Source organism: Amphiura filiformis, chromosome 1 (genome assembly GCF_039555335.1).
Source record: "Amphiura filiformis chromosome 1, Afil_fr2py, whole genome shotgun sequence".
NCBI lineage: Eukaryota > Metazoa > Echinodermata > Ophiuroidea > Amphilepidida > Amphiuridae > Amphiura > Amphiura filiformis.
This window is the reverse complement of record NC_092628.1, coordinates 72,303,908-72,432,719: the sequence shown is the minus strand read 5'-3', so window position 1 is coordinate 72,432,719 and position 128,812 is coordinate 72,303,908. Positions and strand designations below refer to the sequence as shown.

At 36.6% G+C, this 128,812-nt stretch overlaps 3 protein-coding genes and 1 non-coding gene across 6 annotated transcripts in view; 1 reads left to right on the top strand and 3 right to left on the bottom strand.

Moving 5' to 3' along the window:
- Positions 1 to 46,061: 46,061 nt before the first annotated feature.
- On the bottom strand, positions 46,062 to 61,879 carry LOC140152830 (corrinoid adenosyltransferase MMAB-like). Of its 2 annotated transcripts, none has more exons than XM_072175357.1 (9): positions 61,726 to 61,879; positions 59,467 to 59,522; positions 57,217 to 57,310; positions 55,666 to 55,723; positions 55,057 to 55,129; positions 53,682 to 53,779; positions 53,415 to 53,479; positions 52,091 to 52,150; positions 46,062 to 51,556 (listed from the first exon to the last, which is right to left on the bottom strand). In XM_072175357.1, exons 1-9 carry the CDS (start codon positions 61,824 to 61,826, stop codon positions 51,451 to 51,453), a joined length of 711 nt encoding a protein of 236 aa, XP_072031458.1. In that variant the 5' UTR covers positions 61,827 to 61,879; the 3' UTR covers positions 46,062 to 51,450. The 2 variants fall into 2 exon arrangements, with proteins under 2 accessions (XP_072031458.1, XP_072031450.1); XM_072175349.1 differs by having other exon boundaries at positions 46,063 to 51,556; positions 61,720 to 61,879.
- Positions 61,880 to 62,029: 150 nt separating this feature from the next.
- Positions 62,030 to 103,871, top strand: LOC140152817 (uncharacterized). Of its 2 annotated transcripts, XM_072175328.1 has the most exons (15): positions 62,030 to 62,125; positions 68,849 to 68,944; positions 69,282 to 69,413; positions 70,774 to 70,943; positions 71,431 to 71,510; positions 72,368 to 72,673; positions 73,057 to 73,568; positions 75,959 to 75,994; positions 77,336 to 77,453; positions 77,950 to 78,470; positions 79,050 to 79,117; positions 79,535 to 79,671; positions 80,556 to 80,712; positions 81,401 to 81,637; positions 103,024 to 103,871. In XM_072175328.1, exons 1-14 carry the CDS (start codon positions 62,066 to 62,068, stop codon positions 81,603 to 81,605), a joined length of 2,598 nt encoding a protein of 865 aa, XP_072031429.1. In that variant the 5' UTR covers positions 62,030 to 62,065; the 3' UTR covers positions 81,606 to 81,637; positions 103,024 to 103,871. The 2 variants fall into 2 exon arrangements, with proteins under 2 accessions (XP_072031429.1, XP_072031438.1); XM_072175337.1 differs by lacking the exon at positions 75,959 to 75,994.
- Positions 103,872 to 116,336: 12,465 nt separating this feature from the next.
- The window catches only part of LOC140152810 (RPA-interacting protein B-like), an 18,946-nt gene continuing 6,470 nt past the window's right edge, over positions 116,337 to 128,812 (bottom strand). The window contains exons 2-7 of the mRNA XM_072175315.1: positions 127,458 to 127,658; positions 126,575 to 126,650; positions 120,852 to 120,963; positions 120,268 to 120,331; positions 118,979 to 119,116; positions 116,337 to 117,793 (exon numbers count right to left, since the gene is read on the bottom strand). Of these exons, the coding sequence (XP_072031416.1) occupies positions 117,764 to 117,793; positions 118,979 to 119,116; positions 120,268 to 120,331; positions 120,852 to 120,963; positions 126,575 to 126,650; positions 127,458 to 127,658 (621 nt within the window). The 3' untranslated portion in view covers positions 116,337 to 117,763. The remainder of the gene's footprint in view (positions 117,794 to 118,978; positions 119,117 to 120,267; positions 120,332 to 120,851; positions 120,964 to 126,574; positions 126,651 to 127,457; positions 127,659 to 128,812) is intronic.
- On the bottom strand, positions 118,872 to 118,948 carry Trnav-cac (transfer RNA valine (anticodon CAC)). Its single transcript has one exon. It is a non-coding gene; the product is annotated as a tRNA-Val (tRNA).

The following is a 128,812-nucleotide window of genomic DNA, read 5'->3' as shown; positions in this document are numbered from 1 at the left end:
TGAATCAACCCCATGTTTGGATGCCGCATACCGAGCAAGGGTGCTATGTATGTTGAATTTATGGCTATTTGTCATACAAAGAGAAAGAGGGGATGGGTTCGCACTCGTAAATCAACTTCACTGTATGCAGCAGCAATCAGCATCCTTTCCTTCATAATCTTCATCACATCTAACACCATCTTCATCATTGTCTGTTTATACTGTTCACAACTTGCCGCAAACGAAGGTAGGGATGCTATTCTGCTGAATCAACCCCATGTTTGGATGCCGCATACCGAAGAGGGGGTGCTATGTATGTTGAGGTTAGGGCTATTTGTCATACAAAGAGAAAGAGGGGATGGGTTTGCACTCGTAAATCAACTCCACTGTATGCAGCAGCATCCTTTCCTTCATAATCTTCACCATATCTAACACCTCTGGCAAATAGGCCTTGAGGAGCAATCTAAGCCAAAAACCGCATTTATCACTCAAGACGGTCTGTATGAATTCAATGTTATGCCATTTGGCCTCCATAATGTGCCGGCAACCTTCCAGCGAGCGATGCAAGAAGTATTGCGTGGGTTAAATTGGAAATTTGTATTCTGTTACTTAGACGATGTGATTATCTTTAGTAGAAGTTTTGAAGAACATTTGGATCATTTAAAACAAGTATTTGATAGACTAAGAGAAACAGGATTAAAGTTACAACCCAAGAAATGCACTTTTGGACAAACTGAAGTCAAGTAATTAAAATTCATAACACTGTTCACAAATTGCCGCAAACGAAGGTAGGGATGCTATTCTACTGAATCAACCCCATGTTTGGATGCCGCATACCGAGCAAGGGTGCTATGTATGTTGAATTTATGGCTATTTGTCATACAAAGAGAAAGAGGGGATGGGTTCGCACTCGTAAATCAACTTCACTGTATGCAGCAGCAATCAGCATCCTTTCCTTCATAATCTTCATCACATCTAACACCATCTTCATCATTGTCTGTTTATACTGTTCACAAATTGCCGCAAACGAAGGTAGGGATGCTATTCTGCTGAATCAACCCCATGTTTGGATGCCGCATACCGAAGAGGGGGTGCTATGTATGTTGAGGTTAGGGCTATTTGTCATACAAAGAGAAAGAGGGGATGGGTTTGCACTCGTAAATCAACTCCACTGTATGCAGCAGCATCCTTTCCTTCATAATCTTCATCATATCTAACACCTCTGGCAAATAGGCCTTGAGGAGCAATCTAAGCCAAAAACCGCATTTATCACTCAAGACGGTCTGTATGAATTCAATGTTATGCCATTTGGCCTCCATAATGCGCCGGCAACCTTCCAGCGAGCGATGCAAGAAGTATTGTGTGGGTTAAATGGAAATTTGTATTCTGTTACTTAGACGATGTGATTATCTTTAGTAGAAGTTTTGAAGAACATTTGGATCATTTAAAACAAGTATTTGATAGACTAAGAGAAGGAGGATTAAAGTTACAACCCAAGAAATGCAGTTTTGGACAAACTGAAGTCAAGTAATTAAAATTCATAACACTGTTCACAAATTGCCTCAAACAAAGGTAGGGATGCTATTCTACTGAATCAACCCCATGTTTGGATGCCGCATACCGAGCAAGGGTGCTATGTATGTTGAATTTATGGCTATTTGTCATACAAAGAGAAAGAGGGGATGGGTTCGCACTCGTAAATCAACTTCACTGTATGCAGCAGCATCCTTTCCTTCATAATCTTCATCATATCTAACACCTCTGGCAAATAGGCCTTGAGGAGCAATCTAAGCCAAAAACCGCATTTATCACTCAAGACGGTCTGTATGAATTCAATGTTATGCCATTTGGCCTCCATAATCGCCGGCAACCTTCCAGCGAGCGATGCAAGAAGCATTGCGTGGGTTAAATGGAAATTTGTATTCTGTTACTTAGACGATGTGATTATCTTTAGTAGAAGTTTTGAAGAACATTTGGATCATTTAAAACAAGTATTTGATAGACTAAGAGAAGCAGGATTAAAGTTACAACCCAAGAAATGCAGTTTTGGACAAACTGAAGTCAAGTAATTAAAATTCATAACACTGTTCACAAATTGCCTCAAACGAAGGTAGGGATGCTATTCTACTGAATCAACCCTATGTTTGGATGCCGCATACCGAGGAAGGGTGCTATATCTGTGGGAAGTAGCAATTGTCATACAAAGAGAAAGAGGGGGAGTGGCTAAATCATCAACTTCATCTTCTGCAGCGTCATCATCTTCATTACATCATCATCGTCATTACGTCAAGGCAAGAGGTAAATGATTTAAGGCAATTTTACAAGACTATTCTGATCCTCGGGGGCCCACACCTTGCCCGATTTGTCTCCCAGAATCGCCATGGACCTGATTTATACACCATTTATGGATGGAGACAGAAGGTACCAACCAATGCTAGTACCCGGGGGTACTCAAGTTTGGTTTTGGTAGGGACGTGCCGCTGAGAATTTGAAAGTGGACCCATAAATATACCAATTTTCAAGAAATTTGGACCCATTGATATACCAAAATTCAAAATGAAAATCAAAACTTTCATGCAGTTGACACAAATCTAGGATGGAAGCCAAAACCAAGGCAAACATCACAGCCCTCATTCCAGTCCTCACTGCTGAAGACGAGACTGCAATTTAAGCAGAAGACAGCTATAGCCAAGAAACAGATGAGCTACTTGGCTTTTGTGAACAGGAAGAAGATCACCAGTGTGTTCTGCCAGTATGTGTTGTCATAGGTGATGATAATTAATTATATTCTCGTATGATTGGTACCATCAGAGTACCACCGAAGTAAGGGCACAGTACCACGGTCTGATGGATACTTTGGTTGAAGCTCAGCAGGGTATGGCAAGGGGAAATCTCAGAATTTTGTATCATTATGTTTTACAACTTGCTCTTGTAATTTTCTACCTTAATAAATGGAGTTGCGCACAAAGTTGGCCTAAATAGTTTTCTTTTTTTTAAATTCTCGTATGAAGTATGAATGCGAATGATTGACACATTCAACACGATGTGGTGGATTGGTACGCAGGCACGAGTCAAACTTTTAAACCCACTTCACCCTCACTTGCCACAAATGGCAATTGTGATGTTGTCAACCTGCAACAAATTCAGCCATGCAGATGTAGCGGCACAATGGAAAAAGATAAATATGAACTACAAGGCCCATACGGAACCAATCTTAGGACCACTGATTGGGCATAGATCTGATGGTGACAGTTGCACACGAAAGCTCATGCTGAACCTAATGCGTCAGAAGGATGGTCAATGCTACCAACCCATACCCAACCCATAGCTGGGGTTTCATCTTAGCACAAGAAAGGAAGAAAGTGATGGGGAGTCATACGTTGTGTGTGATCTTGGAGACCAAGACTACATACATCAATATAAAAAGCTTGTCAACCCACTAGACCATGAAATCCGAGTAATGACAATGGGGATATGGATTTCTCTGATGCAGATCGAGAAACAGCAGCTAATGGCCAGCGACAAACCAAACCTCCTGATGATTTTTTGCAAATCACAAAATACACATATCAAACATCATTTGGAAAAAATCCAAGAACAAGTTGGCGGAGGATAACAATTACATATTATGAGAGCAACAGAGTGTACAGAGACAAAATGTGACCGTACAGCACGAATGAGCCGTAAATGTCCTCAATTGTATTCTGAGTTACAGTGTAAAATGGGCATGAAGGTCGTATTCATAGGTACCTCAATTTGGTGCTACGTGTACCTCATTTAATGAGATACACGTAGCACCAAATTGAAATACCTATGAATATGACCTTCATGCCCATTTTACACTGTAACTCAGAATACAATTGAGGACATTTACGGCTCATTGGTGCTGTACGGTCACAAATTATGTATAGACTGTGGATTAGAAAACTTTTTAAAAAAAAGCTTTTGGAACTGGAGTTACAGAGTGCGTACAAGCAAAACTGTCAGGATTTGCTTGAATGGATAGAGGTGTTGCTGAGGAATTGCTTCTCGTATACGTCAAAGTATGCCACAAAAACAACCTGAAAATTAGTGTACAAGAATACTGGGACTGGGCGGAGAACATAAAAGACCAAAATTACATTTATGTTCAGATTATGATTGTCACATATCGACATTCACCATCCACATGAATCATTTGTAACTGGTAGCCAGTGAGTTCGACCGGAAACGCCACCATTTGACTAAAGACCACCTGCAGCGTAGAGATAGGCATAATTGGAAAGCTGCACAAGAAATATGCTAGCTGTTGGAAGGGACAGGTGACCAGCTTCCAAATCCAGGAGTATCGGGGACACTCACCTATCTTCAATTGGTGTGGCATTATGTGGAGATTTTTGTGAGCCCTGTTGCTAAGCTAACTACAAGGATCAGGAACGCTGGCTTCGTCTGTCACTTCCTGGGTATCTGGCGAGACTTCATCACTAACCATCCAGACCTCAATATCGCACACAACTTCATTACACGAGAGGCATATCACGATTGCCTAATATCAGTGCACTTTACAGTCATGCTTCATGCAGCCTGTCATACACACTACATGTGCCACTTCTGAGCTCTGTGGAAAGTGGAAATTTTACACTTAACATAAAAAGCTTGTTAACCGACTTGAAATCTGAGTAATGACAATGGGGACATTTGCCATCCACATGAATCAATGGAAATGGTAGCCAGAAAGTTCGACTGGAAACGCCACCCCTTGACCAAGGACCACCTGCAGCATAGAGATAGGCAGAATTGGAAAGCTGTACAAGAAATCTGAGGCGCATGCTACACTACATGGTAAAGGTGCGGTTGATATGGCTGCTGGATTTAGCACTACAGAGCCACAAGGTATTTAGAGAATAAGCGATAGGAATTTTTATTTTGCCTATCCTCTACCGTGTGATAGACGACAGGCAGGTCCAATATTTTGAGTAGTGGATGCCGGCGCAGCGGTACTACGATAAAATATTGGACCTGCCTGTCGCCTATCATAGGTAGAGGATAGGCAAAATAAAAATTCCTGTCGCTTATTCTCATTCTTAGTCAGTTAAATATTTTTTTAATAACTGTAAACAAATTATTGAAGCAAAAACTAAGTTACCGTCATAAAAATTCCTCTCATTATAAAATGAACGAAACTTGTTTACAACTTCACGTATTCTGTAGCGCGTATTGCTAGCGCGTTCACGTATTCCGCTAGTCTCACGCATCCAGCGCGATACATACGCGCACCGCTACTCGCGTGTTACGCATTATCAAGACGCATGATGACGTGGGGTCGTCTACGGCCTGATAGACGGCACCCAAAATCATGCGATTGTCCAATCAGAAATGTGTCTACGAACTAGACTACTCCCACTGACTAAGAATGGACAATTAACAAACATTTTGATGAAATTAAAGATTTCAGTTAGTTCTGGATTCAAGAAGGTTAATGACAGGTTAACTCCTGTACTAGATATACTGAAAACAATCAAGTCATCAATCAAAGGTACAATAGCCATTTTGGAGGGCAGTATTAAAAGCAGTATCAGATGACGTGGCGACGGAAAAGAAAATAAGAGAGTTAATTTACTGGTTAATCTAATTCTTAATATAACCATTTAATACTTTTGGGTGACCATTTATGTCCAGTATTTGCTCTAGCTCTACATTTACGTTAGCACTATCGGCATTATGATGGAAATGGAGAAAAACTATATGACCCATCTGTAATGAAAGAGTTTGCTGATCAGTATGCACCTGGCCTCTTTGACATCGTTCTTGCAAGCATTACCAGAAAAGACTACCTACAAAGTCATCAATCAATTCTGTATAATTCACTATTTTTCTTAATATAACCATTTAATACTTTTGGGTGACCATTTATGTCGAGCATTTGCTCTCTATATGTTTATGTTAGCACTATATCGGCATTATGATGGAAGTGGAGAAAAACTTTATGACCCCTCAGTAATGAAAGAGTTTGCTGATCAGTGTGCACCTGGGCTCTTTGACATCATTCTTGCAAGCATTACCAGAAAGACAACTGGTATATGGTTCACCTATACTTTCAGATCAAATAATTCCTCTCATTATATTGCTTATTTTGATTCTGCTGGCAAAAATAAACTGAAACTGCAACAACCACCCAGATGCTGACAGCCTTCTTGAACTGACGAGCTCTGACTGCTGCGAGAACCATCTCTTCTATCCATGGGCAGTGGATTGGAAATCGCCACAACTACAGCTTTGGAGAAATGGTCCACAACATCAGACATATGAGCCGTCTTCATGAGATCCAGGTGGATGCTGATGGTCCAAAGTTTTCAAAAGCACACATCGAACAGGAAAACATATGGAGAAAGCAATATACAGACATAACCGAGGATGTGTGCAAGCAAAGCTACCCATCTAAGGGAGAGGAAGTGGAAGCCTGGACAGCTGGTATGGAAATGGCACAGGAAAAAGCTAGAAATGTTGGGATGCTTCCAACAATTTTAATGCATATTATAGTGATGAAGAAGACTAGGAACCCGCTCCAGAGACGGTTTCCTACACATTTGATGATGAACATCATGATGTGGCAAAGGAAGCAGATCTGGAGGTAGATGGACTGGAAGATGCTGAACCAGAACACAGCAAACCAGAAGACAGTGAACCAGTAAATCAGGAATCAGAAGTGAGTGAGCCATGGGAGAAGAAATAGATGAAACGAGAAGGCAGACTAAACAAATCAAACAAGGGACAAACACCAAGCGAACAGTGACTTCAGGGAAGGAAAGGGGTGAGGAAATAGAAGAAGGTGGCGAGAAGCTGAGGAGGAAGCGGAAGAGAAAGATGAAAGGAATGAAGGCTTCAGGTAAAGAAAGGGGTGAGGAAATAGAAGAAACGAGAAGGCAGACTAAACAAATCAAAGAAGGGACAGACACCAAAGGAACAGAGACTTCCGGGAAGGAGAGGGGAGAAGAAATAGATGAAACGAGAAGGCAGACTAAACAAATCAAACAAGGGACAAACACCAAGCGAACAGTGACTTCAGGGAAGGAAAGGGGTGAGGAAATAGAAGAAGGTGGCGAGAAGCTGAGAAGGAATCGGAAGAGAAAGATGAAAGGAATGAAGGCTTCAGGGAAAGAAAGGGGTGAGGAAATGGATAAAACAAGAAGGCAGACTAAACAAATCAAAGAAGGGACAGACACAAAGCGAACATTGACTTCAGGGAAGGAAAGGGGTGAGGAAATAGAAGAATGTGGCAAGAAGCTGAGAAGGAATCGGAAGAGAAAGATGAAAGGAATGAAGGCTTCAAGGAAAGAAAGGGGTGAGATGAGAAAGCAGACTAAACAAATGAAGGTCAGCCCAAGGACAAAAAACGGTGAAGCTAGTGAAAGGAAAAGAGACCAAGATAACATAGATAAGGATTCAGATTGGTATGTGGCTGAATCAGACGTACCTGAGGACTCTACTTGGTCTACAGTAATCCCTCTCCAAGGGCTACTGACAAGAAATTCAGGTGGTGAAAATTATGATGATGATTCTGGTTCTGACAGTGAGAGTGATAGGGAAGATGGCACAAGTGATGAGATTTCAGACAGCGAGAGTGATTGGAAATATGGCTCAAGTGATGAGATTACAGATTCAGAGATTTCGGATGCAGAGATTTCAGATTCAGACATATCAGATGTGTCATTAAAAAGGGCACAGAGTTATCTGCAACGACCTAAACCACCTACTCAACCACCTGTACCAGGGGTATCTGTAATGAGTACATTGTACCAGCAATACAAAAGATGAACGCTCATATGACAAACCAGCATACTGTTTTGTGTCCAGTAAACCACAGAAGAAACTGCCAGTACACATGCAGTCCGGGAACCAGTCAACCAGGAATCCATAATAAGGTATGTAATAATTTATCTACCTTGGTTCTGCCAGTTAATAGATGATCCAGACCAATTTCAACAACTTTTGCATGTTTTGTATAAAAAACAATCAGTGCCAAGAAAGTAATAATTTACTTTACACTCATGATTCACGAAAGAGGCGAGTGTAAGCTCACACTATAATGCATTTTTATAGACAGATTAATCAACTTGTTAAAAAAGTTAATTGTTGCTACTCAGTGTTTCCAACTTAATAAACACTGTATTTTAATATTAACCAAAGCATTTGCTTTTCTTTTAAATCCTTTTGTGTATGTGGTATATGGATGGGTCAATATCTGGGGTTGGTATATGAATGGGTTATGTTGGTATATGCACCGGTAGTAAAAATCAGGTTTGAAGTGGTATAGCCATGGCTCCTATACCTCAAAATTTTCAGAGGCACACTCCTACCCAAAAATATATGAGTACCCTCCCCCCTTCACATTAAACATTGTCTTCATCATCTTCTGTAAGGCCAAGAAAGGCATCCACTGCAGCAAGACCAGTTTCACCTTAAGCAAATGCAACTCCATCTCATGTAATTTTACAACAAATTAATGATATTGTACACACACATAGTTTTTCTAGTTCATCACAATCTGTAGGAAGTAAGTATCCTAAATCTTTGGCAGTTAATCTTGGAGTTGCAGAGGAGGCTTGTCATGTAAGCCTGTTTTGAATATGTCGCCAATGTGCAGGTGCATCACAATCTGTAGGAAGTAAGTATCCTAAATCTTTGGCAGTTAATCTTGGAGTTGCAGAGGAGGCTTGTTATGTAAGCCTGTTTTGAATATGTCACCAATGTGCAGGTGCATCACAATCTGTAGGAAGTAAGTATCCTAAATCTTTGGCAGTTAATCTTGGAGTTGCAGAGGAGGCTTGTCATGTAAGCCTGTTTTTAATATGTCACCAATGTGCAGGTGCATCACAATCTGTAGGAAGTAAGTATCCTAAATCTTTGGCAGTTAATCTTGGAGTTGCAGAGGAGGCTTGTTATGTAAGCCTGTTTTGAATATGTCACCAATGTGCAGGTGCATCACAATCTGTAGGAAGTAAGTATCCTAAATCTTTGGCAGTTAATCTTGGAGTTGCAGAGGAGGCTTGTCATGTAAGCCTGTTTTGAATATGTCACCAATGTGCAGGTGCATCACAATCTGTAGGAAGTATCCTAAATCTTTGGCAGTTAATCTTGGAGTTGCAGAGGAGGCTTGTCACGTAAGCCTGTTTTGAATATATGTCACCAATGTGCAGGTGCATCACAATCTGTAGGAAGTAAGTATCCTAAATCTTTGGCAGTTAATCTTGGAGTTGCAGAGGAGGCTTGTCACGTAAGCCTGTTTTGAATATGTCACCAATGTGCAGGTGCATCACAATCTGTAGGAAGTAAGTATCCTAAATCTTTGGCAGTTAATCTTGGGATTTGCAGAGGAGGCTTGTCATGTAAGCCTGTTTTGAATATGTCACCAATGTACAGGTGCATCACAATCTGTAGGAAGTAAGTATCCTAAATCTTTGGCAGTTAATCTTGGAGTTGCAGAGGAGGCTTGTCATGTAAGCCTGTTTTTAATATGTCACCAATGTGCAGGTGCATCACAATCTGTAGGAAGTAAGTATCCTAAATCTTTGGCAGTTAATCTTGGAGTTGCAGAGGAGGCTTGTCATGTAAGCCTGTTTTGAATATGTCACCAATGTACAGGTGCATCACAATCTGTAGGAAGTAAGTATCCTAAATCTTTGGCAGTTAATCTTGGAGTTGCAGAGGAGGCTTGTCATGTAAGCCTGTTTTGAATATGTCACCAATGTGCAGGTGCATCACAATCTGTAGGAAGTAAGTATCCTAAATCTTTGGCAGTTAATCTTGGAGTTGCAGAGGAGGCTTGTCATGTAAGCCTGTTTTTAATATGTCACCAATGTGCAGGTGCATCACAATCTGTAGGAAGTAAGTATCCTAAATCTTTGGCAGTTAATCTTGGAGTTGCAGAGGAGGCTTGTCATGTAAGCCTGTTTTGAATATGTCACCAATGTGCAGGTGCATCACAATCTGTAGGAAGTAAGTATCCTAAATCTTTGGCAGTTAATCTTGGAGTTGCAGAGGAGGCTTGTTATGTAAGCCTGTTTTGAATATGTCACCAATGTGCAGGTGCATCACAATCTGTAGGAAGTAAGTATCCTAAATCTTTGGCAGTTAATCTTGGAGTTGCAGAGGAGGCTTGTCATGTAAGCCTGTTTTGAATATGTCACCAATGTGCAGGTGCACTGTTTCTACCAGGAGAGGCGATATGGTCGCCAATTTGCTCTATGTGATTTATGATCAAATGTATCCATCTGTCCATTCACCATTTGTCATGAACACGAAGGAGAGAACATGAAAGAACATGACACACTCCCTTGTTTCTCCAGGAAGTCTAAATAAAGCACAATAGGCTTTGTAAAATGCCAGATTGCATACAATAAACCTGCTAATCAATGACTTGCAGGCCAAGGAGATTCAGGTGAGTAATGTAAATACAATGTGGAGCGCTTTTCATTTTCTTCCAATGGAACCATGTGTCCAATGACTGTTCCTCTTTTTAGCTGAAATGCATTTTTATGATGCACTATCAGAGGACAGACCACTGCGGGGAAAGTGAGAGAAATGATAGAAAACGCTAAATACAAGTCATTGGCCAACCCAAAAAGTGAATCTGCATGCTTTGACTTGCAGCAGGTGATCTACTTGCTAAAGAGTGATAGATTAGAGTTTTTCTACAAATGTAGATTAGCATGTTATAATTTATGACTTGGGTTCCGGAGAGGGCTTTTGTTTGTTATCCATGAAGAATCAATCAAATGAGGAGTGAATGAAATCGCCTCAGCATTGTTTTCTTTCTCAGAAGAAAAAGATGGCATGGGAGTAGAGGAGGTTAGCAAGTTTTGTGACAGCTGCCCAGGTTAAAAGAAAAACACTATCATACCAACCATGATGTTATACATCATCCAAAATGTCAAGAAATGCACAGATGTGTCCACACACTACTTCAAAACTAACCACAGCCAATGTGATGGCGACAGTATACATTCCACAATAGAATGGATGATCAAAAAGCTACAAGAGATATTCTTACCATCGCAACTCTCAACGGCATTTCAATTAGTCAGGAAGTATCCAAACACACCATATCAGGTCAAGAAAGTAGGAAAAGACGAAATCAGAGATTGGAAGGAATTGTCCTCTGATATTTCGGGGAGGGCAATTCATGCATCAGAGAAAAAAATGATGGATGTCCAATCAACTGGAGAAATTTCATGGGTGTAAGTGTGAGGAAGGAAAACCATGAAGCTAAAACATAATAGCTTATGTTGTTGTTTTTATACAGGTTTTTTTTTCACCTGTTTAGAAAAAACCTACACTGAAGGTGCGTGTAGGTTGGAAGCGCAACAGGGGTCAGGGGTTGTGTAAGAATGGTGGAGGGTCACACACCATTGACATGCCACAGGAGTCCGCCATAACCACATCACAGCCAGGCTGCAGGGAATGTTTTTCCTGCAGGAAGGGCCTCAAATGGGACACTTCTAGATGATGTTAACGCAGAATTGACTCTTTTTAATAGGCGGGTGATGCCATATATCATTGAGCAACACGGGGAGGAACATCCACTGAGCCTTGAATCATTTATCGCCTGGTATGGCTCTTCCCAGTACGATTCTACCTGTCAACCAAAACCATATCGAGAGACAGTATTCCAGATACTGAAAAGGTATGCATTCACATAATTGTAAAGAAAATACACATTGGTTTGTGTATATAATTCTCGGACACGACATGTACATTTGAAAGGAACAAGTGCTCCACAAAAGCTTCACAGATGTGCGGATCAAAGGACTTGGGTGGCAGACCTACAAAATTTGCCAAACGCATAGGTCTCGTCTGTACCATTTGAAGTCCACATTAAAGACAGCAGGTGAGACATCAACATTTATAGAGCCATTTGACTTTCAACCACACTCTGCACAGTGCGATATATCATGTGATAATGATGATAGACAACCGCCAAAGCAAAGGAAAAGAGGGCCTGGACCTACAAAAATATTCTCAGGTGGGAAACAAGGAACCCTTGTTATAGCTGTTGCCAATTGTAGTTATGATGTGAAGATGAATTGTACTGGTACCAATACTTTGTTCATGAATTTATTTTCATCATTTTATTTGTGTGGAAGTATTGGTTTCAATTGGTTGTAAGTTTCTCAACAATAAGTTGAGCCTTCCTCTTCCATGACATTCATAATAACATATGAGTTCTATCTACCTTCTATGAAGTTTTTATGTGAAATGTTTTCTTGTTTTCTTCTTTTTTTTTCTTTTTTTTTTTGGCAATCTTCATTCTAGAAAAACCATGTGGGACCAGCGGGATGTTATATACTATACATTCCCACCAGTGTTTCTTGACTTCATAAGAAGCATTCTTCCCGAATAATGTCGCTAGGGAGATCAAAGGCGGGTGCCTTCGTAGTGGATGTCCCCTTTTCTGCCAATATGTTGTTGGTAAAGTTTGTAGAAGAGATCCAGTTAGGAATATTTGAAATTTGATACTTACCTTCCTTGGTATGAACTGTAAAGAGGTTTTATTGTACTGGGTACTTGATACAAGTTGGATGAGAACACAAACATTTTGTAATTTGTATTCGTAATTTTACTAGAAGTACAGTTGCATGTATTGTACTCACAGTTGAATTAGCTAAATGTTATGCATACATCTTTTAAAAAAGGCATCCCTATGTGGTCGATCCATTGAATTATTTCCTAACTTGATAGTTGTAGAGAAAGACATTCTGCACACCTTTGAAACAAGCATAGCAATTATAAATCTTTGATAGTTTTTATTTGTATCATGAAATAATGATACGATGCAGTATACTTACATCATCTCTTTGTACCATACACACACTCTTGTTGTTTGAATTTGTGTCTATTCCCATAGGAAAAAAAAATAACTAGACTTAGCTGTGGTCTAAGACCACGAACACAGCCGTGTTTTGACGCCTTAATGACCTTTGACCTCAAAATACATAAAACGCCCATAGACATTGGCTAATGTCAATGTATGGGTCCAAGTGGCACCACTTTGCTATGTTATTTGTGGCAGAAAGGGGCATTTTGAAGGTTTTTCGTCTCAGACCGGAAGTGACCCCTTAATGACCTTTGACCCCAAATGAAAAAATACCACATGTACAATAGGTAAACACAATTCACGTGTGAATATACCATCACCCTCCAATGTTTTTCTTAGCAAATAAAACAATTTGAAGGTTTTTCGTTTTATACCGGAAGTGACCCCTTAATGACCTTTGATTCCAAATTTGTGAGGACCCCATAGACACTGGGTAATAACAATGCATGTGTGCAAGTGGCGTCACTGTCATACGTTATTTGTGGGAGAAGAAGCATTTTAAAGGAATTTCGTTTTATACCGAAGTAGCCCTTAATGACATTTGACCCTAAATAAAAAAATACCACATATGCACAGAGTAACTACAATTTATTTGTGAACATACCGTTACTGTCCTATGTTTTTCTTAGCAAATAAAAAAATTTGAAGGTTTTTCGTTTTATACCGGAAGTGACCCCTTAATGACCTTTGACCCCAAATCTGTGAGGACCCCATAGACACTGGGTAATAACAATGCATGTATGCAAGTGGCGTCACTGTCCTCGTAATCTGTGAGAGAAGAAGCATTTTGAGTTGAAATCACGTTTTGACCCTATGACCCCTCGTGACCTTTGACCCCACAAGTTTCATATGACATGTAGGGGCATGGTCAATGATGGTTAGGACCAAGTTAGGTCAAAATCGGTGTAAGCATGTAAGTGCTAGAGCAAATGTAGTGGTCGGCAGAAGAAGAAGAAGAAGAAAGAACCTGTAAGAAAAAAGACACAGCCGTGACTAACGTCACGGCTGTGTAAAAATAAAAACTGTTTTACGTGCCCGACCAACCAAGATTGTCTACTTTGGCAGATTTTTATCCTTTTACCTAAAATATGTAAAAAACATACATTTTTTGAAAAACTTTGTCAGAAAAAATTTGAGCAAAGCAAGCCACCAAAAATCACATTGACATTTTAAAACTCTTTTTCTGGGAATTTTAACCAACAACATTATTAAAAATGTTGTTCTGACCGACGAACCTACCTGTAAGGTCCATCTAGCCATAAAACAGATTTGTTTTTCATTGCCTAACTATAATCTATATCAGTATTCAGTAGTGATATTCTCATAACACACTTGTGTGCAAGGGAGGGTCAATGTTGAAATAGTGCAATATTATATTGAGTACATGAGGGTAAATATGGAAGTGAGTTTTTCAGTGTGTCCTAGGAAAGAGGAACTTGAGTTTGAAGGACAAAATGTGACCCATCACATCGAAACAGACAAATTCGTGGCTAGCTTCATTAGCAGATAACAATGAAAAACGATGGAAAAATATAAAGAAAATAATAAGAATTCTGAGCTTGTTTTGCCTCATAAAACATTTTAAATGTATCTGATTTCAACAAGTAAGGTGTCATTTTCAAATATAAAATTAAACTTGTTCAAACTATTCAACTGGACTCACATTATTATTTTGAGAGGCAATGGTTTCTGTCGTTTCACACCTTATCCTAGGTGCATCTTCAGGCCGTCTGTTGGTCTGTCAATAATTGGTCACTGACGGTGGCGACATGGTGTTGCCAGAATTCTGATTTAAGAACAAACTTCTTTGGAATGTTCTTTTTAACGGAATTGTAGGCCCCGCCATCTTGCCACTGGTCAGGCCGCCTCCCTCGCCTTCACTCAATAGGGGGACGGCCTGAAGATGCACCTAGGATAAGGTGTGAAATTCGACAGAAACCATTGCCTCTCAAAAAAATTGTGAGTTCAGTTGAATAGTTTGAACAAGTTTAATTTTATATTTGATTATACCTGGATGAATGACAACCTTCACGAACGTGTCATTTTCAAGCTAAAAATCAGCAGTTTATCCTAGTGTTTAAATCTCCATTTTCATTTCTGCCACAAGGTGGTCTGTTTCGATGTGATGGGGCGCAAATTCTCAGACACGGTTGACTGATTTGTACAAATATTTTTTATGTTGTTTATTACATTATCCTCTTTTTAATGATAACAAAATTGGCCTCATATTGTTACAAAATAATGCCTACACTTGAAAGGAACAAGTGGTCCACAAAAGCTTCACAGATGTACGGGATCAAAGGACTTGGGTGGCAGACCTACAAAAAATTGCCAAACACATAGGTCTCGTCTGTACCAATGGAAGTCCACATCAAAGACAGCAGGTAAGACATCAACATTTATAGAGCCATTTGACTTTCAACCACACTCTGCACAGTGCGATATATCATGTGATAATGATGATAGACAACCGCCAAAGCAAAGGAAAAGAGGGCCTGGACCTACAAAAACATTCTCAGGTGGGAAATAAGGAACCCTTGTTATAGCTGTTGCCAATTACAGTTATGATGTGAAGATGAATTAAGCTGGTACGAATACTTAGTTCATGACTTTGGTTATTAGTTTCTCAACAATAAGTTGGGCCTTCCTCTTCCATGACATTCATAATAACATACGAGTTCTATCTACCTTCTACGAAGTTTTAATGTGAAATGTTTTCTTGTTTTCTATTTTTTTCCTTCTTTTTGTGGCAATCTTTATTCTAGAAAAACCATGTGGGACCACCAGGCTACACTTTCCCACCTGTGTTCCTGTCATTCATAAGAAGCATTCTTCCCCAAAATGCAGTTGGGGAAATCAAAGCGGGTGCTTTCACGGTGGATGTACCTCTTTTCTGCCAGTTTGTTGTTGGGAAAGTTCTTGAAGAGGGTACCGGAGAGTACAACACCCTAACCAACTAAGTGCAATAAATTGTTAGATGAATTATGTGCATATGATCTGTCACAATATTTAAGTAATAATAATGTAACACTATCTTATATTGTAGGTGCATGTTCACGCCTTTCCCATATGTCAGGTGGTGACAAATATCTTTTGGCAATGACTATGGAATTGATCTTCAAATTACGCCACAAAGCATGTATAGCGCCATTGTCATTCATGCGCAATCTTATGTCATATGTCAGTAGAGACAAGGTAAGTATCATGAGATTAGATACACCCAGTTGTCCTGGAGGGAGTAACACCACTATCACAACTTGGTTGAAAGATCAAGCAAGTGCTACGCAGCCTGTGATTCCATCTGGGGATATTGTGGTGGTCTTTGACAATGACTAGGTGGTCGGGAAGATGTACAAGGTGCAACCCAATAACAAGCCCTGGCTGAAATTTGATACACTTTTGATACACCACTTTTGATACGTATGAAAAATGTATGAAATAAAAGGCTTTGAATTGGAACCCTCATTTCATACACTTTTATGTATCAAAACTGTATCAAATTAACATTGCATACACATTTTATACATATCAAAAGTGTATCAAATGCCAAGATAATGTATCAAAAAAGTATCAAATGAAATGTATCCTTTCATTTCATACATATTTGATACATAATTATATCAAAAGTGTATCAAATAAGTAACTGTATCAAATCAGGGTTCCAATTTAAACTGTATCAAATTAGCGTTCAAATTTGTATCCTTTCATTTCATACACATTTCATACATAATTTATATCAAAAGTGTATTGAATATGTTAGTATCAAATCAGGGTTCCAATTTAAACTGTATCAAATTAGCGCTCAAATTTTTATCCTTTCATTTCATACACATTTCATACATAATTTATATCAAAAGTGTATCGAATATGTTACTGTATCAAATGAGGGTTCCAATTTAAACTGTATCAAATTAGCGTTCAAATTTTTATCCTTTCATTTCATACACATTTCATACATAATTTATATCAAAAGTGTATCGAATATGTTACTGTATCAAATGAGGGTTCCAACTTAAACAGTATCAAATTTGTGGTCAGATTTTTATCCTTTCATTTCATATACATTTCATACATAATTTATATCAAAAGTGTATCGAATATGTTACTGTATCAAATGAGGGTTCCAATTTAAACTGTATCAAATTTATGTTCAAATTTTTATCCTTTCATTTCATACATATTTCATACATAATTATATCAAAAGTGTATGAAATATGTAACTGTATCAAATCAGCGTTCCAATTTAAACTATCAAATTAACATTCAAATTTTTATCCTTTCATTTCATACACATTTCATACATAATTTATATCAAAAGTGTATCGAATATGTTACTGTATCAAATGAGGGTTCCAATTTAAACTGTATCAAATTTATGTTCAAATTTTTATCCTTTCATTTCATACACATTTCATACATCATTTATATCAAAAGTGTATCGAATATGTTACTGTATCAAATGAGGGTTCCAATTTAAACTGTATCAAATTTATGTTCAAATTTTTATCCTTTCATTTCATACACATTTCATACATCATTTATATCAAAAGTGTATCGAATATGTTACTGTATCAAATGAGGGTTCCAATTTAAACTGTATCAAATTTATGTTCAAATTTGTATCCTTTCATTTCATACACATTTCATACATAATTATATCAAAAGTGTATTAAATATGTAACTGTATCAAATCAGTGTTCCAATTTAAACTGTATCAAATTAGCGTTGAAATTTTTATCCTTTCATTTCATACACATTTCATACATAATTATATCAAAAGTGTATGAAATATGTATCTTTATCAAATCAACGTTCCAATTTAAACTGTATCAAATTAGCGTTCAAATTTTATCCTTTCATTTCATACACATTTCATACATAATTTATATCAAAAGTGTATCGAATATGTTACTGTATCAAATGAGGGTTCCAATTTAAACTGTATCAAATTAGCGTTGAAATTTTTATCCTTTCATTTCATACACATTTCATACATAATTATATCAAAAGTGTATGAAATATGTAACTGTATCAAATCAGCGTTCCCAATTTAAACTGTATCAAATTAGCGTTCAAATTTTATCCTTTCATTTCATACACATTTCATACATAATTATATCAAAAGTGTATGAAATATGTAACTGTATCAAATCAGGGTTCCAATTTAAACTGTATCAAATTAGCGTTGAAATTTTTATCCTTTCATTTCATACACATTTCATACATAATTATATCAAAAGTGTATGAAATATGTAACTGTATCAAATCAGGGTTCCAATTTAAACTGTATCAAATTAGCGTTCAAATTTTTATCCTTTCATTTCATACACATTTCATACATAATTTATATCAAAAGTGTATCGAATATGTTACTGTATCAAATCAGCGTTCCAATTTAAACTGTATCAAATTAGCGTTGAAATTTTGATCCTTTCATTTCATACACATTTCATACATAATTATATCAAAAGTGTATCAAATATGTCACTGTATGAAATCAGCGTGCCAATTTAAACTGTATCAAATTAGCATTGAAATTCTTATCCTTTCATTTTATACACATTTTATACATAATTATATCAAAAGTGTATCAAATATGTCACTGTATCAAATCAGCGTTCCAATTCTAATGCTGGCCAGCTGGACCGCCCTATTTTTGATACATGCCATTTGATACACCTTTGATATAGTTTTTGATACACTTTTGATACAGTTTTTTATACACTTTTGATAGTTTTTTGATACACTTTTGATAGTTTTTGATACACTTTTGATACAGTTTTTGATACACTTTTGATACAGTTTTGATACACTTTTGATACAGTTTTTATACACTTTTGATACAGTTTTCAAATTTCAAAATTGGTCCAATCAAGCTCAAATTCAACAAGAATTATCCGTACATGATCTAAACATATTTGCAAACATTAATGACCCCAAAGTGAAGGGGTCAAAGGTCAAATTTTGAAATTAGTCTAATCAAGCTCAAATTCAACACTGCCCTCTACTGCTAATGCTGACCTCTAGCACTTTCCCCCATCACGGAGCAGCTCATGCACTTTCCCTATCAACGTTCAAAATTACAACATAATAGGATAAATGTGTGAGAAAGTCTTGCAAAAAAAGCAAAACCCAACCAAAATGGAACATACATACATCAGAAGGCCTGCTTGGAATGCAGTGCTTGTCACTGAAGTTGTTACCCTCAATAAAGAGACAAAAAGGCTACCAATAACATCTACTATACAGGCATGTGCTATATTCATGCTTAATACATATACATTGAGGCCCTATATATAATATATAGTAAGCTTACCTTATCAGAACAAAGTCAGATATTTCCTCTTTAATCACAGTCCCTGATTACAACTACATTGTAACCTAATGTGCAGTCTACAAGCATGTTTGTATCAATCATCATGATAAATAAAACACCATAATTTGCTCTAAAATACAGTACATTTCCAAATGCAAATCCTGGTGTTAACTGCATACATGCCACATGGGCAAATTTGAAAATGATGAGTCATTATCTAGACATGTGATCAGTTATTGATACAGTTTTGATACACTACAAAAGGTCAGTTTATGAAAGCACAATTTGATACACTTTTGATATACCTCTAGCCACCCAAAATAAACTAAGTCCAATTTAATACGCTTTTGATACACTAAAAAACAGGCAAAGTCCAATTTAATACACTTTTGATACACTGTATGCAGCCAGAATTTGACTAAGTCCAATTTGATACACTTTTGATATACCTCTAGACACCAAAAATTAACTAAGTTCAATTTGATACACTTTACATACACTAAAAAACAGGCAAAGTCCAATTTAATACACTTTTGATACACTGTATGCAGCCAGAATTTGACTAAGTCCAATTTGATACACTTTTGATATACATCTAGCACCAAAAAGTTCACTTTGATACACTTTACATACACTGAAAAACTGCAAAGTTCAATTTGATACACTTTTGATACACCACAAGCATGGCCTAAATTAACTAAGTTCAAATTTGATACACTTTTGATACATTTTTGATACAGTTAGGTGGTATTTGATACAGTTTTGATACCTTATATTTTCAGTTGATACATTTTCAATACACCCTTTGTATATCAAAACTGTATTAAATTGCTGTTTGATACAGTTTTAATACACTTTGATACACTTTTGATACACTTCTTGCTGTATAGAATTTCTGCTAGGGAGGTCAAGGCATCTGTTATTACAAATTGTGCGTGGGTGCAACTAGAGCGAGGGGATCCTCCAAGGTAATAGTGAATTGAGCCTAGGAAAATGGCAAGGGAAAGAAACACCAAGCAGCTGCTCGGTCGATGATGAGAACCGATCATTCCATTGAGCCAGAAAATCTATGCACTTCAACCACAAATAATTACTTACTTACTTCGGCAATGTGGCTATTGAGGAGGCTGTCGGGGAGCATGATTTGCAAGGAAGGGATGTTGTAAACAAAGTTATTGAGGAGGCAGAATATGCAAATAAATATGTCAAGTGTTTGTAGTGTGGCACAACTGTCTTGAGAAGCAAGTGCAAGTGCAACTGCTCCAATGAAGCATGCAAGGCAGACTAGAAGGAGTCAAAAAAGCAGGCAGCGACAACTTAGGGGCTGAATAAATGAAGACAGCATCACAGTTCCTCAAGTGACCATGGTGCTGAGGGAAAGAAAGTTGTCACGAACCGGTATGAATATGTTCCATCAAACCATCCAACTGACCATGCCAAACATCAGTTGCGGATCCAGTATTTGTAAACCCCAACAGTTAAGAGTCTCTTCAACTGGTCTTAAGAAAAATTGGTGCCACTCGCTATGGTGGTACAAAGCAACATTGGTTAATCGTCTGCTGTGATGGCCTCCCATATCGAGGTTGTAGAAAGAGAAGGAGGTAAAACGGATGTGGTAGAAAGAGTCCTAATAAACCACCACAATTAAGAGTCTAAAGTACGAGAGTTTTGTTACTTTTTGTTTATTTCTTGATAAAAAATGTTTGGTTTGTGCTTTGATGGAGATGATCTGTACCCTGAATACCAACAGCAGTTATTTGGTTTGTCTTCATCAAATTGGACACAGTGATTGAGCATGGAGGAGCTGATGAGTGGCAGCAAGACCGACTCCTTCTGGCCCAATTCATTCGTGGGTGTCTATATGACGACTACTTGCTCCAAAAGCTGCAGCTGGAGCAGAAAAAGACTGGACTTCATAACATTTTCTCCAATTGATTCAATAGCAAATGCGCTCGGGCAGTGTGGTGTAAAGCGACAGAAACGGACACAAGGGAGACAGAAGGGACAGTACCAGACTTGGGAGACAGAAGGGACAGTACCAGACACATGGATCAACCAGCAACAGGAGCTAGTGTATTGTTATTTAAATTCCAATTACACACAATTTAATGTTTTTTACTTATTACAGCAGATTCCCACAGACCGGGCCACAGAGGGAGTATAGACGGCTATTTCGCACATAGGTAATTAGTATATTGCTATTTTTGGGAGAGTCAAAAAGTGCAAAAAGGCAAATAAAAGTCATACTTAATTTGTAAACAAGTTGAATTTTTATTGGTTGTTTTTATGTTGTACATTACAATTATACAATTTAATTATGTTTTGACAAGTAGATATGCATGTAATTTGTAAATAGATAAATATATCACAACATCAATTCCTAAGGTTCCAATATATAATCCAAATGATCAACCTTTGATTACTGTTATTTTTAAAATTCCAATTACAGGCAATTTAATGTTTTTACTTATAACAACAGATTCCCACAGACAGGACTTGGGCCGAATACCAACGCGTCTCTTCAGGACACAGGTAATTAGTAAATTGCTAATTAAGGGAGAGTCAAAAAGTGCAACAAGGCAAATAAAAGTCATACTTAATTTGTAAAAAAGTTGAATTTTTCCACTGTTAACTCTTATGAAGTGTAGAGAATGTTTCAATTTTGCTTTCTATTCCAGCCTTGGCTGTAGTTTGTAAAGGCGCTTAGACCTTTAATCAGATAATGCACGGTAAATTGTATATGTAGGGGTGTATGTGTGTATGTATGCTCACATTGATGATCTTGAAGATTTCAAATCACCCTCTGTCTCTTGTCCTGCAAGAACAGAGAATTACTTATGCTATTGACTGAATTTTCAGGAGTGCAACTCATTTCAAGCAGGAGATAAAACAAGAGCCAAAATCTCTAGATGTAAACACACCAAGAGGACCGACCACTACTATTCTTATTATATATCAATGATCTACCAAATAATTAGACTCTTTGCAGATGACTGCTTCGTGTATTCATCTGGGAAAATGGAATCCCACCTTACTCAACTCCAGGATGATGTAAATAAGCTCCAAAAATGGCAGGATAAGTGACTTATGGAGTTTAATGCCTCCACAAGTGTTATGTCATGAAGATTTCTAACAAAATGAACCCACCCACAGCAATTTTTTACTTCTGCGGACAAGCTCCAGAGGAAGTTACTTCCTATTCCTATCTTGGAGTGGAATTGGACAGTAATCTCGGGCTTGCAATACCTCACGAAGATCCTGCTTATCCATAATCCATAACATCACATGTATTCAACACTAAGATTAATTGCTTGGCCTGACAGAGAGGTTCTATGGAAGAAAATCATGATGCAATTTTTGCTGACATTTGGAAAAAGGGTAGCAGCAACAGACCAAAGTAGGGACAGACATCAGTGAGAAAATGAATGAAGCTTGTAATGACGGTGGTGGGAACCTGAGAAGGCAGCAACAGACCAAAGTGAATGTGACCCCTGGGACAGACATCAGTGAGAAAATGGACAAAGCTTGTAATGACCACATGTTGGTCGGCCGCATGCACTTTTAGCTGCGGACTTCTCTTTCCTTGGTTGATTATGTGTGCTTTATGTGATATTTTAGATATTTTAATATATGTCATGCTTTTTCATTGTTTTTACTGATTGTAAACATCACATCAATTCAGCTTTTAGCTGCTACCGTGTATTTTAATAAACCATGAATGAATGAATGACGGTAGTGTGAACCTGAGAAGGCAGCAACAGTCTATCAGGATGGATGAGAAGGAGGTGATACTATCTACTATCATCAAGATAGTGTGAACTATTGAGTCCCCTACTGTACCTATGTTACAGTAATGATATGGTGTGCTCTGTTCACGATAAGCTGTTATTATATGCCAACGACAGTGTCATCTTAGTTTCTGACAAAGACCCCAGTGTTGTTTCCCATGAACTCAGCAAGATCTTCAATCTTATAATCATTGGCTCATTGATAATCAACTGTCCCTGCATGTTGGTAAGACAGAGTGAATCTTAATGCCACAGTAAAGCTTGTCCGTATCGCAAAATGCAATAAACACATAACCCCAATTCTCTGTAGAGTTCACTGGCTCCCTGTCCGCCAGCAGATCAGATACAAGACTTTGCTTCTAATGTTAAGGTGTCTTCACAATATGGCCCCACTTTCCTGAGCGAACTAATATTGAGAAACTAAAACAACACACAGTAAGAAGAATGAATGAGCTTGCTGTAGACGAGCAGGGTTGCCAAAACTTTTTAGCCCAAGTCGCGGGTATTAGCCGTGAAATGTCGCCCAAATAGCCAAAAAATCGGCCAAAATTTTAAAAGTCGATTTAGGGGTTCTACACCCCCTTTTATTTTGTAATTTTGGAAAATGCTGAAATAAATTCTAAAAAACAACAAAACTCAAAAAATGAAAAAATATAATAAAAAAAAGTGGAAGAAAAAGGGGGCGGGGGGGTTACATCCCGCTTTATTTTGGAATTTTTGGGAAAAGCTGAATAAAAAACTAACAAAAAATGAAAAAAAGTTTTAAAAAAAAAAAAAATTTAAAGATGGCTCAGGAGGTTGTACACCCCTTTCTTTCTATTTTTTTTAATGCTGACATAAATTATAAAAAACTAACAAAAACTGATTTTTTATTATAGGCTTACTGTAAGAAAAATTTATTTGTGAATTTTTGTGGAAATATTGAAATAAATTACAAACTAATAAAACTGAAAAAAAAAAAAATGTTTAAACTGCAAGAAAACACACGTGACATTTTGGGGAAATGCTGAAATAATGAAAAACTAACAAACATTTTCAAAAATGAAAAAAAAAAATGCAAGGAAAATAAAATGTTGACTTTTGACGGGTTCTGCACTACCTTTTTAATTTTGGGGAAATGCTGAAACAAATTATAAACAAACGGACAAAAATTATTTAAAAAATGCCAGGAAAACAAACACATTTATTATAGACATGCTATTCATTACAATACAGGCCTACACAAATTTGCCTTCAGCTGAGTGATAACAACATGTGCATGTATATTTTTAATCAACCCCAAAATGGCCAGGTCCGTGGATAATGACTCAGTGGTACTTTTGATCACCATGCCGTTTCAAAAGAAAATATGCGGTAGGTGTTTGCACATTTTATTTCAAAAGAACCGCCAACGGAAAAAAAACCAAAAAAAACTTATGTTGAAGTAGAAACTTGGCACCCCGCTGACACTAATAAACCACTTGTGAGTATTTAGATGGGAATATTCTAAGGATAATCCTCCAGCTCAAGAATTAGTGGTCTTGAGCAACAACATGTGATGCGATTAACCAGCCCCCTCCCTGTGCGTGCCATTGTCATGGGAAGCACACTTACCACAAAATGTTTTGTAACTTTTGTTTATTGAACTAGTTGTTTGGTGCTTTTGTTGAATGACCATTGAAAGAATTGGCAAACATGGTCAAAAAATAAGTTTTGTAGTCGGCTTTGTCACAAATCGCCCAACATTTAATATATTTCGCGGGTGAGATTTTCAAAGTAGCCCAAATGTCGCGAAATCAAGGGAGCACTTTCTTTGTCGCCGGACGAAGTCGGAAATCGCCTAATTAGGCGCCAAATCGCTGGGTTTGGCAACCCTGTAGACGAGCTTAATTTCCTTAACTCGCACTCTTTTGTGGAACTGCGTGACTGTGTTGTGGCAAGACTTACATTATATAACGCCCGCAGAGGGGGGAGCCAAGTCGGCTCTTTGTGAGTAGTTGGCTTGATGCTGACAAAGGTGTCTGGCTTGATAAAGTGCAGATGAGTAGACTTGATCCCTTGGACAAAGCTCAAAGATGTAACAATCTTAAAATTATTATTACATGGAAATATAATGAGGTTTTACTGTAATAATTTTGCATGACCTTACTGATTTGTTTATATATTTATTTATTCAGTTCAGTGTTCAGCTATTTATCTGATGATCGCCGTTTTAGGCATGAAACTCCGAGTAATAAATCATGCTGTTATAACATAATTACGCTGTTTTATGTATTTTATTACACGCTCTACTATCTAATAGTATCGAGCACTATCTTCAGCTGTTTTGATTAACTATATATTTATTTATTCATATATGTATTTATCTATTTATTTATTTATTATTTCTGATGAGTCGGATCAGATAGTTAATTTCATGGAATCTAATGCAGCTCTTTTGTGGATAAATGAAGAAAATACACATAACTGGGTGTAAAAAGGTTCTGTACAAAGTGGCATTGATACCAAAAGAATTATGAAAATGTTTCATTTGACACTACCCATAAATTTAATGCAATTTATGATGATGACACATTAGTGTCTGTCATGCAAAATCAAGCGCGGGGTAAAAGTCACCATCATGATAGTCACAGCACTAAATGCTACTCATCCAAAAACAAAGTTGCTGTGACAATAAACATTTTCTGTGCTTCACGGTCAGCTGACTGCAGAGCCAATTGTGGTATGTTTTTGAAAGATATACCAAATTGTGCAAGAACATGTCCAAAATGCAAAATTTCACTGTATCAGGACAAAAAATGTGTTATAACTGCATCACTCACAATTCCCCACAATCGTTGGAGATGCAGAATGCTAGCATTTGCAAAACATTTTCTTTACTACAAAAGATGTGGTCATCATAGGCCAAGTTCACTTGTCATGGAGGTCACATGATGAGCGTTGTGCCACGCCTAAAGATAAACGATATGCAAAGAAAATAAAGTCAAATAGGCGATCTGATCAATAAGTCCCGCAGAAATAACCTTGTGTTCTTTAACATCCCCAAGGGGCAGAACCAGATCCTATCAACTTCTTCAAGTTACTTCTGCAAGTTACTAAGCCTACATGGAACTGGTTCAAGCAGATGAGTAATTTGCCAGAGTCTTTTTTGGGGATGGAAATAACCTGGTACACACTCTGAACACAATATTTTATCTCATATTTTGCCTCTGATTCATGCAATCTTGCAACGGACCAAATGAAATGCCAAATATTCTGGAATATGGTTAGTTCCAAATTCAGTTATTGCATGTACCATATAATATTTAGCTCCTAGTTATGGAAACCCAAATGCCCAGTTTCTATGGCATATATCAGGGGTCACTTTGGAGCTCTATTCATAGCCATCTGACTAGATCAGGGTCTCAGAGTAACCTGGATATCCCATGTAAGAGTGTGTCTGCAAAGAGAAATTATCTTTAGAGGTGTTGTCTCTTTTTAATTTATTATAAGCCAATGTGAAAGTTCCCTTGCCTCCTACAACCATGCCATTTCAAATCAATGTGCAATTAACAAGTTTATTATGATCACTTGAAGTGCAATATTTTACATTCATGGATTTTTATCTATTATAATATCTCTTGAAATTTTATTCTAGCTGGTCTAGTTTCTTTTTAATTATTTTATTCTATATTCCTCAAAAACTATTTCTTACAAATGTCCAACAGAATGGTAAAAAATTTATACAGTTAGTAGCAACTTTGAAGTCAAAGAAGAGGATCAGCAAAGATAGATTTCATTGGCAGCACTAGGCAAAAATTGTGAATATTTGCCAAGAGGTGCCTGATTATGGAATGAAAAAAAAACTCACTGATGCCAAAGTTGATCAAATAAAACACCTAATAAATCAAGTTCCATACATCCAACAAGTACCCAAAAACAATACAATCCTTTGGGACAAACATATATCAGGGGGATGGGCAGAACCATTTCACACTACCTATGAATTTAATTATAGATAAATAAATAAATAAAAACACTCTTCCAATAGCAGAACAGGCCTTAAATGTCACATACTTAGATGTGGACATAGATCAGAAAGAGACCAAAGATGCAGAAGAAGATAGTCAGAAGATAGAAGATAGTCAGATTGTTTTTGATATTGATGATGGGGTAGTAGAGGAAGTCAAGGTTGAGGAGTAGACTTCAGACAATTCTGATGGACATCATGGCACTCCAATATGTTGCACTAGCTTGTGGAGAGGTCGAACTACTGACTTGGGTGTGGACATATGGTCAATTCCAAGCAACCTCGCCCAAATTGTCAAAATTTAAAAATCAAGTCAAGTATGTGATTTTGGTCTCATATTGTAGCTAAAAAGCGATATTTTCTGAAAACATACTTTTTTAGGAGGAAATGGTGTCCATTGTTAGAAAAACATCCTAATTTGCATAAATTTGCATATTCTTGACTGGTAAAAGCAGCAAAACTAAAAACACAGCAACTGCTCTGTACTGTAAAAATTTTGGAAACAAATTATGCATGTGAATATAAAGTTTATAAGTAGCTCAAAATATAACCACCAGAAATTTTCAAATTTTATAACATGTAGCTTCGTCAGCATTGTTTGAGTACCAATTTTACGATTAAAAGCATCATTCCGCAACGCAAAAGTATCATTTATTACCACTGCAATTTTAAAATAAGGTTGATTTTCATTGAAACTAGAATGTAAAGCAAATTTATTCACCCCTATCCAATGACCCAAAAATAATTTTCAAAAGTCTAATTTATGCGGTAACGACCAATTAAAGTTGCATCATTCCATAGCGCTATGGAATGATGCATAATTCATAATGTGCCCGTTTGAAAAAATATTCACAATTTTGGGTTAGAACTTTCTGAAATGCATTGCACAGAATTATCTTTACAGTAATTGATGTTTCAGCATTGCCTGAACCATTGTAAGTGACATAACTCCACAAAACCCCCTGCATCATTCCGCAACGCCATAAGGATTCATGGATTGCAAGGATTTTTTCTTTAAATTTACGATAAAATAAAAACAGTGATGATTATTTCTTGATAGATGGTGATAGTTGTTATGTTACATCCTATGGCTAACACCCAGTGCTAAATTTCACTTCCAAGAATTTTAGACTAGCAAAATGTTGACATAATTTTAGTTTCAAAATGTGACCATGCAACACAAGTTATCTGATTTAAAAAAATCGGTGATAAATATTTTTGGATAAATATTGATATTTGTCAGCTAACATAAGTAGCCAAGTATATAAAACACAATTTACTCAAATTTATTGATCTATTTATTTTTATTTTCAAACATGGACTGCTTTTCATTTTCTATGGGATTTTACACACAGCATCATTCCATAGCGCTCCTTGCATCATTCCATAGCGTGACCTAGTGTCAGAAAATTTGGCATAAAGAGACGATGCCCAAATTTTTTTTTAATCGATACTGACAATTGTCAGTTTACATCCTAAGCTTTAGATTAAGTGGCAAATTTAATATCTCAGATTACTAAACTCACAGAGTTTGTCAAAAATGTTTTAGTGCAAAAATACTGGTCCCGTGCGCATCATTCCATAACGCTTGAACTTTGCATATGCAAATTAGGAAATTAGGGTGGTTTGGAAAAGTTTCTCCTACCTTAATCATTCACTAACCAAAAATACTTTAACATTATGCTATTCACCTTGTGCTGTTAATACATATTTGGCTGCTGCATCAAAAAGAAATTCGTACAAAGGCAGTTTGCATCATTCCGCAACGCTTGGAATTGCCCATATATCAGAAAGGGACTCAGATTTCTTCAAGTATGTCACCTGCCCTGGTATCTGGGATAATAAACCAATTCTATTTACATCAAAATATTACTGTCAACTATGCGTAATCAAATTGATAACTTACCATTACAAAACAAAGTCTAAATATTAATCCACCATATCATTGTCATATTATGCTTAATTATTTTATTTTTTATACCTAAAAGTTATTTCATGGTAAATTACAGTGATCTTAAGCTTACCTCTAATACTTTATGACTAGTCTTTGTCAACAATTAATCCATGCTTGTCAAAGTTGACTAATTCAAATTTAATATTTCATGGTGTTTTCATTTGACACAGGTTACCAAACACAAAACAGACGCCACACTTGGCGACTGTCACACAGGTCTAAACTCTGTTAGGAAACGATGGATGGATCGATACTTGGCAAACCTGAGCATCCGCGAACTGGCACAACAGACATAGTGGAAGCAGGATTCACACAAACTAGGTCTGCCATTGGAGGAGAGAGCTTCACCCTCAAGCTGCAATTCCGCCATATTGGCAGTCCAACTGCAAGTAGGTTTAATGTTATCATAATATTAACAATGATATCAGATGAGTTAAAGTGGATTAGACCCAGATTACCAGCTAATGTGAAAGCTCCCTTGCCTCCTACATCAAGCCATTTCAAATCAATATGCAAATAACAAGTTTATTATGATCACTTAAAGTGCAATATTTTACATTCATGGATGTTTTATCTATTAAAATATCTCTTTTGAAATTTTATTCTAGCTAGTCTAGTTTCTTTTAATTATTTTATTCTATATTCCTCAAAAACCATTTCTTACAAATGTCCAACAGAATGGTAAAAAATTTATACAGTTAGTAGCAACTTTGAAGTCAAAGAAGAGGATCAGCAAAGACAGATTTCACTGGCAGCACTAGGCAAAAATTGTGAATATTTGCCAAGAGGTGCCTGATAATGGAATGAAAAAACTCACTGATGCCAAAGTTGATCAAATAAAACACCTAATTCCATACATCCAACAAGTACCCAAAAACAATACATTCCTTTGGGAGAAACATTTATCAGGGGGATGGCCAGAACTATTTTACACTACCTATGAATTTAATTATAGATAAATAAATAAAAACACTCTTCCAATAGCAGAACAGACCTTAAATGTCACATACTTAGATGTGGACATAGATCAGAAAGAGACCAAAGATGCAGAAGAAGATAGTCAGAAGATAGAAGATAGTCAGATTGTTTTTGATATTGATGATGGGGTAGTAGAGGAAGTCAAGGTTGAGGAGTAGACTTCAGACAATTCTGATGGACATCATGGCACTCCAATATGTTGCACTAGCTTGTGGAGAGGTCGAACTACTGACTTGGGTGTGGACATATATCAGAAAGAGACTCAGATTTCTTCAAGTATGTCACCTGCCCTGGTATCTGGGATAATAAACCAATTCTATTTACATCAAAATATTACTGTCAACTATGCGTAATCAAATTGATAACTTACCATTACAAAACAAAGTCTAAATATTAATCCACCATATCATTGTCATATTATGCTTAATTATTTTATTTTTTTTATACCTAAAAGTTATTTCATGGTAAATTACAGTGATCTTAAGCTTACCTCTAATACTTTATGACCAGTCTTTGTCGACAATTAATCCATGCTTGTCAAAGTTGACTAATTGACTAAATTTAATATTTCATGGTGTTTTCATTTGACACAGGTTACCAAACACAAAACAGACGCCACACTTGGCGACTGTCACACAGGTCTAAACTCTGTTAGGAAACGATGGATGGATCGATACTTGGCAAACATAAGACCAAAAAGTGAAAACAACCATGCATCCAATGTTTTTTTGACAAAACAAGGCAAATCACTTCAGACAACTGCCAAAGAGATGTCAGCGACATGGTTTTATAGGAGGAAGTTCATGGCAACCAATAACCATCACTTTCTTGAATCAATAGTAAGCAAAAAAGTGTACTTTTAAAAAAATATTGACGGTGGTCTCAGATAGGTCGTCCAAAAATATGGGTAGTGGATACTACAGAGAGTAAATATTCATGTGAAACATAATTTCTTTTTAAAATAAAAATTAGTAACTGTACTTATTGCCACTTTACAGTGCCTTCAGGAGAGTGGCAACTTTGGCAGACACTTCATACAAACACCAAATACCACACATTCACACCAAACTAAGTGATTCACTATCAGAGCATGATGAAAGTATAGTTCCAAGTGCAATAATACATGTAAAAGACAGACTGTTTGCACTCATTCACACACCACATGAAGGTAGTGAATCATGTCACTAAACAGACTACAAGCCAACCAAAAACAAATTCCTTGCTGACATTGCATTAATGCAGGAACAGAGAGACACAATTGAAGAAATCACCAGAGGATAAAATGGAAATCCTGAATGGCATAGCCAAAGGTGTGGTTGCATAACTAGCTCTACTGATGCATCTGTATGCAGACGTAAAAAAGCTTTAGCTGCTGATAATCTAGTGAAGAGATTAGTGTACCCATCTTCATTTAGTTGTTCAGCGATGCAGTGGGGGATTCAGCATGAGTTGGATGCTTAATGAATACACTTTAAAAGACCCAGATCTCCGTTAGTGCACAAAAAAAGATAAGAATCCTGACAGATCACCATCAGTTGATCTTGGGTTTACTGTGACAGCTGCTAACTCATGTCAGTCAGCCAAATTGAGCACACAACCACAAAACAACTGTACAAAGAATAAACAGAAGCATGTGGCATTTAACTTGCTAAAAAGAGAGGCAACAAAGACAATCAGTATGATATGGTGCCTAAAGCAGAAAAGAAACTTGCAAACAGCAGTTACTTGTTCAAAAACATAGATTTGTATAAAAAAAAAAATACAAAAACAATAATAAAATAGGAGAGGAAAATACTTAATATGGTTTCTTTTTTTTTTACCCGTGCACAGGATGTGGTCACATGGGCGGCTCAGAAGCATGCTGAAATATTTTTAGCCCTTTGGGGTATCACCATGAAAACAAAAGGCTAAAAATACAAGATATGTTGCCTAGTAAGTAAAGCTTTAACTCTGTTTCGCACCAATTATTATGTATTTTTTGCAGCATTTGGTATTTAGGGGTTTGTTTTACTATATTTTCAATTTTATGACTGCTATGTATTAAGCTTCAATCAATACCTAATTTTGCTATTGGAAATCACATACATAGAGGAAATTGGAATACTCATAGGAACAAGAACTTATAAGGGGTATGGCCACCTTTAATAGGCCATTGAAATATTTTCATCAAATTCAGCAAGGTGGACTCAGTAGCATCGATCATTACCTGTCTGTTATTGACATGTGAGCTCTCATACAAAGTGTCACAAAATATGTACCAGTGTAACATTATCAGTTTCCCATTCAAGTTTGCTTGTACGTGATGCAAGATGACTACCCTCTTAGCTAATGAATCCAAAATCCAATGTCAACCATAAGAAAATTAAAAAAATAGGCATATCGTCGGCCGTATCACATATACAGTGACGTATCAGACATTTTTTACATTTTTGAGAAAATTGGTATATTAGATTGTTATGTTCTACTCTATATATTCACCAAAAAGCATGCCTCAAAGTGGCTTAATTAGTAAGATATTAATTAATTTAATTATGTTGTATTTACAAAACATTGAAATGTCTGTATCACATAACAACATATTTGTTGATCACCTATACTGCGCAAGCCCAGTATGTCGCATCTGCAATTTGAAGAATTTGCCGTTTCACATACTGACATATTTGCGCTACGTATTTGCGCGAATTTGTCATTGCGCATTAGAATTGCTGTTTTGTCATTTGAACATCAAAATTGTCCTTTTTACATAGTGACGTATTTTATTTAATATTGATTTTTTTTTTAATAAGATAAGCTCTGATAGCGATAAGTGAATTATATTTAAAATATGGCATATTTGAATTACTATTAACCTGGTTTTAATCGACAATAATGTTTTAATCAAGATTATGCAGCAAATAAAAATCGCTAGATTTTCAATTTCTATTTTCTCAAAATGCGTATTTTGCAAATACGACAGTATATGATACGGCCGATGATATGTGGAAAGATTGCACAAATGCTAGCTATGGTCCTCTTCACCTGATCCAATATGTATATTTATAACATACCTCATTCCTATTGGAACACAGGGATTGGTACCCTGCTGGTGACCTGCAGATGTTAGATGGACCCAATGCAAATGGAGTGGGTTCTACTTCATACTTGGTTCCATATGGCTCCTATACTTATAAAGGTAATTCCAGATGATAGATGGCCCTATTGGAACACAGGGATTGGTACCCTGCTGGTGACCTGCAGATGTTAGATGGACCCAATGCAAATGGAGTGGGTTCTACTTCATACTTGGTTCCATATGGCTCCTATAGTTATAAGGTAATTCCAGATGATAGATGGCCCTATTGGAACACAGGGATTGGTACCCTGCTGGTGACCTGCAGATGTTAGATGGACCCAATGCAAATGGAGTGGGTTCTACTTCATACTTGGTTCCATATGGCTCCTATAGTTATAAGGTAATTCCAGATGATAGATGGCCCTATTGGATCACAGGGATTGGTACCCTGCTGGCGACTCATTCCAGATGATAGATGGCCCCAATGGAAGTGGAGTAGGTTCAACTACATACTTGGTTCCATATGGCTCCTATACTTATAAAGGTAATTCCAGATGATAGATGGCCCTATTGGAACACAGGGATTGGTACCCTGCTGGTGACCTGCAGATGTTAGATGGACCCAATGCAAATGGAGTGGGTTCTACTTCATACTTGGTTCCATATGGCTCCTATAGTTATAAGGTAATTCCAGATGATAGATGGCCCTATTGGATCACAGGGATAGGTACAGTGTTCGTTTTAAGTGGTAATCCGGGCGTCCTGACGGCCAAAATTGCCGTCGGATTACCAGAAATTCACTGTCGGTTATCCGGCGGACGTCCACATATTTTTCACCATTACAGTGTCTGAAACGATGTCCTACGATTCCTCATCAAAATTGATTTAAAACGTAATTATATCTCAGTTTTCCCAATCAGTTTTCCATGATTTTAAAGCTAAAATCGCCAACTAATTGAAATAGTAATTGTTCGATAAAGTCAATTTAAAATCATTAAGCTTACGCATGCGGTCGTGTATGGAACATGATAACATCCATCCCGGAAGTCTTCGTATTTCGCTTTCACACCGCCGCATCCCCACATACCTAGTTTGGGCTCGATTATAATTAGTGTGCACTGTGCAGATTTCTTTTACTCCGTTACTCGTACTGTGTCTTTGTGATTGTGTTATTATTTCGCTGACCTTTGGCCTGTTAGAAGGAATCTGTAAATGATACACTACACTGAACATCGCTTCCACGCAATTATGCTTGTTTGGAACTGTGCCTTTGAGGTCGTGACAGTTTGACAGCAAAAACGTTGTTTCAACGCCGCCTCAAGACGTATGCGTTGAGAAAAAAATGGCGAAGCAAGTTTCAATTGAATTTCTTCGTATGGACCCGTGGCGAAGAAACTAATGCTTCTACTTCTAAATCTAAGAAGAGGGATCTGGATAGAGATAGGGATAATATACGGATGACCAAAAATTTTGGCGGATGACCAGATTTCATGGCATGGTCATCCGGCGGATGACCAGATTTTTTCCCTTAAAACGGACACTGGATAGGTACCCTGCTGGTGAATTCCAGATGATAGACGGCCCAAACGCTAGTGGAGTGGGTTCAACTACAAACTTGGTTCCATATCACCTATCTTCAGAAGGTACACGTTTGTTATGTAGCAATTTGTTGAAAGGATTGGGCGTATAAAATAATGCAGTCTTGGAATTGTATTTTCCAAATATAAAAGACTGCAGTCATTGGACTTTTCAGTAACCACTGCAATAAATCTCAATCAGCCCAAGTTATTAAAGGTAAGTAATTGCTTTCTTTTTGCATTCACAAAGCTTATGTGAAAATCTGTTCTACAGTATCGAACAACAGCCCTTTTGAACAACAGCTATACAAAATTTGCCACTTTGCTGGCAAAACTGAACCCTGCTGACCAGGGTTATAGCTAGGCAAATTTTAGTGCCAGGTGAAATTTATATGAAATGGTAAAAAAATTGAAATTTTGATAAGAATTGCTACTTTTTATACTGATTGTGCATTGATTTTGAAACATTTGAGACTGGAGTGCCGGGTATTTGGGCTCAAAATTAACTTGAGTGCCGGGTGGAAATTAAGAGTGCCCGGCAGGTCCGCCCGCCACCGCCCAACGTAGCTACAACCCTGCTGCTGACAGTAGCAATATTAAATGATTAAACATCAATCCCTTTAACGAATTATGTACATAGGTGTGCTGTGTGGCGGCACAATTTGAATTTGCAACATCTGGCTGAAAGAAGAGACAACCTGCACCTCTCTAAGTACAGGGTATGTGCCGTGCATTTTCTTCACCAAGATCTACCATATGGTTGAAAGGAAGACATGTACTGCAAGCACAAATCAAAATTGTATGCCCAGTTTTATTTATTTATTGATTAGTCATTATTTTTGTCCCCGGTGTTTTTGTACAGGCTGACAAGAGTATTCAAGTGCTTATTTTGAACACTACCTCCAGACAACTAATGCACACTTAAAACCTCTATGGATGATATTAAGTTACACTGTAATTGATAGCATACTACCAGTACAATGTACTATATATTATAAGCAAATGATCTGCCCTGTGTATGCCTATGTAGGGTTGTGTATTTATTTAACCCAACTGCGGTGTAGCTTTTAATTCCAAGCATTTTTGATTGAGATTTGGTGTCAGGGAATAATTGAACTTGAAGCAACAAGGAAAGAATTAAAAAAGTGAAACAGGGCACAAAATAGACTTAAAATCTTAGTCATTATTGCATGGGAGCAGAACTAATTGTCCTGCTAAAATTAAGGCAGATTCTACTTGAAAGCCACACAACAAAAATAACCTCATGTGTGTAAAATTTTGATCTGCAATAATGTTTATTGTCATCTCAATTTATTTTCATTCTAACAGATCGACAAGTTCCACTGAACTACATCATGGTCCTTTTGAGTTGCAAGGGACAGGTTAATAATCATAGGTAACAGGTGTATTCATTGTTGATTATTAACACTAATATATTGTATTTCTACTATGATAAGGTGCAGTGTGTGGTTGTGAGACCTGAAATCGGAGTACTCGCTGCCTAAAAGAGAACACCTGCACAAAAGTAGCTTCAGGATTTGTGACAGCCACTTCCATTCTAGATATTTGAATGGTGAACAGAGCTTGAATGAGAAGGAGACTATCCCATAATGCAATTCCATTGATAATCACAGGTAAAGTAACTATCATAAATCACTTTGTGATACTGATATTAATTATTATGCACGTAGTCCATCATTTACAGCCCATAATGTGATTGGACTGCATGATGGTTTATTTAATTGGCTATGCAAGTTGAAGCCCTTGATTATACAAATTTGACATTTCATGAGAAATCAATGTATGGCCAGTTTGATTTGTTTATTAAGAAGTCATTATTTTTGTCCCCATCAGTAATCATTTCTCTCCTTGACTACGACAACAGACATTAACACCTGCACGTCTAGGACTGTCAACAAGACAACAGACGGCTACCTCTGCTCGTCCATCAGTTTCTAGTACTCATCAACAACAACTTCCAAGACAACAGACAGCTACTTATGCTCATCCATCAGTTTCTAGTACTCATCAACTACTGTCCCCAGTAATTTTTGGACAAGCTGACAAGAGGATACAAGTGCTTATTTCGAACACTACCTCCAGACAACTAATGCACACTTTTAACCTCTAATTATGGATGGTATTAAGTTACACTGTAATTGATAGCATACTACCAATATTTGACAATGACCAGATAATTGGTAAAAGTTACCATGTCAGACCCTACAACGAAGTCTCCAGTTCCGTTGTCACAAGCGTGAGTCTAGCATCCATAGACGGCAAGCTACAAGAAGATGCAAGTCTCACACCTGGAAAGTGGGCAAAGCCCCTACCACAAACAGCCTTGACCACAACCAAAGAAGAAGAGGTACTTAATGATGAACTAGTAAAAACACTAAATGAACGGTTAGTGAAAGTTAAGGCTGAAATGAGTGTGAATACAAATGACAAATTATTACACGACCACATTGATGACAAGGTGACAGAACTGTGGCAAAGTAGAGAATTAAAGTTGGCTCCATTTGTGGACACCAAAATGGTATACGCTGGCATAAGTGCCACCAATGCAAGGCATCTTTAAAAAAATGCCACAACAAGTGACAATGTGGATACTACAGAATCACAGGCCAAGAAGAGACAGACAAATACAAAGGGCCAATCAAGCTTTAAGAAGATAAATATCCTTTAAGACTTCTCTCTAGATGTAGAAGTTACAGACATGTCATCAAACACACCGCAGGCAACACTGTATTCCCATATACCATCCAACCACCAGCAGGTCCACCTACAGGTGTGCGATCCAGCCTTTGTGAACTCGAACTCTTATGAAAGAGTTTGGGAAGTTTTGCGACACATTGGAAGAGCTACAGAAATGTCCCAAGTATTCAACAAATGGGTCAAAACCAACAGTGGAAAGCAATCACCATCATTATGGTTTTTGGTTACATACAACAAGAGATAGCACCAAAATCCCCACCATTGCACATGCGATGCAGGAACAACAGTGGAAAGCAATCGCCAACATTTTGGTGTACGGTTTCAAAGCGGCAAAGTATTTCCCAATATATATATATCCAAGGTGTTTATAAAGCAATGTATCTAGCAGAATGATGTCAGTAAGAAAAAGGATATTAATTGTAGCTGTTCAGAGAAAGACATAAATTATATTCTACCAATGTACCTATTCACAAAGAGGCATCACAATACATCCTTTATACATTTTTTTCTTTCTACAATTAAACAATCACATTTGACATGCAGGAACTCCAGCAGCAAATAGAAAACAGTAAAAGAGATGAAGAGAACTTGGAGCATGATAAGCTCATCCAACGGATGGAGAATGGCTTCTCTGAGATTACAACACTATTGGAACATCAGGCAAAAATTCTCAATGCCAACAACCAAATTTTTTATTATGCTTTTAAATAAGGAGAGAATCTTTTATTTTGCAAACCTACACTCACCAGGTAATTGGTAAAAGTTACCATGTCAGACCCAACAACAAAGTCTCCAGTTCCGTTGTCACAAGCGTGTGTCTAGCATCCAAAGACGGCAAGCTACAAGAAGATGCAAGTCTCACACCTGGAAAGTGGGCAAAGCCCCTACCACAAACAGCCTTGGCCACAACCAAATAAGAAGAAGAGGTACTCAATGATTAACTAGTAAAAACACTAAATGAACGGTTAGTGAAAGTTAAGGCTGAAATGAGTGTGAATACAAATGATGAATTATTCCACGATTGCATTGATGACAAGGTGACAGAACTGCGCCAAAGTAGAGAATTTAAAGTTTGCTCCATTTGTGGACACCAAAATGGTATACGCTGGCATAAGTGACACCAATGCAAGGCATCTTTAAAAAATGCCACAACAAGTGACAATGTTCTGCAGGTTTTGTTCCAACAGAATTTGTGCAGCATCAATGTCGACATCATTTTAAAGATTTTAACCCAATGTACATAGCATAGGGTTACAGAATCACAGGCCAAGAAGAGACAGACAAATACAAAGGGCCAATCAAGCTTCAAGAAGATAAAGATCCTTGACGACTTCTCTCTAGATGTACAAGTTACAGACATGTCATCAAACACACCGCAGGCAACACTGTATTCCCATATACCATCCAACCACCAGCAGGTCCACCTACAGGTGTGCGACCCAGCCTTTGTGAACCCAAACTCAAAGAGTTCGGGACATTTTGCGACACATTGGAAGAGTTACTGAAATGTCCCAAGTATTCAACAAATGGGTCAAAACCAACAGTGGAAAGCAATCGCCATCATATGATTTTTGGTTACATACAACAAGAGATAGCACCAAAATCCCCACCATTGCACATGTGATGCAAGAACAACAGTGGAAAGCAATCGCCAACATTTTGGTGTACGGCTACAAAGCGGCAAAGTATTTCCCAATATACATATCCAAGGTGTTTATAAAGCAATGTATCTAGCAGAATGATGTCAGTAAGAAGAAGGATATTAATTGTAGCTGTTCAGAGAAAGACTTAAATTATATTCCACCAATGTACCTATTCACAAAGACGCATCACAATACATTCTTTAAACATTTTTTTCTTTCTACAATTAAACAATCACATTTGACATGCAGGAACTCCAGCAGCAGATAGAAAACAATAAAAGAGATGGAGAATGGCTTCTCTGAGATTACAACACTATTGGAACATCAGGCAAAAATTCTCAATGCCAAACACCAAATTTTTTATTATGCTTTTAAATAAGGAGAGAATCTTTTATTTTGCAAACCTAAATATAGATGATATACCAACTAGCCTCCTCCAAACATTACCATTCCTCTTTTATGTTAAATGAATATACAAGTCTAAAACATAACAATTGATCAAATAGCACCAAAATCCCCACCATTGCACATGTGATGCAGGAACATCAGTGGAAAGCAATCACCAATATTTTGGTTTATGGTTACAAAGTGGCAAAGTATTTCCCAATATACATATCTAAGGTGTTTATAAACCAATGTATCCAACACAATGATGTCAATAAGAAAAAGGATATTAATTGTAGCCATTGCCAACATTTTGATTTTTGGATTCAAAGCTGCAAACTACTTTCCAATATACATATCTAAGGTGTTTATAAACCAATGTATCCAACACAATGATGTCAATAAGAAAAAGGATATTAATTGTAGCCATTGCCAACATTTTGATATTTGGATTCAAAGCTGCAAACTACTTTCCAATATACATATCTAAGGTGTTTATAAACCAATGTATCCAACACAATGATGTCAATAAGAAAAAGGATATTAATTGTAGCCATTGCCAACATTTTGATTTTTGGATTCAAAGCTGCAAACTACTTTCCAATATACATATCTAAGGTGTTTATAAACCAATGTATCCAACACAATGATGTCAATAAGAAAAAGGATATTAATTGTAGCCATTGCCAACATTTTGATTTTTGGATTCAAAGCTGCAAACTACTTTCCAATATACATATCTAAGGTGTTTATAAACCAATGTATCCAACACAATGATGTCAATAAGAAAAAGGATATTAATTGTAGCCATTGCCAACATTTTGATATTTGGATTCAAAGCTGCAAACTACTTTCCAATATACATATCTAAGGTGTTTATAAACCAATGTATCCAACACAATGATGTCAATAAGAAAAAGGATATTAATTGTAGCCATTGCCAACATTTTGATTTTTGGATTCAAAGCTGCAAACTACTTTCCAATATACATATCTAAGGTGTTTATAAACCAATGTATCCAACACAATGATGTCAGTAAGAAAAAGGATATTAATTGTAGCCATTGCCAACATTTTGATTTTTGGATTCAAAGCTGCAAACTACTTTCCAATATACATATCTAAGGTGTTTATAAACCAATGTATCCAACACAATGATGTCAGTAAGAAAAAGGATATTAATTGTAGCCATTGACGATGTTCAGAGAAAGACAGCAAGATTGTTTAGTAGCGTCTCACTCGGATTGGAAGCGTACATTGAAAGACTACTGACAGTAGTCTGAGTGGCTTCACCCATAATTGGTATGATCCACTACCACCTCCGAACGCATTGGTTACCCACTACCCAGCCTGATCCAGCATGTTATTTTTTCCATTATCTAATTATTCATTATTTATTAAGGGAGATTACTGGTCTCCCTAGAAGCCCTGATAACATACATATAACATTCATTTCATATACAATTAACATTACAAGAATATGAATAATTAATATACAAACATGGAAATATGATCAAGTTTAAATTAACAAATTAATGAGGAGGGCTACACTAAGTTCCTTATTAATGTCTTAAATACACACAAAGTGCCGTACATCGTCTGCTAGCATGGCTAGTGCATGAGTGCTACCGACCGTTTGTGTAAGATGGGGAAGGGCATTAATGTGTCTTCCCTGGATGTACGGAAAACAGGATGCACACTATTTAGTTTAGTTGTGACTTGTGTAGACTTGATATGATATATCCAATTATTTTGTAGGATAGAAATGGCCAAAGAGTTGCTTATGGTCGCAAAAGAACAATGGTGATTGGGTGCTGCTTAGCTATTGACGCCATTTTGTACTTGGCTGATCTCTTTCTCACAGGGGGTTAACTGCATGGGTTACCTGGCCACAAAAGGGTTAATTTTTACCTTAGCAGTTAAATCCATATAAAGGTGTGATTTGCTCCACAGCAACGCCTTTATTTTTTTTTAATTTCTACTAAGGTGCTTTAATTACAGTAAAAGTGCTTTAATTACAGTAAAAGTTAACATTTATAATAAAATTTGGAGTTCTCTGGTTTATTCTGAGCTCACAGATCGAGTGCTGGATACAAAACACCTGAAGTGAAACGAAGCTGTCGTGAACTTCATCGCAAACGATATGGTGCCCTTGTATACTGTCGAAAAGCCTGTCTTCAGAAATTTGGTGCACGTGTTGGATCCTCGCTATGGTTTACCTTCGCGCAAAAAATATCACAGTTGGTGTCTCTGAAGTATGACGATCTGACGGCTGGAGTTTCCGAAAAAACATTTCTCATTTTGTTTCCGTCCTTTATTCATCTCTTTTTGAGATTTTCCAATCACACCAAAATGGACGCAGAGCATCCAACTACGCCTATTAATGTAACACAAATTATCTCATGACCTGATACACCCCCCTAGCAGAAATTCTATACAGCAAGAAGTGTATCAAAAGTGTATCAAAGTGTATTAAAACTGTATCAAACAGCAATTTAATACAGTTTTGATATACAAAGGGTGTATTGAAAATGTATCAACTGAAAATATAAGGTATCAAAACTGTATCAAATACCACCTAACTGTATCAAAATGTATCAAAAGTGTATCAAATTTGAACTTAGTTAATTTAGGCCATGCTTGTGGTGTATCAAAAGTGTATCAAATTGAACTTTGCAGTTTTTCAGTGTATGTAAAGTGTATCAAAAGGTGCTAGATGTATATCAAAAGTGTATCAAATTGGACTTAGTCAAATTCTGGCTGCATACAGTGTATCAAAAGTGTATTAAATTGGACTTTGCCTGTTTTTTAGTGTATGTAAAGTGTATCAAATTGAACTTAGTTAATTTTTGGTGTCTAGAGGTATATCAAAAGTGTATCAAATTGGACTTAGTCAAATTCTGGCTGCATACAGTGTATCAAAAGTGTATTAAATTGGACTTTGCCTGTTTTTTAGTGTATCAAAAGCGTATTAAATTGGACTTAGTTTATTTTGGGTGGCTAGAGGTATATCAAAAGTGTATCAAATTGTGCTTTCATAAACTGACCTTTTGTAGTGTATCAAAACTGTATCAATAACTGATCACATGTCTAGATAATGACTCATCATTTTCAAATTTGCCCATGTGGCATGTATGCAGTTAACACCAGGATTTGCATTTGGAAATGTACTGTATTTTAGAGCAAATTATGGTGTTTTATTTATCATGATGACGATACAAACATGCTTGTAGACTGCACATTAGGTTACAATGTAGTTGTAATCAGGGACTGTGATTAAAGAGGAAATATCTGACTTTGTTCTGATAAGGTAAGCTTACTATATATTATATATAGGGCCTCAATGTATATGTATTAAGCATGAATATAGCACATGCCTGTATAGTAGATGTTATTGGTAGCCTTTTTGTCTCTTTATTGAGGGTAACAACTTCAGTGACAAGCACTGCATTCCAAGCAGGCCTTCTGATGTATGTATGTTCCATTTTGGTTGGGTTTTGCTTCTTTTTTGCAAGACTTTCTCACACATTTATCCTATTGCGTTGTAATTTTGAACGTTGATAGGGGAAAGTGCATGAGCTGCTCCGTGATGGGGGAAAGTGCTAGAGGTCAGCATTAGCAGTAGAGGGCAGTGTTGAATTTGAGCTTGATTAGACTAATTTCAAAATTTGACCTTTGACCCCTTCACTTTGGGGTCATTAATGTTTGCAAATATGTTTAGATCATGTACGGATAATTCTTGTTGAATTTGAGCTTGATTGGACCAATTTTGAAATTTGAAAAACTGTATCAAAAGTGTATAAAAAACTGTATCAAAAGTGTATCAAAACTGTATCAAAAGTGTATCAAAACTGTATCAAAAGTGTAAAAAAAACTATCAAAAGTGTATCAAAAAACTATCAAAAGTGTATAAAAAACTGTATCAAAAGTGTATCAAAAAACTATATCAAAGGTGTATCAAATGGCATGTATCAAAAATAGGGCGGTCCAGCTGGCCAGCATTAGAATTGGAACGCTGATTTGATACAGTGACATATTTGATACACTTTTGATATAATTATGTATAAAATGTGTATAAAATGAAAGGATAAGAATTTCAATGCTAATTTGATACAGTTTAAATTGGCACGCTGATTTCATACAGTGACATATTTGATACACTTTTGATATAATTATGTATGAAATGTGTATGAAATGAAAGGATCAAAATTTCAACGCTAATTTGATACAGTTTAAATTGGAACGCTGATTTGATACAGTAACATATTCGATACACTTTTGATATAAATTATGTATGAAATGTGTATGAAATGAAAGGATAAAAATTTGAACGCTAATTTGATACAGTTTAAATTGGAACCCTGATTTGATACAGTTACATATTTCATACACTTTTGATATAATTATGTATGAAATGTGTATGAAATGAAAGGATAAAAATTTCAACGCTAATTTGATACAGTTTAAATTGGAACCCTGATTTGATACAGTTACATATTTCATACACTTTTGATATAATTATGTATGAAATGTGTATGAAATGAAAGGATAAAATTTGAACGCTAATTTGATACAGTTTAAATTGGAACGCTGATTTGATACAGTTACATATTTCATACACTTTTGATATAATTATGTATGAAATGTGTATGAAATGAAAGGATAAAAATTTCAACGCTAATTTGATACAGTTTAAATTGGAACCCTCATTTGATACAGTAACATATTCGATACACTTTTGATATAAATTATGTATGAAATGTGTATGAAATGAAAGGATAAAATTTGAACGCTAATTTGATACAGTTTAAATTGGAACGCTGATTTGATACAGTTACATATTTCATACACTTTTGATATAATTATGTATGAAATGTGTATGAAATGAAAGGATAAAAATTTCAACGCTAATTTGATACAGTTTAAATTGGAACCCTCATTTGATACAGTAACATATTCGATACACTTTTGATATAAATTATGTATGAAATGTGTATGAAATGAAAGGATACAAATTTCAACGCAAATTTGATACAGTTTAAATTGGAACCCTCATTTGATACAGTAACATATTCGATACACTTTTGATATAAATGATGTATGAAATGTGTATGAAATGAAAGGATAAAATTTGAACGCAAATTTGATACAGTTTAAATTGGAACCCAAATTTGATACAGTAACATATTCGATACACTTTTGATATAAATGATGTATGAAATGTGTATGAAATGAAAGGATAAAAATTTGAACATAAATTTGATACAGTTTAAATTGGAACCCTCATTTGATACAGTAACATATTCGATACACTTTTGATATAAATTATGTATGAAATGTGTATGAAATGAAAGGATAAAAATTTGAATGTTAATTTGATAGTTTAAATTGGAACGCTGATTTGATACAGTTACATATTTCATACACTTTTGATATAATTATGTATGAAATATGTATGAAATGAAAGGATAAAAATTTGAACGCAAATTTGATACAGTTTAAATTGGAACCCTCATTTGATACAGTAACATATTCGATACACTTTTGATATAAATTATGTATGAAATGTATATGAAATGAAAGGATAAAAATTTGAACATAAATTTGATACAGTTTAAATTGGAACCCTCATTTGATACAGTAACATATTCGATACACTTTTGATATAAATTATGTATGAAATGTGTATGAAATGAAAGGATAAAATTTGAACGCTAATTTGATACAGTTTAAATTGGAACCCTCATTTGATACAGTAACATATTCGATACACTTTTGATATAAATTATGTATGAAATGTGTATGAAATGAAAGGATAAAAATTTGAACGCTAATTTGATACAGTTTAAATTGGAACCCTGATTTGATACTAACATATTCAATACACTTTTGATATAAATTATGTATGAAATGTGTATGAAATGAAAGGATACAAATTTGAACGCTAATTTGATACAGTTTAAATTGGAACCCTGATTTGATACAGTTACTTATTTGATACACTTTTGATATAATTATGTATCAAATATGTATGAAATGAAAGGATACATTTCATTTGATACTTTTTGATACATTATCTTGGCATTTGATACACTTTTGATATGTATAAAATGTGTATGCAATGTTAATTTGATACAGTTTTGATACATAAAAGTGTATGAAATGAGGGTTCCAATTCAAAGCCTTTTATTTCATACATTTTTCATACGTATCAAAAGTGGTGTATCAAAAGTGTATCAAATTTCAGCCAGGGCCTCAATTAACTCATGGCCGAGGGCACTTCCATAACGTATATGCATCATGTGCCTGGGGATACACCCCTATTTCAAACCGGCTTATACCCAATATGACCGCAAAAGTTAGGTGGTATTTGTGTTATCCTCGAGAAATAATGGCATTGTCCAAATTCAGTCACCCAGTTGCTTCCAATTGTTAATTGATTCAAGTTCCCAAGGTGGTCAATTTCGTTTTTGCAGCTTTCGCACTTTGTGTACTCAATGGCACCTTTTTGGCAATCTTGTACCCAATTACCCCAATTTGACACTTTGTTACCACATTGGCCCCCTTTCGGATAGGGAGTGCCTCATGCATGGTTGTCCTTCTTTCAAAGTTTGTGTTACAATGTAACACTTATTGTCATTGCTCATTAATAGAATTTTCAGTCATCATTGTTTAATTACCGGTATGTGACGTGATGTGACATGATTTCTATTTGCTGCTACCCAATTATCCCCTTTTTATTCCCAAACTTGGCATTGTTCAAAAGTATTTTCGCCACTTATTTTAACACTCTTGTAAGAATTGTGTTTCTTTTAACACAATTCACGTAGCGACATTAAAATGTTGTTACATGTTTTCACTAGGATTTTATTAGCACACACGGAAGGTGTTATAATTATGATTAAATGCATAATAAGAAACTTCAGTAACTGACACATTGTTCTTTGGATATTGCATTTTTTTAGGTGTGGGTATAATAAAAACTTGCGATTTTATTTTCTCATCAATACACATCACACATGCACATCCTATATCATTTGTCATGTGAATTTTGTGCATTACATTGTAGCCGATAAGGCCACCTTAATCACAACTTTCATTCAACCAATGAAAATGGCGTAATGGACGGCAGCTGTCTATTGTGTGATTTTAAACCAATCGCTGTCGTTTCTTATTGTTAGCCCGTCACGTAAACGTGATTAAGGTCAATACGAAATTAATAAATATTATATTGGAGAAAGCAAAGAAGTCATGTTATGTGGAACAGTTTTTAATATTGTTAATAATTATGTGATGTGTTATTGGATTACCTTATTTCTTATTATATTTCACAGATAACCCGTATGGGGTCAAGAAAAAAGGCCTCCTCCTAAATTCTCCAGGGTTCCTATTTTCAGGCACTAGAGACCATTTCTAAATCCAAAAAGGGGAAAAGGGCTATTGAAGACTATGTGCAAGCAGCAACCGCTTTAGAGAAAGCAACAGAAATAGCAAATTTTCATCAACCTTGAGAGGGCCAATGACGGTTCAGAAAGTCAACCACTTTGAATGGACAGAAATCATCAAGGAGGCTGAGAGGAACATGCCCCTGCTCATGTGCCTAATTCGCGGGGCATTGAGCCAATACGCACAAAGGAAAACCTTTAACATAACAACCTGCAATCGCGAAACGTGCGACATAAATATGAAGACTATTAATATTTGCCCCAAACACTACACCTGCATAAACTTTTATGAACAATTTATTGATCATTGTTTTCGACCAAGAAAAACCGTTTTTGCGATGCAATAATGAATAAATATGCAAAGAGTTTCTTTAATATGCGCACAGTATAAGCAATAGCTGCCATCAATACTTTATCTATTTGACTCATTTATTTAAAAATATGAAAACAATTGACCAAACAAAGGAATAATTAAAGTTTCTTTCTATAGGTGCAAAGGCAACAAAATAACAACCGCAGGCATTATTATAGCCATGTTCATGCACTTAAAGAACCAGAGGCTGCAACTTGTGCCAGCAATGTTAGGGACTAATTATTTGTACCGAGGCGGATGCAGCCAAGAGGTGATTATGCTTTTCATCCCAGCTACATATACTTTAAGTACATTAAGTGAATTTGGGAGTCTTTTAATATTTAACAATATTAACAATATTCTAAAATATTAAATTTTTATGTTTTATACAATTTGTATTATATCACGAATTGAAAAAACAAATCTAAATTATTTGTTATCACAAGGACATTCCTCCTATTGAGAATGCAATTCCATATGTTTGGTGTACTCTCATGGCCCACAAAACTAGTGTGCCAAACTTAATATCCGACGGCCATGAAGCCCCATACTACCATCAAAAAGATGCTTGTTCACCCCAAGGACAAACAAGAGAAAGAAAAAACTGCCAATTGTGTTTACGAGATACCGTGCAAAAGTTGTCCCCAAACATACATCGGTGAGACCAAAAGGCAATTTGGCGTCCGTATGAGTGAGCATAAACGGGAAGCAGAAAAAGCGGGCCCGCTTAAATACACACGCTCCAAAAGAACGGAATCTCTTACGGAAATAAATAAATCCGCAATTACTGATCATGCGTCAAGAGAAAACCATATCATAGACTGGGACAGTTCATCAATCATCGACAGAGAAGAAAATCGCAGAGCAAGATGGGTGAAGGAAGCGATTTGGATTCGCAAGAGAGGGGACAGAGACCATGAACAGAGACGAGGGCACGTTCTTTCTAAGTCACATCTTTGATCCTCTGCTCAAGACCACCACTGGAGACAGGAGTACTACTTCCGGGAAAACCAAAACATCCGGTCAAGTTTCCCGCTCCAAGCAGATGGATCAATAACATCATCAATGCTTTGAGAAAGCCAGAAGGTTTCTGGCGAAACTGTCAGCAGAAAAACGTAAGTTTTTCACTTGGTCTTGACAAATAAACTCTAAACAGCTGATTAATTAACAGACCTGATGAACCTCTTCAGTCAAATATGAAGAGTATTAATATTTACCCCAAGTCATTACAAGATCAATTTTCTACTTAACAAGATTTACTCTTTTAAATGTTGCTTGTACATCATTTTGTTTTCTTCTATTTTGCAATCTCATGTACAAGAATGCACCATCAGCTAGAAGAGTGCCGCTATTTTAAAAGAGTTGCTCAAACATTGATATACAATATTAATTTATTTTTTTAATTCTTTTACTAACAACAGGAAACATGGGTAAATGGAGGCATTCATGCCTCACACGCAGCGTATCATACGATGCACCATCAAAATGAAAGAGACATAATGAAGGGAATGCTCACAACTTACAGGAGATAATTCCAAGAAATAATTTCAAATGATAGCTTCGAAATAGATACAAATCTGATTTAGGACAACATGTGCACATCGGGGACACATCCATACCTGGATTAATGTATTTTCTTCTGCATTGCTATGCACATAACCCTTACAGACCTAAGGTATGAGAACTGCAATATTGTAAACAAATTTCCTCTAGATAGACATAATGGTGATGCTTTAGTGGGCACCTTTTCCCTACTACCTAATTACAATCCACAATTCATTCTAATGAAAGGACTTTATGTCCAATGACAAATATTTGTCAGGGAAGTGCAGGGAAAAATAGACATATGATGCAATTTAGCACAATAAGTTGCACATCATGAACATTTTAAAAGGAGCCAGAGGAAGCATTCAATTTAGTTTTTCAAGTGTATAAGAGCCATTATAATTATTCATATCCCAGAAACTAACCTATTTAATTTGGATGCATTTTTAGAAAAACATTGCATATTTTATTGCATCCTGATATGGTAGGGGAATTGCAATGTCATCTAATAGCAGGGGTTCTCAACTGGCGGCACGCAAGCCATAACATATCCGACCCGCTGACCAGTGTGGTTGGCACTTGAACAGCTCTAAAATATACAGTAAACATAGCAAATCAAGGTGTATTAGGCCCTGAAACACAAATCTTTGAAATGATTTTGGCCCTCTTGTGGCCCAAGAGAAAATATGGTTGAGAACCCCGGTCTTATACTGATCATTGCAAGTGCAGATTGTAGCTACTGCAAGATGGTCAGTTTTCTTGTCCATTTTTTCATACAGGTTAACTTACATATGTGACCCGGCAGCACAAATGAGCCGTAAATTCCCTAAATTGTATTCTGAGTTACGGTGTAAAATGCGTAAGAAGGTCGTATTCATCGGTAACTTAAGCTGGCTCGACATCGATCTCATTTTGATAGTAAACACTAATCAATTATCCTATTGTTGAAGTGGATAATAAGCTTCTACCTTAGATGGCTATAGAACTTTTAATAGCTCTGGTCTTTGTTTGCTTTTGCTAAATCCTGTTCAAGTGGGGTGTTACCAGGCATTGTATTTTGTATAGGTATGCATAACCAACAATTAACAATGAGAGAACTTTCTTAAACCTCGTTGACTTGGGGATGATTTGAAATGACCGCCAATTATGACTGTTTGATATTTATTGCCAGCAATGTGGAAAAAGAGACACATGTATAAACGAAACAAGCTATAATTTTTTTGAAGGTGCAAAGTTTAAAAAACCATAACCCCGCTTTTAAACACGAAATAAAACAAAATTGACCGGGGGAGGAATTTACGGCTCATTCGCCGTGGACGGTCACATATTGAGGTAACCTTCTTAAAAAACTTGCTGCAATTTGCAGTTTTCAGTCTCTTCAACCCTGAAGAAGCAAACAATGTCACTTGGTAGAGCACTGTAAAAATACTTGTAAAGTATACAACATTTAGAATTAAAAATCGGCTACATTGTAGCTACAAACCTGCATCAGCTGTAATGAATATGGGGATACTCCTGTCAAAATAAACATTCTATTTCAAACATTTGATTTCTATATTGTAAGTGTCCTCTAATTACTTGCTTCCATATAGTGCTAGTGCAGTCAGTGATGTCAGCATTCAGGCAGGGGTTTTGCACAACTGTGTAGCATCTTTAACTTGTGCATTTGTACTCTAGCGCTGCGTGTGAACATTTGTGATTTGAAGCTGCTGTCAATGAAATGTGCACTGAGATTATTGACTGCACTAGAGTAAAGGCACTATAGCTCACCTTACATATGGTGTGAGAGTGATGGAATTAAAGGTTAAAAAATACATATTACTTGTTGAGAGACAAATTAGAACTCAATAATGTATGCAAGCTGAGATGTTGATGTGTCCTATGCACGAGCCCTGCAGTGGGGTGCATTGGACGCATCAACATTCAGCGTGAGATGTTGATGGGTCCTATGCACGAGCCCTGCAGTGGGGTGCATTGGACGCATCAACATTCAGCACAAGTTCTTCATTTAGTAACCTATTTTATAAAAAATACTTAAAGGGGGATTTTGTGATCCTAGCATCCTCTTTTATGACATTTTTCAGTAATATCCACAAAAAAAGCTTATTCTCAAAATTTCAGTTAATACTGATTTTCCGTTTGCGAGTTAAGCATGATCATGTGTATTACACTGCTCCATAGGCCACTGTTGTAATTTCATTCTGGTATACCAGAACGAAATTCAAATTTGACGATATTTTTGCTAAACGAATTAATCTGCAAGAAATGTTTGGGACATAAACATTATGTAGCCAGAGGCTTCCAGTGGTATATGAAAATCTCCAACTTTTTTGAGAAAAGTGGGGGGGGGGGGGTAATGAGGCTGTGGATCACAAAATGCCCTTTTAAAATGTTTGAAAATTTGACCAATATCAATGCACCCACTTTCAAGAAAAATGAATGCAGAGCGCGAAGTACGCGAAACTGTGCAGGAGTGTAATTATACAATATTTATGCACTCCACATATTTTTCTCACAGCTTTTCTGATTGCATCACTACCTCGTCATATTAACCAAACAACTGTCCTTGTGATTGTGAGCTTTTCAGACATGTGCCTTAGTCACACATGGATTGCATAATCAACATCATAGATACCCCAGAACATATGAAACCCATTACAAAGTCCTTAACATCAATATTTTAAATTAAAGGCAAATATGACAAGGGTATAAAAATATTTCCATGATTTTGGGTTCTCTGGAGAACATGATTCTGTAAGTAGAACATGCACCAAGGTGTTATGATATCCCCAATCCATGTGTCACTGTCAACTACCTAATACTATGAGTAACTACTTAAGAGATTGCACAATATTGCACTGCTATCTGCTGGCAGGTGTCACTTTGTCTTGTCTTTGGATGGTCTAATCTTCCTGTAGATGGTTTCTTCTCTTCCTTCAGATAGTGCTGCATATCTTGCTACGGTGAAGAGGAAATCACTCAATCTGTAAATGAACAGATGGGAAGACTTTAACAGCCAACACCTGGTACAATTTTAGAATCCAGCACACCACTTTACAGGCAAAATATTGAATTCTCGATCAAGAGAGCCAACTTAGGTACGCACAAGTATTTGCGTCAAGCGTACTAAGCGCTAAGACTGGCGCTTACGATGCAAAACACAGCTTTTAAGAATTGACCAATCACACGGACATGTTGCTACTGCTAGGCAAGGTCAAGGTTTGATCATGTAGGTCGCACGACGGTGTTATTCTATGAAAAGTACGCTGACACAGAAGGTACATCCTCTCATGATCAAGAATTGGTTATTTTGCCTATAATACCATCTGTTTATAGCTTATCATATGTATCATACACAGAATAAAGCACCTGATTGTAAAACCTAGCCCAACACCCAACAGATTTAAGATTAGGGTAACTGCCAAGTTAAAGATAGGATAGTGTTAAGGATCAAGGGGCTCTGTATTTATTCATCATCACTATGCGAGATTAATTAGAGATTTTGTAATGCAACTCACCTGTTGAAGTATCTAGCTACTTTAGGATCCAACTGTTGACTTTCTACCAACGGAACAAGTCTAGGGAAAAGAGCAATCACAATAATGTTGTTAAAAAAAGCAATATGAAACATTGACTGGCAAGAAATATAGTAAATTCAACAAAAATTTACAATTGACTAGATCTAGCAGCATGTGAATAGTAGGCGATCCTGGGAGTGGATCAGGGGTTAATGTTGAACTCATTTAAGATTGTTAGTCTGAGGAAAAACATTTCAAACAAATTATTGCAAAAATTAAAAATCAACCTTCAATGCTGCACAAACTGATCATTTTCATTTTAAACCTATTTCATAATGACTTGACAATCAATAATTATGTGCAATATATATTTTAGGATAAAATTCACATTTCGTATTTTGGTTTTCAGGCCACCAACTAACTTGTGGGAATTTTTGGCCTAGGAAGTAGAAATTTTTGATGCATTCTTGACTTTATTTCAAAAGCATTTATATTTGGAGGAAAATTTGCTGGTTTAAATATAAATTGCAAATCTTGAGTCTTGAACACCTGTTAAGCTAGGCTTTTCTTAGGAGAGCTGTGCTGTGCGTACATGCTGGTGAGATATTTGAAACCATTAAGGGATCTAGAATGAGCGTTTATGGCGTTTCGACAGTATTTTTTGTGGGACATGAGAGCACCTCAGACGTAGCGAATTGCATTCTGAATACGAAGAATGTCTTTCTGATATCAAATAATTTTCATTTTTTGAAATTCACGATATAATACAAATTTTATAACAAATATCAAATTTTTGATATATAACAGTCCTCGAAGTAAATTTTATAAATCTAATGATATATTCTTAATGTGTATGTAGCTGGGAGGAAAAGCCGACGATCAATTGAAAATTTTGACCTTTTATATTGAAGATATGGATTTTTTTCTCAAAAAGACCTAATTTTGTTGGTGTTTTGGGGAAAAAAATCCATATCTTCAATACGGAAGGTCAACATTTTCAATTGATCGTCGGCTTTTCATCCCACCTACATACACTTTAAGTATAAATCATCAGATTTATAAATTTTACTTCAAGTACTGTTAAATATCAAAAATATCAATTTTAATGATTTGCCATAAAATGTATTACATTGCAATTTCAAAAATCAAAATTATTTGATATCAGGACATTCTTTGTATTCAGAATGCAATTCGATATGTCTGATATGCTCTAATGTCCCACAATAAATACTGTCCAAACGTTCATACCCCTTCCCTTAACAAAGTAACCTGTTTATTTCTGTACCAAAATTGGGGTTCTATAGTAAGTATCTGTGTAGCTTACCTTCTTTCTGCTCGCCTACATATTGACCTTGCTAAATGTAAACAACTACTTGCTTTTCCTCCTGACTAAAATAAAAACAGAATATAAAAGCAATGCAGCACATTAATGTCCACTTATTTTCATGCAACAAACATTTTAATTCAATTTGGATAAAATTCTTTAATTTATACTTTACAAGCATGCTATTATGATTCTTCTTTTATACTTGTCAACAGAAATTCATTTCAGTTCACTACTTTACTTTGATGATACAAAATTCAAACTTACTGGCAATATAAAGTTTTTAAGAGGAGGAAGCTGATGTGTACAATCATCTATCCAATTCTCTAGTGTGTCTACAGATGAAGCATCAAACTGTGTTAAACCTGCATGAAAGTAAAAGCACTAATTTGTAGAGTCTTTTTTGGACAATAAGGAAACAAATTACAACCAAGGTCCTACCATTATATTCAAAGATGAAACAAAACAATAATTCACAATTTCCCCCACTACCACTGAATGAAAATAAGTGATTTGAAAAGTTGTAAAAGAACACAGCTACATCATTATATGCTGTGTATAAAGATTATGCTTTCTTTATGGGTAGTACAATGTATATAGAACATGTAAATGTGCTTAAAATTTAAAAGTGCATGGTTTAAGGGATCCAAAATGAGCGTTTATTGCGTTTGACAGTATTTTGTGGGACATGAGAGCACCTCAGACCTATCGAATTGTATTCTGAATACTGAAGCATGTCTTTCTGATATCAAATAATTTTCATTTTTTTAAATCACAATATAATACAAATTTTATGACAAATTATAAAAATTTGATATTTTTCAAATTTTGATATATAACAGTCCTCGAATTAAATTATATAAATCTAATGATATATTCTTAAAGTGTATGTAGCAGGGAGGAAAAGCGGACAGTCAATTGAAAATTTTGACCTTTCATATTGAAGATATGGATTTTTTCCCAAAAAGACCTAATTTTTTTTTTTGGTGTTTTGGGAAAAAAATCCATATCTTTAATACTAAAGGTCAAAATTTTCAATTGATCGTCGGCTTTTCATTCCACCTACATACACTTTAAGTATAAATCATCAGATTTATAAAGTTTACTTCAAGTACTGTTAAATATCAAAATATCAATTTTAATGATTTGCCATAAAATGTGTATTAAATTGCTAATTTCAAAAATCAAAATTATTTGATATTGGAATGACATTCTTCATATTCAGAATGCAATTCGATATGTCTGATGTGCTCTAATGTCCCAAAATAAATACTGTCCAAACGTTCATACCCCAGCCCTTAAGGGACAGTAACCCAGATCAATTCTTGAAAGTCAGCAAGATCTTATTAGTGTTTCCTTTCACATTTCATATCTAGAAAATGTGTGACTGCAAATCTTTAGTTCACAAAATGTGTTTTCTCAGAGGCCACATGTTGCTATTTTGGCCCAGTGATATAGTGGAAGAAGTACTCAAGTACACTGGCTGCCTGACATGCCAATTTTAAAATTCACTTGTAACAAGTAACTGTCAAACAAATGTTTTGCATGAAAGACCTTTTAATTAAAATTGCATACAGCAACCATGTAATTGGAGCACATCTCCCATCTCAGAATCTTACAAATCTAATACTTCAATACTTACTAATTTGATTTTGTGAAGCTAAATTTTTTGGTGTTGCAATGCAAGAACCTGCATCTTGTAGCACACATTGAATCTGCAAATGGGATGAGCAAAACATCAAAAATGTAATTAAGATCAAATAGAGCTGGTATCCATTTTCCCATTTGGGGGGGGGGGGGGATTCCCTTTTAAATTGCCACAATCTTCAACTGAATATGTCTTCCATCTGACTCAGCCTGTACAAATGCCAAGTTGGGATATGAAATTTATTAAAATGTCCGACTTGCATGGAATAAATTGGCACCAAATGGAAGCTGCAACCCAAAGATCATTTTTCCCACTTGATTGCAATAACTTTCAACCAATATTTGTCTAACGCCCTCTATCCTTTTCCTGGGGACTCTACTTCACTCTGAAGTGATTCATTTCAAACTGAGGGAGTACTTCTTCATGTTGAAAGAATTGCCTGAAGAACATAATACAACCTGCAGCATTTAGGCACTGTGCCCATACATAGCATAATACTATGCAGTACACATTTGTAACAGAATTCTTATCAACTAGAGGCAAAAAGTTCAACCTATTTGATAGCACAAATATGATTAAGCCTGATTCAGTGAGTGAACTTACCTCCTCCAGCTGCATATCAATATCAATGTTTGCTTCAACACAAAATTCTCTAGCAAGCCTGGGTTCAATTAGAAAGAATCAACAAAATATCAAGAGTAAGCAGCATTGCATTGTAGAAAATGCTTAGGTAACAAACCAAAATATCAATAAAGTCCTATTAATCAAACTAGTTTAGTTAGGGAGGAAGGGGTAACAATGTTGATCATGTTTCTCCTATATATGCTTTTATGAAACATTAAGGGGGTACTACATGTACACCCCTCGATAAATTTGTGTCTATTTTTGCATTTTTCTCAAAAACTAAAAACACACTGGTAAAAGTTATGTCATAGGGGCAAGGAATCCAATTACTACACTGGAATTTCAGTGTCCCACGACAAGCGGTTTGTTATTTATGATAAGAAATAAGGTACCGCTAGGATGTACCTCATTTCCTGTCATATATACTGAACCACTTGTCTTGAGTCACTGAAATTTCAGCGTAGTAATTGGATTCCTTTTATTTTAGTTAGGGTTAACATTATACAGACATGCAGATATTTTCTTGCTGCTCCAAAAAGTAATAAGGTTCTTTCAACACAAAACAGCAGGAATTAGAAGCAGCAATACAGTATAGCTGCCAGGCACTGCCATCTCCCAATTGCTGATCAATTTGTACTCATTGGCTGCAGAAGCCTTGCTCAGATTGGCTAATTGAACTGTGTTCTTATTGGTTGTATCTGAATGCTCTTTGTAGAGCCATCAAGTATTCTAGGCTAGCTGTCTGAACACTCTGAAAAAATCCATTCAGTCACATCAATTCAGAGCACAGCTCAATTAGCCAAAACCTTCTGCAGCCAATCAGAACACAGATTTATCAGCCAATTAGAAGAAGGCAGCACCTGGCAGCTAGACTATATATTACTGCTGCCCATTCCTGCTTCAGTCCTGATGAAGTCAAGAGCCATCTGCCGAAAGCTTGACAACTTTTTTCGACCCAACAGTGCACCTGTTGAAACCTTTTGGCTTGTTTATATGGATTCCCATAGTGAAAGCCTCTTTACTCATTAGCTCAAGTATCTCCATTTCCAAATGCTGGTAGTCTATACACTTATTATTGTTTCCTAATATGTGAGTCAGCACTCAGAAATTTTAAATTTTCAGTTTCTTATAGGAATAGTAAAAAGCATTTACAAAGCTGTATTTTTAATCATTGATATTGAACAACCAGTTCCAAAGGTATGAGCAATTAAAGGGTTTCCAAAACAAGAGGAAACAAAATTAAGAAACATTTCCTTTGTTTGACTGTATCTCATAATCAATATTTGCGAGTTCCGACTGATTTTGCTTGATCGCATCACATATGTTATGTGAACAAAACCTGTGTTTGAGCCTTGAGGTTAACAATCTCGGTATGTCCCTTACGCCATTTTTGTGATCAACAATTAGATTCCCCTATCAAGTTGGAACAGGTTACATCTTCATAATCAGGAATGGGTTGACCCTCTGACTGATGGAAAACTGCCCTTGTCAACAACCCTTGTGACTTTACATGACTGAGAGCAAACTTACCCAATAGCAGAAGACAACTCATCTGTTGTTCCTAAGGCTTCAAATATATCATCATCTTTAGGTCTTCTGTCTCCTGCTATGGTAACTGACGTACCTAATAAACAAAACAAATGTGTTAACAGTTTCTTTTTTCGGATAGCTACATTAAATTCACTTAAGGGTACTTGCCCATGAATTTCATTCAGGGGCGTGTTTGAAAAACGGCACAGCGTATTAGTAAAAAGAATATAAAATACTAAAATTTACACCAGGGTTCGAACCACTGCCGATACACTATGCTGAACAGTGAACGATGCCACTGTGCCACGGCGGTACCTGTGGTTAATGTCTGACGATTTTCAAAGATCAACACGTTTCTAGTGTATTGAAAAGCAGATTTTGATAGTAATACAGTCATAGTAAGACATTGGACTCTACTTAGTCTGTTTGTTTTTCATTTAATACAAATTAATTTTGATGAATTGAACTGGTATGACTCTTAGGACTCGTAATAAACGACGATTAATTTTCTAATAAATATAATAAAAACGCTGGGTCATTCAAGACATCCTTGTAATTTATGTCAAAACTAGGGGAGCGACAACACACCCCTACGTGTATAAGCCTACTTGCGCGATCGATACTCAATGATCCAGACAATAGCATTTGAATATACCGCCCTTATGTATGCATCTGCTTGACATGCCTGGTACCATAATAGCTTCCAATAGCCTGCCCCACCGTAAATGGCTCTCTTCATTTCCTCGCTGTGCCAATTTACATGTGTCATGTACGTAATTTTGAGGCATATTTTGTTCAAAAATGATAGGAAGGGACTGTTTTCAGCCAAAAAATTGGCTGTCACCAGATGCGCAATGGTACCGGGAAGTGTTGCAGAAAGGTAAGCGTACTCATTATTAATTCAAAATATCACATTTTAATGAATTCGGATGCGAAATCCGAAAAGGGATTGACAGGTCAAAATTCTCACACTAGAAATATTGTGAAATAAAATCAATATCAAATTTAGGCTCCGCAAACAACGTCCAATTATTCCCATTGGTGTTTGCTACACGTGTATATAATAATTATGATTTGGGGCTAATTTGAGAAGAGTTATGGCCTCGAATTTCAAAATACACCGAGTGACGTTTTTTGATCATAAAACTCAATTCAAGACTCTGTAAAAACAAATCAAGAATTTTCTGGGATAATTGCAACTAAAGTATATATGAAAGTTATGATCTAAGCTACCACTCATGCATCATTAATTTCTTGACTATGATATTTAGTTGTGGGAAAAGATTACTTTAATATTTGTGCGGGATAATTTCCCGCCAAAAATTTCAACCAAAAAGAGCATGTAGCCTTAACCAAGGGGTGTCCATGGCTCAAAATACTATACCGTACCATAAAAACCAAAATAAATCAAAAGATTTTGATGAAGTCGGATCGGTACAAACAGCAATTTACATTTAAAGGTCCGTAACCCGATCGACAGCATCATCCCCGATTTTTTCATTGTTGATGAGGTTTTGGTATCACATAATAGATACTATTTTTCTCATTACTATCCTGAAATTTGACGCTCCAAGTCGATGTATTTCGAGAAATCATGAAACACAGCGGTTTTTACAGGCTACCGGTTTGTAAAAATAAAAATTACTTCGGATTTCTGGGTAGGGAATTAATTGCGAACCATCGAGACGGTATGCCGTATTTAGTTATAAAAAAATCCGCGATGTACATCGTGGGCTAAATTGCTCAATCATTTAGCGCGCTGTGCGTTACCCGAGAGGTACCCGGTTCAAAATCTCGTGTCGGAAGATTTTTTTTCCTCTCCATTTTTAACCCCAACTTTTTTATATTCATTTGAAATGTAGGGCCTACATATTTGCAAGGGGAAATATATTTTGTTTCCTTTTTTTCTGAAACGGTACGAAAACAACAACAAATATTTTCCGTTCAATACGGGCCGGGCATTATACAGCATGTCAGCATCCCGGTCAGCATTCGTCATACGAACGGGAATTGTTGTTGCTTGCTTGCCTGCCCAGAATGCAATTCACGTATACCAAGGTGTTGGATTGCAAATTTGGCTATTTATTCACATTTACGCTGAAAATGCTCTCGTTTTTTCACAAAGCAGCATAAAGGGGGCGATATTTGATATTATTATGTAATTTTAAAGACAATCCATATCCAAAACCAATAGGGTTACCCCTTTAAGTTCAATAATTATAACATGAAAAATCTATTGATCAACCATACCTTTATCTCCGGTCTTTGTGTAAATCTTCGGTACTTTTACATTTCCTCCATTACTTCTATAAAAAGTTAAATAAGATAAATACAGTATTTAAAAGTAGAATCACCAAATATCACCACTGGCATTTTCATCTCTGAAGCCTACTTTCATATATGATAACATACATGTACCTGCCAACACTGCAAAGTCAAAAATAGGAACGCTAGGCTGTCCAAGGCTACTACCATGGTGCAGTTTCATGGACATAATCGGGCAAGCAAAAGTTGACCTAAGCTTGCCCGATCTGGCAATTAAAAATAGAAAATTTATCGGAGCCTGCTTTTTCCCAAGAGCATCACAGGAATGGAACAGCCTGGACTCAGAAACCAAGTCATTAGACATCTTCAAAAGCAGAATGTACAAACTTGAAACCAAAGCAACTGAAGCAACCAAGATAAGCCAAGAAACCAAAGCAACTGAAGTAACAAGCAAAGAAGAAACCAAAGCAACTGAGGTAACCAAGACAAGCCAAACAGAACCCAAAGCAACTGAAGTAACCAAGACAAACAAAGAAGAAACCAAAGCAACTGAACTTAGTAACCAAAACAAGCAAAGAAACCAAAGCAACTGAAGTAACAAGCAAAGAAGAAACCAAAGCAACTGAAGTAACCAAGACAAGCAAAGAAGAAACCAAAGCAACTGAAGTACCGTAACCAAAACAAGCAAAGAAACCAAAGCAACTGAAGTAACAAGCAAAGAAGAAACCAAAGCAACTGAAGTAACCAAGACAAGCAAAGAAGAAACCAAAGGAACTGAAGTAACAAGCAAAGAAGAAACTAAAGCAACTGAGGTATCCAAGACAAGCCAAACAGAACCCAAAGCAACTGAAGTAACCAAGACAAGCAAAGAAGAAACCAAAGGAACTAAAGTACCGGTAACCAAAACAAGCAATGAAGAAACTGAAGTAACCAAGCCAAACCAAACTGAAACCAAAGCAAGCAAGGAAAGTGAAGACTCCAAAAACAGAACAAACATAAGAATCGTGTACATCTCTGACAATGCAATTCCTCTGAAACCTTTGAAAAGTTGGCGAATATACAGCATCTAGTCTAAGTATGCCGACTCAACCAAAGAAGAAGAAGAAGAGTGCTGTTGAGTTTGGTACAGACACAAGTGCATGTCATTCAAAATACTAAAGTAATGAAATTTTTTTAGCAAAAATGAAAATTGGGTGCAGGTGGCAGACAATTGGAAATGTATTCATCTCCATTTCATGGCTAAATAAATAACAAAAGTTGATTCCAATTAAGTTTCCTGTTGGGCTGTTGCCCGCCCGCATTCATTTTGGCCAAAACTTCTGCCTGAGCTTGGTCCCATTCACACAAGCATGTGACATGTTCAGGGACAGGTGATTTGCGCAGAAAAAAATAGCAAATTGCGCGGAATTGCGCGAAACTTTTTTTCAGTGCAAATCATGTATCCCTGCCCATAGGAAAAAAATAGCCAATTGCGCGGAAAAAAGTTCCACGCAAATCGCTTGTCCCTGGACATGATGTTGTCCACCCGGACACAGCCATCCTACCATGCATGTATGTATTTATGGCCCAATCCAATGGGAAGGGTCAAACGGTCTCTCAGACTCGGCTCAGACCAACAAACAGACATTGAACAAAACAACAATCCATCTGCATGAATCAGATCAACTGGTTTAGTCATGTTAGTGGTAATACTTTTTTGAATCACTAAAACATGATAATGAAATATTCAAAATTATTTTATTGGATTTCACTGCCCAACGGTACAAAACATGATATCACATAATATTCCTGGGATTTTTTTATTCTCGACCAAATGAGAGCTGCACACACAGAATTAAAACCAGAGAACCAGGACTCGACCGCCATCTTGATACAGGCATGGAGCAAAAATTGGGGTATTCGGTTTCCCTCGAATGCGCCGAGGCATTCGTTGTCATACAAGCGCGACATACATGTAGATGATGGGCGCATTTGAGAGACGCACTTGATGCGACCTGCACGCGAGTACCAAGACGCTACAGATGAGACGCAGAATTGTTTTCGTTCGTCTCCGCGCACCGTCGGCAAGAACCCGAATACCCCCAATTTTCTCCCCATAGCTGACGGCACGATAGTACTTGGCGGTATAGGGAGTCCCGGTTCTCCTTCTCTAATTCTGAATTCTGTGGCTGCACAGTATATTTGGAAGCATGCCATGAATGATGAAATTATTTAACTAGCCGCCAAACTTTAACTTACCCTTGAGAAAACTTCAACTGTTGGCATAGGGGTTTACAAATCCTTTTATTCATTAAAGGAAAAGTGACACATAGTCTTGATGATGACTGCAACAACCTTGTGGCCATTTTTAAAGGCTGACAAATTTTCCACTTCCACAACAACTTGTCGTCTGTCAGTGCATGTGTCTGCATGCGTGTGGATCAATATTGTTTATTTGCAAATTGATGTGACCTCTCGTTACCCCTATAAGCATAACAGCCTAAGTCACATCTATACGAAAGGCGTCCTTCTAAAGCTGTTACAGGCGCGGCTAGGCGTATGTTTAGCGTATGTATTACAAAAGTAAGTGATTTACTCTTTAAGCATGGCGGACGGTGTAGACATCGATTTGTACGCCGACGATGTTGATCAGGAGTTCAATCAGGTAAAAGAAACGATTTGTACCTTATTCATCCAAGTGGAATGTGTTTATAATTGTTTTAAGAATATCTTGAGTGAGTTTGGTTGGCTAGAAATAAAAGGTGACGCAAAAGTGGGATCTTTTTTCGTGGTACTAAAAATCTATTGTTCACAAAGACTGCAGAATTCTCCACCCAATGACCCATGGCTAGTGTTAATTCAATGGCAAGCAGCAGGCACCCTAGCTCGAGATACTGATACTCTAGCTAAAATACAGGTTTACATTTACTATCTTACATTATCTTGCTGTATTTCAGCTAGAGCTCCAAACGACAAGCTTCCGGGTTTTTTTGGAGAACAATACTGTAGAGTGTATGGCAAACACATTTGCTATAGCTAAAATAGTAAATTCTCGATCATGAGCTTGTTTACTTACTGCGTGCACTGCGTATGTCGCATTTTTCATGGAATAACACGCTAGCGTGATGTATGTCCATGACCTCAAATCAGCTGCCTGACGACACTAGCCCCTGAAGGCCGTGATTGGTCAGATCAGAATGTTGTTTACCGTACATTGGCGCTATGCACATTACATTGCTAACTGAGTACGGCGACGTGCATGTACAGTTGAACTGCATGCATGACATGTGTTTCACATGTGCGTTTTGACGGCCAATTTTTAGACAAGAAAGAAGCATTTTCTTTCCATAAAATCGGGGTTTTAAACAAATTTATCAGCTTGACATCATACTGGCATGTGACATGGAACATCGTGAGATCATAGTGGAATACTTGAATACTGGATTACGTTGCTTGAATTGCTTTGAAATGCAGCCAAATATCTTTGAAATGCATGGATGGCACAATCTTTATTATGCAGAGATGTGATGATGAATACAGTACATGGAATTTTATACACGAGTACATTGCACCGCATGCTGGATGGATGGTCGCTTGTCAAAACGCGAAATGGGAATTTAATACTTGGAAATATATGTCATCATTGCAATGATCAACTTACCGATCAAGGTTCTGACCACTGTGGAAACTCAGGGATACTGTCAATGTCATAACTGTGATAATCATCATCATCGTCATAATCGCATCAGATAATTCAGACATGTCAGAATCGGATATCTCGGAGCTATCATCAGCATCGCTGTCGCTTATATGGAATCTAAAAGTGTCCAAATTTTCTTCAGAAAGGGTTGTATCCAGGCGAACTTCAGACTCGAACATCTCATTTTCGAGTTTAATACAATGTTGTTCAGCTGCGGCCCACTTCGCCGGTGTTACATTCTGGAGTGCTTTAATTAGCAATTTTTTGACGTCTTTAATATTGAACGTGTCGTTCTTTCTTGCAACTTCATTTTTGGCCTGCCCCCATATCAACTCGATCGGGTTAAGTTCGCAGTGGTACGGGGGCAACCGCAACACATAATGACCATTTGCACGGGCCAATTCATCGATGACATGCTTGGTGCATCTGGGTTTATTTAATTTGATGAGTTCAGTATAGCTGCACTTTGATCATCTTACGATCCCATTGAATGTTGTTTTCTGTGAGCCAGTCTTGCATTACACACTTCTTGGAATTAAGGGTTGGAATTTTAACTTCTTGCATTGTATGGTAGGAAGCGTTATCCATAACTATAACGGCATGTCGGGGAATGTTGGGAAGCAGTTGCGTCTTGAACCATTCAGTGAAAACCTCACCGTTCATTTCGTCATGGTAATCAGACGAGCGAGTTTTTGATTGGAAACATAATAAAGCATTGTCAACAAATCCATCTTTTGAGCCGGCATGCAGAACTATTAGCCTGCTGCCTTTACCGGTTGGCACTTTGAAACCACCTACACCTCCAATTAGCCAGCATTTGCTGACGGTGTGGTTAGCATTGAGGAATGTTTCATCCAAGTAGATAAACGGGCAACCGGTAGGTCGTAGTTTCGTTATTTTAGATAAATAATCGTGCCGTTTTGCGACGATGTCAGGGCGTTCTTTACTAGGTCTCTTGTCGGCCTTTTACCATATTTGAAGCCCATATCCTTGAGCAAGTTCTTCAGGGTTGATTGTGAACCTTTGAATTCAATTTGTGATTTAAGCTCTTTGTGAATTGACGCAATTGTAGGCCATGTCTTTTGCTCATACATTGAGGCAATTAATCGACGTATTACTCCACGATCAAAAGAGTCTACATTATCTATCACACGCTTACACTTGGGTCCTCTTTTCCTGGGGGAAACGGGTCCATTTTTTTCTCAAGTTGTACAGCGTAGACCGAGATTTGAGTCCTGTAGCGGCTAGCGTATTCTTTACGGCATTTGGTCTTGACGTCCCTGCTCGTTCATGATATTCCTTATTTGCGAAGAAATTCCAAACGTTGATGATGATTTCTCTAGCCTGACGGCTGTATGATATACCTTGTCCTTGAGGCATTTTAAAAATACGAATAAAAATGTATTTTCAAACTATAAATTCGCATCAATATGCGACTAAAGTAAACCCACAGCAAACCAGTTTTTGAAGCTGCTGGTTTACCGGGAGATGCTGGCGACTCAGTACGGTCATCTCTACGCCCTTGGTTACTGGTACTTTTTGCACGGAGTATTGCCGCTCAATTAACATGAATATTGCTTAAACTTCGCTTTTAAATCACCTTTGCTCAATATCTTTAAAATAAAACACACATGGACACATGGATAATGAATTTTATTGAAACATTACATATTTTATTTCATTTAACAGTGGATAGGAAGTACAAAAACGATAGTTAATTGTGTAATTTTATTGTTGTTGTTTTGAGAGCAGCCGACGTGCAGAGCCATGTTTTGTTTTTTTTTGGTGGTTTACGGTAATTTCACTGGCTGTCAACGTGTTATGCGTATAATCGGAGCTTTTTTTATGCGTTTGAGCACAAACAGGCACAGAGTGATTGTACATGCACAGGAGAGGTCATGGACATCGCTGTTTTCCAGTCACGCCATGCTCGCTCCGCCGGTAGCGTGTGGTCTTTGCGTAATACGCTCGACGCGGAGCTCGACGCAAATATCAGTGCGTGCCCAAGTTGGCTCTCATGATCGAGAATTTACTATTTTAGCTATAGTCAGCCAAATTCGCCGATAATGTCAATTTGTCAATGCATTTTTACATAGAAATTTAAAACTTGTGCCCGAAGAAAGAAACCTACATAAATATGTTTTCTATACTTCACTTGACCCAAAAAAATGATTTTTTATGGTGATAAGTCACTCGCACATGGAATTTTAGAGGGATTTTGATAGCAGTTCCATTAGGCCCTTCATCACAATTGATCCTTAGTTTCCTGTTTCATGGTTGAAAACAAGGGATGAGGCGACTTTTAATTATTAATTATCTATTATTTTCTTTATTTTAAAACAAGTGGTCGCAACCTACATCAACCCGTTTTGACTAGGACCATGCATTTAATTATTTTACAACTATGTTTGATTTTATAATAAGTAAGGCTAATGAAAGTCAATTCCCAGTTTCCCGTTACATTATTTTTCATGACTGTGTAGGTGACCATTTCATTATTCATTATTCATTATTTTATACCATTTCATTATTGCATCTGTTACAGGTGTAAACCAATAACTACCCATGTATACATGTGATAAGTCACAGTTTGTAGTTTACAGATGTAGTTTACAACCACACATGAAGGTGATTGTACAACTATTATCAAAAGTTTCACAATATTTTTTACGGGATGAGATCAGAGCAGATCAAAAAGTGCGGGACAGAGAATTGAGTAGGTATTCATTAATATTTCATTATTAACCATATACCATGCTCCTACTGCAAAAAAAATCCCTGAAAATCAACAGAAAGAGATTTATGATATATTTAAAACCACAATTATTTATTTGTATGTTAAAGTTTGTTAGAAATCAACATTTTATTCAAAATAATGAAATATTTGGCCAGCAAATTGTTTTGAGCGGAGTAGGGTAACGGGAAAGTGGGAATCAACTTTCATTAGCCTAATGGTAGAGTTAATTGTTCTTTGTTTATTCATCATTATAGTTGATATGAGCAAAGTCAGAAAGAGCAAGGGAAGTCATTAAAAGTTATTTTAAAAGAGAAAATCCAAAATAAAAATAAAATAATTAAATATTTTGCAATTCTCTACTTTGGACACGGGCGGGAAACAGGAAACTAAGAATTAATTGTAAAGGGCCTTAAAGCTGCTATCATAATGAGACTAAGATCTAGAAACACCCCCGAAATGCCGTTTTGGGGAATTTTGCTAGCTGAATCTTTTTGACATTGTTTGATGAAAGTCAATCTTTGACAAGATGTAACTTTGCTACGGAAAGTGCTATGAAAAAAAAGTTTTCAGTTTTGGCTTTGTTTACTCAAGGGCTTTAATTTGATATATAAAATGATGCAGTTTGATGGCAAATTTGAATTCACCTAGCATACCTAAATACTGTTACGTAAGATGAAGAAGAAAGTGAGGATACGAAGGACACGCCGATTGTTAGTTGTCAATCATGAATTGCCGCAACGTATTAATATTTTACTGCATGGTATTCCGCAAACACCAAGACAAATTATGCCGTATTTTTCCAAAGATCATCTCATATGAAGTAAGCTGAATGCGATCTGTACTTTTGTAACATTCCGATCGCTTTTGATCACCTATTATCGGCGAATTTGCTTGAAAACATGTGAGTTCATGTTGTGTAAACATAATTAGCATAGACACAAATGAAATTACGATGCAATACAATGCAATTTGAATGCGCAGCAGATCTATAGAAATAACGTTGCCCGGTTTTATGCAGAATTAGACCCTGTCTGAGGCACCCCCTCCCCCGCATTGCCATTGGGATAGCAATTGAATTGAATTTGATTTTGGTCTTTTTCATTTCAATTCAATGAACTGAATCGAAAGTTTGTTTTTTCATTACAATTCAATGCATTGAATCAAAATGTTTTTATTCTTTCATTTGATTTGATTTTGATTTGAGTTTATTTCAAAATTCAAATTCAATGTAAATGGCATGCATGCATTGTTTGAATTGAAAAAAAAAAGGGTTTTTTTTCATTTCAATGAAATTCGATTCACATGATTCATTGAATCGAAAATGCATAATTACAACATTAGCAACATGTATTTTGATGAAATAGAAATAGAAATCCAAAAAATATTGAAATCCCATGAGTACATGTATTTTTGCGTCAGCGATTTTTCAAAGTCGGGATTTTTTCGACCCAGCCAGCCTGTTTTTTGCAAGTGGCTCCACTTTTTTGAGCCAAAATGGTGATTTACATCTCAAAAGAAAAAATACACACAGACTATAAATGATTATTTTTGTTAATTATAAATATTAAATACAGACTTCAAGTTCAATGCCATATTAAATTTTTTGATATTTAGTGAAAATATTTTAATATTTTTTTTATATATGTGACAAGGGTACATTTGTGATATTCAAATCATTAAATGGGATAAATCAATTTCTTTATTTTTGAAACAGGGTAAGTTGTGGGTCAGGGTGACAATTGATTTGGGAAAAAATGCATTTACATGTACTCCTCATTGGTACCCGCTACCCGGTAGTCCGAATTTATAATCAGACCCAGAACAAAATATTAATTTCTGACATGATCGTGTTCTGGGTCTGAACTGTTTCCATATGAAATCTTGATGCCAAATTGGACACAAGAAGCACATGGTCCTACATCACAGTTTTTTGTTGCGTGAATCACTCTATTGTGGACCATCCTTTTAATACTTGAGTATTTGGACAAGCAGAACAGTTTGGACAGGCCCTTTGTCTACCTCTCTGTTTGTAAACAAACAAGGAGGTCAAAATTTTAATTTGAGTAATTTTTTTATAAAATAAACTACACATTAACATGCATGGGGAGTCATGGGTGGCTGGGGGGTATACGAAATTAAATTAAATTAAGACATGCTTTTACTTGAATTTTAATTTCATTTTGAAAATTTGTTTTTCAGATATTCGCATTTAATGTCGAGGTCTTATTTATTAATAATATGTTAATTTCCAATGCATCAATGATTTTACTGGTATACTCTGGTTGCTCTACGAAAAAGGTATAAAAATCAAAACCACTAATCCCTCCAATTACATACTAGCTCCTGCTGATTTCCCATATAGAGCTTTCAACATGGTGTGAAAAGTGTGCCAACAGGTTTCATAATAACATTATTACATAACAATTTTGGATTGTCTACTGTGGTTTATCATTGGGATGGGCTTGTCCAGCCTGGAGTGAAATTGACCAAAGGGGATATTATCAGTAATTGGGCAAAATCCAACTAGATAATTATATTTCATGAAACAGGAGAGTAAGGGGGAATTGGGACTTTATCTTCCTGGGTTTTTTCTTTTGTTTGAATACTCAATTAAGTCAATGAAAGAATTATTTTTGTTTTATTTTTACATGTTGGTGTCAATTTAATTATTTAATTTTGTTATGGTTCAAAATAAGCAGGAGCCATGCGTAATTTTGCCTCGGTTGAACCTGAAATGCCCCTTGTTCCCATGGAAATCTTTGTGACTAGCAGACTAGGGTAACTTTTAATTCAAAATAAATATGATTTTGTGATAATTGCTGATGAAAGCAGTCAATGGAATGACTTCAATGAGTTTGGTCAATGCACAATAGTACTAAGACTTGAGGCCCCAGATGGATTTAGAAAAAATCACTTAAGTTGTTTTTATCATTTCTTTTTTTTCCTAACAGGAAGCAGAGCAATACAACTCTAGTTCTGGACCTGTTGATCTCTATGATGATGTCATCACAGCCCCTGCGGATGCAGGTCCGCCAAATAACCAGCGTGTAAGCAGACATATTTTTATGATTATTTTCAAATATCTTGCTCTACTATCAACATACACTAACTAGACATGTGCCTTTTCTACTATCCAATTTATGATGCTTGTTGTTGTTGGAATAAATTGGTGTTTAAGAAGTAAATCTCTTTTTGATATCTTGACTTCCACTCAGCACCTAAGCTGCCTATCCTGGCAGATTTATAATGCCAATAAACATGTGGATGCATTGATATTTATTGTTGTTAATCATGGTGCAGTGAACAAAGTAGAAGTTATTGTTTTTTATCTTTTGGATGAACGAGAGTATCATCTGATCACTATGTTTGTTTCCTGTTATACAGAGGTATTCAGCTGGTGGTGATGCAGGTCCCCCAGTAAAACCACCTGCCCAAGTGTCTAGGACTTCATCTACTAGCAGTGGCTTCTCACATTCAACCAAGAAGATTGGCCTCTATGTTGGAAACTTAACATGGGTAAGGACATCAACATGTCTGTTGTTAGATAGATATTCAATATTTATTGCCATTCAGTAACAAACTGCATTAATAGAAGGACTCATTTTGTTATGATTTTTACATTGACGTTATCAATATAATAGCATAACATAACATAACAACAGTGCTTAGCATGTAAATCTACAAAAATAATCAAGTATGTGGGCCCTGATTTCCTGAATAAACTGAGTCATCAGGCCTTCACGTTTAGAATTTGGTGGAGCTCGATCAATCACACTCCTGGTTTTGTTGAGGAGCTCGATGTTACGTACCGGAGGATTTTAACATCACCAAAAATCAGTCCTTTTTAAGTTTGAATTTCATTTGTTTTAACAATGTTTACTGTGCAATTCAGAATTTCCACGGCAATATCTGTGCCCAGCCATTATTTACATTGACCGATCTTCAAAACACGCCGCAAATTGAGCGATCCCCGAACCATGCCTCCCCGCACTGCGTGTCGTTCTAATGGAGAAACAAACTTCGCACTTGCATTTTCGGAACGATAATGAGATGACCCGATATGATTTGGGTCTCAAGTCGATTGTCACGCTATTTCGTTCGCAGAGCCTTTACTAGCACGCTCTTTTAAAAGATCGGTATTCAGAGTGACTGATGTGATACAGTTCTTGGAGTATTTATTTTTGACATTTTGTCTGAAATGAGCGTCAGTAAAATAAATTATCTCTTCAAAATAATATTAAACATGAATAAGGAGCGCTGTTATTAACGCTCCTGACTATGCTTTGAGGTGCGCGGTAGGAGCGCCTGCGCGATCGCGCTCCTTAAAAATGAAGGCCTGAGTCATGGTGAACATGAAATAGGGGCATGTCATCAGTCAGCTGATTATGTTATCACATGCCCAAACTCCTGTTGCATAAGAATCCGGGTCCCAGCAAGTCTGACATTTGTGAAAATGATTTCAATGTGCACTTGCATTAGAAGCTAACTATCCATCTCATCACATATCTCAAATTATAGTCAGTCTACTCTAAAGTACAAAGTACCGACGCGGACATACGCATTGTGCCGACTTTGAAGGCACGCATACCTGCTGCAGAGACGCAGTATTACGCACTGTTTACACGCTGTATACACACGCGTTGTCACTTTGTACTTCAGAGAGGACAAACTGTAGCTAGATACAGAAAGTCACCAATGTGGATAAGAGCTATGAACACAAAGGAATATCAGTATGCTCTTGATTTGATTGTGAATTTTAGTGAAATGCATAAGTGAAGGAAAATGTTTAAACATTCCCATTGAATTTTACTCATAAATTTAGGCAAGAATCCGTCCTAATTGACACATGTTTGAATGTTTTATTACTACTTCACAGTGGACAACAGACCAGGATCTAACAGATGCAATCACAGATCTAGGTGTCAATGATTTGATGGAGATCAAGTTTTATGAGAACCGTGCCAATGGACAGTCCAAGGGGTTTGCCGCCATTTTTGTTGGCTCTGATCCATCCTTTAGAATTGTCATGCAAGGATTGCCTAAGAGGTAAAACTATCAAAATCATGCTTAACAACTATCACTTTATATTGAAAGTTTCATGTATGCCCACTACCACTACAGGATGTACACTGCAGCTTAAATTGTGCAGTTTTATTTATAAGTTATCACACTTGAAAGTTTTGAAGATATCAATTAAACAAAGTCATTACAACTTGAGCGTAGCTCTTATTTACCAAATATCATACAGATGGCCAGACAATGGAATGAAAAGAGGAAATGTAATAGTAATTAAGCCATTGAAGCATACTGAGAACTATAATTATGTCAGTGAAACAAACATCAGTGTACTGTAAAAGTATTTATTTTTGTGTGCAAACCTTTAGTGATTACTGGCAGAGGGGACATTTGTGCATGTCGGTATGTTTGCGAGATTCCTGCCTTATTAACAATGTTATAGTGATAAACAGTTCATATTTTGCATTTTTAAATGCGACCTATTAATATACATGATATTTTCTACTTATTATTGCAGAGAGTTGCATGGCCAGTTACCTGTTGTAACACAGTTCAATCGACAAAATCTACAGCAGTTTGAAACAGCCTCTAGAAAAGGTAAAGACTTGTATAACTTGATGATTGGTGGGTCCTATATGTCATTGCACACAGAACTAGTTACGGTATTCATTCCAATAAGCGCCCAGGGCGCTTAACAAAGTCATTTTGGGTGGGCGCTTATTTTATACCTGGTTTCCGTAATTTTTTCGTAAGGGCCGTTTATTAGAGACAATTTTACATATGTTATAAAGGGCTCTGAGATGTTTTAATAGCTTTTCTGATGCAGAAAATGTATTGCAAGTTTACACAGGATTGTAGCCCTCCAGCTATTTCACTGTATCGATGTCTCTCCGTCACTTCAACATTAATGGTATCTTTAAACAAATTGAAAATACCCTAGGTGGGCGCTTATTGGGGCATGGGCGCTTATTGGAATGAATACGGTACTCCATTAGCAGGACTCGTTGAGGTATTATAAAGAGGGTTCTCATGGAGTTTCATAAAGTCATGGAATTTAAATATTTGTAAAAAAAAGTTATGTACTTTTGATTAGAAATTACAGAAATAATAATCATCACAAGACATGGAAAATTCAGGGAAATATTTTGCAAAACTAAGTGAGAATGCAAACTTTTAGTGGAAAAGAGAAAAACAGAAGTGTTGTGTATAAAAGTGGGAAGAAGGTCGGTCCAATCAGGAATGGTTTAAGGCCAATTTTGAGCATACATGTTATTAGGCCCCGGATTGAGATAGAACATAGCTAAAAATCAATTCCAGCATAAACAGGCGGCAGCAATCTAGCTGAATAAGCAACTACAGCAGCCGTAATGAAGAAAAAACCTGCAAAAGTTGCAAGAAATATTACAGTGTACACCAACACATGTCTTGATTCCTTTCTTATTTGCCTCCTTTAGTCCAAGGTGGAACCGATGGAAGACCAGGCCCTCCAACTGGAGAGTATCGAGGAAGAACTGAGAATAAATACAACAACCATGATCAACCCCCTCGTGATCACCATGGAGGCCCTCCAGGTGGTATGGGTCCTGGTGGCCCTCCATTTGGAGGCCCACCAGGAATGGGACCACCTCCAAGAGATCATTTCCAGGGCCCTGGTGGTCCACCAGGTATGGGACCTGGTCCTAGAGGGCCACCACCACCTGGTGGTCCTATGGGGCCACCACCTGGACAGGGCCCACCTCCAGGACAGCAGTTTATGCCAGGTGAGATGATGTTTGCAAGCATAATTGGTTCAATAAAATTGCTTTATATTCCCAAAATTGATTTCTCTCATCTACAATTGAAATCCTACTTAGAATTATTTGTCGATGTGCTAAATACAAAGTGTGCAAAACTAACTTATTTTTTCCAATCCTGTTGTTTTCAGTTCTATTTATCGTTGGTAATAGAGGACATTTGAATTTAGGTTTGTTTTTCGAAAGATGGGTTTCTTTTAAATTACAAGGTGTTGAAGTATTTGAGCACACTTTTTTTGAAGCTTATCAAAAATTGTGTGGAATTCTTTGGTATGTTGACTTGTAGCTGCTCTCAATTCTGAAAAAAAATGTTTGTGAACCCAAGTATTGTAATAATTGATATCTTATAGGTAGAGGCGGACCTCCACCACGAGGCCCACCACCAGGACAGCATGGACCTCCACCAGGCCAAGGACCACCACATAGAGGACCTCCTCCACCACATCAAGGTGGCCCTCCGCCGCACCAAGGGCCTCCTCCAAATCAAGGACCTCCACATGGGCCCCCACACCATGGGCCTCCACCACATGGCCCCCCACATCAGGGGCCACCCAATCAAGGGCCACCACATGGACCCCCACATCAAGGGCCACCCAATCAAGGGCCACCACCTCATGGACCCCCACACCAAGGACCTCCACCACAAGGGCCTCCACACCAAGGACCGCCACACCAAGGCCCGCCAAACCAAGGACCGCCAAACCAAGGCCCTCCAAACCAAGGACCTCCATTTGGGGGGCCGCCACCTCATCCAGGACCCCCTCCACCATACCAAGGGCCCCCAGGGATGCAGGGTCCACCACCTGGTATGCGAGGACCAGCCCCTGGAGAGAGAGGACCCCCGCCACCAAGACCTGGTGGAGTAAGTAGAATGCACGTTTTATTGAATTTTACATGTACATCTATTTATTATTTGGAAATTGAATTATTCACATGGTATAAGTGCTGGATATGAAATGCCACTGTTGTGAATTAATTAAGCTTGTTAAATATATTTCCTGAAATAGACAATTTGTTTATCAAGCAGTCTTACTTTCCAATGCCAATGTAGTTACAGATGATGGACAACAGTATGGGACAAATGATGATAATCACTTTATTATAAGAGACTGTAACTTGGTCTGAGCAGGTGTGACTTGATTGACGCATAGGTCCCCACCCATAGCAGCAGTGAAACAGTCATAAACCAATCGAGGGCATAGTATACAAATATTGACTGCTATGAGGGGCATGGTTAAAATTATAGGCCCAAGGTGATCTCAAAACCATGACTATGCCCCGAGGCGTGCCGAGGGCATAGTCATGGTTTTGAGATCACCAAGGCCTATAATTTTAACCATGCCCAATAAAAAGCAGTCAATATTTGTTTTATATACCAAATCTTAAGATTCTTGTCATCTGTTTGGTTAAAAGCATCGATTTTGGGAAGAGAAATTAATAGTTTCAATGCGAATGGCACACAGATTACAATCTGCGCTTTCTGCGTAATTATAGCGCGTGAAAACATTAACGCGCGTGCGTAATATCATTTACGCTGGGAAAAACGCGCAGTTTGATCGTGGCGCACGTGACCGGTCCATAGTTCATTTCCATGGACCGGTCCATAGTTCATTTTGCGGGCATAGTTAATTCAATGACTGCACTTTCAACCAATCAGATGACAGGAATCTTTATATGAGGTATATAATTCCATTTATATGAGTTGAATGAATACAAAATAGGTTCATGAAGTAAACCAAAATTTGTCATTTGTGAACAAGTACAGTCATTTGGTTACAGGGGTTGGGGCTTTCTGTTTTGTGTCTTTAAAGACAATGTAATTTGTGAGTACATTATGATTACAAATACCTATATCTAGGGTAGCACTACACTAGCTTCCAGGATGAACGCGACGCTCTTGCCCGTAGTGAGCGTAAACACAGACAGATGTGGGATTATGATTGGCTGATTCAGTCATAACAATTAACTACGGACCAGTAATCTGATTGGCCGATTATGTGTCAAAGTTTCACTCGGTGCAGGGTGGGGCTCATAAAGAGAACGCAAAGCCTAGTGTATTTCACTCAATAACAGGGCACTTGGGTTGGGGAGAGCAAGATAGTATCTATCTTCTCTGGAAGCCAGTGTAATACTTGCTCTATGCTTCATAGATATATGATTCCTAAGCAGAGTGTGAGATATTGTTGCACATACCCTGTTTGTCATAATTTGCAATATGTCTTCAGGGCCTACATTTTGTCTTGGTTTGCGAGAATCAAAATCCATCATAGTCACCGCACTTACTGTATGATACAATGAGAGAAGTTGATTCTCGCACCCGAATCTTGCGTTCTGTGATTCACATCGAAATCTAGGCCCTGGTCTCTCTGCAATACTGGAAGTTGACTTGTTTCTTGAATATGACATGTTACCACCAACTTGTATCACATATAGTTAAAAAAACATACTGTGTGTACAAAGGGTTGATTTTAATCATAACTTCTTTCCAGGAATTATTCTACATGCAAATATAAATTGTTCAAGATAAGAAAAAAAGTCAGCAATGTGATTTCTGTAAGGTACAGGAAAAGTCAACGTCTGTCCTTTGAAAAAATAACATATGTGACGTGTCATGTCAAAAACAGACACTTTTGGGCAACAATTTTGAGGTTTTAACATATCTTAAGTATAGAGATATTTTGCTCCACAATGCCATTTCCCCCCAGTAAAATCAGACATTCCTAGGTGAAGATATTGAGTTTGAAAGTTATGGTATTATAAAATTGGAAATTGAGATATCGGCCTTCAAAAATATTATTGACAATTATGTACATGCATACGTACGTACATTGAAAAATGTCTGAAAAAATACAAGATGCCAGTTATATTCCAGTTTGAAACTATCAGACAATAATCAATATTTTAAAACATTATTAGCATCACAAATTTGCAAAAAACCCAAATTGTGAAAAAAATCACCCGGGCAGATTTTTGACTATTTCTCCATCTACGATCCTGCCCAAAAGTGTCTGCTTTCGATATACCACGTCACATATTTGCATTAATAGAAAGGATAAACTGTAGGGAGTCATTCTGTAGAAAGCTGTTTCTTTCACTTATCAGAACAATCCTTGCCATGTATTAGATAGATATAGTATTATAGATACGATTATGTATAAATAATGTTTATTTAGGTTGTGTATGTGTAACTTATTGAATCATTACATATTTAATTGATTTTACATGAAAAATGTTGCTTTTAAATCAATACAGCCCGGACAATGGAACCGGCCACCAAACCAGTTTCAGGTAATATTGCAATACTTGTATTACAAAAAATATATGCTTCTGTACTGTGCATTATATAGATGATTTATTTGATAGATTGTAGCAACAATAGTTCTATTGTCTATTGTACTGTGAAAGTACAATTGCCTGTATATTTTTGCACTGCCCATTGTGTGCTGACACTACTGAAAGAAGACTAGTATATCTTATCTAGTGAAATTTAATTTTGAAAAATATGTAAATAGTAAATGTTTTAACATGCAAGAGGTATAATATTTTCTGAAAGAAAATGTATGCTCTAATATTTAAGCTAAGACCTGCATAATTCTAAAGGAAAGATTGTGTTTAAAGGCTTTTATGTGTATACATTGTAAATAAGTCCATAAGCATAATTATATTGGGAATGTAATAGTGTTAGTACTGTTAAGGATACGGTAGTCAAAACACAGCATTTAGCAAAATATATATCAGAATAACATCTTTCAGTATAATCCGTGTAAGCAGGAATCAATGTATATTTGCGTATAGCAAAACCACCATCAGAATCTTTAATTAGTGTACATTGAATATGTAATTTAGTTACCATTATGGGGTTTCCATGATAATTTTCGACATGTATTGTTGAAGTGAGCAAAACTAAAGTGTTTATTGCAATATACATGAATTGTACAAGTAAGTTAGTAAAATTGTACATATTTGCGCCATTAAATGTAAATCTTTAATGCAGGTAACACTAGTTGATTTACCTTGTAAAAGGTTCAATTCTGTTATTGGCAAAGGGTGCCATTTAGGTCCTCACTTGTCATAGTCATCGTTTGGAAATCAGTCTTATCTTCATGTATTTACCAAACTGATGTTATTGTCAAATGTACAGGTTTCTGCATTAAGTGCACCATTGTCACATGCATATAATCAAGTCATCCAAATATGTTTCATAAATTAACCTACTAGAAAGATCAAAACAATAACCAAGTCATCCAAAAATGTTTCATAATTTAACCTACTAGAAAGATCAAAACAATAACCAAGTCATCCAAATATGTTTCATAAGTTTACCCACTAGAAAGATCAAAACAAGAACGAAGTCATCCAAATAAAATGTGTTTCATAAGCTAACCCACTAGAAAGATCAAAACAATAACCAAGTCATCCAAATATGTTTCATAAGTTAACCCACTAGAAAGATCAAAACAATATGCTCATAGGTATATTACATTATATTCATTAATGTGTCACAAATCATCATAAGTTAAGCCACTGGAATAATCAAAACAATATGCTCATATTACATTATATTCAATAATGTGTCACAATTCAGCTTAAACATGGAATCCATTTTCCCCTTCCCCACTGTTTGTGCAGCCTCCAGGACCAGGTGGACCACCTCCACCAGGGCCTCCAGGACCAAGAGGACCAGGACCCATGCAACATGATCCTAGAGGACCACCTCGACCAGAATGGGACAGAGGACCACCACCAGGTATGTATGTGATTTTTAAACTAGGCAGGGTATGTATTGTAAATATTACAGAATGCAAGTGTTGTTTTAGCCCCTGTCTTGCATCTATTGATTGATGTGACACACAGACCATACCATTTTAAATTCAGGACAAAGAAGCAGGATAATTTAGTTTAAAAATGGTATCTTTATTCTCATTCCTGGGTACTTGTAAACTGTTAAGACAGAATGAGATTAAATTTGTCCTCAAAATTTCACCTGGAAAATTGTGAATTGATGAAAAGTTGCTCTTGCTGCATGTGTTGCTCAAATGTGTTTGTTATCAAACAATTCGAGGCAATATATTGTGACCTTTTTCTTATGTTGAAATTTAAATATAGTGTTTGTTTTGGGCGAGCAAATAAAATTGTAGTTCACCCTTTGCTTGCAAAGTTCTATTTCTTTTATAATTATAGTGAAACTTAATTTATTTGAAGATAAATTTAACACTCTGTTCATTGATTTGTTTTTGTTGCAGGTGGCCCTCCACCAGGCGCACCAGGCGGCCCACCACCAGGAGGTCCGCCACCCCCAGGACAATATGGAGGTCCCCCACCCCCAGGACAATATGGTGGTCCACCACCCCCAGGCCCAGGAGGATTCCCACCAGGTGTCCCACCACCCCAAGGTATGCCTCCTCCACAAGGTCCTCCAGGTGGTCCCCCACCACCAGGAATGCAAGGACCTCCTCCACAAAGACCCATGGCCCCACCCCCACAACACGGTGGACCACCACCTCCAAATTCTGGACCCCCACCTCCACATAGTGGACCCCCACCCCCACAGCATCAACAACATCCTCCACCACACAGTGGACCACCACCTCCTCACAGTGGACCTCCTCCCTCTATTCCTCCACACAGTGGACCACCCCCAACAAGTCAGGCAGCCCCTCCTCCTACTCATGGTGGGCCTCCAGCACCTCATGTTAATCCTGCATTTTTCCCAGGACAGGGTCCTCCTCCTTCAGGGCCATCCCCTGCACCCCAAGCATCACCGGTGAGTACACATAGAAATCACTGCTAGTATAATAAAGTAAGCCAGTAAGAGGAAATTCACATAGAGACCACTCTTGATCACAGAAAATGTCACCAATTGTGAGTTCTGCTCATCCATCTCACCGCTAATGCAAATCATATGAGGCATGATAAAGGGGAATGAGTCGCATGTCGACCCTGGTCGAAAATGAGTTGCATATGTTTCAAAAGAGGACATTTAGAGCTTTCAGAAACTGAAAACCGCATGTTGATACAACTTTCCTTTGCAAAGTTACGTCAATTTATCAATACCTGAAAACAATATTAAAAAAAAAAAAGAATTTAAACACATTTTTTTTGACAATATCTCAAAATCAATATTAGCTTATTTCTTTTGATTGTGTAATTTTCTTATAAGAAATTTGTACATGCAAACTCTTTCACACAAATTATATTGATATATTTATCCCCAATTTCACATTAATATTATTATTATCAATGCAAAGCATAATTAACCAAGCATATTTAAAAGTGATATAAACTACAAAAGTTGTTGCACACAAAGCCATTTGATACATTTTCCTTGTTTTCTTCTTTTCAGGGATATGATCAACAAACCTCTGCACCACCAAGAACTGATCAATACCATCAACCACCACCAGCAGAAAGGTACTAGTTATTTCCTATCATATTTCATTACCGTTTCATAATCATTTCAAATACATAACATTATCACCGCAAGCCATGCAGCAATGCTGAAAGATTTGCTGCACATCAGTGCAATATGTTAAAATATTGAATGTGACACCATTCAGCTAAGAAGAGAATTCGTTAGACTCACAGTACTGGATAAGTTTGTCAATGCTCAGCTGGCCATATTGTTTTAAAGAACATTTTTCCCACAAACCATCTTTTAATAGAAATGTGTGTCAGAATACTTAGTCAACATAGGCAGTACTGATGCCTTCAAAAAGTAAATAGGAAAACATCTTAGTGAGACCTCCTTCAACCACATGTGTGTTATCTGAGTTGTGAAGTACCCAAGTCAAAGTTATCATATAACTATTGATATTTACTTGTTTACAGACATGAACCCCCTCCTCCCGCTGCAGCAGCCCCAGCACCAGCCGCTTTGGGAGAGGCAGAGTTTGAGGAAATCATGACAAGAAATCGTAATGTGTCAAGTAGTGCCATATCTAGAGCTGTTATGGATGCCAGTGCAGGTATGTCAAAATAATGTCTCTAGCGTAACACTTTTGTTAGTAGAATCAACCAGGATGGTAGTCCAAATAGGGAGTCAGAACAGCTAAAGGTACATGCGTGCTTCACTGCAGCAGTTCGCTGCACTGAACACTGCAGGGAATTGCAGTGACTGTGAAATTAGGTGAAACCTATATAATATACAAAATGCTAGTTGTAATTAATCTATCTTTAAAAAAACAAATTATCTTAACTGGATTTCCAGCAGGTATGCTTGAGTTTTATTGTATTATATTTTGACATAGTGTATGTAATTGAATCATTTTAAATTTGAATATTGCACTTGTGGAAGAAACATAAATCATTTGATTTTTATGAAGAGTTAAAAAGCATGTTCAGTCATGTTCAAGGGACTTAATTGCTAATTTGAAGGTTCACCAGTTGTTAGCATTTAGTGTTGGGTATACGCTGTAGAAGTGACGTCATAATCGGATTAACTACCATAGCAATAGATGAATATAATTTTTGAATAGATCGCTCTGCACTACAAGCAGATTGCACTAATCACCTGTGTATGTCAGCAAACATAGATTGAATACAATAACGCTCTTTTCAAAGATACTTATCTTACAGGTGCGAGTGATCAGGCTTTCTTTGACATCTATGGTTCAATGCACCTGTAATGCGTGATCGTTGTAGTGCAGGGCGGTATAGTCAAAATTGAATTCATCTATTGCTATGGTAGTTAATCCGATTAACTACGTCACTTCTACGGCGTATAGGGCTCGATTTAGTGTCAGGTTTAGAGTAGGGTTTAATGTGGAATTTTGAATAAAGATCAGGTTTAGGATTATAGTTCATTTTTTGAAGGTCATTTAACAATATTCTTCTCACATTAATTTTTCAGGTGATTATGCCAGTGCTATAGAAACACTTGTGACAGCTATCTCACTCATTAAACAATCCAAAGTGGCTAATGATGACCGCTGTAAAGTACTGATAGGCTCCCTACAAGATTGCCTGCATGGTATTGAGTCCAAGTCATATGGGTCAGGAGGATCGAGGTAAGGATGTACAGGATCAGGGAGTTTAGCTGCTTACATACCTGAATGTATGCGTGCATTGGGCTGCCATAAAAACTCGATAGTTAGCATATGTGCGTACTATCGAGCGCTTTTAAAACATGCCAACATGAAGAGCCACATCCACAAAAGTGTAAAGGGTTTTGAGCAAATCATCGATACACATAGTTATATATGAACAAGTAAACATGCAAATGTGTGTCTCAACCCCATTAGCTCAGTTGGTAAAGTGCCGGACTTTGGTACAATTTTATGTTTTCAAGTGCTCGATAGTAAGCACATATTCTAGCTATCGAGTTTTTACAGTATTCCAGTTGAAATCCACACCCCCTGTGTGGGACACTAAGGTCACATCTTTCATAGGGGGTTTATGGATTTCAGCTGGAATAGCTCATACTTGTGATGTATATAGGCTCTTACTTTCTGTGTGTACATGGCAATTACACATTTTGTGATGAGTGGTTTTTTTTGGGGGGGTGCACATTTAGGTGTGAGTAGGCACATTAAAATCTGTTGGAATCGCTTTGTTTATGAAAATATTAATGTGCAGAATGTGCAAATGATCTGATAATTCAAGATCATGATATGAAATCCATAAATATTTAGTTTGGAAGTCTTTTACTGAGTGCATAGTTAGACCAATACATTCAATTTTAATTGATCTTAACAGACGTAAAGATCGTAGCTCTAGAGAGCAAGAAGAAGGAAGCAGACATCGCAGCCGAGAGTCAAAAAGCAGTAGACACAAAGAACGAAGAGAACGGTCCAGAAGTAGAGAGTACCGTGAGCGAAGCCGTGACAAAGAATATCGTGACCGTGGTGAACGTGGGGAGAGGGACAGAGACCGAGAGAGGACCGACTACCGTCGTCGTTAATATCCTGTATTTTCTACTGTATTATATATTTGGTAAGTACCATAGTGATAACTTGTAAACAGCATAGTTTAAATAAACTATAACTTGATGTTTTACCCAACAATGTTTCTTTTTGTAGTTGTTTGCTATGGTAGTTCTTTTTGTCACAGGTTTGCTGGTGAATGAAGATAACAACAGTATTGTAGCCTGCAAGGTTGTATGTGTGTGTTTGACAGCAAGATTTGGTTTGTATTTACTGTACTAAAAGTACTGTCATAAAAAGTGGCCCTTCAGAAATATTTGTGGATTTTTTCCCCCAATCTGAGTACAGCGCACTAATGTGTGTTGTAGTGTAAGTACTATTGGTCCAAAAATATCAAAAAAGTTGGCCCATATACGTTTATAAAAAAGGGCTTGTATAAATGTGTGTAACATGTGCACTTAACCATTGCCAATTTTGGAAAAGGTCTATTGGCAACTCAGTCTTTTTGATGTGGGTTGTAGCATGGTTTGAAAGTTTGAATCCACGTTTTAGGCACTTGGCACATGTACTACCAAAAGAAACCAGCTTCCCATAAACTGTTTTTGAGATCAAATTTAAACTATGCAACCAGTTAGTGATCAATATAATGTTGTTTTGTTTCCAGGAAAGTGTTTTCAACTATTCTTTCTTTAATTTTTAACATTTAATCTTTTCCAAGTACTTTTATTTTTCAGCACTCTAAGGTGGCCAGGATGAGAGAATGTTGCAATTTACCACTAGATCTGTACCTGTAACATGTAATTATTGAAAATAACTTGAATATATATTTGCTATCCAAGGAAATAAGTAAATAGTAAACAATGCTTTCAATTCAACTTGTTTTGCTAAACTTTTTCTTGTGTGTATGTACTATGGAATTTCTTTATTGAAGTGCCTTGTTTTAACAGGAGTGTATCCTTCCCCGGAGCAGAAACAATGGCATAGAATTTAAATGTTTTGGGTAATTTACAGAAGTTATAATTGTATGGTATTTTGCTCAACTTGCTTTACCTGTTCAGAATGGTATTCCTGTAAATAATGTATATATGAGACATTCAAGTAAATATCAGTATTACAAATTTGCAATGCATTGTGGTACATTTGAACTCTGACCTTTTGGGAAAATTGCTGTAATTATTCATTTATTATTGACATACTGTAATGTTAATTATTATTATAAAAAATGTTTTATCATGAAAAATGTTTTAAGTAGTTTATGAGATCACAATATTTTTTAATGTTAGTAAATCATTTCAAACAATATTTGGTCAAAAACAATTTTTGCAATAGGTCAGAGTTCAGATACATATACTAAAATTAGCCAAAACCATCCCACAATGCATTCAAAATTTGTAATGCTAATATCTCTTATTTCAAAATATTAAATAAGTAAATTAATTATAAATTTATCTTCTTTTAAAACAAATGGTTCATTTATTTTGCTTGATATGTCACATACACAGCTTCTTCTGTGGAACATACCACAAATAAAAGTTCAATTTGTTTTGGTTTTTTTCAATGTAAATATTTTATATTGTGCGTGCGCATATGCTATCGCTCATTAATTGTACATTTATTTGTAAGATAGCAAATTTGAACTGCAGTACTAATCTTTCTCTTCCAGCAGTGTCAATGCAGAATGTGATAAATATATGCAATCTCAAAATGGTCAGAAATTAATTTCCTCAAAGCGCAGTGTGTACTCTTATTTAATTTAAAGTAAATAAGGTGAGTCTTTGAAAGATTGCAAGTTCCCTTTGCACAGTATTAAAATAATACATGCATGTGGGGGGTGTTTGTGTGTGTGTGAGGAGTTGTGAATGTGTGGAAGAGTCTAGAGGAATCATAATTGTTTTTGTTTGTAGTCAAATTGTGTAATATTAATACATTATTTATAATGTGTAGAGGTGATGAAAATTGTAGAATTTAACTTGATTTAAGCACAATTATTAAAGACAAAATGCAGTGGTCATAACAACTTTACTTACTACTTCAGGTCCTAACTTAACAAGTAAAATGGGCGTCATGCAGACAAGTAAACTAAACCTTAGATGTGAATATCCAGAGCTTGTCATTCAAAAAATAAATTGTCATTGCAGCTATCGTGTAAAGTTGTATATTCCTGAATGTATCAATCAAATGAATAATCTTCACCCACTAAAACATTGTGTACTTTACTAATACTTGTCAAGCTTGTAATACTGAACTGGTGAATTGTAAAAGTACAAGTTGCCCAAATAATTGAATGGCTTTTCAGAGATTGATAGCTGTTGGCATGAAAGTCTGAAGAATTTTAGCTTTAATTTGATGGGACACTATTTGAATGAGTTAAAGAATAGTTATTAGTATAGTACGGTACATGTAAGTTCTATTCCATTCAAAATGCACAGGTCTCTTCATTAATTAGCATGTGCAAAAAAATCAAGTATGCAGTAAATCTTTTTAGGCCATCAATGCCTAGACTGAACAAGCTTCTTGTACTTACTCAAAGGTTGTAAAATTTATCATGTCAGTTTTCAGGAAACTTTGTTCATTTGTCCCATTACAAAAGTATAGAAAGTGTAAATTATTAAAAATTACAGAAATAAAACCGTACATTTTAAAAACTAGATTAAATGGGATTGCTCATTAACTGGAAGATTTTCCGTACATATGGGTGTTTTCACTTTTAGTTGTGTAAAGTGTTTGTAGATCCATTCTGTACGCACAAAAATCAAACCAGCATTTGCCATTTGTGACCAGTTCCCACAAGACCAAGAATTTGTTGGTGTACTTTATTCCTGGGACTTTATTTTGAGATAAAAGCCAAAACATACCCACCCCACAAAACTTGTCAAAATTCAAATATTGATGTATTTTAGATGTTTTTGAAGGTGGTAAATATAGTAGTTATCAAAGCACTGAAGTGCTTAAGAAAAAGATGATTATTATTAGTCAAGAATCACATGTTGAATTTTATTAATCTCCCTTCAATTATTTTTAAATGACTTCAGAAAAAACTTCAGAAAACAAATTGAGAGAGTAGAAAAAATCAGGACTCAGGGGGTTTGAACCCAGGACCTCACGATTACTGGGCATGAGTTATACCACTGGACTACTTGAGTTCACTCAGGTAGTCACTCAGGTAATCATGACGTCCAGCGTTCTTATGCTTGCATCATTTATTTCAGATCCTTGCATATATTAATTATGTCTCGCGTTGTCTTACATCCTGCCAGTGTATCTCAGTGTATGTTCCTAAGTTTTTTGGGAACAGGTCACATGTAATATGTAAAAACATGCCAGGTTACTAAGTGAAGATTTTTATTGAAATTGGATATTAGAATAATTATATTTATCTACTATAAGCTTGCCAGAATTAGTCTTAGTGCTGACATTCTTACACCATTTGATAACTTAAAATGAACTTGAAAAATTACTTCAAATGGTCTCAGAACCTTTTTAGCACTGGTGACTTATAATGTTTAAGGCAATTAATTTGTGTATACAACAGAGGCCCTCGGGTGTGTTGGTGAGGCTACTCTTTATAAAGAAATTGTTAATAAATAAATAAATATGCTAATTACCTTTCTGAGAATCACAAATGAAATTTTAGTCATTGCTAGTTTCAGCTGGCAGTTTATATTTATATTTTCAATGAAGCAATCAGTTGATCTTTTAGTCAGCTGATTGCTTCAGAAGTCACGTTGATATCATTTAGTCAGGTATGGTAGCTTTGAAATGAAAACAGAATTTTTAAAACTTTGAATCATGATATTTTTTTATAGCCAAGTATCACTTAAAATGTAGATAATATAACAAGGACCAACATTTTAACATCCATAATTAAATTTTCAAGCTTACTATTCAGCAATCTTGATGTGTTTGATAATCAAATTTGTATAATTTTGTCTTTGTTTACATAAGAATATTCACTGTTACCATAATGTAAAATTTGAAGTGGTACAGTTAGAATACAAAAAAAAAACTGAATTATATTTGTTAAATATAAGGTCATATTCAAAGTTCTTTTATAAAACTGTAGTAGATTGATTTCAGTTGATTGCATCAGTAATATTTAAGTTGGTATAATATCAGTTATAAAAGTGGGAATTTCTATTACGGGAGCTTCTTTATGTTTGTTACTAAAACAAACAATAAAAAGATCTACCCACTTGTAAGAATTCTTGTTTAATGTACTGCAATCCATTATGTAAGAACGCTAAAAAATCTTGCTTCCTTTATATTTTTATATGGTGTTTTTGTACTTGCTTTTAAATTTAAGTAAAACATTTTAGATTAAAATTATTGATTGCAAACATCTTAACTGATTCATTTGCTTGCACCCAACGTCCATCATGGATAAGTGATCATTCGACATTCGTTGCTTCAGATTGACTTCATATTTTTCCTTAATATGATTTGGTGGGAGCCAGAATTTGCATTTTATTTGAAATTGGGAAAATGGGATGCACTGAAAATGTTGTTTCAGCTGAAAAGGGAATAAACTAAAACCTAGTTCATTATGATCTCACTGTTACGGTTGGTGTGTTTGTGCGTTTATGCATTAGATTAGATAAATAGCAATCACATTAATTCTGTCCTTTATTGCATTCAGTAGACTTGCGCCAATATCCTGTACCTTTTTGTCAACATTTTACAATCAATTGAACTTGATACCTGTTGCATATTTAAGAACAGTTTTTATTAAAGTTAAATATAGTGTACTATCAATTTGAGACCATGGATAGAGTTGAATGATGATACTCTCTACACAAATTTTGATAGGTTAAAATGTTTAAGATCAGGACTCGGATAGCGACATTTGCACAGTATTTTTTGTGGGACCTGAGAGCCCATCAGACATACTGAATTGCATTCTAAATATGAGGAATGTCCTTCTGATATCAATTTTGGTATTTTGAAATTGGTGAGATAAAACAAATTTTATGACAAATTATTAAAAAGTTATATTTTTGAGATTTAACAGTTCTCAAAGTAAACTGTATAAATACTTAAAGTGTATGTAGCTTCAATATGAAAGGTCAAATTTGTCAAATTATGGTCAGCTTTTCATCCCAGCTATGTACACTTTTTAAGTACAGTACATGTCATTAGATTTAGACAGTATACTTTGAGGACTGTTAAATGTCAAAAATATCAATTTTTAATAATTTGCCATAAAATTTGTATTATATCACCAATTTTTTTATGCCTCCACCGCGAGGCATACTGTTTTTGCAATGTCCGTGCTTCCGTCCTTCCGTGCTTCCGTCCGGATGCGATATCTCGGGCATGGATGGGCGGATTGACTTCAGATTTTCAGGATAGGTGGGTCATGGTCAAAAACTCTGGCTACTTTTTTTGGGGTGAGGTTCAAGGTCATATACTGAGGTAAAAGGTCATTTGAGGTCAGAGGGCCCATTTTCATTATTTACCTCTTTTCTCAGAGACTGGGGTCGACGTTCCTCAAACTTGGTGGGTGGGTGCATCTTGACCCCAGACAGAACAAGTTTATATTGGTTAGTGGGTCAAGGTCTCCTGAGGTCATGCAGGGGTCATCTGAGGTCAAATTAGCAAAAATAGTCATATGGCCATGAAACTTGGTAGGTACAATCAACATTTAGAGCCAAATTTTGGAAGGTCATTTTGGGGTCATCTGGGGTCACCCAGGGGTCATCTGAGGTCAAATGAGTAAAAACTGTCGTATGGGCATGAAACTTGGAGGGTACAGTCAACATTCAGAGCCTAATTTTTTGAAGGTCATTTTGTGGTCATCCAGGGTCACCCAGGGGTCATCTGAGGTCAAATTAGTAAAAACTGTCGTATGGGCATGAAATTTGGTGGGTACAGTCAATATTCAGAGCCAAATTTTTGGAAGGTCATTTCGGGGTCATCTGAGGTCATCCAGGGGTCAAATTAGTAAAAACTGTCGTATGGGCATGAAACTTGGTGGGTACAGTCAACATTTAGAACCAATTTTTTTGGAAGTCATTTTGGGGTCACCAGGGGTCATCTGAGGTCACATTAGTAAAAACTATTGTATGGGCATGAAACTTGGTGGGTACAGCTAACATTTAGAGCCAAATTTTTGGAAGGTCATTTTGGGGTCACCAGGGGTCATCTGAGGTCAAATTAGTATAATTACTATATGGGCATGAAACTTGGTGGGTACAGTCAACATTTAGAGCCAAATTTTTGGGCGGTCATTGAAAGGTTGTTTTGGGGTCATCCAGGTGTCATCTAAGGTCAAATTCAGTGTCCTCTTTTAGGCTTGAAGCTTTGTATCAACTTGTGAATTCCACATCACTCCCTTTGGTGGAGGCATCACGGTCGACGCTGTGCGTCGAAAACCGCGACATCCGAGAACCGCGGTCCATCTAGTTTAAATCTATTTTGTAGTTATTTGATATCAGAAGGACATTCATTATATTTAGAATGCTCTTTGATGTGTCTGATATGCTCTCAGGCCCCACAAAAAATACTGCGCAAAGGTGGGTGACCTTAAAATGGTATATTATTTCATATTTGATGTTTATTTCTTATGAAAAAAAAACCCACAAATTATCTGGTTATTAAATTTAATAATAGTATTGGTGGTTGGTGATTTTACAGTCACAAAATAGTCCAATTTATAAGACTTAAACTAAGCAATAAAATACTTAAGTGATAAATACCCTCATAGAATGCATTGTACTTTGTTTCCGCTCAAGTTTAGACATTTGTGCTTTTTGCGGTTGCGCCACAAGTGTGTCCTTGTAAACATGTGGATATGCTCTGCAAGAATAGGTTGGCTCATATGATTCAATACTCCAGCCAGTAACATAGTAGTTGGGTGATCTAGAGCAATTCCGTGACCGTGGAGAGCGAAGGTTCGTTTCTCAGTGGATTTGTCTTCTATGACGGTTAATAAAAAATTTTAGCGGGGTGCCCTCGCGAAAGTGTGGGCGAATCCGTGAGAGCCCGAAATCCAAAATGGCACCGTCGGCCATTTAAAAAAATATTTTTTCATTGGTTTGGCCTACAATGCTGTTCAGTATATGTTTTCTGAGGTTTTTGGGTCGAGGAATTCATATCTGATGTCGATTTTGTGATATGACCAACTTTTGACCTTCAAATCCAAGATGGCCGCCGATTTACAGCTCAGAAAGGTTAAATTGTCACATTTGTCCTATAGCCTTCATAATAGGCTCTAATTAAAGTTCTCATCATGTCAAGTTGAGTGATTGTCTCTAAAAACTACCAGTGATAATGATTTTACCTAATTTTGACATTCAAATCCAAGATGGCCGCCGATTTTTAGCTCAGAAAGGTCAAATTTTCACATTTGTCGTACAGCCTTCATAATAGGCTCTAATTCAAGCTCTCAACATGGCGAGTTGAGTGATGGACACTAAAAACTACAAGTAATAATGATTTGACCTGTTTTTGACCTTCAAATCCAATATGGCCGCAGATTTTCAGCTGAGAAAGGTAAAAATTTCAAATTCGTCGTATAGCCTTCATACTCTAATTAGAGCTCTGAGTAGTCGTAAAATCTTCATAATAGCCTCTAATGAATACCCCATTCTGGCACACACACACACCCTCGCACATACATATATATTCACATTATTTGAATGAGTTTAGTCTATATTGGTTTCCGGTCTACGTGTGTTTTGCTCTGCACCCTATCAATAATGAATGAATGCAGCATCAAAGATATTTATTAACATTTAGAAAGAAACATATTCTATGAGACTCTCAAAGATCACCTACAACACTGCTTGTTTGTTACCTACAGCAAAATCATCCCTTAACAATGTCTACTGAAACCGTGTAGGGCCTAAGTCGTCTGATACTATCGTCCAAGGTAAACATGGTAAATGGGAGAGTTTACAAACAAAAACGAAAAACTTGTCAGAACTTGACAAATATGGTGATTTTTACAATATCTCTTCAAGGTAATATGGGTCTAGAAGTCATTACATGCATCACATGTTACATTATATCTCAATATCATCTTTAGACAAGCTTGTAAAGGCTCAGTGTTCAAGTAAACCACCAAGTTCTGAAAGTGATGATGGGACAGGAACCATTGGCACCCAAGCGCCCGCGTTCATCTGTGCGTGGACCTCTCCACGACAAAACTAAATGTGTATGGTGCATGCAGGGTGTGGATCTGAAGCACCCGAATAGACCACGGGGTAAGCTGTTCATAATCAACACACACTCAGCATGGCGCTCCTTTAAGAGCCACACAGTCCTCGTAAAAGATGGGGAGCTGAGGAATCGTTTCGCAGAGAGGTAAAGAATTTGTTCTTTCGACACGTGGATTCGATCATCTTCACTGAGCACAGGATCCATTCATTGCAGCCCCTCTTTATAGCAGACTACAAACGCATGACTATGCTATGCATGGCTATGCAGTGGGTGCTGTAAAATCGTCCAATCTCAAGGACCTACTCAATGCTTATTAATGAGTATCAAGAGACAAGAGAAGAACAAGAGTGAGTGGGTCTATGATATTGGGGGAAGAGGTGATGACACTGAGGCTGCCATTTCATCACTTGGTCGTCTGGCCACCTCATATCGATCATCTTGTAGAACAGGAAGAGCTCTGTGAGTTGTGAGTAAAGCTGTCAACTGGGCTTAAACAGCCTAAGAATAGATCACCACCACTGTTATCAACCTGAGAATCAATATCCCTTGTATGACGAGGAGTAAATATCTGGTGGAACTCTACACAAGAGTCGTGTCTGCATCAACTATGCTGACTTCAAGATCACTGGACTCTAATGATCTTTGAAGCATCAGCAACCTGCCCGCAGGAGATTGCAGACAGCAAGCCAGCCATTGTTATCGCTCTACACTGACGACGCCAAGATCGATACTATGACAGGCAATGGAGTAACAGAGGGAATAAGAGGGCCTCGTGAACGGATCTCGTGCTCGGTGAAGGATCGAATCCATCCACATGTCTAAAGAACAAATTTCTTGGCTCTGCGAGACACACATTCTGAAGATGCATTACACCATCTAACTCTCTAATTGTGTGTGATTGACGTGCTTCAAGCAACAGGCTTGTTGGTACATGTCTACATGATGTCATTTGCAAAAGGATCCGACAGTGCTGACTCGAGAGGCTGTGTAAGACGATCCCTTAGCTCCCTATCTTCTATGAGGACTGTGTGGCGAGGGCGCTTGGGTGCCAATGGCCCCTCTGTCTCATCATCACTTTCAGAACTTGGTGGTTTACTTGAACATTGAGCCTTTTCAAGCTTGTCTGATGATGAGATTGAGATATAATGTAACATGTGATGCATGTAATGACTTCTGGACCCATATTACCTTGAAGAAATGTTGTAAAAATCACCATATTTGTCAAGTCTTGACCAGTGTTTCGTTTTTGTTTCTAAACTCTCCTATTTACCATGTTTATCTTGGACGATAGTATCAGGCGACTTAGGCCCTGTAGACACGGCTTGCCACACATCTCAGTAGACATTGTTAGGGGATGATTTTGCTGTAGGTAACAAGCAAGCAGTGTTGTAGGTGATCTATGCACTAGTCTCATAGAATATGTTTCTTTCTAATATATATAAATATCTTTGATGCTGTATTCATTCATTGTTGATAGGGTGAAGAGCAAAACACACGTAGACCTGAAACCAATATAGACTAAACTCATTCAAATGTGAGTATATATGTGTTCGGAGGTGTATGTGTGTGCCAGAATGGGTATTCATTAGAGGCTATTATGAAGACTCTACGACTACTCAGAGCTCTAATAAGAGTATAATTATTATGAAGGCTATACGACGAATTTGACATTTTACCTTTCTCAGCTGAAAATCGGCGGCCATCTTGGATTTGAAGGTCAAAAACAAATCAAATCATTATTACTTGTAGTTTTTAGTGTCCATCACTCAACTCGACATGTTGAGAGCTTGAATTAGAGCCTATTATGAAGGCTCTACGACAAATGTGAAAATTTGAGCTAAAAATCGGTGGCCATCTTGGATTTGAAGGCCAAAAATAGGTCAAATTATTATTACTGGTAGTTTTTAGAGTCAATCACTCAACTTGGCATGATGAGAACTTTAATTAGAGCCTATTATGAAGGCTATACGATAAATGTGACAATTTAACCTTTCTGAGCTGTAAATCGGCGGCCATCTTTGATTTGACGATGAAGAGTTGGTCATATCATAAAATCGACATCAGATATGAATTCCTCGACCCAAAAGACCTCAGAAAACATATACTGAACAGCATTGTAGGCCAAACCATTGAAAAAATTATTTTTTAAATGGCCGACGGCGCCATTTTGGATTTCGGCTCTCACGGATTCCGCCACACTTTTCGCGAGGGCACCCCGCTAAATTTCTTTATTAACCTTCATAGAAGACAAATCCACTGAGAAACGAACCTTCGCTCTCCACGGTCACGGAATTGCTCTAGATCACCCAACTATAGGTGCCGCTACACCACTATGAAACTCAAAGCGAAACAAAGTAATTAATACAAAAAAGAATTTAAATGTAAATATTATGGAAAATCTTACCAAATATAAAACCTGATTGACTTTATATTTGGTATTTTTGTCAGTGTTTTATGTTTGTCTGTGTTTTTGGTTTATGATATTCCTTTGATATAAAACTTGTACTGACATTGAGAACCCCAGATTTTTCCACAGCCAAGATGTGAAGATGCTGACAAGTATGTGTTCATTATTATTATTGTATTGATTGTTTTTCCTCATGAAGGTTTTTTTTTCTTTTTTAAGATTATAGAACTAATATGTTTAAATTTGAAATGAGGAGTCGTACGATTTGATGTTATACAAATGAGTGTGATGGTCAAAATATAATCACAAGGAATAATACAATCATCTTTCACCGTGTGATTATATTTCAACTATGGTACAAAATTTAGGACAGTTAATATTTGTTTTATATCACACATAAGTAAATTCAATAACAGTTCAAATATATTTCATGTTTTACAACACATTACCAAGTTCACCAAGTTTTGCTATGGTTTAATGAATTTTATCTGAATTCACCTGTAATTAATTGGCATGTCCATGCAAATTGTGCTTAAGAGTAGCTTCTTCCATACAAGTACATGACACATATAATGTGTCTGATCATGGCATTGTTGGGATGGTAAAAACTATCAAAGGGTGGGACTGATGGTAAAAAAATTAAAGGGTGATCAACCAATGAACTGTCTAGAATTTATGCATGAGTGATATAATATTCAATCACAATTCTCAAAGAGCCTACGATTAATTATGCCAGGGATGGCACAATTTAAATCAAATGAATTTTTTTTTAAATCATTGATTTAAATCAACTTTTTCAGTTTTTACCATTTTTGAAAAATTTAAGTTAATTTCTTTCTTGAATTGACTGTTTTACTTCATTTGTAATTCTTCTATATCTTCTGGATACAAATAAATACCTCTACGATGTCATTTTATCTATTGCTAAAAAATCATTTTCAAGGTGCAGAATTCAACAGGCTTTTCCCCCATGATTTTACCCAATTTTTTTCTTTGAAATTTTCACATCTGTAAATGTGTTTTAATTTTTTATAAATACCTGATTGGATTGTGAATATGTCGAGCATTCCACTGGTCACTTTTGACTTTATCATGGGGTATAGCAGTTCTTGGAATCAAAAAACGTTTAAAATCAAATAAATCGATTTTTTTTTTTTTTTTTCTTTTCTTTTCTTTTCTTTAAAAAAAATTAATTCAAAACCCCTGAATTATGCAATTGTGAAGAAATAAAAGACTGTTTCCTAGGAAAGCGATTAAAAAAATACAATATTCATTTTTTATCCTTTAAATAGTGTGTATATTTGAGTACACTCAGTTGTCATTTTGCAATTATTTTGAGGAACAAATGGTTCAGTGTCCTTGATTGCCAGTTGGCCAGGGTAGGGATTTGTTGCTACTGACATTAGTACATGTAGGCTATGTAGTATCTACACAAAATTGCTAAACTACATTTTGTTCCAAGTAATAGCTACAAAATGCCACCTGAGTTTATTCAGAAGTCATATAGCTGCAATCCTGCAATGCCTTTTTATCTTCATCATATTTTGTCACAGTAAGATAGGAATTTGTTTCTACTGTTTTGCCATTTTATGGAGCATGCAGAGTCTAAAATCATGCAAGAAGTAACTGATTAGCCAATTGAATATGATAGTGAAATTAAGACATCCCTTCAGGATGACATTAGCTCATGCCCCTCATAATGTGCTTAGACCTGAAGATCTGTGGTGGCCATTTTAAGAGAAGCATGTGTTATATGATATGTTGTCAACATTAAACTTCACTTTCTTCTGGCAGGTAGAAAATGGTACATAAATTGAGCTAATTGTCAAGAATTAATTGTGATACTTTCTATATTCATTGAACTTGTCATAGGGACAAATCCTAGTTAATTAAAAATATTTTTAATTGGAAATTTAAACTTATGATCTCAACACAAAATTAAGACGTACCTCAAATTTTCGGTCACAACTTTGACCTTCATCTGGAGACTGGCAACCCAAGTTTGGGATCAGTGACCTTTTGGACACTTCACACACTTCACCCCAAAACCCGGTCGTACACTCTTGGTAACTTGTATCGGCCCCCGGCGCGGCTGAGAGATGGTTGGTTGACTCTGATGTAAATTGACTCCTACACACCCCTTTCAAAGTATCTAGCGTCCCGGTCAAGGATTTTGACCTCGTCCAAATCAACTTGGTGGCCGGGGGATTCAATGTGGATGTGCTGGGAGACTTCCGACGAGGTAGTACTCAGACGACGGTGTTCTGAGAATCTGGTTTTCAAGTTACCAAGAGTGTACAACCGGGTTTTGGGGTCAAGTGTCCAAAAGGTCACTGATCCCAAACTTGGGTTGCCAGTCTCCAGATGAAGGTCAAAGTTGTGACCGAAAATTTGAGGTACGTCTTAATTTTGTGTTGAGATCATAAGTTTAAATTTCCAATTATGAAGTTTACCAACACAGATGAACTTTCATGCTAGTATAAATATTTTATATAAACGGCCTTAAACTTGGTAAAAGGCATAGACATCACCAAAAAAAGGGGTGGTTAATACTAGTGATGTGGGGTTTGTCCCTATGTATTCTAAACTGAAGAGTTAGGTTTGATGTGATGTTGATACACATCACTGTATGCTTATATTATCATGCTTGTGTATCTAAAAACTTGATGACTCTGATTCGATTAAGAGTGTGACCTCACGGATATTTTATTAAATGTGTTAACGGATTACAATCCAGTCGGTTAACCATGTAAACGTATGTAAAAAATGAAAGTGATAACAAAAATAATTTGTAGTGTCTTTGGACCTAGAGCTAATTTAAAATGCTAGGGCTATATGGTTGACATTAAAAAAAATAAAAAAAAAAAGGAAAGTTAAAAGAAAAAGAAAGTAGGCCTTTGTGTTTTTAATATGCAAATTTATAATTTGTGTTCATGTCATACTCTATTATTGATTTTAAAATGCATTGAATTTGTATCCATTTTGAAATCATTCATATGACATGAAAGGAAATTATAACTTTTTGCATAATAAAAACTCAAGGGCCTATTTTTCTTCTTTTATTAATTTTTTTAATGATCCTAGCATTTAGGTCTAGGTCCAGGGACACTCCAAAATTAAAAAAAAATAATAATAATGGGTGATGCGAACCAGTTATTTCAACATTTTTATTGCCAAGGATACATTATTTGGATGTAAAGTAGGCTGTTTTCACCCATTATTTGTATTTTATTTTGCAAACATTTTGAAGTTGTTAACATTAAGGTAGAGCTTGCCAGCATATGTACTGCGTAAGTAAAACACAATTGAATAACATAACTATGATATATTCTATGTATAATATGTCATGCTTTATTATGATTCAGCCATTTTAAAGGAGGGTTGTCCTATTTCACCATGTACTATTTCCACCATGGTTAAATGACCTTGATCTCCACTACCTGCCGGTAATACCCGGTATGTCAGTCCCTTTTGACTCACATGAGAAAAACATGCATTGGAAACAGGCGGATCATTTCAAATTTTTGACCTTTCGTATTGAAGATGTACACATTTTTCCCCAAAATTTGGGGGGGGGGAATGTGTATCTTCAATATGAACGGTCTAGATTGAAGATATAAATTCAAAATTATTTGATATCAGAAGGACATTCAAAATGCAATTCGATATGTCTGATGTGCTCTCAGGTCCCACAAAAAAATATGTGAAAACGTCGCTATATCCGAGCCCTTAAAGCGTGAAAATTAGACAGGGTCAGTGAGAACAAATTGTTACAATGGCCTTTCCACTGATACCAAAATCTCAATTTTGATGGAGATAAAGTGGGGATAAGGTTGTTGATCAGACCATCCCCCTTTAAAGGTTTTTCAATTTGACCTAAGGTATGCAATTGGACCAGTAATATACCCCCAGGATAATGGGTTATTCCAGTTAAATTCCATAACCCCATATGGAAGACATGACCTTAATCTTCCACACAGGGGGTGTAAATTTCAAATACAGTTACTTGAATGTGTGACTCCATATGAAATCTACGCCCCCTGTGTACATGTAGGAGATTAAGATCATGTCTTCCATAGGAGTGTGTTGATTTCAACTGGATTAGCCCAGTAAAATCAACAGTATGGGCACTGGAGAAATTTGGATAATGCTCTTTTCCTGCCCCAAATAAATGCATTCCCAATTGGTGCAATTAGAGGTGGGTGGTGTGATCTTATCACTGTTTATACCGCACATGCAAACCCATCATCCAAACATTCCTAATTACAAGTATTGAGCTAATTATCCAGTAGTGTGGATATTAGAGACAAGCATGTATAGTACAGTGGCCCATTGAACAGAAACATACTTCAGGCCGAAAATTTAATGTAATGAAAAAATACATGTTTTCTTCTAATGCCAGTATCACATAATTGATTTAGAAATGTGAAGGGATTAGGCTGTCAATCGTGTCACCCACCTTTAATGAAAATAATAACTGATTGTGGGTTATTTTGTGATGTAAATGTACAAACCAAGGTATATCCTGGGGGGGGGTATGTGAACATCTGCATGAAAATAATATCACTGTTGTATTTTCCTGCATATATTGTGTTTCATGTATCTTATCATAAATCCTTTTCTTTTGCAGGTTTTCCAGATCAACTAACAATATTTGTTACAAAGTGTTCATTTACAGGTTAAATGCATAAAATGTTTAATTGGTAAACACTGGTAGTTAGTTATTCCCCTCTAGAGGGTTATTGTTTGTGAAATGATATTTTTTGATGGAAAAGTAGTGACTCTAGAATGTTTTATAAAAACTAAAATCTATACCGTAGATATGCAGTCATTGTGTGTAGGTGTTTATAAGCACCTGCCAAACAAGGACTAATACATGAAACACTCTGGGGATATTGGACGCATATGAACTGTCCATGCTTCTCGACAGAGTTACTATATTAAAAATATTACATTGCAACAGGTGAATTGCCCTTAGTGGTAAGAACTCTTATCAGCCCACGATAAGGTAAATAATTATGTGTATGTCCACTTGTGCTCATTTCTGTCCACGTTTGAAGGTGGTTACACATAGGTATGGGGAGGGATATGCATGTGTTGTGTATGTATGTATTGTGGGTGGGTGTGGTTGACATTAGAAACCACTAAATATTTGTTACCTGGTATAATGTTGTATGTGTCTAAAAGTCTCGAATGAAAACTGACAATATTCATGGAGCATTCAGTTCAGTTCAGTTTACCAATTGGGAAATGTGACATTTCCATCATATAATTCTATAGGTCTTGTAGTTTACTCATATAAGAGCATTGTCAGACTGGCTATCAAGTATTTTGGCAAATGTCATTGTGGCATGCAAGTGCAAAATTGGGCTTGATTGGGGCACAATGATCAGTTTTGAAGGAATATGTGATTACCTATTTCTGACAACAGTCCCTTTACATAGCAGACCTCTAATACCAATGCACATTTGATGCAAATATTGTCAAAACATGTACCTGATGTAGCTGATATCCTTATCTTAAAGGGAGTCTCCAGCAATCATAACATTACACCTTATTTGTTAGAAAAATAATTATCAAGCACAAATCACATGGATTTTTTTTAAACAAACTCATATTGACCATAAAACAGTCGGCTCTCAACACACGATATTCAATATTCCCGCGCCGAAATTGTCAAGTGCAATGACGTTATGGTTATTTGTTGTATTACTGGGACGTCATTGCACTTGACAAGTTTGGCGCCCGGGAATTTTGAATATCGTGTGTTGAGATACTGATGTTTTTATTTGTTTTTATGGTCACTATGAGTTTGTTTTAAATAAAACCATGCGATTTGTGCATAATTATTTTTATTACATATAAGGCATAATGTTGTGATTGCCGGAGATTCCTTTAATATGTACATATATGTAAACCCAGTTTACAATGAATGTGCAACCTCTTATCATAAAATGCACATTTCGCAAGAAAGGAAAGGTTACTTCAACATCATGCATTAAGTGCTTGTAAAACGTAATGAATATGTGGGCTAGATCAGTTTCATTCTCATTCTGGGGGGAGGGGTGAACGTAACTATATACTGCAATTTATGATGTGTTTTTAGTAAGTCATTCAAAAAATGATATTTCACGAAAAACAGATGCAGTTTATTTTAAAAAGAATAAATGCTCAGTGGGTAAATAATTCAGAATAATTAAGACAATTTAAAAACAATTGTTCTGTATCATTTTAATTTGATATTTTAAGCCATTGTCATTTGATTTTAACCAGAAATCAGAATTGAACAAATGGTCATTATTCTTTGCTGAAATCATACTTAGTATTAGAACAAAGTGCACAGAATTTGGAAGAAAAAAATATAAAAAGTAAATAAATTAAACAATGTATACAAATAATACAATAAAAATAATTGCCTTTGTTCTAAGTGTAATGATACTTGTACTTTTTGGTTGTATTTTAAAGTTACAGTACTATGAAATATGATATACAGTAACATTTTACTTGCAGCTCTGAAAGACAATCTTTTATATAATATAATTATTTGTGTGTTGTGAAAAATGTCTCTGTTCCAAGTGCAATATTAGAGTATTTATACATATAAAATGTTGTATGCAATAACCTTGTTTTTTCTTACAGCTGGGAAAGACAAAGCTTGCACATAATATATATGCTGGTTTATTTTTGCAAACAATATTGAATTATAGAGATATATATTAGATGTATATATAAATGCTATTGTGTAATTCTGTTACATTTGTTCTTGTGTTAATTGAAATCTACCAAAAAAGCGTTGACAACGTAAAGAAATCAGCAAGTTTAAAAAACCCACCTCGGCTCACTTTTTGAAACTTGGTCCCATTTGTAAAAGGTACTGATTTAAACTTTATCATATTTACATCAATTTAAAACATTTCCAGAAGTGTTATGTATCTTTAATGTGCAGATGCGATATTAATTTGTAAGCTTTCTGGAACGGTTATTATCTTGTTCTTACATGATAAGCCAATATCTTTTTGTGTTTTGTTTTATAATATCATGATTAATGATTGAATTAAACGAATAACAAGTAGGCTTGTTTGTAATCTTGTTGGAATTGTATTCTGTTGAAATAAAATAAAAACACTAATTTGCTGTTGGTGTTCAAATGGGACCAAGTTTCAAAAAGTGAGCCGAGGTGGTTTTTTTAAACTTGCTGATTTCTTTACGTTGTCAACGTTTTTTGGTAGATATCTTTTTTTTTTATGAATGTAGCCAAGCAGCTCCAAGCTTTGAAAGTCAGGTTATGAAGTGCACCATAAAAGCGAATAAAACGAAAAATGGATGTTTGAAGTTGCCATTCTTGATTCATGACAATAAATAATTAAACAAAACTTTATCAGTCGTTTATTTTTAAAACTTGCTCAAATCACGCGTGACTGTAATGTTCAGAGGCGTACACAATGATCAATAAACATTTTAATATACTTTAATTATTCAAGGCTACGTAAATATGTAAATAAAATGTAAATATGAACAACACACACCCAATGTTGACAATGCCAGAGAGACACACATAGAGTAAATCCGATTTAGGCCTACTTCATGTCGGAACTGGTAAATGCGCATATATTTAAGCCTATACTACGGAAGCGTCTAAATGCCCCAGATAATCGTGTTTTAATGTTGGTGGTTCTTTGTAGCCCTGCGGGCAATCTACTTGGCTATCCGAATTTCGCGGTTTGTGGTTCTTTGTAGCCCTTCGGGCAACCTAGTTGAATATTCCTATTAAGCGGCGGTTGTCGGCGATCTTTAAATGGTTTGTGGTTTTCATCAAGCCCTGCACTCTATCGGGAGCTAATTTATAGTTTAAGCTTGTTGAATATCCATATTTCGTGGTTTGTGGATCTTTGTAGCCCTGTGGGGCAATCTAGTTGCATATCCAAATTTCGCGGTTTGTGGTTCTTTATAGCCCTTCTGGGCAATCTAGTTGGTATCAATATTAAGCGGCAGTTGTTGTTGATCTTTCGCGGTTTGTGGTTCTTTATAATCGAATAATCGATAGGCCTCGCGGGCAATTGGATATCCCAATTTCGGGTTTGTGGCTCTTTGTAACCCAGCGGGGCAATATAGTTGAATATTGTGGTTTGTGGTTTTAATTTCCCTCATCAAGCCCTGCCCTCTATCGGGAGCTAGTTTATAGTCTAAGCTTGTTGGATGATCTTTCGCGGGTTTGTGATTCTTTATAATCGATAGGCCTGCGGGCAATCTAGTCTTTCGCGGTTTGTGGTTCTTTGTAATCTTTCGTGTTTTGTGGTTTTAATTTCCCTCATCAAGTCCTGCTCTCTATCGGGAGCTAATTTGTAGTTTAAGCTTGTTGGATATCCATATTTCGTGGTTTGTGGTTCTTTGAAGCCCTGTGGGGCAATAGTACCATATCCAAATTTCGCGGTTTGTGGTTCTTTATAGCCCTCTGGGCAAATCACTTGGATATCAATATTGAGCGGCAGTTGTTGGCGATCTTTCGCGGTTTGTGGTCGTAATTTGTTGGATATCCATATAATCGATATGCCTGCGGGCAATCTGGTTGATATCCAAATTTTGCGGTTTGTAGTTCTTTGTAGCCCTCTTGGGGCAGTTGGATACCCCTATTAAGCGGCGGTTGTCGGCGATCTTTCGCGGTTTGTGATTTTAATTCCCTAATTAAGTCCTGCCCTTTAGCCCTGTGGGGAAATCTAGTTGGATATCAATATTCAGCGGCAGTTGTTGGCGATCTTTCGCGGTTTGTGATTTTCATTTATAATATTTATATCAAATATAATTTCAGTCTGAGCTGTGTACAGAGCCACTGATAAATAAATAATAAATAAATGTCGGTGTTTTAAATGACGAAGATGCCATGATAGTCAGGCATGGTGATAGCATCTGGATGGTGAAAGTAGGCCCAAGGCCTAGGCCTAAATGTGAATAAAAAATCAAACATGTTTGTTTGATGAAAAAATAATAATATCACAATAGCAATGGATGTTCAAATGGTGTTATTCTTGATTTACGACAATAAATTGATTAATAAAACATTTAAAAAAAGTGGTGGGAAGTTTCAACTTGAGCAAAAATTCATAAATGGATTAGAAGTCCATGGCCTTAACCACTTCGCCACGGAGACGTCCCGTTATTACGATGTGTGAAAGTGGAGTATTTATTAATATGAATATATGCTGTGGTCCGGAAAGAATAAAAGAATTGTGAAAAACTTGATTTTTTGGCGAATGGGGTCCAGAATTTGTATGTAGGGTATCCAGGAAAATGCCTGGGTATATTTGAAAGTGAATCTGAAAAATTAGTGCGACAGTGACAGCCATGTATGGCTGTAGCAGTGTCGAAAGATTGTGGATATCAGTATGATTAGCTATGATTTGCCACTAATTTTGGCTATGAAATACCGCGTGAAATAAAGCAAGAATGTTTGTTTATTATCAAACAATCGGATTGACTGTAAGATTCGTGTAACTTTTTGAAATAAAGAGTTATTAAAATATGACACTTTGGACAGTAAATACGATTTAGCATGGTTTTAGATATATTTTGTACCCAGCGAAAAATATCATAGAACAATAGCGTTTTGTTCCGTGTAAATATAGTCTCGCTGGTGCATCTGTTTATTCTTCTTTATCAGTCGTTTTTTTTTTTAAACTTGCTGGTCAAGCTACCGCGTGACTCTAATATTTTATAAACTCAGTATTGTCATAAGCTTTTAAAATCGGAATAATGCGTTATTGCAATTGCAATATTGTCACCCAATATATGAAAAGTTGACACTTAAAATACACATGGAAAGCAGTTAGGAACATTGTCAATTAACAAAAGATGAACTACTTGATATTTGATGATATCATGGTTTAAAGTGGCAAGAAAGGTGACATATTGAATTGAGTAATTTAAATTAGTTGGACTCAGTTGTTTCCAGTGTGTCTGTAATTTGTATCATGTAGTTATAAATACATTTTGTTCTTTGTTCAGTGTTGGTGTAATTTCACATCATTTGTTTTGCAACCCTTTTCTAAACTGTACTATGTAATATATTTCCTTATATTGCCCTTAACTCAACTGAGTGTATCACATGAGAGTGCAAACTGGATACTTCTTATATAGCTGCAACTTTCATCAAAATTCTGCATACTTCAAGAGTGCAATATAATTTTGGCAAAGTATTTGTATATGGATAACAACTTTGAGCTTGATCATGTTTGATATTGTCATGTTTGCACTCTCAAAAATACCTCCAGTAAGGTCATTATTGGGAAGTAAATGGCTGCAGTTAAGGAAGTATATGTCTGCATTTTAGAATGGTGGAAGTATATGATGTGAAATTATAAAGCAAATTATGTGAATCAAATGCTGCAAACATGTAGATTTTCTTTCACAATATGTTGTTCAATCAAATTTGTTTGCCAATATTTCACCCTTTATGGTTTAAATATTGTCAAAAATTGTTTATTTATTTGGTTTCTACAAACGGTTTTCAAATGATTTTCATTTCAAGTTTTGTGGGTGAAAAGGGAAAAAAGGGCATCTATACCTGTCGATATTCACATCAAAAATTTTGATTTGTTGTGGCATAAGTTGCAAAGAGTCTGATGACATGGACATTTTTACAATTATTTCAAAACTAAGTCATTTGCAGATATAGCAAAGTATAAGATCAGAACAATATAAATCACTTAGATTAAAGTACTTTTAATTTAATGAGTTTTGGAGCTATGACAATACTGAGTTTGTTCTGTAAATATGAAGATTGCTGTTGCATTTGATATTGAACCATGTTGTGTAGATATAACATTTGTTTTGATATGATTTTGAACCATGTATCAACCATGCTATTTTTTCATCCCTTTATCTACCATTACTAGGTGTTGCTGTATGTGATCTGTCGTCCAAGCACAGCACACACCACTGGTGTACAATGATGTATGCGTGCCGCAGTGTAACTCAAACAACTTGTCATGTTTGTAGTAGAACATAATAACGCTTAAAAATTGTGTAAATAATGTAATGATGGTCATGGAGACTGAAATATCTTCAAAATGAAGTCAAGAGAAATATTGGACAGAAGGATGGAGTCATCTAAATGCAGCTTCATGGGTGGATTTGAAAATAACAGAAGAAGAGAAGAGTCATCATCATCAAGCTTTTTTTTGGATCCAGAGTCATCAGAGAGCAGTAAGAAGTTTGCTTGGGAGCAAGTGTCACCTAGCACCATCATAAGGAGATGTAGCCATCAAATAGGAATATTTTTCAGCAAGAACAATCTGTGGAGCAGTAAATGTTTTCATGTGTCAACGAGATGGAGCGTATTTCAATTCATCAGTAAGCTGTTTGCAGTCAGAGAGAAGATGGTGCTGCAATATTGGAGGTATGAAGAGGAGGCGATCACAAGGAGGTTGGAGCGGAGGCAGAGCAATTTACTGAGTGGATGGAGATCAGAGGATGGCACCTGGTGGTTGAAGCTCCATATGAAGACATCTAGGCAACACAAAGGAACAAGTGTTCAAAGGTTGTATATAAATACTATGTATGTTTATTCTTGTAGCCTTCGATCTAGTAATTCCAGTTTGATAGTATTATGGCTTTAATGCAAAATTGATTTATTGTTCATATTAAGGGCTCGGATAGCGACGTTTTCACATGGGACCTGAGAGCACATCAGACATATTGAATTGCATTTTGAATACAAGAAATGTCCTGATATCAAATAATTTTTTTTAATTTACGATATTATAATACACATTTTATGGTAAATGATTAAAAATTGATATTTAACTGTCCTTAAAGTAAATTGTATAAATCTAATAATATGTACTTAAAGCGTATGTAGCTGGGATGAAAAGCCGACGATCAATTGAAAATTGTGACCTTTCGTATTGACTATGGATTTTTTTTTTTTAAAACACCAAAAAAATGTAGGTCTTTTTGGAAAAATTGTATATCTTCAATATGAAAGGTAACAATTTTCAATTGATCGTTGGCTTTTCATCCCAGCTATGTACACTTTAAGTACATATCGTTATATTTAGATGAAAGTTTACTTCAAGGAATGTTAAATATTGAAAAATAAAAAATATCAAATTTTGTCATAAAATTTGTATTATATCATTAATTTCAAAAAATTAAAATTCTTTGATATTAGAAGGACATAACTCGTATTCAGAATTAAATTAGATATGTCTGATGTGCTCTCATGTCCCACAAAAATACTGTCCAAACGTTCATTCCAGAGCCCTTAAATGCAAAATTGATTTACTGTGCAGTAGTTACAATTTAAAAAGGATATGCGAAGTATAGGTTTACGAAATAAAGGATAATGCCCTATCCTTGACACCCAAGTAATGTGTCGGAGGCAGTAAGAAGATAAATATTGGGTGAGGCCTAGCCAAACTAATTTTATTAACATTTTTACTGCCAACAAATGATTTGGGTGTAAAGGATAAGACAGCAACCTCATGTGTCTTTTACCCTAAAAATAGTGCGATTTAAAGAGAAAATATCACTTTTTTGCCTAAATATTGGAAGTTTACATCAGGGTAAAGCGCATACGCGTATGCACAGAGCAAGTTATAACACATATTGCAAGAAAATTGTATGTGTAACCTCGTGTTATGTTCTGCGTAGAAATGTCAGTGAAAAATGAAGTGTTTAATTTTTCCCCCTTAACTTTATGTAATAAGAATGCTGGTCGTAAACCAGTTGTGAACTTTATGCTGATGAGACATTTGTCAATCATGTTTCAAAAACTTGTTTTATTGGATCTCAAAAACTGAAGTAGTATTAATGTTTTTTATTTTTTTATTTTTCACTTCACATAGATCTGTATTTCCAGAAATGTTTGAATCAAATTTGCAATTTGCAGTAATTATCCATTTCTTGTATATGTTGGTCTTGCAGATGAATACTAAAAATAGAAAAAATTACATTGCAAGTTGAACCACTAGAAACTATATAATTCTTGTTGTGTTTTGGTTTCACATAGGCCATTTAGGATCTTAAATGAGAACCCACATCCATCGTAAGACCCTCTGTCACTACTAAACTTTTGTATTCACCTTTGCATATTGTTGCTGGTAATGGGGGATTTCTCCCAGCATATTACCAACAAAGAGAATGATGCATACTTTTTCATATGTGTATAAAGGTTTGGTTTTAACACATAAATTTTGTAGCATAATTTGGTAATTAAATTTTCAGCATAAAACCATTCAAATATAGGATTCACATACAGTTGGCACAGTTAGGACAAGTAGAGAGTGTATCAGGGAGATAAAGTTTGATGAGCTCTACAGAATCATCATTTTAAGTTTATCTGTTGTAAACTAAAGCAAAATGACAGACGTTTGTTTGTTTAAACAGTCACTCTGTATGGAGTGTGTGATTTATATTAATTAATAGTTAGCCCAAAAACACTCTCACACCCATATTGTTACAATTGTAAGAAATCAATTCCAACTACTTGTTTTGCTATTGAACCATTTATATTTTTAAATATTTTGTAAGGGAATTTTAGATGCTTGTTCATCAAAACATGACTCAAAATAAGTATATATATATCATTTTTGACAAGTCACTGAAACATTTTGACTAACAGGTTTGACTTCGTTTTGAATATTATTGATCTGATTGAAAGTATTATAATGTTAATTGAGTACCTCTAGTTGATATTTTAAAGCACTGTACTTTTGTATCTTAGTATCATTAATTGGCCTAATTGCCAAGCATGTGCGCGATCATTATGGCCTGCTCCCACAAAATAAAAGTAAACTTTCGTAAAGTCGCAAATTGGTAGTTTCGAGACCTGGCTCCTGAGTTGATTGGTGGTTTGTTTGTTTTTACGTGCACCTGTACAAGTCAATAGGATGTCCTTTGTGAATGGCCCGAGGGACATAATTACTACTGGCTTGCAGTATGTATGTCCCATTCAGTTTCACCAAGAAATACTACTGGCTTTTACAGGTGTGCATCAAATAAAGAGCACCAACTCAGAAGCCACGAGGTCTCGAAACTACCAATTTGCCATTTTACGCTCGTTTCTTGAGACCAGGTCACAGCTTTGATTTGTTACACATGTATTACGCTTTTGATGCGCTTCACAATTGCAGCGCATCCACAAATTCTGAACAGTTATGAAAATGTCTCCAGTATATATGCCCTTACTAAGAAGAGTACATGTATATAGACAAAACTACTGTTTTCAGTTGGATTATTTCATCAATGAAATCAAATTGTCTAGTTTTGCCCTTTTTAAAGAGAATAAATGATTCCCTATTCAATTTGTTCAGATGCTAACATGTTTCTTTATTTTCTCCTCTTTTTCTCCAGATTATAAGCAGGAATAGGCTTTTCCAAGCAGCATTTGTGCCTGGATTCATCTGATTTGCTCGGTAACTTTTGAGTAAACTTTAAAACAATTGAATTGATTAAACTTTGAGATGTGTTCCCACCAAGACATTTTTTACCCAATGTTACTGATAAATAAAAATTCACAGTGATAAGACTACCAGTGTGAATGCAGAAAAACAATCTGTTTAAAAATTATATGGACTTAATACATAAAAGTTAAAACCACATTAAACCTGGATTTAATCCAGATTGCAGAACTGCAGATTTTTCAGTGGGCAGGTATTTAGTACTAAATTGGTGATCTTGGTTGAATCCACATGGCTTCAGATCCTGGGTAGATGATTTGGTGTGAACATAATAGTGCTTTTACCTAAATGCAGTCAGTGATAACAGTGAGTAGCCATTTCTTGTGTGCTTCAATGCACCATCTTTAAGCATGTGTATAAGTACACCAACCACCAACACTTCCGAGTGAACACTTCCGATTTGAAGCTGTGTTCAATGAAATGCGCACTGATATCACTGACTGCACTAATAAACAGTTTAGTATGATTACTGTTCAACATTTCTTTTAATGATTCCATCAGCCCATGGATAGAGATTGTTTCCATACATGCGCTAGTAGAGAAGACTTAGCCCTTATTGGACATTGGTACTTATTTTATAGTTTCATTGGATTTAACACAATGTTGGATTTAATATAGATAAATTTGCATGCATGATGGAGGTCAAAAGCTGAAATAACTAGCCACCAGACCTGCTATTTCAGAGGTTGTGGACTAACATATTTAGAACAAAGAAAACTGACTATTAATAATCTGCTTGCTATTTTATGGAAATGACCTGTCAAACTTTTTGCTAAAATCTAGGCAAGAAAATTTAAAATACATAATTAGAGATACAAAGAGGTGGCCGTTTCCAAACAAAATTAAACAAAATGTAACTACTATCAAAATCATTGTAAATACATACAGCTTTGAATGAATTGTATTCTCCCGTACTGTTTTGTGTGATGTTTTTACCAATAAAATGATCGGAGTTGATCAAGTGCACATAAAAATATACAGTGAGTGACATTGTTTTATGTTGGTGTTAAATTTTCCACAGATTAAATCTGAAATAGGTGATGTTATCATGCAAAATAGATTGTTACTAGCGCAAATAACAGTCATTCTGTTCTTAGTATTCATTGTATTCACAAGGAATATACACCAGGCACAGAAAGAAACTCGTCAGTTATAGTCATCCTTGCTGTTCAACAACTTGATAATTTTGGACTATTCTGAAATATACATTTTGTTAATTGGACTTTGCTTTCTCATTTGACACCCTGTTTGTGACAATCAAACAAGAATTGACCAAAGATATGCACTTCCAAGCCGTCAAACCCCAATATCAAACGATTTTCAATGGGAACGCATCGTTGTATTGTACACAAGCACCATGGGCCAATCAATAAAGCACACAATGTAACAGGCATAATTGAATCGTTAAAATTGCAACTTTTGATTTTGCGGTTTGGAGGCACATATCTTAGTCAATTCTTGCTCAATTGTCACGAACAGGGTGTCAAATGAGAAAGCAAAGTCCAATTAACATAAAGTATATTTCAAAATGATCAGGTTGTTAAACAGCAAGGATGACTATAACTGACGAGTTTCTTTTTGTGCCTGGTGTACATGTATACCTGCAGTGAGAATTTCAAATGAATGAATAGTGTACCATTTTAGACTTGTGCATAACTACATGTCTCTGCTGCATCCAGTACATGGCCTGGGAGGGGGGTCTCAACTTTGGTTTGGGTGGGGATACCTGGAACGCCGAAAAACTACCAAACTTTAAACCAATTTTTTGCTAGGGAAAACAATGAAAGATTGGTACTTTTTCGAGAAAATTTTGAAAAAAATCCCTCTTGAACCAAATTGTCATGAAATTGAGAGCCATCAAAAACCAAATGGCTGAAAATGCACCCCAAATCAGCTGCACATCCTGTACCCCTATTTCCACTAAGAACCTCCCCTCCCCCAGGGTACGCTACCAGTAACTTCCTTGAAGTGCCCAAGATATGCGCCTCCAAACCCTAAAACCCCGAAATCAAAAATTGCAATTTTAACAATTCAATTGTGCCTGTTATATTGTGTGCTTTATTGATTGGCGATGCATTCACATTGAAAATCGTTGAAATTGCAACTTTAGATTTTGGAGGTGCATATCTTGGTCAATTCTTACTCAATTTTCACGAACAGTGTGTCAAATTAAACATCATTAATCATCAGGTTGTTGAATAGCAAGGATGACTATAACTGACGAGTTTCTTTTTGTGCCTGGTGTATATTCGATTTTCCATTTATGGATTGAATAACGCATACTTGTTTGCATTCACCAGGCTGTGTTCATTCATTTGAAAATCTCACTGTACCTGGCATGACCAATTTGCAATGTCATTAGGACTGGATTTTGCGGGATAGTGCTACTTATGTATCGGTTCAGGGGCACTTGTATTTCAAGTTGTATATCACCAACAAAAGGTACCCAAAGCAAGTATTTTTTGTGTGTATAAAGGACCCAAAGCAAGTGTTTTCCTATCCTAAGCAAGTCATGATGGACACAAAATCTGCCGGTAGGGATCAGAGGCCTAAAGAAAAAAGCCAATGAAAAAGTACATGGTCCGAGTACAATTTCACCCAGAATTTTTATCTTCAAAAAAAAAAAAAATTAACTAATTTTTGTTGGGATGCCAAGTTTAGCTGGTGGAAGCTCTATAGTCCGGTTCTTTAGTCCGAAGGTTCTTTAATCCGATGGTTCTTTATTACGAAGGTTCTTTATTCCGACGGTTCTTTATTTCAAGGTTCTATAGTCCGAATTAAAAAAGGTTCCCTAATCCGAATATTAAAAGAGGTCCTTTAATCCGAATTTTAAAAACGGTTCTCTAGTCCGAATATGAAAATAGGCTCTATAGTCCGAATTTCAAAAAAGGTTCTCTAGTCCGAATATAGAAATAGGTTCTCTAATCCGAATTTGAAAAAGGTTCTCTAGTCCGAAATTGCAAAACGGTTCTATAGTCCGAAACGGATACCGTGTTCTTTAGTCCGAATTGGTAAACGGGTTCTATAGTCCGAATTTTATTTTTATCATTTGTTTCAGTGTCAAATCATCAATTGTTAAATACAAATCCGCTGCTGTTCAACATGGTTGGTGTCTCTGGATATTTTCTGTAGCGTACATTGACGTTCACCTTTATTCTGGTGATATTTTCTTCATTTGTATCCGTTTTACATGCCATTATAATATTATATACTAGTAATACTCTACGATGTATTCGGGCATTGTCGAGTTCAAATTTTCATAGAGCCTTCCCGCCATGTAAATGCTGCGGCTTTTTCATTTAAACAAATTTTAGTCATTTAAACAAACTAATTTACAGAATAGTTAAAGTATAGTTTTATCTTGCGATTGGGGGGGGGGATGCCCGGGATGTAAACTGTTAAAAATGTACAGGTAGTCTTGTGATTAAATCATCATCATTTTCGACCCGTACTCTACCCTGAAAACCCGTTTCTGGCCATTTTTCAATCCGAGGGCCTGCTTTATTCAAAAATTGTGTTATGCAACTTTTTTGGCGATCCAAGTTCATGTGCAGGTCTCAAATATTTATTTAAGCTATAACGTGCCTCTTTTTTTCCACAGAAAGGCCAAAATATCTCTAAAAAGACTTTTGTTTTTACTGGAATCCATCTACATTACATCGTGATTTGGTGGTGTACGCCCTTTTAGCAGCAGAGTCATCTCGTTTACCATAAACTCTGCTTTAGTCTTATGAAGCTAGAGGTTATGTTAATGTTTTAAAAATTCGGACTATAGAACATTTGTACTAATTCGGACTAAAGAACACTGTTTCAGTTTCGAAATATAGAACCGTTTAGCAATTTCGGACTAGAGAACCCTTTTTTGAATTCGGATTAAAGAGCCTCTTTCTGTATTCGGACTATAGAACCCTTTTTAAAATTCGGACTATAGAGCCTATTTCTATATTCGGACTATAGAACCCTTTTTAAATATCGGACTATAGAGACTATTTTCATATTCGGACTAGAGAACCGTTTTAAAAATTCGACTATAGAACCTTGAAATAAAGAATCGTCGGACTAAAGAACCTCTTTTTATTTATTTTTTCGGACTAGAGAACCTCTTTTAAAATTCGGAATAGCGAATGCTATGAACACGTGTTCGGACTAGCGAACCTTCGGACTTTCGGATTATAGAACCTTCGGATTATAGAGCAGTCCCCGTTTAGCTACCCTTTTCAGTAACATCTGTGCAATTAAGGTACCCTTTTTACTGTTTTTGATGACGACCAGCGAGATGCTCACATATTGCGTCTGGCCGTGAAAAAAGATGTTTACTTATTTTTTGTATGCGTGTAGTACACAACTTCATATACGGTGGTATCAATGACATTCGGAGTTTCTTCAAGAGAAATTTTGCCTAAAAAGCCAAACATTTTTATGTGTTTTTCCGTTCCCACAGAGATTGCATTTTCCACTCAAATAAATTTTTCGGGGGGACGCTGTTTTCTGCAGTGGAAAGCACTGGTTCAATTGCTGCTGTGATTTATAGTCATAACAGAAAAATATGCGTCAAACTATAGGGTCCACAACAGTTCCCCCTAATACTTTTTTAAAAAGTCAAAAAATATTTTACGAAATGTAAAAAGGTATGTATAGCCCTATTTGTTTTACACATGTGGACCAATTTGTCACACATCATTGCGTTCAATCACAATGATTAATTGTGTAAGAAAGGCCGTTTTAAAAGTTGCACCTGAGTGCATAGCAGTCAGGTTTTCTTTAACAAACACATGAATAGACCTGGCTGACTATATTGTTTGAGAGTTGAATCTTATGAACTCAGATGCAACTTTTGGCACTGTTTAAAACGGTTTCTTTTTTTACACAATGAACCATTGTGACTGAACGCAATGATGTGTGACGCTATAATTTGGTCTGTATGTGTAAAACAAATAAGGCTACCCATACCTTTTTACATGTTTGCATTTCTTCAAATATTTTTTGATTTATTCTATTTAGGGGGGAACTTATAACTTGTGGACCCTATATATCCTGGCCATATTAACTGCTTCGCGATTCAGTTGTCACATACTCCCACGAAATGAGCGTAAAGTTGCAAATTGGGAGTTTAAAGACATTCCAACTGTTCTTTTTTGAAGGCACCTGTATTGGCAATGGTGTGTCCCTGGAGAATGGAGACCGAATTGAATACAGAGCACATCATATTAGGTCCCCAAAGGACATACACTAAGCCAAAAAAGAAACTTGTAATTTTTCACAAGGTCATATCTTAAAATCCTGTCTATCAAAATTAACTAAAATTACACACAGGATTGCCTCAATACTCTACTCAAAACACATGTCAGCAACCAATCAGTTGGCCAACTGACACAACCATAAAAAATGCACTGATATGGAACAACTTCATGGACCACATTCACAGCCCTATTGGCACCCAGCAAAAGAAATCTGTGAGAATGATCTTGAATCACAGGTCACAGCCAACAATTTTAACAACATTAAGTTAAAAACATTGAAGAGTCAAAACAAACTTACCAGGATCATCATGTCACATGTCCAAACAAATAAATGAAGTCCTTTAGTAACGGGAAGCATGGGGCAATCTTCCCCAGGATATCATCAGGAACTTGGTTGGAAGCATGAGAAGCAGGTGCACAGCATGCGCGCAAGCACACGGTGGACATACCCGTTACTAAAGGACTTCATTATTTGCTTGCAATGGACATGTGACATGATGATCCTGGTAAGTTTGTGACCTGTGATTCAAGATGCCATTCTCACAGAATTCGTTTGCTAGGTGCCAATAGGGCTGTGAATGTGGTCCACAAAGCTGTTCCATATCACTGCATTTTGTCATTGTGTCAGTTGGACAACTGCTTTGTTATTGACATGTGTTTAGAGTGGAGTATTGAGGCAATCATGTGTGTCATTTTGGTTAATTTTGATGGACAGGATTTTAAGATACGACCTTATAAAAAATTATTCTGTCGGTCCGTGCCACGTCACTTCCGGTTGATGATGCGACTCAAATTTGAGTGAAAACAAGTCCTTGGTTCGATTTTTTTCTTGATGAATTCTGTCATTGGTGTTGTGTATATTTCGATCGCAAATAGTCAGTGGAATCAAACAAGTTTCTAAGTTTTCAGAGTGGAAGTTACTTACTTGATTTATCATTTTATATAATGACAAACCGACAATTAAATTCCATGGTCAAGTGTTGTTTTTTCCGAAATTGACGATGTTGCCACTCCAGTCTGGAGTGACTAGTCTCCTTCACAGCTGGTTTATGTCGTTCATTACAAACCGTGACCCACTTGAAGCTTGGGCCCAAGACTAGAGATAGCCCGGATGTTGGACCGACAGAATAAGTTTCTTTTTTGGCTTAGTGTACTATCAACTATACAGGTGACTTCTCAACAATTGGAAGGTCTTGAAACCACCAACTTGAGACCACTCATTTCGTGGGAGCAAGTCACATTTGGGTCGATTTTAACATTAAATAAAGACTTTTCTCAGAACAGGCAACTCCCAATTCCAGAAAGTGTTTCAAATAGTTTTACAACAGGTGATCACAAAAAATGTTAATAATTCAGTTACTCAGTAAGACCATATCAGAAATAGTACATGATTTGCAGAAATAGTTAATTCAAAAGGAACAAGCATACACATGCACTGTCCTAGTGCTGTAATCGATTGTCGTAAGTATCGATAGTCGGAAAATACATAGACTTCCGACATGTCGAAACACTCAATGTCAGTATCGATACACAAACGACATGGCACACATGCTTAGATTATCTCAAATTGCGGATTTGCAATACCACTTTCGTTTGTTTGATGCATGATCCATGTAGTTTTAGCTGTTAGGCTTCAATACACTTGTTGTTAACTTGTTTCTGGAACTTACTGATAATAAAATTGGTAAACTCAAATCCGTGTTTCAAACTGCGTGAGTATCGATAATAGTATCGACATGTCGGATGTTTGCCTCCCGACATATCGATACCCAGAAAGCTTATCGATTACAGCACTACACTGTCCTGTCCAAGTTTGACACGGTCTGTACACTTCCTGATACTGACATCCAAGTACCTGGCATACTAGGCTGTATATAAGATACAAACTTTTTCCATGTCCATTATGTTTTTTTATTATTTTTTGCTTATACATGTATCTGAATTTCATTTTTCAGACTTTGATCCAATTGGATCAGATCATTACACAGATAACTAAGGTTGTGTTCTCACTATAGATATGTGGAGCTATATGGTTTCAGGCCTAGGTCTACACAAAGTCCACACTGATTTCACACTCTCACTGAGCAATAAATACACCAAACTGCGGACGAAGTGTCGAATCCACTTACCCGGATGTTATATGATCCACATAATACTCTTGAGCTGCCATGCTGGTACACCAGTGATGGATTATAAATATTACCAATTTATAAAAATTAAAATCCAAATTTATCAAAATTAAAAGCCAAAGGATATAAAAAAAAACAGCTAAGAAACTCTGTTTAAATCAACATTAAATTTTTCAGATTGAATTGTGCGCCATAGTGTGTCGTAACATAACAGCTTATGTATTACTTACTTACGTGTATACTTGGTATACTTGGTAGTTTAGTCCTCTTCGCCGATGGGCAGGACTCTCAAAAGTTTCTTAAAGGATGCCACGGTTGGTGCAGAGACAAGATTATCAGGCAAATTGTTCCAATTCTTGACCACTCTGTTTGCGAAGAAGTGGCCTGCCAACTTAGTTCTTGTCGCCTGACAAAGAGTTTTTGGAATGACCTCTTAACTCTAAGTGGGGAGGGAGAAAAACTTATCAGCTGGAGTCTTGTACAACCCATGAACATACTTGTAGGTGTCGACAAGTTCGGTTTTCAATCTCCTCTCCTGAAGTGATTCCATCTGAATATCTTCCTTGCACAGGCGTAAACACCTCTTCTGCACCTTCTCTAAAGCTAAAATATTTTCTTTGGTAAACGGACTCCAAGCTGAAGATGCGTATTCCAGGGCTGGATGGATGAGAGACTTGTATAAGATGGAAACTTTGTCTTCATTGAAACCGGTAAAGCACCTGCGGAACATTGCTATCTTCTGATGAGCCTTTTTCACAATATCTTGGATGTGTTTGGTTGGGGTAAGTGTGTTACTAACGGTAACACCAAGGTCCTTTTGGCTATCAACTTCCTGCAAGTAGACTCCATTCAACGAGTAGTGGTACCTTAAAGATGATCTGATGCGAAGCACTACACATTTCTCCGCATTAAAATCAAGCAGCCATAACTTTGACCACGAGGCAAGTGAATTAAGGTCCCGTTGCAGGGTGTCACAATCGGCAATGTTTGAAATCTCATGATATAATTTAGTGTCATCTGCAAACATTTTTGCAGTAGTAGCAACTGAGTCTGGAATGTCATTGACATAGAGAAGGAATAACACTGGTCCCAAGATAGAGCCTTGAGGCACTCCACTGGTAACACTCTTCCAAGATGACACACCATTTCTCAGAACAACTCTTTGTCTCCTATGACTCAGAAAACTTTCAATCCATGAAAGAACATGGCCACGAATACCCAGGTGACGGAGTTTGTAGAGCAAACGCTTGTGAGGCACCGAGTCGAATGCTTTTTTTTTTGTATTTCCAGTGTAAGTGGACCGAATCCACATATGTGACCCCTCGGCACAACTGAGCCCTGAAGTCGCCAATCATCAATTTTGAGATATTCAATCAAAATATTCTGCTTGAAATTAGCTTTAAAATGATGTTTATCATGTCTATAGTACTTGACATTTAAGTAGTGAAAAATCAATAAAACAGTCAATAAATCCTTTGTTTCCTATTGTTTATTGTTAAGTTCGATTGAGCATATCTCAATAGTGGCACTGGCGACATCCGGGCTCAGTTGTGCCGAGGGGTCACATATGTGTAAACATGTGCTCACTAGGCAAGTTGGTACCACGCCCTAGGTTTTTTACATTCATACCTTGGAATTCATACCAATTTTAATGTTTTAAAGGGGGATCAGAGTGACAGTGTTGTTTACACACAAATATTGAGACTCAACTCATACACAAGAGGAATGGTATGGGCTCTATAAAGGAGATCCCAACACTTGATACGAAGGCGTCATTTTCCACCCCATGTGTATGATTTTTTTCGGGTGGGGGGAAATACCCCAACTTTCATATTAATATATTATTGGGCTTTAACTTATGAACCACATGATTATTGGATTCCTCGACTAAAAGTGATGATGGAACAGGATTAACAACGATAGCAACAGATGAATATATCGCCCTGCACTACAACATTCACATGGTATCTTTGCATTGAACCATAGATGTCAAAGAACAGGGATAAAGACCTAATCGTAATTCTATAGAAAATTCATGATGCTGATCACTTGCATCTTTGAGAAGAGCGGTATTGTATTTAATCTTTGATTGCAGACATACACAGTTAATGAGTGCAATCTGCTTGTAGTGCAGGGCGATATATCCAAAAATTGTATTAGTCTATTGCTATGGTAGTTATCCTGTTACATCATCACTTCTACGGTAAATATTAAGAAGTACACTGCAGTTTTTAGTTAATGGCTAAAACTGGAAAATATTGCTCCTTGCCTGAATCATGTTAAAAATTATGACCACTGTCTTTAAGAAATTAAATGAAATTCACAGGGATAAGAAGACCAATGTGATCACAAAAATGCACAGAAACTATTTTATAAATAAATTTACTTTAATATTTTTATTTTACACTTGTCAGCTATAAAATGACACTGTTTTCAACACTTGAATAATTTACAAAAATATATTTTAACAAAAAGCAACATACATGAAATTGATACTGAATACAAGACATGGATATCAAAAAGTTAAGTGCACACTTGGAATACATCTCCGTTAATTAAGGTTTAAATAAAATTACATGTCCAAATTTGATCTTGAAAACAACCATGTTTCAATGAATTCAAAAATGTATTGCTATGGCTGCCTTTTACCAATTTTTAAACTTCACAGTTGAATAAACTGTTGCAAAAGCTTTTTGAAAAATGTAATAGCTAAGACAATTCATGAATGTCAAAGGAAAGTGAAAGAAGTCTTTACAGAAAATAACAGCAAAGTGAGCTGTTTACATTGTATTCTTATCTTTATATCTCAGCTTGATACTTCAGAGAGCTCCTGCCAAGTAAGTTATCTCATATCCTCAGTACTGGCTATGTGATTGCCAATCTCAAGAATCATATGAATCCAAGTTACTGGACTCCATCTGGGTCCTTGCACTTTTCAATACAGCACACACAAGTTGGATTTTTTTTAACAAACATAAAATAATTATAATAAAATATACATCTTTATATTATTTTAACCAGAAATGACTTTTATATAAGCCAGTGACTGGAAATTTTGTTTCTGTTCCACTAGCAATTCTGGCTGAGTGGCTAGCTATTGAAATCCCAATCTACTGGCAACTGCTAGCTTAGGCCAAAAAAAAAAGATAGTTTGCTTGTCCTTCACAACTTTTTCAGAATTGGGTCGGTCGGTCAGGATTATATTTTTAAACGCCATGGCCAAAACATGACTGTATGCCTTTAATTAACTTAATAAATAGCCCAAAAAGTTGTGAATTGGGATATTTTTCTTCTGTTAACCACTTCATTAATGTTTTTTAAAACAGTTTAGAAGTGTGTAAAAACTGATAAAAAAAACTTTCTGGATGTCAAAAATGTTTAAAAAAAACACCTTTTTATGGAATTTCTAAAATTAGGGTCGGTATTCATTTGTAGAGTAAAACAAAAAAAAAATTTTTCCAGATTAGGGTCGGTCGGTGGAGGACAAGCAAAAAGTCTTTTTTTGAGGCCTTACTGTCATAGAATGTATTTCAAACTGGTATATATTATTGGATATAAACTATACATGAAGCACATGCTTTATCATTTCTCACGATGCGTATAGTTAAATATAAATCTCTTTTTCAGAAGAGGGAACAATCAGCACTCCACTTCTTAGGCATTGAATACTTATTTAGTATTAAACAGTTTCTGCTCACATAAAGTTCTTGTGGCCACCTAGTATAATACCATATCTAAGTCTGTGGAATCCAATGCTGCCTCTCGAGTTGTGTTTGGTTTGTTTCCCACTTGCATTGATTTCTGCTATACAACTATGTAGAGGAAGTCGCAATCCTGTGGACATACAGAGAGATGTAAGATTATGCGGTTAATGTAAGTTACCTCATTGAAGACCTGACTTGGAGCCATATTAATGAAGACACAAGCAATAGAGTGTGTTCATTAGGCAGGGCTTATTATTGGATGACATTCAAAAACTAATTCTAAGATTTCAAGGAGACCAGTATTTGGATCCTTTTCATCACAATCCAAACTTAACAAGTTTATTGTACTTTTATGAGAAATTTAAATGAGGATCAATAGTAATGGCAATGAATACCCATAAACATGAGACTTATATAGCATGCTTTGCAGAGAGAGCAAAGTACTTGAAGAGAAAAGAAAAGGTAAAAAGCTACAGTGGAAACGAGGTGGGTCTTATTGTTCTTGAAGGTGGTGATTACAAGCTATAACATGTGGTAAGAAGAATTCTTACAGGTTGCTGATGTTTGCTGAATATTAAGCCAAGGTTTCCAGGATCATGCTGTAATCATGGTTAAATTAAACATTCAATAACTTTTATGTCAACTTTGCGCCCTGTTCTAACATGCTACAATCATTTTAGTCACCTTGCATGACATGGCAAGGTGAGATTTTCTAGGTCATGCATCATTAACCCCAACACCTGACACTGCTTTTTGCTATTGGAAGTTAAAGAAGAAATGAAAAAGGAGTGAAGGTAAACAAAGAAGTCACTTGGTACCCCCGGTCAAGCACATGATAACCTACGGGTAGCCACAGGAATTTCACTGGCCTGGCCAGCGATTCCCTGAGCATATAGCACTTAGGGAGATTGCGTCATCGCATCACCAGGGATTCAGGTGATGCGCAGTGGGTAACCTTGTGGTATTTTTTTGTATTTTCGGGTATTAGGGTTACTACTGAAACATAAAAGTTAAATCCTTCCCAAGCCTTTCAGCCCATTGGGCGGCGCCTATCTCTACGTTTCATAACCCTAGGCCACATGTCTGCAAGCAGAAATGCTACAGCAGGGGGTTAGTCCACTGGTAGCCATGTGTTTAACTTTCCCTACTTCATTCTTTCAATGCCGAACGCCTGGCAAGAAGGCAGTAGGTACCATTTTTAAAGCCTTTGGTATGGCCCGGCGGGATTCGAACCCGCGACCTCCCGATCGTGAGGCGGACGCTCTAACCACTAGGCCACCACGCCGGTTACATACTGACTCAAAACTTATCTTACCTTGCATGACATGATGAGATTCTGTAAATCATATGCATCATTAATACTGAATAAAGGTTGACTTAAACACTGGCTATTATGTTGTGTCACCCCATTTGATAGCACCTCCTGTATGTAGCCAAGTGTTATGCTGTCTTGCTGTGTGTAAAGAGCAAATACAAACAATAATCATTGATATATAAAGATTAAAAAACACCCGTCATCAAGATTAAATGTTGGCATTAGTATTTCCCTGCCTCCCTCCTCAGACACTTATTTCCTCTTTGCTGCCCTCAGGACTATCCAAGTCTGTTTATACCGCTGCTGTTGGGCTATTTTGAGCGCCACTTTGTATTCAGGTTTCTGTTACAATGCTGAAGCAAGCCACTAAAATGGTGATATTCTAAGCAGTTGCTACCCAGCAGCATGGTGGGTCTACTCTGCCTACACTCATCAGACACTTGTTCCCCTATTCACCCATTGCACGGTTCCGCCATATACAAGGAGAGCCTCGATCTGGCAGCATGCATGAATGGGAATTGAACCAGACATATAACATTGCTTAAAGTTACGTAATACTTCCTTTCATGACTATTGCCAGTTTGAGGCTCTCCTCACATATGGCGGAACCGTGCAATAGGCGAATTGCACTTGGTTCCTAGAATGGTGGAGTCACTCTATCAGAAAGCAATTAGCTGTTATGGATCAGAAATCTAGCATATCCAGCATCAAATTGCTACCAATCGAAGAATGTAACTCAATCACAAGTCCCTCTACAATGTTTGCCTAACTGAATCACAGTAGCACAGCTGCTACCAGTTTGATCTCTTGGTTACTTATATGACAATTATATTGTATTACAGCCCAAGACTAACACTTAGTGTTTACATCTACATGCATGCACAATTGCACATTTAGAGATTTAACATGCTGCTGTGGTTTGAGATCACCCTTATTACAAGAGAATTAGTGAACAAGTCCTTTCATAAGTTCTGAAATACCATACTGAAAAAGTATGTTAAAGTATTCGGCAAGGTCCTTCAGCAGTGTCTGACTGCTCTTCCTGATTATCACGTAAAAGAACTAGGTCATGCCTGGGTCATGCAATGCTACGCAGCTTGAGCAGCAAATGAGGTGCCAATGTGATGATGATACAATTCAATTAGCCAATCAGAACCCCACTTCTATGTTTACAGTGTAAACAGCACCAAAACTATAATCTAACAAAACCTCAAGTTTGAACCTAGGTCAAAACTTCTTTCAAGTAGGAAATATCAAGCGTGGGAATTTATTTATATACAATATCTTACCTCTGTGTTAAGTCTGATTCCACAGGAGCAGAAAATAACACTCTTATTTAGCATCAGAGGATTTCTGTAAAATAGAGATAAAATGGATCCAGAAAATTTCTTTTAAATTCCATTTTCTACCATTCCTTTTATCATAATGGTTCTCCAACCACAAATCTTGCCCTATTTTACTTTTACCTAAAAAGTTGGTGAGTGCAACATGTGACCTTTGGTACTCTTCTTGAAGGCTCACATATTACAACTTTCCTCAAGAGTATGATTGTGACAGAACTTCTACTTTTCAAATGAGACCAATTTTACATTTTCTGCCTACCTACAATTCATCGTTAAATTTTTTTGATCCAAAATTTTTTGGATTATAGTACTATAAATAATTGTTTGTTGATAACACCATTCAAATGTTCATTATTATGTTTGATACAATTTATTATGTCTCCTGGATACAATAGAAAGTGCTATAGAACCAAACTTAACATGGTGCCTAAGCATTTGAGTTCTTATTTTCCATGTTTAGTCTACAGACTTCAAACATTAAACATATGAAAGGTTTTCACAGATTACATCATATATGGTTTCATACTTACTTTCTACAAAGTGGACATATGACATCGTTGGTAGTAAGCTTATCTACAGCAGCACATAGAGAGGCTTCTTCTAAATTGATACTGGCTTCATACTCGGCTAAGATGGCTTGCTCTGCCAAAATAAACAGGGTACTAAATGAATACCATGTTGCATTATCTGCGGTTAGATTTATTGATGCTGACCTTATACCGTAAAGACCTGTTATGAAGTCGATTTCTAATTGCCTGTTGTGTACACTGCAGAAGTTGAGTTTGAAGTTTGTATATCATCCATTATGGACAAGACTTCATCTATGTCTTCTATATCTTCATAAAGGATTCAATGTCATGCATAAATCAGCTTACCTTCCTTCACTAAGTCAGCTTGTATATGTGACGTGTCATGTCAAAAGGTAGACCCTCCCTCGGGTCCATGGAGAACGACTGGTAATGTAGATTACATAGCATTAAAAATCAACCCAATACATGGACCCTCCCAGTCTGTAAGCAATTTGACTTCCAGTTCCCACAAAATGCTGGGAGTTCACTTTTACGGATTTGGAGTCACGCAATCTTCCTATATACCACGTCCATGTTTTCACTACATTAACGTTTGTGTAAGCGACTAAAACAACGATATTGTATCCGACCAATCAACGCAGCTTGGCAGCGGGGATATTTGAAAAGGCTTCCCTAGCTAAATAATGTGCAAACATTTGCAAACCGCACGCTTGCGATAATATACATAATATGGACAATAGGCCTAAGTCCGAGTCGAGTGGTTGCCTTTTATTATTGCGCGTACCATTGTATTATTTTGCTCCACAACGCCGTTTTCCCCAATGAAATCGGACATTCCTAAGCGAAGATATTGGGTTTGTAAGTTATGGTTTTATAAAATTGGAAATTGAGATATTGGCCTTTGAAAATTTTATTGACAATGGTGAGAGTAGGAACTACCTTTAAAAATGTCTCAAGAAATACAAGATGCCAGTTATATTCCGGTCTGAAACTGTCAGACAATATTTTATACATTAATAACATCACAAATTCGCAACAAACCTAAATTGTTAAAAAATCACCTCCAGGCAGATTTTTGGCTATTTCTCCATTTACGATCCTGCCCAAAAGTGTCTCCTTTTGACATGACACGTCACATATCATCCATTATGGACAAGACTTCATCTATGTCTTCTATATCTTCATAAAGGATTCAATGCCATGCATAAATCAGCTTACCTTCCTTCACCAAGTCAGCTTGTATATCATCCATTATGGACAAGACTTCATCTATGTCTTCTATATCTTACTATAAATAGGGAAATGTTGTATCTATCTATCTATCTATCTATCTATGTATGTATCTATGTATGCTATAAAGGCTCCGTCAGTTTCGATCCAAATGTCGCCAAATTCATACGGGAGATCGATGAATATACGGGAACGTGTTTAAACTTTATTTGGTTGAAAACGGTCAAGAATTGGCCTCAAAATCAGTGAAAATGTGGTCCGTTGCTATCCAAGGTAAACAAAAAAAGCAGTCAGTTACTAAGCTAGGCATGCGGCGTCGCATCGGGCGATCTAATGCCAAGTTAAGCTCACGTAGCGCAGCGATACCGCTGGGTAACGCAGCACTACGCCATGGCACGCGTAAACGACGAGAGTCACGTAATGAATGATATTACGGGTGAACGACCGTGCGTAATAAATACGGGAAACAGATGTGTGTTAAAAAGTACAAACAACATGAAGAGGTAGGCCTACTATAAATAAAAAAGAAAACAAAATGAGGACAAACAGGCTGTACGAGTATGTGGGTTATACTTAGTCACAAAATGAAACCGGGAATAAAATAGGCTAAAGAAGGAAAGAAAGAAACTCTTCAGGAAATGTAAGGGGAAAAAAGCTATAATAAAATCAGGAAGTTTAAATAAAAAAGCTATTAAACTGAGGACAGAATTAAATAAATAGGGCCTAACATGAAAACGGGAAATCACAAGCTATGCAGCAAATAAAATAGAAGCTAAAATGGAAATGTAAGAAAGGACAGATTTAGAAAATAACGGGAACGGGGTTGAATAAATAAAAAAACATGGTAACGGAAAATCGGAAGCTTGGCAGCAGAATTTTGTTTTAAATGGAACAAAATTGGCCCATGTAGAAAAAACTAAAAAGAAAGAAAGAAGTTAAAATGGAAACGTAGGCTTAAAGAGGGTCAGGTTCAGATAAATAAAATTTACCTTTTCAATGATTCTACCTGTTCAATTATTTCTCCTGTTTAGTGAACGCTCCCATTTACTCATCTAGGGGGTATCTATCTATCTATCTATGTATCTATGTATCATGGAAAGGCTCCGTCAGTTTCGATCCAAATGTCGCCAAATTCATACGGGAGATCGATGAATATACGGGAACGTGTTTAAACTTTATTTGGTTGAAAACGGTCAAGAATTGGCCTCAAAATCAGTGAAAATGTGGTACGTTGCTATGCTGGGTAAACAAAAAAAGGCGGTTCTCGAACCACGAGTCTCGCCTGCTTTTGTGACCGCCTGCTTTTGCGATAACTGTTGATAGAGAGGTAAATGAATTTGGCAGTTATCGGCTGGGCACGATTATCTGGCCGATGGTAACTGTACCCACCAAGTTTCATGCCCATGTAACAGTTTTTACTAATATGACCTCAGATGACCCCTGGTGGCCCTGAAATGACCTTCTAAAATGTTGGCTCTAAATGTTGACTGTACCCCTCGTGCTAAGTTTCATGCCCATACGACAGTTTTTACTAATTTGACCTCAGATGACCCCTGGTGGCCTCGAAATGACCTTCCAAAAATTTGGCTTTAAATGTTGACTGTACCATAAGTTTCATGCCCATACAAGTTTTTACTAATTTGTCCTCAGATGACCCCTAGTGACTCCGAAATTACCTTCCAAATATTTGGCTCTAAATGTTGACTGTACCCACCAAGTTCCATGTCCATGCAACAGTTTTTACTAATTTGACCTCAGATGACCCCGAAATGACCTTCCAAAAATTTGGCTTGAAATGTTGACTGTACCCACCAAGTTTCATGTCCATACGACAGTTTTTACTAATTTGACCTCAGATGACCCCTGGTAAAAAATTTGGCTTTAAATGTTGACTGTACCCACCAAGTTTCATGTCCATACGACAGTTTTTACTAATTTGACCTCAGATGACCCATGGTGACCCCAAAATGACCTTCCAAAAATTTGGCTTTAAATGATGACTGTACCCACCAAGTTTCATGCCCATACGAGTTTTTAATAACTTGACCTCAGATGACCCCTGAGTGACCTCGGATTACCCCGTAATGACCTTCCAAAAATTTGGCAAAACCGAAGAACTATTTCATCAAAGTAATAAATCAAAACAGAAAGATGCTTCCTTTACGAGTTATCACTCATTGAAAGTGCTACTTTGCTATACTTTACATGGAAAGCGACTATCTTAAAGTCGCCATATTTCCTTAATTACATGACCGATCAAGCTGTTATTGGGATATGTGATGCACAGTTGAAAATTAATTATTAAAAGATTTGGTGACCTCAGTTGACCTTTGACCTTGTATGTTACCTTTGACCTCACGAAATTGGAAAAAGTATGTTGCGCTGAAAAATCAAATTTGGCAATACCAAAGAACTATTTCATCAAATAAATCAAAACAGAAAGATGCTTCCTTTACGAGTTATCACTCATTGAAAGTGCTACTTTGCTTTACTTTACAAAGAAAGCGACTATCTTAAAGTCGTCATATTTCCTTAATTACATGACCGATCAAGCTGTTATTGGGATATGTGATGCACAGTTGAAAATTAATTATTAAAAGATTTGGTGACCTCAGTTGACCTTTGACCTTGTATGTGACCTTTGACCTCATGAAAATCTGATCAGGTCGAGTACCTCTGGCCACGCAACTCCCCACCAAGTGACGTCACTGTACCCCATACGGATCTCCAGATAATCTGTTGACAAGGTATTTTGCTTATTACGCATATATTATGCAAATTAGGTACTTAATTACCATATTTTACGCTCAAAATCTAATCAGGTCGAGAACCTCTGGCCCCGCTTCTCCTCACCAAGTTACGTCACTGTACCCCATACGGATCTCCAGATAAGCTGTTCACAAGGGTTTTTGCTTGATACGCATCAAATACGCATAAATTATGCAAATTAGGTACTTAATTAGCATATTTTGCGCTGAAAATCTAATCAGGTCGAGAACATCTGGCCACGCTTCTCCCCACCAAGTTACGTCCACTGTACCCCATACGGATCTCCAGATAAGCTGTTCACAAGGTTTTTTTGCTTGATACGCATCAAATACGCATAAATTATGCAAATTAGGTACTTAATTAGCATATTTTGCGCTGAAAATCTAATCAGGTCGAGAACATCTGGCCACGCTTACTCCCCACCAAGTTATGTCACTGTCCTCCATACGGATCTCCAGATAAGCTGTTCACAAGGTTTTTTTTTGCTTGATACGCATCAAATACGCATAAATTATGCAAATTAGGTACTTAATTAGCATATTTTGCGCTGAAAATCTAATCAGGTCGAGAACATCTGGCCACGCTTACTCCCCACCAAGTTACGTCACTGTACCCCATACGGATCTCCAGATAATCTGTTCACAAGGTATTTTGCTTATTACGCATAAATTATGCAAATTAGGTACTTAATTACCATATTTTGCGCTCAAAATCTAATCAGGTCGACACCCTCTGGTCATGCTACCCCCTATAAAGTTTCATCATCATAGCACTTACGGTTCTCAAGATAACGCGTTCACAAGCTTTTTCCGAACGCACACACGCACACACGCACCCCCACACGGACACACACACACCATAGTGATTACTAAGTCTCTCCCTGAACATTCAGGCGAGACAAAAAGGGAGTCAGTTGTCAAGCTAGCCCGCAGGCGTCGTGCGGGCGTATCTAATGCTCAAGCAGCTCGAAGCGCAGCGATAGCGCTGGTAACGCAACACTACGCCATGTCGCGCGTAAGCGACGAGAGTCGCGCAATGAATGACAATACGGGTGAACGACCGGCGGTAGTAATAAATCTGACGGGAAAAGATGTGTGTTAAAAAGTACAAACAACATAGCCTACTGTAATTAAAAAAGAAAACAAAATGAGGACAAACAGGTAGGCCTACGAGTATGTGGGTTAGCCTATAGTTAGTCACAGTAAGAAAATGAAAACGGGAATAAAATAGGCTAAAGAAGGAAAGAATAATAAAATCTAATAAAATTAGATGATTGAAATAAAAAAAGCTATTAAACTGAGGACAGAACTAAATAAATAACATGAAAACGGGAAATCACAAGCTAAGCAGCAAATAAAAAATGAAGTCAACAGGAAATGTAAGAAAGGACAGATTTAGAAAATAATGGGAACGGGATTGAGTAAATAAAAAACATGGTAACGGAAATTTGCAAGCTTAGCAGCAAAATGTTTTTAAAAAATGTAACAAAATTGGCCCATGTAGAAGAAACTAAAAAGAAAGAAAGAAGCTAAAATGGAAACTTAGGCTTAACGAGGGTCAGACTCAGATAAATGAAATTTACCTTTTCAATGATTCTACCTGTTCTGTAATTCCTCCCGTTTTAGTGAACGCTCCCATTTACTCACCTAGCGGGGACCCGCGCGTAGCGCGGGTGTCCCGCTAGTCTTCATAAAGGATTCAATGCCATGCATAAATCAGCTTACCTTCCTTCACTAAGTCAGCTTGTATATCATCCATTATGGACAGCACTTCATCTATGTCTTCTATATCTTCAAGCAGCTACAGAGAATATGAAAAATTGCATAATAGTGGATCATCAGCAAACCTGCTGAATTTTACAGATTGCAACCCCAGGGAGTGTACGCAAGGTGTTAAGATGCACAAGATTTTTACTTACATGTAGTACCCCCAGGAATTGACCCTGGGAACCCTTGGGTGCCACACACACACACTTTTGTACACCATTGGGATTTAAATCATGCAAAAAGTAGAAATTTGACAAAAAAATTGCGAGGCAACGCTGTGGAGCAAATCACATATTGCGTTATTCCATTTAAAATCTACACAACCCCTATGGAAGATTTAGCTAAAATCATCCACAGAGGGAGTATGAGTTTTGAATCAAATAGACAATTGGCTAGTTTCCATTTGAAATACTCACTCCAGTTGTGGAAGATAGATGTAATGCTATAATACAGGGGGAGTATGGGTTTCAAAATGATTAATCCTGAACAATTACATATATGAAAAACATACTCCCTCTGTGGGAGATATTTCCAAAATCTTCCACAGGGGGAGTGTGGAATTCAAATGGAATAGCCCATTGTGGCTTTAAATTACCCATGTATTTTAATTTTCAAGTAATATTTTGGGATTTTCTGTGGAAAATCACTCTTTTAGTCTTAGCCCATGTCTATTTGGGCACAAGCTTACCTTTTGAGTGAGCAAATGAACTAATTCAAACTTGTTGAAACCTTAATGAAAGAATCCCCAATTCTACTTATAATTAGAATCTCACAAATAAGAAGTTGTGCCTCAATAGTAAATTATTTAGAATATAACAAATCTACAAAATATCGTACTTACATCTGGCAGGTTTTCATTTTGCCTTTTAAATCGGTTTCTTTCTCTTTTAAAAGCTCTCCATTCCTCTGCCATGACATGTCTAACCATGGAAGAACCTGGGCTATGTTCACCTCCATCACCTCCCTTACCAGGACTGGCAGCTTCACCTCGAAATTTCTCTAGTAGACTCTCCCTGCTTTGTCTCAATCTGTCAAAGCATCTCTGTAGATAGAGAAATTGATTTGAAAAGAAAATTGTTTTTGAAAATATCAAATAAATTTATTTTGTTAAACCAAGGATTGCCCCAGCTAAGAACTCATCACGTCTGAAAGCGGGGCAGTCACTCTGTCTTATTTTTATTGTGTTAATTTTTGTTGTGATGTACATGCAGTTATTCAATTCTCTCTCGCTTCAATGGACATGGTGAATAGAAATGATGGCATCGAGGTCATGCCACTGAAGTCATGAATATATTACCGGGTAATTTGTATTGTTTAAAAAAAAACTTTTTTTCTACCTATGACGCCCTACATGCAGCTGAAATACAGCAAGATAATGTAAGATATTATGTATAGGATAATGGCCAAGGATTAGAGCGTGAGTGGGTAAGAATGGCTGAGCAGCGGAGCGCGGCCATTCTACCCACTCACGCTCTAATCCGCGCCATTAACCGACTTAATACACACCTATGACGTCGCTATTGTTTTACCGCTCCATTATTTTTCACGAATGGAGTGTTATTGAAATAGGTTGCTCTTTACAAATTGATCAATTACTCATTGATGCGGACAATACACTAATATAATGATCGTACTAAATTTTAGGTGCGAGTGCAAAAATAGTCCGACTCAGCTTTATGTAAAATTTCTATAGAAATACCCATCATATCACGATCCAGGTGTTTAGTTCAAATCATCCGTAACCACCTTCTTGAATTATAAAGATTTAAAATGTTTGTTGCACAAATTGAATAAACGTAGATTCGTAAAATCATTAAAGTGATTAGACCATCAATAGTTCTTTATGCCCACTTCTAATGTATTAACTGTTGAAGTAGTTGCGTCATGTTGCGTTTAGGTCTCTATTTTGCATAATAAGGAAAATTGGCAAAAGGTCATATAGCATGTATAGGCTCATATGAAATGGTCATTACAGTTGTCAACCTCAAGAAAACTACACCTATCGCTATACCTGAGCAATGATACTCTTCTCTGTGAATCGAGTTTACGATTTTGGAACAACCATGCAATTATGGACACTATTGTTTATCTTGGATAATTTTGTGATGGAATCATTCCGAGGATATATATCGTTGATTCGCAGCAGAAGGACCAAAATCAGGTACGAAAAGGTACAAAAATTTTAAATGTACTACA

What these genes read in the sequence shown, in the direction of transcription:
- LOC140152830 (XM_072175349.1), bottom strand. Translation starts at nt 61,826, where the DNA reads ATGGCCACAAGGTTGTTGCAGTCATCATCAAGACTATGTGTCACTTTT. An exon ending in AGCTTCACAAAATCAAATTA is followed by an intron (nt 53,780 to 55,056) that starts GTAAGTATTGAA and finishes ACTTTCATGCAG; the next exon opens with GTTTAACACAGTTTGATGCT. An exon ending in TTAAAAACTTTATATTGCCA is followed by an intron (nt 53,480 to 53,681) that starts GTAAGTTTGAAT and finishes TTTTTATTTTAG; the next exon opens with TCAGGAGGAAAAGCAAGTAG.
- LOC140152817 (XM_072175328.1), top strand. Translation starts at nt 62,066, where the DNA reads ATGGCGGACGGTGTAGACATCGATTTGTACGCCGACGATGTTGATCAG. An exon ending in ATGCAAGGATTGCCTAAGAG is followed by an intron (nt 70,944 to 71,430) that starts GTAAAACTATCA and finishes TTATTATTGCAG; the next exon opens with AGAGTTGCATGGCCAGTTAC. An exon ending in CAACCACCACCAGCAGAAAG is followed by an intron (nt 79,118 to 79,534) that starts GTACTAGTTATT and finishes ACTTGTTTACAG; the next exon opens with ACATGAACCCCCTCCTCCCG.